This window comes from Rattus norvegicus, chromosome 5 (assembly GCF_021556685.1).
Source record: "Rattus norvegicus strain SHRSP/BbbUtx chromosome 5, alternate assembly SHRSP_T2T, whole genome shotgun sequence".
Lineage (NCBI taxonomy): Eukaryota > Metazoa > Chordata > Mammalia > Rodentia > Muridae > Rattus > Rattus norvegicus.
The window spans coordinates 139,150,305-139,294,483 of NC_141538.1; the positions used below are offsets into that span (position 1 = coordinate 139,150,305).

The following is a 144,179-nucleotide window of genomic DNA, read 5'->3' on the forward strand; positions in this document are numbered from 1 at the left end:
ATAGTGCCACTTCCAGGGGCCAAACATATTCAACACACCACACCACGATGTTGTTATAACGTGTAATCAAATGCAACCAATCCTTGAATGAGCATACAACTCAAGTGCATGATAGCCCATTATTTGTGGGAGCTGACACTGAAGGTCACTGTTAAGACAGACTAGAGAGAATTAGTTTGTACGATATTTTTTTTTTTTTTTTGGTTCTTTTTTTCGGAGCTGGGGACCGAACCCAGGGCCTTGCGCTTCCTAGGTAAGCGCTCTACCACTGAGCTAAATCCCCAGCCCCGAGAGAATTAGTTAATGATGTCATGGTGGAAGGATGCCAGTGGCTGTTACATGACAAGCTCACTAGGTCAGCAGGAGTTGCCTCGATTTCACTGAATTCAAAGAACAGAAATAGATAAGCTACCATGCATTATGTACTGTGCTAAGCACCTTTGCTTATAAGTCTACACGCACTTGCCTCTGAGGACCAGAAGCATCTATGTCTAGTGGCTCACAACTGCCTAAAACTCCAGTTTGGGTGAGGGTGAAGGGGCTGGATGGGTGAACATAAAGGTAGCCTAAATGTCTTACAACCTGATAGACATATTCAGTTCAAGTGTGTAAATAATTATAATAGAAAACAGTGAGACAGAACTTAATGGCATAGAGTAGCTATCATAGATCCCAAAGTGAAAAGTAGCTCAGGATGAAAAGGAATCAGGAAAAGGGATGGACTATAGATGTCCGTGCCAGCCAACGGTCTTTTTTTTTTTTTTTTGGTTCTTTTTTTCGGAGCTGGGGACCGAACCCAGGGCCTTGCGCTTCCTAGACAAGCGCTCTACCACTGAGCTAAATCCCCAACCCCTTTTATTTTTTTAAAGGTTTATTTTATGTATGTGAGTACACTGTCGCTGTCTTCAGACACACCAGAAGAGGGCATCAGATCCCATTACAGATGGTTGTGAACCACCATGTGGTTGCTGGGATTTGAACTCAGAACCTCTGGAAGAGCAGTCAGTGCTCTTAACCACTGAGCCACCTCTCCAGCCCCAGCCAACTGTCTTAATCCTCTCTGCCATCAGTCACTTCAAAAGCAGTGAAAACTCTTCTGGAATCCACTTGACTTATCATTTCTTTCCTTGCTGACCTTGCGAAGGACCCCTCATTCCCTGTTTAGCTCTTTCAGATGAGAAGGCTATGAGGTCTGTGTCTCAATCTCTGTGACTCTATTATTATGCTACAAGGAGAGGATAAATTAAGATCGAAGGCTGGGGTCTGGGAAGAGGGTTCAGAGTGTAGAGCGTTTACTACATGCAATCATGAAGGCCAGAGTTTGGGTTCCCAGAACACCAGCCAATGCCAGAAGACAGAGACAGATGAACTCCAGAGCAAGAAAGCTAGTAATACTTGCTGTGCCTTGAGCTGGGGGTTTGACGGAGAGAGTCCACCTATTGAGTAAAATAGAACAATGGAGGATGATTCCTGATCAACACATGTATCCATACCAACATGCATGCACACCCACATACATGTCCACATACGTGTCCATATGCGAAACATGCAAACACACAAAAAAAGTAGAAACATGGAAGGATTCAAGGCTTAATCAGCTGACATTGGGATGGGAAAATGATCCTGGATTGTCTGGGTGGTTTCCTTGTGATCACAGTGACAGAGAGAAGTGAAAGGGAAATGACAGAAGTTATGTTTGGGGGTTGGGGATTTAGCTCAGTGGTAGAGCGCTTGCCTAGCAAGCGCAAGGCCCTGGGTTCGGTCCTCAGCTCCGAAAAAAAAAAAAAAGTTATGTTTGGAGTAAGGCATATCAGGGACCTGCCCATTGCTGGCATTGAACATGGCTGTGGGTTTGAGCCAAAGCATGCTAGTAGCTTCTAGTAGATGCTAAAGGAAAGGAGACAGAGTCTCTCCTAGAACTTCCAGAAGAATCTGGCCATTAACACCCAGTTCATAGAACAGCAGGACTGATTTCCGACTTCTGACCTTCAGAATTATTAGATACTAAATTTGTGTTATTTCAAGCTACCACACTTGTGGCAACTATTTATGGAAGCAATAAGAATTCATGCAGAGTGTGTGAAGCCGGTCAGAGAAAGAACAAGTTTTGAATGAAAGTTCACAGTTTTGTGCATTGTGGGCTGAAGAGCTGGTGGCTACTTGCAGGTTATTAGAAATGTAGATGTGGGAAAAAAAAGAAATGTAGATGTGAATCCTAGAGGAGGGGTCAGGACTCAAGACTTTAGAGTCATTTCATGGAGGGAACACTTAACACCTAGAATTTAGGCAAATGAGTATTAGTCAATAAATTCAGAACTGTGCTTTTCTTACAGAGCTACAACACAGACAGTGAATGCAAGCCACGTATGCTATTCAAAGATGCCATCAACGGGGCTCAGAGATGGCTCAGTGGGCAAAAATGCTAGCCCCATAAGCCTGGAGACAGTTTGTCTCCCAGACCCGTATACAAAACTGAATTCCATGGCATACACCTATAATCTCAGAACTCTTACTGTGAGCTGGGAGACAGAGACAGGAGGGTTCCCTGGAAACCTGCAGGTCAACTCTCCTGGAGCACACAGTATAGCTCAAAAATAAGAGAGACCCTGGCTCAACAAGGGGGAAGGTAAAAACCAACTCCAGAATGTTGTCCGTTGCTGTCCACATTCATTCCATGGTATTCACATGTGCGTTCTCTCTCTCTCTCTCTCTCTCTCTCTCTCTCTCTCTCTCTCTCTCTCTCACACACACACACACACACACACATACACACACACACAATCCATGTCAACAACCATATTAAAACAGAGAAGAAACACGTAAAATTAAACCTTTTATTTTACTAAATATGTCCAGATTGCTGTCACTTTAACATTTTATCAGCACAAAGATTACCAAAGAGTTCTTTGATATCCCTTTTTTGCAAGTAATCTGTGTATACCTTACACATGCAGCATACGTCTGCAATTAATTTCAAGGTCTCAGTAACCTTCATGGGGCTGGTCTAGTGGCTGTATCAGGCAGTGCAATTAGAGGGAGAGCAGACAGCGAGTGGAGCCTTGAGAGACACCTGCATTAGGGAGATAAGAGGAGGGAAAAGAGTCAGTGGAGAAATTGACAGAGACAGGAGGATAATCAGGACAGCACAATGTCTAAAAGTCCGAGCATCTTTTAGTGCAGGGAAGAAGGTCATCAGACACTTTGGTGCAAAGCATCCTTCACTCTTGCGTTTGAGAGGGCTTCCCCTGCTGTAGTGTGGCTCTGCACTACAAAATCATCCATTTGCCACGACTTTAGGGGTTTCATGTATGGACCCAAATATGTTTAGTGGCTCCAGTACAGGTGACTGGAGATAACCGGGGACTAAACGAAAGAAGAAAGGAACAGTTAGGTGGTACAAAGTTGTCAGAGGGGGTGATAATTTAAAACAGGTGCCTGGTGGGAGTAAGATGGAGATTGGGTTACCATGACAACCGATTATTTCATTGGCCCAATGACCAGTTGCTATGGCAACAAAATCTTTGTGTCAGTGTGACATAGATCCCAAGGGAGAGGATGCTTGTGCAAAGGACCCCATGCTCATTGATAAAGCCTTCACATTTGCAATAATTTCTGCATTGCTTGAAGTCTCTCTCCCAGGCATGCCAGTTAAACAGGGCGTTCTCCTTCTCCCTTGCCATGCATTTATAGCAATCACTGATTACAAAATGCCTACATTTTCCTGTTCTACATAATGTATGTGTAATAAATGCTCTTTGGTTGTTTTCGTCCCTCGAAGGTAGGGGTCATTCTTAAAGTAGAGTTGTACTGTCCAGACATTCAATATACTGTACTTACTATGCAGTGGGCTAGGAGAGAGCCAGTGGGAGCCACTGGAAAGACACAGACCTTGGGAGTCAGTCAGATGTGGACTACGTATCTTCTTTACGTCTGCTGTCTTCCAGTTGTGTGGCCTGAGGAAAGTTGTTTGTTCTTCCTCCTCCTTGAGAGAAAGAGTCTCATTATGTAGCCTCCTGGAGCTCACTATGTAACCAGGTTGGTCTTGAACTCACATAGTTGTGCTTCTGCCTCTGCCTCCCAAGCGCTGGGATTAAAGGCATGCACCACTATGTCTGGCTCAGAAGTAACTTTTAAGGTAAAAAAACATATAGAGAAGATAACGAGTTTTCTTTTGTTAACTTTTAGAATGTATTTATTAAATGTATATAAGTGCACTGTCGCTGTCTTCAGACACACCAGAAGAGGGCATCAGATCCCATTACAGATGGTTGCGAGCCGCCATGTGGTTGCTGGGACTTGAACTCAGGACCTTTAGAAGAGCAGTCAGTGCTCTTAACCACTGAGCCATCTCTCCAGCCTTATAATGAGTTTTCATGTGTGGATTTTATTTGAGTTTTGACTCAAATAAAAATTTAAGAGACCCATAAAGTGACTGGATGTGTAATCATTGGGAGGAAGTATCGAAGATGTAGCTTATGACAAGCAGGATGACGTAGACTATCAGAAGAGTGAACTGGCTGTGCGGAGACTGACAGAAAGTCTCTGCTCGCTGTGGTCAGACAGGTGTCAATATCCAGAATGTATAAGAACTGCAGAACAGAACTGAAAACACCCTGCTGATCAGTAAATGGGCCACTGACTTGAGTAGACAGTTCTCAAAAAAGGGGTGGGGATTCAAATGGCGAAGAAATATTTTTAAAGGTTTTTAACATTAGTCATCTGGGCAGTGCAATTCAGATCATTTTGAGATTTTAGTTTGTCCCAGTGACTAGCCACTACCATGAAAACAAATAACAGATATTGTAAGGAAGAGGAACTTTAATCCGTATTGCTGTATGAGGATAGACAGTATAGACATAGAGGAGTGTCAGAATTTGAACAATAAAAGCACTGTCACATCTACTGTCCCCGGGACCTAGTTTCTGCTACAAGGGCATTTGCATAGCGTTATACTTATTGTAAGGAAGTGAAATCATCCTAGGTGTCTGTCAACAAGTGAATGGAAAGAGAAGAACTAGGCCACAAATTGAATTTTATATTTACTTACAAAAAAGTAGAATTATGAAAGTTTTGGGGAAATGGATGGGATTGGAAAATATGTTAAGTGGGAGAACCCAACCGAGCACAGAAAGACAAATGCCATGCATTTTCTCTCCTCTGCAGGTCCTAGCATCTCTTTTTATACATGTGTAGTTCTGAGTGTGAGTGGTCAGCGGTCAGGAGAGTAGCAAAGGGTCTGAGGGAAACTCAGGCTTTGAGGACTTGATGGGGAGGGGACAGAGCACGTGCAAAGTAAAGCAGGCACAGTGAGAGGAAGGCATGAGGTGATGGGTCGGGGAACCAAAGCTATGTATATATGAAAATGCCCCAAAGAAATCAAGGATATGTTTGTGCTAATTAAAATAAAGTGTATATCCTACAATTGTGTACACGAGACCCTAAAGACTACCAGGAAAACTTAGATATGATAAACACTCTCAGCAGAGTGGCAGGACATAAAATTAAGACATAAGATCAGTAACCTTCCTGTAGTTAAGCATGCCAAGAAATAAGAAAAAAAATCCATTCAAAATTGCAAAGAGTGTGGGAAGAGGAGAAGTGGTGGCTGCCACTCCTCTTGGAGTAAATCTAAGCCAGGAAGTAAACAACCCCTACAATAAAAACTTTAATACACTGAAGAAATTGAGCCAGATGCTAGAAGGTTAAAAGACCTTCCATGCTCACAGATAGGAAGAACTAATGTTGTGAAAATGGTTATTTTGACAATAGCGGCCTACAGCTTCAATGAAGTCCCATTAAATTTCATCAGCACTTTCTGGCTTTTGTTTTTGTTTTTGTTTTTTTCTTGTTGTTGTTGATGTTTTTGGGGTTTTTGTTTGTTTCTTTGTTTTTTTTTTGTTTTTTTGTTTTTTTTTACGGTAAGAGAAAAAAAAATCTTAAAATCCACATGGAAACAGAAAAGACCCTGGATCCTGAGCAAAGGGAAGGATTATGGGAATATCACCACATCTGATGTCAAGTACTGTAGCAGAGCCTTAGTACTGAAACCAGATATGTGTTTGACAGGATATGACGGGGACCCAGACATGTTTATGGACCATTTGTACTTCCTGTACTGCGAGTGTCCATTCATTGGTGCATTTATTTACTTATTCCTTCATTTTTAAAATCGTAAGACGGGGTTCACATGCCTCGGGCTGAGATATGCAACAGCGGCTTGATTTTTGACAAACGCACACTTTAGAAAGGACAGCATCTTCAACAAATGGTGCAGGATGTCAGCATGGAGAAGACCCTTATGGTTCACTTATAACTCCACTCCAAATGGATCAAAATCTGTAATACAGGATGTGAACAGAGGTTACTATTAGAGGAAAAAGCAGGAAGTGCACCTCAAGATACAGGTATCAGCAAGGACTTCCTGCACAGGAGTCACTCAGAAAATAATGTGGACAACAGACAAGTGAGATTTCGTGAAATGAAGGCTCGTGCAGAGCAAAGGAAACAGCTAATGGAGGCGGGGCAGCTCACAGGTGGGAGAAAATCTTCGATAGTTGCACATGTGACAGAGGATTGCTATCTAGACTACACAAGAGACTAGAAATTCATAAATAACAAGAAATCAAACGACAGGGTTGATGAACCAGTTAGTTGGGTGGAGTGAAATGCCACTACACACCCGTAATCTGAGCATTTGGGAGGTGAAGGCAGGAGGAGCAGTTCTAGGTCATCATCAGGTACAGATCTTGTACAAGGGTAGCCTGAGGTATTCCAGACATTGTTTTACAGTGAATGAATGAATGAGTGAATGAATGAATGAGTGAATGAATGAATGAATGTGCTAATGAAATGAACAGACACTCTCAGATGAAGTACAAAGGATCAGTTATTTGTATGAATGAAAAATGTTCAAACTCGCTGGCGACCTGAGAAACCCAAAACTACATTGAGATCCCATTTCTGTCCAGTGAGAATGGCTGTTACTAAGAAAACAACAAATGCAACCAATGAGGTGGCCAAACACAACATTTATGCCCTGCTATTAAGCATAAACTAGTCAGGGCACTGGAATTCAGCACAGAGGGTCCTCCAAAAACTAAAAGTAGATCTATCCTGCAATCTCATTATATCACTTGTGAGTATTTACCCAGGCGACTCCAGGTCACCACACCACACTCGGGCATCCATGTTTATTACCACACTCACAGGAGCTAGTTTGGGGAACAACTTAGGCATCCATTGACCGAGGAATGGGTAAAGAAACTGTGGTGTACACATACAGAGGGATTTTTTTTTCAGCCATAAATTCTTGAGCCATAAAGAATGAAGTCATATCGTTTACAGGAAAACAGATGTGTCTAGCGGCAACATAAGGCAGTCTCAGGAAGGTGGATATTGTGCTTTCTCTTATCGCAGCTCCTGGATTTTATGTGGACATATAAAGTCCTGTGTGCATATATTATATGAAGTGAAACCCTCAGGGGACAAGGTAATTAACAGGACAGCAGAGAATTGAGAAGAGAAATGAATGAGGAGGGAGAGTAGGCACATGGAAGGATACATTGTGTGTAAATATCCTTAGGTAACCAGGACCATGTAAGTCAGTATACACTGACGACATAAAAATATATTAAAAACATATATAACCGGTAACTTCAGAAATTCACATCAGGATTGTAAACATGACAAGATTTTGCTGTAAAGAGAATTCAAATCTTTTGTAGGTATATTTGAAGACACGAGTGCATTAACTTCTTTGATGTCTGGAGTTTGCTTCAAAGTAAACCAGAAGGGGCAAGGTGAGGGCGAGGGTAGGCTGGAGATGAATCTGTACTACTGCCCGCCACTCAGTAGCTGTCACAGTTGATGACTCTAAGGAGTTCTTGTCCTTTCTTGTCATTTTCATATTGAAGTTTCCCAAGATGAATAATTTGAAAAACTAAGGAGCTATACATTAACAACATTGCGTTAGTTGGCTTTCTTTTTGCTGTGATAACATACCTAATACAGCCAACCTAAAGGAGGAAAGATTGATTTTGGCTTATAGCTTCCATTCTTTCTTGGCCTTTGGCACTTGGGCAGAACCACATGGTGATGGGAGGGATGGAGGAGGGGACTGTTCCCCTCATGGCAAATGGAAGGCAAAGGGAGGGTACAGACAAAGTATATAACCTTTAAAGCACACCCTGTGGTCATCTACTTCCTCCTATAAGGGTCTCACATTGTAGGTTTTCCCCAAAGAGGCCACACATAGGGACCAAGTATTCACAGGAGCCTACAAAGGGTGTTTCATTCCCAAACCACCGCAAACCTTAAGTTTATCTATCCAAGACTGAATGCACATAGACTCAGATGTAAGAAAATAAGGAATAGTGGTGGATAATCTGCAGTGTTTTAGCATGTAAGTTAATGTTTCCTTTTAGCTGGTTCTCCATAGAGACATTTCTACATCATAAACATAAACAATGCTATCTTGTTAGATGCCTCAAGAAACAAACTCCAAAAGGCGAGGGGTATGGTTTTGAGGGGAGGGAGGGCTTTTGTGATCAGCCTTGGTGGAGGAATGAAATAAATAGGACTGGGCAGAGGAAGTTTGGCTATGATGTAGCTGGTATACAAGTCTCAATCACTTCCGCAGCAAACCCTGGGGAGTGTGAGAGAGGAAAGGGGACCTCAGCTAGGTTTCACCTGAAGGACAGAGATGGTCCTTCGTTCAAGGAACCACTCTCCCACGTGTCTTGCTTCAAGCTCTCATTCATTTTTGAAGGCTAAACTCAAATGTCCATGTATAGGCAAACACTTTAAGACCCTCAGATTCAGTCAGATTAAACTCCTTCCTCTGCTCTCCTTTCTGTGGTTTCTGTTAATGCACCACATACCCATCCAGCAGCTATTATCATTTCAACTTGCGGATGAGAAAACTGAGCTTAGAGAAATTAAGAAATCACCCAACTAATGTTATTGAGCTTGGGTTGATTTTAAGGGCGGATGGGGAGCCCATGTTCTTGGTCACGATTATGCCATACTGCCCCCTAGCTACTGTTTCTATCTTTGTAGTACCTTACACTCTTGAAGGAAACAGGAATAAACAGGTTGAATTCCTTCCTGCCTTTACAGGATTCATTCACAGGTTAGGACAGGCTTAGCCGGTTGTGTTCTCCTCAGTGGTTGCATCAAGAATATCCTGTGGAAGTATTTTCCCCCTCCACTCTACCTCAGTACTGGGGATTGAACTAAGGGCCTCACACAGTCTAGTCTTTAAATCACTGCTCTTCACTCTTTGAAGATACCTAGAAAACGTTAAGCCTTGGGGCTCTCTGCCCTGATATTCGTCTGAGTTTAGCATTAACCTACATGTTTTCTTTGTCCAATCCCATTATCAACTCAACTAAGCTAATTTTCCAATCATCAAGCTGTCTGGAGCCCTCCATGTTTTCTACAGCTCTGTAATGCCCCAGGAGCGTGTGTGCCTTTAGTGAACTCTTCCCTCACTCCAGGCCCCCAGAGTCCCTGTCCCACTCACCATTTGTATGATTTTTTTTTTCTTTTTTTCAGAGCTGGGGACTGAACCCAGGGCTTTGCGGTTGCTAGGCAAGCGCTCTACCACTGAGCTAAATCCCCAACCCCTGAGCTAAATCCCCAACCCCTATGATTTTTAAATAAATAAAAAGTACGATGTAAAAATGAACTATTCCCTAGCCCAAGTTGGCAACAAATTGTAGCACAGCCAAGAGCTTTTGCAGTGAATCAGAAGCTCCAAGTTACAGGTCTAGATCATTATACATTAGTTTGACAAAAATATGGAGAATGCCTAGTGGGTGCCAGGTACGATGATGGTACTGTGTTTAGAGACAGATGGACATGGTCCGTTTCAAACATAGGGACTGAATTCTAACTTTCAGTATAACTTCCCTAGGTCTGGGGCACAAAAAGGCTTAAAGAGGCCCACAGATCAAAACTGAATTCAAGGGGTTGGGGATTTAGCTCAGTGGTAGAGCGCTTGCCTAGCAAGCGCAAGGCCCTGGGTTCGGTCCCCAGCTCCGAAAAAAAGAAAAAGAAAAAAAAAAAGATTTTAAAAACTGAATTCAAAATTGCTATGTCCTTTTTCCTTTTCCTTTCATAATCCCCAGGTAATCTCTTTTACCTGGAAAAGATACCAGAGCTTTAAGAAGTTCCAGAAAAGGCTTCAGAATCTGTCTGTATAAGCTCGGTTATGTTGCCGTAGCGATCCTCAGCTCTCAGTGGTCCAGTGGATTGTTTTCCTCATTTGTTGGGTCCTGTCCAGGTGTGGTGTGGCTTTGCTGCACGTTTTCCATTCTGGGTCTGCCGCCCATGAAATAGCCTTTACCCCAAGCAGCAATGGTTGTCAGGACAGCTAGAAATGGACAGCATGATATGGCACACTCGCTGGAGGCTTGTCTCATACAGATACTCCCATTCCATCAGGTGATAGAAGTCACAAGGTCAATTCTGCTCTCAGTGGGAAGGTCTAACCCAACCTTGAGAGCCACCCTAAGCATTTGGAAATGGTAATCATACTGACTCTGTGGTACTTAGATGCTAAGACAACATCTTAAGGTAGCTAGTCCCAGGAGGTTGCAATTTTCAAATCAATAGAAACAATGATTGTGGGGTTGGAGAGTCTTTTGAAAATGGGCAGAACAAATGCTAAGAATCAGGTAGTTCTGGGTTCAAATCCTCTGCTTGCTCTTCTTCAAAACTGAGATGGGCTTTTCCCAGTTTTGTGGGAAATTTAAATAAAAAGATGCAAAGGGTCCATTATGCAGTCCACAAAGAATATTCAGTAGGTAATAAGTATGTCTTCGTCACTCTCCCCAGCACTGGAGCTTCCCAAAGGTTCCCATTTAGTTCATCCAACACAAAATCAGTCAATGTTACAGCTCAAAGCTAATAATTTCATTTCCAAATTTGCACCCAGAGGGTCAAGTTACACTGAGCTACAAAGCTGACTGCCATTTCTCTGCTGTGAGCTCCTACTCATTCATTCTAGCATCCCCTAAAATACGAGTAATTGGTGGAGAGGAGATCTCCCTTGAACGTCCATCAGTTCATCTACGTTATTGCTTACATCTAATGTAACTACTCCATCCAGTCTACTCATTTGCTCATGTTTGCTCAGCTGTCTTGGTGCCTTTGTGTCTCTCATTATGTTTTTAATTAGCTCAGTTGATTCTGAGAGTGGAGGTGAGCCAAGGTTTGAGGCAAGTTACAAGAAACAGAGAAAGGTGTGTGTGTATATGTGTGTGTGTGTGTGTGTGTGTGTGTGTGTGTGTAGTATATCAGTGCACATTTGCTATCAGATTATCAAATAAATTATTTTGGCTTTACTGGTGGTGGTGAACTTGAGTCCAAGCTGGACCCTTCCATGGAAACTGTTTGGCTCCTGTAGGTTGTGAAAACTACCTTTTGTTTTACTGATAGTCAGAAAAGCCAAACTAGCTGAGGGAAGAATTTAGTTTAAGGATAGTTTACATAGAGCAATGTAGTCTAGATCCAGGAGATAGTTATTGCTGTCAGCCATGAGTATTTAATGACCTTTTATAAGACTCCTATTTCTGTAGCTTGGCTCTTCTTCTAGCTACACTTTTCCCACTTTTGTACAAGTTGTTCTCACCCAACTTGAGGTTTTCTTTATTCCCAAACTTACTGCTGTTTCTAGAGAGCAAACTTCTGCTCATTTCCTGGCTTCACCCCACCCTTACCTTTTGAGGGGGAAGCTTTCTTTGTCTCTCCAGGCCCACAGTTTCCTGCACCAAACTGAACAGTTTGCCTTATCCCCGTTTCCATGGCACGAATACAAATCTCTGCTGACTTGCATTGAAATGGACTGTTTATCTATTCGTGTTTAACTCCTTGATATTTAACACAGTGTCTGGAATGAGTAGGCACTTGATAAATGATTGTTGACTGCTCTTTAAGTACGCATAGTGACTAATACTCAAGTGTTGTCATCAAGCAGCTGTAAGCGGTTTGAAGAGCTTCCCAATGGCCAATGTGTAACTTTTTATATTTTACATCTAATACAAGTTATGTTAGATAACGATAATCAGGAAATCTGGAAAGCTCTTCTAGAGCTGGAAATGAGAAGGCCTTGCATCATGTTTCTCTCTTCTCCCCTTGCAAATCTTGGCTCGTTTTACATTTATTTCCCATTTCCCCCGTTTCTTTTGCAACACATACAGAGAAAAGGACCAGAAGGACTCTTGTTTGTCTAAGTGACTGTGGAGTCAAACTTGTCGAACATCCTGCCATAAATACTCTGTGCCCAACCCTGGGCTTGTAGGGTTCTTACCGCTAGGCCCTGGACTGTGTCCTTTTCAGGGGATGTACAGTCCACACGAAGCTGGAGAAAGCCTAAAGACAATAAGGAGCAGTAACACCTTCATCTCTGTCTCCAACATCTGTCCCCAGGATTATCACCTCTTCTCTGAGAGCTGGCCTGCCCCAACCTTCCCTCCCAACCTATCTGCATCTCCCAAGATGGCAAACTACTCTTTTCCTGTGGTAACTATTCACCACGTATATAGTGAATAGCTGTCTTCGGGGGCTTTGACTCGATCATAGCCTGTGCACAAACTCTTTGGCTAAGTTTCTGTGATCAAAATCTCCAGCTGGTAGAAACAGGAATAGAGAAGGAGAGAAACTAAATCTGATATAGGTAACACATGAAGTTAAGGAATATTAAATTTGTACCTAGGTCTGTCCTTCCAACCTCGGTTTTAAACTTTCCTTCCTTGCAAGGTTTCAGAACCTTTCTTGTTGCTATGGCCATTGCAATCATGTGCATGTGTGTGTTTTTCCATGCTATATTTTTTAAAATTGATTTTATTGTGTATGTTTAAGGTGTAGAGCACATGTTATGGGATGAAAATCCATGGTGAACAGGTTACTATAGCAAAGCAAATTTGTACATCTGTCCTCTGACCATTATTAATTTTTTTTGTTTCTGTAGCCAGACCAGCTACATTCTATTTATAGCAGGAATTCCATAGACAGTACAAATTTTATTGGTCCTCCACCTTTTGAATCTCAGTGGCCTCTGGTTCTGTTCCTCAAAGGAAGTGGCATACCACCCGATCCTAGCAGGTATGTAAATCTGGTTTTTCTCCAATTCTATGCACCCTGAAAACTAGAATGAACATTCCTGTACGGTGTCTCAGAATTCCAAAACAGTGAGAAGTGTCCTGTCCATCACTTGGAAGAGGAGGATGTATCAGTCAGGGTTCTCTAGAGTCACAGAACTTATGGAATCTCTCTTATACATTAAGGGAATTTATCATGATGATTTACTAACCCACCAATGGGCAGCTGTAGATTGGAAGTCCAAGAATCTGGTAGTTACTCAGTCTTATGAGGCTAGTTGTTTAAGCTGGTCTTCTGTAAAAGTAGGTTCCGACAGAGACAGATGTGCTGGCAAGTAAGTGCAAGCAGGCAAAGGAGAGTGAATCTTCCTTCTTCCAATGTCTCTAGGTAGGCCTCCAGCAGAAGGTGTGTCCCAGATTAAAGGTGTGTACCACCACGCCTGGATCTGGGACTTGCTTTGATCCAGGCTAACTATGAACTCAGAGATCTCCTTGCCTCAGTCTCCTGGATTAAAGGCATATACTACCTTGCCTGGGCCTAAGCTTTTCATGGCCACTATGCCTCAAGATTCCTATGCTAAGATCCAGGTCATAAACTTGTCTCTTCCAGCCTCAAGATCTGGATCATGGGTGTGCCCTCCAATTCTGGATTGCAGTTCATTCCAGATATAGTCAAGCTGATAACCAGGAAAAACCATTACAGAGGTAGTGAATGGGTACTTAAGTTTCTCAGAGAGATTCCTGACTGGTCTTTCATGATCCTGATCTAAGCTTCATGTTAAATTCTGGTGACACCTGGCTTGTTTACCCCTCCTACAAATGGAAACAGCTATACCCATCTCTTTAAGAGCAGTACCCGGGCTGCTCTTTAGTTTTCCTTTGTCTATAGCCTAGGAAAAAGGTGAACTTTGAGACTTCAGAGGCTGGGAAGGCTAATGTTAATTATGTTCAACTAAGGATCCACTTGATTGACCAGCAAGTCAGGTAATTCCAATTCTTTCTGGAGCTCTGGGACAGTCTACCCTTTCCCAGAAAGTTGGCAAGGGGGTCAGTGGGGGCATCCTCTTTGGGACTATGTTCTCCTTGTCATAGTGTTATGTAATCAATTTTCTTATTTCCCACTAGACTATGAATTCTCTGTTGTTGAGACAGGGTTCATGTGGCCTAGGGTGGCCTCAAACTCATGATCCTCCTGCCAGTTTCTCCAGAGCTGAAGTTATAAACATACATCTAGATGAATTATTTTTCTTTTTTTTTTTTTTTTTTTTTTTTTTTTTGGTTCTTTTTTTTTCGGAGCTGGGGACCGAACCCAGGGCCTTGCGCTTCCTAGGCAAGCGCTCTACCACTGAGCTAAATCCCCAACCCAATGAATTATTTTTCAAATTATTTATTGTGGTGTATGTGTGCGTGTGTGTGGTCAGAGACAACCTTGTGAGATTGGTTCTTTTCTACCCTTACATGGATTCCAGGGATTAAGTTCTGGTCACTAGGCTTGTGCAGCAATCTCCTGTACCTGTTGAGCCATCTTGCTAGCCCCTAGACGGATAACTTTAAAGTATAAAAACCTGTATCCTATTTTCCTGTGTGGTACTTAGGTTATCACCTCCACCCTGGGTAATGTCACCTCTGACTTCCTATCCTGTACGCTAAGCAGAGTGTTTACTGTTTAAAGCTCTATAGAGACAGTTTAGCCCACAAGATCTCCCTCTGTCCTTATCTTTGACCTCTCCTGGCCTCACTACTTCCTAACACTGCCAGGATGATTTAACCAGTTACACTGAATCCCTTCACTTCTTTCAGGCCTCTGATTCAAGTTGCCTCATTATTGTGGCTCACCAAGGCAGCTCTTTTTAATCCCCCCCTCTCCCCCCGGAGCTGAGGACCGAACCCAGGGCCTTGCGCTTGCTAGGCAAGCGCTCTACCACTGAGCTAAATCCCCAACCCCCGAAGCAGCTCTTTTTAAAAGGACTATCCTTTTAGTGTTTCACACAGCTCTGTCCTGACCACTTTTTCCTCGTTTCATTCAACGTTCTCTAACATTATTACATAATTCTTTTTATTTTTATCACCTTTCTCTCTGTCTGAGAGGGAATGATAGTACCACCTACATCCCCTTTCTGTTCACTGATTCATCTTAAGCACTAAAGTAGTGCCTGGTACAATAACTTTTTAAGTCCGTCTCACTGGAGTATTCTGGACAGAAGTGAGTACTTTGAATCCCCATTGCCTGGAGATGCTTGCCAGACGAAAGTGTTCAATGCGTGATAAAGGAATGGAGGGATGGTTTCACGATGTCTTAGCTCAGCAAAGTCACCAGGGTCATTCTCTTAGATCTTTGCCTTCTCTTTCAACCAAACTCACTGACATCCATCTACCCATCAAATGCCCAAATCCTGAGCAAATGCTTTAAGTTCCCAATTGTTCTTGAGGCTGCAGGGAAGAGTACGTGACTTAATACAGCATCTGCGCAGCAAATAATACCTCCCAAGGTAATTAAGTGTATAAGGACAGGGCAGGTTGTCAGCGCTAATAGTTCAAAGGTAGGATCACTGAAGACTGAGGGAAAGTCCAAAGTTTACCGGAAGTCTGAACAACCCTACTAAACGCTCCACCTGTTGATAACGAGGTCACGACCTGGCTAGCTAACTCGAGATGGAGAGGGTGACGCGGCAGGGGTAATGACAAGATGACATGCCTGGGTAGGGAGGGGCCTCGAACCCGGGTTCTTGACATTCCGAAGGACGCGTGTCCCCAAGCAAGGTCCAAAGCGCCCCAGTGGCGGCCGGGAAAATCTGCGCTGTGTGCTTGTCGGGGCCGCGCAGTGACAAGAGGCTGGAAGGCTGGGAGGTCACGAGGCGCATTCCTCAGGAGTTGGAATCCCGAGAGAGGGGCCAGGGACGCCTCGGCAGCTCTCACGCCTGAGGCGCAAGCACTGCAAGGCTCTCCGCACCCCCCACCGCCGGTTCCCGCTGGCCGCACGGAGGCAGAACCGCGAGAGCCTAGAGGCACTACTTGTCCCCGCGGAGGGATCCCTCGCAAATTGCCGCTGCAGCGACGGGGCGGGCCGTGGCGCCGAGGACGCCCGGCCGGGAGCGCTGAGACGTCGCGGGAGGCGGGGGTGGGAGGGAGAGGGCCGGGAAGTAGTTCCGGGTGCGCGGCCCCGGATGTTGGCTGCTCCCGCCGCCGCCGCCGCCGCCGCCGCCGCCGCTCTCGGCGCCGCTCCCGGCCTGGGCCGCTCGCTGAGGGCGCCGTTGGGACCTTTCGCGGGGAACAGAGACGCACGCAGCGGCCGGGGGCTCGGCCGGGCCGTCCCGGCCTGCGCAGCCTGAGGTGAGCACGCGTCGCCAGGGTCTCGTCGGGGCTGGGGCGGCGGGCGGGGAGGCGGGGCTGGGGCATCTCCCGGGACGCGGGCGGGGGCTGCCCTGGGCGAGCGGCGCTCGCTGTCCTCAGCGCACGCTCCCAGTGGCCGGCGGTGGGCGCAGGGCTGGGCCGGCCTGGTGGCGCGGCCCTCCCTCGCCCGCGGCGCCGCTCCTCAGCTGCCGCTGCCCCTCAGCTCAATGCCGCTCGCGCCCGCCCCTCCCCCAGGTGGGCCCGCGGTGCGGATGCCGGGGCCGCGGAGGACCGCGACAGTCGCGCCCTCATCGCTCCGTGACCTGCCCCTGGCCCGGGCTCGTCCGGTTCCCGGCGCGATGCGCGCTCTGGGCGCTATTCTGCCGGGACGGGGGTCAGTGCCTCGTGGGCCGCGGGTACCCTGCGGGGGTGAGGAGGCTGGGGCGAGGGTCCCATCTTCTGTCCTATCCTGTCCCTGCGTCCTTCTCTGGCATTGGGGCAAAGGCAGACTTCGCATGCGGACGTGTTGCTGCTGTCCTGCGTGTGTTGCATCCTGCCCACGTGGTAGTGTCCCGTCCCTCCCACCCCGTCCATTTTTTGCAGTTGGTCAAGATGTTTTTCCCTCGTGCTTTACCCCCCGTCTACCCTGTGATTTCTTCTGGGCAGCGTGGAAGATGTTAAGGTCAGTTTGTCTTGTCGAGGATGACTGTTGTTTGATGGAAGAATCAAGAGTTGTACTCTTACGAAATTGAGACTAGTAGGGGACATACCAGACCTTAGTTCATTGACACCTTTTCAACTCCAGTAGCTCTTGCTCTTTTCTCTACTACTCAGTCCTCCAGAGACAAGCGCTTGCTACTGATGTGTTGGTGTGTACGGTTTCTCTATTCTACTTGGTTGTGTCTCTTTGGCCTAGTATTTTCTAGTCCGTGTTGATGCAGGGCTCAAGTTGTTGCTGGATTTCTGAATGAGTCGTGACAGGGAGCTCGAAACTGGTGGGCTGCTTTTCGCCTTTCACTGTTCATTTGTCTTTATTTCTTCCTTGTGTTTTGTTCCCTAGTGAGAAAGCATGCATGCTCCATTGGGCATGATGCACGTAGATTATTCTCTAGTAGAGGCACTAGGTAGTCCCGCTTGCTGTTTTGAAAGTTCTTTTAGTCCACGTTTCTAAAATGCACTAGGTACTATTGGGCTCTGTTTTTTTTGTTTTGTTTTGTTTTTTAAACACTTTTAAATACGGGTCTCCCACCCAACCTTCCTTTAATATCTCTTCCAGGTTAACTGTTTACATCTTTCCCTCTTTGGAGACCATAGATTGCTCTCTTTACAGGAGCAGTGACGCTTTTTAGTGTTTTTAAACCACAGTATTTATGGAGAAAACGATAGCTGCTCATTTTTTGGGGGGCCAAGTTATCTCTATGTTTATGTTAGGAAGGGATATGTAGATGTTATTTAGTTTTTGAGTTTTTTGTTTAAGATGAACTTGAAGCTCTTTTCTGTTTGGTTTTGTATTGGATTGAGGTAGATCTTGCTCTGTTTTGTGCTGCTGGGAGTTCCCAATGACTTTATTAGGTGGTTTGTGGATGAGGTCAAGAATGTTTATTTTGGTTTTCAGTTTGTTTGGGTGAAATAAAAATTACTATTTTGAAGTCACTCTTTTTGATGTGAAAATTTCCAGTATTCTCTTGTTTTTCACACTGAAGTTTTTCCTTTTTTCATTTTAATTTTAGACAGTCTTATGTAGACCAGGTTGACCTCTAATACACTGTGGTTAGGGCTGACTTTGAACTCTTGTCTTGCCTTCACCTCCCAAGTACTGAAATTACAGGCTGTGTTACTACTGTAACTGCCTACCTGCCTACATTGTAGCCTTAAAATGTATTTCTGATAGTGCCTTTCCTTTTTTATTTGATACAAGTGTCAGCATATTCTTCCTTTTCCTTCTATGTAGAATAAAAGTTTTTTTTTTTTTTTTTTTTTTTTTTGGTTCTTTTTTTCGGAGCTGGGGACCGAACCCAGGGCCTTGCGCTTCCTAGATAAGCGCTCTACCACTGAGCTAAATCCCCAGCCCCGAATAAAAGTATTTAAATACAGATTCTGTTTTCATTATGCTAAGTATGGGTGGGGCGGTGAAAAATAGAATGTTCTGATATACTCAGACATATTTTTATAACAGGGCAGTCAGCATTTGTATACTTCTGTAAAACACAGTGCTGTGAAGTAAGATATATAGAGACAAGGACTAAAATACTGGTGTCTGAAAGCTTCAACTTGTGTTGAAAAGGAGGAGCAGTTGTCTGCTTATGGAGAATCAGCTTTACTCATCATTTTGTGTATTAAATAACAGCAGACTTATATTTGAAATAATATGACCAAATAAATGGTGTGAAAAAGGAATTTTCACAAAAAAAAAAGGTGAGGAGACAGGTGTGTTTAGGAGATTACAGGGCTGTCACAGAGCATTGCATTGGTGAGTAATAGGAACCTTGGCTGAGGATCTGTCAGGATAGGAGATTTGGTTTGATAGGCTGCCATAGTGCTTTCTTAAGACAGTGGAACGATGTACCTGAGGTAGGTCTATGTCAGCTGAGTGTGCAGGAAAAGGCAACCTGACTAGAATATTCTTGGAGAGTTTTAGGAATAATAGTCTGACATAAGAGACTGGTTGTGAAAATAAAATAATAGCGTTTATTGAATGGTTTACAGTGTTCCCAGAATTGTCAGCTTTTACATATACCTGTGTGGTGCGCAGTCAGGTGAGCTGTAGGTTTGCAGGGATGGGCCTGTAAGTGGTATAGTAAAACACTTGAATAGATGTTTTTCAGGAGAGATACTGTATAGTGGGGGAAACCTGCAGAATTTGGGGTTTTACAGTAGGCTAATAGAAAAATAAAGCATTCTGAGAAGAACCAAGAAGTAATTTCTGTCACAGAAGCCAAGAACAGGAAGATTTTCTACAAAGTAGGATTGTTGACAATATTTAATTCAGTTTTAAAATTCAGACTCTGACCTTAATGCAAAGATGGATGAACTAGACAAGAAGGAATTTTAAAAGAAAGGTAACATGACAAATTAGGTTTTCACCAATCTGTAGAGATTTTATGCTGGTTAAGGTTTCCTCTGGTGGTGGTATTCTTCTTCTTCTTATTGATCATATCAGAGTTATTCAATGATCAAAAATGGAGTTTATCTTTGGAAAAGAAACTAGTGTTCTATGCCTTTTATCCCAGCACTTGGGAAACAGAGGAGTAAGAGTATCTCTGAGTTCCAGGGCAGTTAGGACTACCTACTGCAAACCTATCAAACCAAAAAAGAAACTAATGTTCTTTTTAGATTTATTTATTTTATGTATGTGAATAAACTATAGCTGTCTTTAGACACACCAGAAGAGGGCATTGGATCTCGATCCCAATGCAGATGGTTGTGAGGCATCATGTGGTTTCTGGGAATTGAACTCAGCAGTCAGTGCTCTTAACCAATGTGCTATCTGTCCAGGGAAACTAGTGTTCTGAAGAAAGTTCTTGTTTGTTTTTCCTTTCCTTCTTTTCTTTTTTCTTTTTTGAAACAGGGTCCTGACTGTTCTGGAACTCTCTATGTAGACCAGACTGGCTTCAAATTCAGAGATCTGTCTTCCTCTGCCTCCTGAGGCCCGAATTAAAGGCATTCCCCTTCAAACACCTAAGGGTCACACTGTTTCACACTGACAGACTTTTGTGTCTGACTTTGCCCTTGTTTTAAGGGTTGTTGATACTGGTATGTGTTAGTGTCTCAGCCCCTTTTATAAAAGCCAGATATTCTACAGTCTGGATATACTGTGCTTTTTTTAATCCATTCTTAATTCATTTAAACCCTTCACTCTATCAACTTCACTCTCCTAATTCTGACTTCATTTTTAGTCTAATAAACTCTACTGTGCTCTAGTAGGCATTAGGAGCTAAAGGTAAAAGTAAGTCATAATTGGTCCTTAAGCATGTGTAGCGTGTGATTTATATGTATTTTCATATATTATCTCATTTGATCACACAGCAAACCTGTGGTGTAGGAAAAACATCTTTAGGATGAAAAGCTAGGTTAGGTGACTTGGCCAGGATTGATTGCACTTAAAATACTGGAGCAGATGTCATTGTCATTTATTTTTGCCAATTCCACCACTCTTACTTAAAGGATCCATTCCTGTGTAAATCCCTGGAGAATTAAGGGGACTGGGAAATTCCTATCACTTGGGGAAATCATCTCATTTTTTTTCTTTTTAGTGTCTCCTTTTTTGCAAAAAGGACAAAAAACCAAAAAGTTCTGTTGTGTTTCTCTGGCTGTCCTTGAACTTGGATTTCAGTCAAGCCTGCCCTTGAACTTGAAGTTATTCTGCCTCTATCTTTTTAGTGTTGGGGTATAGTAAAAGGATGAGCCACCACACCCAACCTGGGAGTTACTGAATTTTTATGAGTCTTTGGGACTTAGAGTGAAGACTTAGCAGAATTTTGTTATTCATTTGCTCTGTTCAAACAAAATGTATTTTTGTCCTTCCTTTAGAACTTTATTGGTGTTTAATGTGATGATAATGTTAATAATGATTAACATTTTGAGATCTTATTTTAGCAACAAAGTGTTCAGAATACTTTCATTATATGATTCTTAAAGCAATCTCTGAGTAGTAGATTTTATTATGAGATTTTTACAGATAAGGAAATGGACACTGAAAGGTAAAATAAATTGCCTATGGTAATTAGCTAGGAATGGAAAGAACCAAGTCTTGAAGTTTCACTGTCATTTTCAGAACTCAGAATTAATTACTATATTGTTTTACTCACTAATTATGAATTAATAAACTAAGTCAAGGAAGAACAGGACCCGAATATGAAGATAGGATTTGAGTACAATTGGAGAAGCAATGAAACATTACTTGACATTACACAAGCATTGCTTTTAATGTGACCTAAGACAAGGTAGATACTGACATCAGTGTGTTTCATTTTGTTTGTCCTAACAGTGTCTCAGCTAACAACTACAATCCTAGTGCTCTTCACTGTCGCCGTTTTCTGTCCTGTAGATTCCCTCATTGACACTATTCAGAAATTTCAGGTGGAGAGCCAGAACTCATTTGTGCCTCTCCTGCAGTCTTTCTAACTCAGATTGTTTCCATTTTGAGCAGTTACCTTTTCAGTCCCAACGGGGGACTCTACCTCTTCTACCTCAGAACTCAGGAAGACATCACAGTGCACTTCATAATAACTTTCAAAGATTTGACCGTCGTAGTTGGTAAACTGTATTTCAGTGTACAAAAAGAACTGAAGTACAGTGTTTTTGTTAAAGAGATTGACTTATACTGAAATTGGGAAAAGCTTCCGCTGTACAGGATTTCTGATTTAATAGAATTTGTTATAACCAGATCAACAAAGCATTATTACTGTGGGCCATCTGTTGGGTTATGGAAATAGCTTTGTTGCAAGGAACCAGATGTTGTGCTTATATTTATAACAATGACACTCTGCTTGTTTTAAGTAACCTTTGTTGATAGGTATCTTTAGCTGCTATTCTATTTGATATGTTAGATTGGATATTTTTTCAAATTGATGAATAACTCTTGTACAATGAGGTCAGAACAAATGGCTTATGGTGCCAAACTGCAATGCTATAATAGGATAAGAGCTTTATCCTTTTTAGACCCAGTTTCTAGTATTTTGTAGGTGACTTTAGTTACTTTAAGAATTTTACCATAAATCTAACATGATTTTATTTTGGTGTGATTGTATCTATATTAATACCAAACTTTTTATTTTCTGTCTTTAGTGAGTGAAGTACTCTATGACAGGTTCAGACTTAATGAAGAGTGACTTTTAGAATATAGTCTTAGCTGACAAATAGCTCAGAGATTAAGCATGCTTGCTGTGCAGTTGTAAGGACTAGGGTTTGGATTCTAGCACCCATGTAACAAACCCAGTATGCTGCTTCTGCCTTTACTCCAACTTCAAGGGATCAACACCCTCTTTTGGCATCTGTTTGAGGTTAAGTCATGAACTTGTGCGTGTACATGTTTCCACACACCCACTTAGACATATATATGAATACAGTAAGTCTAAAAAAAGAAAGCTGGTGAGGTAGCTTAGTCAGTAAAGGTACTTGCTGCCAAGCTTGGTGACTTGAATTTGGTCCCCAGAACACACATGCTAGAAGGAGAAAACTGACTTCCACAAAGTGTCCTCTACCATCGTACAGGCTCCATGGCATGCCTGTATTCTCCCCTCTACACACACTAAGTAAGTGTAATAGAATATAGGCCAAGAGGATTTTTAGAGTTATCATCAACTGCCTGTGCTGTTCTTCTTTATTTTCAAGTTCTGTGTAGTGGAGACTCTTGAGCTCACTGAAGAGTTGGCCATCATTTCTTGATGACTGTGTCTAAAGGAGACTTTTCTTACTTAGTCAACTGACTTTCAGCAAAATTTTCATCTGGAGTACAAAGCTAAGAGCTGCAATTGAATTCTTCCCAGCCAATAAGAGTCCTGCTTAGTGGAATTGGATCAATTAGAAGTAAAGTTTAGTGCCAGTGTGTACATATTAAAAGCCACAGAAATTAGAATCTACTTTTGCCTAATGTTGAGATCTGACCCTACTTTTAAACTGCTAATAGATCTTAGTTTCTATTGTTGGCTGTGAGATATGTGAGAGGAATACACTAGGGCGTAAGACTGCTGGCATTCAGTAGCAGTTTCATATTTTCTTTCTTTACAGAGATGACTTTGGGAGGAAGTTATAGGATGACAGAAATAGGTTATTGTTTACATTCTAGATTGTGGGTGATTATTATTAAAATAATTTAAATCAAGTTTCTGTTGCTTAGTGTTTAGGACTTTTGGGAATGAGTTGTAGTCACAGCAGTTAACACTTAACAATCAAGGGTAGGTTGATTCTTTGAATAAAGATAGGGCATAATGTTGTGGGAGAAAGTAAGTGGTGTTTCTGCTGTTTTTCTTGGATATATGAATCTAATATTTTACACAGGCTAGACAGGTAAGGTATGAAGTAGATTGATGGTTTTATCTTTTTTTTTTTTTTTTTGGTTCTTTTTTTCGGAGCTGGGGACCGAACCCAGGGCCTTGCGCTTCCTAGGTAAGCGCTCTACACACTGAGCTAAATCCCCAGCCCCGATGGTTTTATCTTATGTATAAATGGGTAGCAAAAACCATCAGAAATACTTGGTGTGTTAGAAAATTATGTGTCATATTAGTTAGAGCATGTGTACTTTTGAAATATTTCCACCTTACATTTGGATAATGATTGATGTTGGATTTTGGGCTTTATAACAGTCCTGCAATACAGGTAGGATTGACATGAAATCAACTGACAAGAGTGTCACTTAATTACTATTAGTAGAGCTGACACTGGAACCCATTTCCTGTATTCTGTTTTTTTTTTTTTTTTTTAAGTAGAAAATTGATGAAGTTATAGTGAGAAACAAAATTTAGGTTTCTGATGTGGAAGTGAAAGGCCATAGAGATCCCAAATGATCAGTTCTTTAGATAAGAGTGTAACTATGATACTGTAAAGCTTCATGTAAAATTAGCAAGTACAATTTCTTGTTCGATTAGGTCCATTTTTAGTCATTGGAAGCATTCTTACTTGAGTCTCCATTTCTGCTGTTAGTATTCTGGAGGTGAGATAGGAAAGAATCAGAATAGGAATTTAAGGATTGCTAAGTCGCAGTTAGGTCTCCCACCCTTTCAGAATGGAAGTACATGCTAGTAAATTTTAGAGAAATTAAACATCTGGTTCTAATGTAGGTATCTATCTGGATAGATAGACCTGTTGTCTGTTGCCTGATAGGTAAAAAGACTGATAGTGTACAAGGAAGTTTTACTGAATAGAAATCAAAACAACAAAAACCAGACTGGGAGAAAACCACGACAGTGGATAATTTAAAGTGTCTCTTCATGAACCTTTCTATACGATTAAACATGTTCCATTTGGAAAATTGAATTTTTATGGTTCACATAACATTGAAAAGTAAGTCTTTTGAAGAGCAGTTTAAATACTTGGTGCTGTTGAAGTATTTGCTAAGAAGCTTTATAGATAAATTGGTTTGATAAATGACTTGATTATAGTGTTATGGATCAAGTTGTAAATGTGTTAGGTGATTTTTTTTAAAAGATTTACTTATTTATTTTATGTATACGAGTACACTGTAGCTGTCTTCAGACACACCAGATCCTATTACAGATGGTTGTGAGCCACCATGTGGTTGCTGGGGATTGAACTCAGGACCTCTGGAAGAGCAGTCGGAGCTCTTAACCGCTGAGCCATCTCTCCAACCCGTGTTAGGTGATTTAAATCCCAGGTTTACTTACAGCAGTTATTTCTGTTAAGTTACTTGAGATGGTAGTCTAGTTTGAAATGAAGATGAGACCTAAGGATTTACTTACCTGCTTTTTCATTATCTGGCAGACTTTTACTAAGAAAAACAAAACTGTTAATGTTTGTTTAAGGTAATGGTTTCAATCCAGGAACACTGAATTAATTAATTCTCTTATTTGATTGGTCATCTATTTTTCATCTGTTTCTGTCCAGACAAGTGAAAAGCAGGATCCATGCTAGCGAAGACCACAGATGCTTAGTTAGAGAGATAGCACAGAGCCATCCTCCCAGTAATAGTGGTGCCTCTGACTGCTTCTGATGACTAGTTTTTACCTGGAAAGGCAGTGTTTAGCAGGTTTGTTTGAAGAACTTAATGCATTCAGGGGTAGGGAAGAATGGCTTTAAGAAGAGCTGATGTAAAGCATGCCCTTGAACCTGTAGTGTGGCTCAGTGGGTAAAGACAGTTTTCTCCAAGCTTGGCAACCTGAGTTTGATTCCCAGGACTGACATGGAATAGGAGAGAACCAATTCCTGAAAATTGCCCTCTGACCTTTTCAAGCACATATTCCACACCCACAAATGTTGAAGGTGAGAAACCTCAAGATTGCCCTTAAGGAGCATTTCTTCACCCCTTCCCTGTTTTTGAGACAATATCTTGGTATAGCCCAGCCTAGCCTTCACCCACAATCCTCCTGCTTCAGTATCCCAAGTGCTTGCATTACGGTATGTGCCATAAGCTCGCTCATCTCTGGAACATGTGTTACTGCCATAGATGACTTAGGCATTCTGACTCATGGGAGATTACCAGGTTTGCATTGATACCATGATTTAAGAAATTGTTCTCTAGTAGAGGCAGGATTACAAGTAGTAAGATCCTGCTTTAAAAGCCAGCTGTACCTCCCAAAAGATCCTTACATTTACTCTCAAGGATGGAGATAATATCTGTTTTTATCTTTGCTGCAGTTTCTGTTACCTAGTAAAAGGGGACATGTTCTAAGAAATGTTAGATGACTTTGTCACTGGGGACAATCAGTGTGCTTATGCAAACATTGATGGCTGTAATGTTACTGGTGATATAATCTGATGGAACCACCATTGGGTGTATGAGAAATGTTAAATGGCAAGTGATTTACTGTGCAGAAGGTGTTGTAGGGATTTTTACGTATTCAGTAAAGTAGTACATGAAAAGGCATTTTGTATTTCATTTTAACTTTTGTTTTGTTTTTAAGATAGGGTTTCTCTGTGTAGTCCTAGCTGGAACTCACTTCTGTAGACCAGGCTAACCTTAAATTAAACTCACAAAAATTCACCTGCCTCTGCTTCCTGAGTGCTGGGATTAAAGGCTTGAGCCACCATTGCATGGCAACTAATTTTAAGATTTTTAACATTGCTAAAAATAGTATGTATCAAGTTACCTTTCCCCTAGTATGATGAGGTAAATAAATTGTAGTTCCTAGAATATCGAGTTAGTCATTCATACCATTGAACTTTCCTACTAGAACACTTAAGGCATGGCCATTTAGCTACTCTTCCCAAGCCTGTCATCAGTGGTAGTTGAAGTGTGGGATGGTTCTGAGTGTTGTCATCCAGCACTCAGGAAGGCAGAGGTGAGCTGAGTGAGTGCTGGGAGAGATGGCAGATTTAAGACCATGTCTGAAAAGTAAAAAGGGTAGCCTGCTCTTTGTGTAGGCACTAAATGAAGCAAAATTTGCTACTAACCAATCTTTTTTCCTCTGTGGAACAGTAGAACCTGTAGTCTCTCTCTTTTTTTCCCACAAGTTAACTCTTCAGGTATTTAACAAGTATTATTCTAATGGACAATTTGAGTGCTGTGTATAGAAAGGACTGTCAAATGGCACTTAAAAGGCAGTTTGTTCCCAGGTGTAGCTAAAGAGCCATGGATTTACCAGAAAGTAATGGTTTTGCTTCCACTGATGAAGAAAGCTTCATACAACAGATAGTATTTGAAATGGGATGTGATATGGGCATTTTAGGCTGAAAGACTAATCAGGAACTTAAGAGATGAAGCATAAAAGAAGCTTCCCAAACTTTATACCAGAATATTAAAATGTTCATTGTTCTTTCTTTGTACTTGAAGCTTGGCAAGTAATTGTGGGAAATCAATAAATTGTCACCTTTTCATGAACATTCACGTAGTTAAAATTATTGAACATTTTTGTGTCTTTTGGAGTGAAAAAATGTTTTTTTCTCACTTTTTTGAATACTCATTAACAGCCAGGAAAGCCTCAGGAAAATAATGTTCTCAGTCTATATACTAGAAATGAGCTGTGAAGTTGGAAAATGTTTTCTTCTTCAGGCTAAATAGACCTAGCTTCTCTTTTACATTTGACATGGTTCCCTTTGTATTTTTAATGAAGATAGGGTCTTTGCTACCCAGTCTTGGCTACCCTAAAACTTGGGATGTAGACTATGCTGACCTCAAACTCAAAAAGATCCGCTTTCCCCTCCGCCATAGTGCCCCATCACAACTACGGCCTTTTGGTTCCTAAGTTCTTCACTAGTATTATGAATCTTTCCCTTTGAGCACTCAGCTTTGTAAGTGCTCTTAATATGGCTGCTTAAACAGCACAATACTCCACTGCAAACTAAGTGAAGAATTTAGTAGGCTGTTGCCCTTCTTGGTCTGAAACTCGCTTTCTAATGAAGCTTGAGACTGTATTTACTTCTTTTTAGCAGAGGCCCTACCCCTGGCTGGCTCATATTCAGCGCTGGTGTTGATTTACAAGAATTTCTTAGAGTTGATTCAGAGAGAATTCTTTTTAATAGAGTTATCAAATGAGTGCCCATTTTTTCCTCATTACATATGCCATTGTCTCAGAGGTCATATTCATTCTTTGCTTCCTGAAATCTAAGAAAAGAAAGACAATTGTACAAATACTGGAGTTGAATAAATAGTATCCAAAGACTTGAGTCTACCTGCTCTATTAAGTATGTGCTGAAGTGTATAAAATATAAGTTGGGCCTGGTGGTGTGGACCTGTAATTCAGCTGCTTGGGAGGTTAAGGCAACAGGATCACAGACTTAGCTTGCTTGGGCTACAGAATAAGTTCAAGGCCAGCCTGGGCAATTTAATGAGACCCTGTGTCAACATAATTAAGAGTAATAAATAATAAAAGTAATAAGTCTTAGGCATATAGCTTAATGAAAGACTGCTTATTAGACCTGTGGGGTCTTGGACTTGATTCTCCATCCTGTTGTCCATCTCCAGTATAAAAAGTAAAATGGATCCTCATTTATTGAGGTTCGACAATTGAGAGTTTTTCATGTTCTTCAAGTACCTTTTCTTTTGTGCTGATGTACTGTTTTTTATTTTTATTTTCTTATTACTAATAGATTTTTTTTGAGAGAGTATTTTACTTTGTATATCTGGCTGACCTGGAACTTCTGTAGACCAGGCTGACCTCAAAACTCTTTGAGATCCATCTGCTTCTGCTAGGATTAAAGACATGTGCCATTACACTAGACTCATAGCCTTTTTTTTTTTTTCCTTCTTTTTAATAGACTTACTTATCATTATTTTTCTTGTATAAAAACCCTTATGTGGTTTTTATACACTAGAGCCTGGGTCCTCTAAATAGAGATTCTGGTATGGGTTTTCACAAGATGATCAGTGAATCCCTGATATGGAAACTTGGTGAACACAGTCTCTTTCCAGAGGTCAGGGGTCAGGTGGCTGTAGGTCTTGGAGATGGCATCAAAGGTGGCAGAAGTAAAGCCCCTGGCTGAAGCGTAGCAGTCATCTATACCGGACATTACTAGTAGCTTCTTGGGCACAGGAACAGTGACAATGCCAGAGCCTCTGGGGGCAGGAATGAGAAGTGCCAACACAGAGCCACAATGGCCTGTTACCTTGCATGGCACAGTGTGGGGCTTGCCAATCTTGTTCCCCCAGTAGCATCTTTGCACAGGAATGATGGAAAGTTTGGCCAAGATGATGGCCCCTCGGATGGCAGTGGCTACCTCCTTGGAACACAACACCAGGACCAACTTCCCAAATACTTCACTAGCCTGGTGGCTTTGACCAAGACTGCTGTGGAAGCCTCTAAATCCTGTGTCCCCCGGGTTCTCTAGGCCCTTTTGCTACAAGGTGTTGTCCATCATTTGGTGTTGAGAGAGAAAGAGGAAGAGAAGGGACAAGGGGCAGGGGTTGGGGCAGGGGACACGGGGGAAGAGGGAGGAGAGAAGCAAGATTTATATGCCATTATTATAATAATAATAATCTATAGTATTTTTTTCTACTCATATATGTATGTGGGGTGCCTGTGTGTGTGTGTGTGTGTGTGTGTGTGTGTGTAGGATCAGGGTTGACATTGAGTCTTTCCTTTTTTTTTTTTTCTTCATTTTTTCTTTTCTTTTTTTTTTTTTTTTTTTTTACATTGAGTCTTTCTTAATCACTCTCCTTACCCTTTAAGGCACTTTTTCAGTTAACTCAGTATTCTCCCATAGGTTTGCCTGATGGAAATCCTGTCTTTTCATTGTAAGCACTGAAATTGTAGCTGGGTAGCTATTATACCTGCCAGGGCTCTATGAATTCAAACTGGTCCTCATGATTGCACAGCAAGTGCTTTAACTACTTAGCTATTTCTCTAGGTATGGCTAAGTAGTTCCCTAAATTTAAATTGACAGTATTTCATGTCAATATTTGATTTCTAGTACATAATCAAATTCCTGATTATTTTAAAATGCCTTTACAGTTGGCTTTTAATTGAATCAGGATTCAGGCAAAGTTCACATGGTGCATTTAGTCGTCTTTTTTTAAAAAATTTTATCCAAACCATAGCTCCCCTGTGTCCTCTTTTTGTTTTAAGGTAGGGGTCTTCACTGTGTGTAGACCAGGTTTCCAGGCAGTCTGTGATGGTTGGCATTAGTTGTCAACCTAACAGAATCTAGAGTTAGCTGGCAAGGAGATGGCCTCTCTGTATGCCTGTGTGTTGAGATTTGTCTTGATGCTATTGTTTGGGTGGCACTGGAAGTTTGGAACTGGTAAAAAAAAGTAGGCCCTTAGTCATGTTCTCTGCTTTCTAATTGTGGATGCCTTGTGACCAGGTGCTTCAGGCTTCCTGTCACTCTGACCCCCACCATGATGGGCTGTACCTTTAACTGTAAGCCAGAATTAAGATCTTTCTCTCTTAAGTTTCTTTTGCCTGTGTAGTTATCACAGTAGCAGGGAAAGAAATACAGATAACTGACTAGAACTTGCTATGTAGCCAGGCTAGCCTTGAAGTGTCCCTCTTGCTTCAGCCATCAAATGTCAACATTTTAGGCTGGCATGCCTAAACCTTAAGCCATAGCATGCCTGACCTTCCTCTTTTTGACTTTGTCGTCATTTGACTCCTTTGGGTTTTTTTTTTTTTTTTAAATCTGTTTCTTATACACAATTCTTTTGTATTACTTTGGTTTTTTTTTTTTTTTTTTTTCCGGAGCTGGGGACGGAACCCAGGGCCTTGCGCTTCCTAGGTAAGCGCTCTACCACTGAGCTAAATCCCCAGCCCCTCTTTTGTATTACTTTGAAACATGTACCTGACTTTTTTTTTTTTATCAGTTCAGCAAGTGTTTTGGGAAACTATGTACAAAACATATGCCAGTCATTGTGAGATAGGTTGAAGTTATTAGACATGTATTAACCCACTAGGAACCAGAATTCTAGTGGCAGAGACAGGTGCATAGTGAAGTAGTACAGGGTAGATTTTTTTTTTTTTGCCCTCCAGTTAGTCATGCCTTAATTATAATAGCCTTACTTTCCCCTCCTTCCCTCCCCTTCCCCCCCCCCCCCACGTAATGCTGTCAGTAGGGAGAGAGAGAGGAGGGGGAGGGAAGAGGAGAGAGAGAGAGAGAGAGAGAGAGAGAGAGAGAGAGAGAGAGAGAGAGAGATTGATTTTGTGTATCTGTGTGTGTGTGTGTCTATCTGATGAGGCTTCATGAAGTCCAGGATGACCTTCACCTCCAAAGTGATAGGGTAAACAGGCCTGTGCCATCACTCCCTGTTTTAGAATACTATGAATGCATCTCTTTAATTAGGTCTGGATCAGAAACCCATTGACTGATTGGGCCCCCCCCCCCCCCCCCCCGATCTCGGGACCGAACCCAGGGCTAAATCCCCAACCCCCGACTGATTGTCTCTTGAATGAATCCAGATTATATCCTTTCAGTTTGGTCTGTCACTCATGTTTCTACTGGCTGTTTTAAAAACCACTTTAATTTAGTTTTATTATTGTGGTGCTAAGGAATTGGATCCTTAGCCTTGTCCATGCTAAGCATGTGCTCTTCTACTGAACTGTCATCCAGTAGTCACTGGATCTTACCACCTTTCTCAGTGGAACTAGAACCAAGTTTTTACTATGCCAGAAGCATTTTTATTCTTCACAAACATCAGTTCACAAACATCTTTGAGAGAAAGAAAACTGTGTATGAGTCTAGGAACTAATAATGAGTATCCAGAGAATTACAGTCGATGTACCCAGCCTGTTGTTCCTACCCAGAGTCCAAGGTTTCTGCCAGTTCAAAGCGAATGCCCTGATGTGGCATTCTCTAGTTCATTCAATGATCTGAATCGGGGATGACAGGATTACAGTTTGTGTAACTGCTTTCCCAGTTAGCTGTGGATATCTATCCCTTTTTGGTTGTTTTAGAAATGAACTTCTCAGGCAGCCTGTGGGTTAAGCAGGATTGAAAATTATGTGAAACCTTTCTAATGACTTTGCCCTAAACCTGAATTAACTTATATATCAAATTCTCCTGATAGAACTTTTAATTAACAGCTTGGGTTTCACTTGACGTTAGTAAAGTAGGATTTCTAGGAATGGGCTAGGAGTGACCAGGCAGTGGTGGCACATGTCTTTAGCCCTAGCACTCAGAAGGCAGAGGCAGGTGGATCTTTGTGAGTTTAAGGCCAGCCTTGACTACAGAACAAGTTCCAGGAGAGCCAGGGGTATGCAGAAAAAAATCCTGTCTTGAAATACATTGTCTTTATCTTTTTTAAAGTCAGCAGTGTTTTTTCTTTCTTTTTTTCTTAGACTGTTTTTAGGTAGCAGGGAGGTGATTCTTACTTTATGAATTCTTAATATTGGAGGTTATAGCTTCCTTTCATTGAGAATCTAATTTTAGAATCTTTTCCTACCCCTCTAAGACACTCCATACTCTCTAGTAGCCAATTCCTCTCATCCTCTTACTTTTTTCCCTGCTAGTTCTGAGAAACCACTAGTAGACTCTGTTTACTAATTCAGATTTGCCAATTTTGTATGGATGGAAGGAATTATATGGTGCATAGGGTGTTTTTGTCTTTTCTTTAGCATAAGTTTTCAAGGGTGTGTGTGTTATGGCCTACGTCATTTTCTTTTGTCAGTGCTGCATTGACATAGTGCTTTTGTATTTAACACACCAAGTTGGTGGGCATCCAGATTGTCTTACTCTTTTGTTGTTAGGATTTAATCATCTATTCCGTTTTTCCCTGTGGATTTATATATTTAGGGATGCTGGCTTCTCTCTCCTTAGGAGTGCAATTGCTGGTTTATATGATATGGTAAATCAGCGTTTAGCTTTTTGATTGGCTGCTGTGTTTTCAGAGGAGCAACACTAGCAACTGTAAGATTTTTAAGAACTTTAAGAAGTTTAAAACTTATAAGTTATTTAACTGTTATGTGTGGGTGCAGGTGTTCTCTTCTTTCTACCATGGCTTCTAGGGGTCAAACGCAGGTTTTCACTAGTCTGTCCCCTAAGCCGGGTTCCCGCTGTGATTGTGGTTTTGATTTGTATTTCTTTTGTGGTGAATAATGCTGAATACCTATCTCTTTGTGAGATAATTCACCTGTAACTGACTGTTAAAATCCTTGCCTTTTTTAAAATTAGGTTGAGTTTTGAGTTTTGAAGATTCTGTATATATTCTGGATATAATTTGCTCTTCTTGGTCCTAAATTATGTAAAGATAGAAGTATAAGACACAGAGACTGGGTTAGAGATCTAGTCAGTTTCAAACATTTTAATTTGCTTTTAAAAAAGTTGTCTGTGTTTAGATGTGCACATGTGGAGGTCAGAGGCTTGTTTTCATAGACTTGGTAATTTCTGTGGGTCCTGGGAATAGAAAGAGGGTGCCAGGCTTGCAGGACCATTTCTCCAGCCTATTATTTTAACTTTCTGTGTTTTTTTTTTTTTCAATTACAGAAGCAATGTCATTGAATAAATATGATGACAGTCAGATTATGGTGATAAAAGGAAATGAAGCAGACAAAAGATTCCTTTTATTGTGGAACTTGTATTCTAGCAGAGAAACAAAGTAAATAAACTATCAGAGTATTGCCATTCCACATGTTTCTTTGTTAGTTGCTGAGAACCCATTAAGTTTCTTAAAGGTTATTATAAACTTAGAATAAAATCTAGTGATTTATTTGGCTCTTGTAATGATTAGAAAATAGGAGTCAGAGTTGAATTAAAGTTTGAATTTTTTTCCTTTGAAAACTGGGAAGTTCTTTCAACACTGTCTAAAATGCTGCTTAACAGAGTTGGGCTGCGGCTGGAAATGAGAGCGGGCTCTTTGGGATAAGCACTCCCTTCGGTTGCTCATGTCTTAACACACATACATTCTACACAGTATGTACTTAACCTCTTCCAATCTTTTTGTAATACCTGCTAACTCCTTGGCATTTGTGGATTATCTTTGTGCCTAGTACAAATAGTTGGTATTCTGCCATTGTTATATAGTCCTGCTAATAAATACATTTATCCATTTATTCTAAACAAGTCTATAATGGTTAATAAAGCTAGATGGTATCATCCCCAAGTTTTAATGAAGAAAGTCACTCTTAGTAATGAATGAAAATCTGAACTACTCAAGTCCCCTTTTACTCAAGTGCTACTCTGCTTTTTACTATCTGATTTTAAAGCATTGCAACTATTTCTTCAGATGAAGTATTATACAAAAACCAGTAAAGATAGCTCTTTTCACTGGAGACTAGTTGTGTGCAGGAGATGGTGTGGGTGTAGATATTGGTATGCTCAGGCGAATGGTAGCTTTCAGGTACCGTGCTGGAATGCTTAGGATTCTACAAACACTGGGCACACGCCCTATGACTCATCTGTTAAATATTACGAGGTCTCACCACCTTTTGGTGTCTGTCTCCTATGTGATCGATGTGCGCATCTTTGATACTGTCATGTTCTTTTCATTCATACATGCTTTAATAGTGGTGATTCCTTTAGCTTTTGATTTTTGTTCAGCATTTTAATTAAATTGTAGTTAGTTGAGTTATAGATCAATTTACTTTGAAGCATCTAATAATGAATTCTTCTTTACTTTTAGATTCTCTTTGTGGCCAGATGGGTTTGTATGGACAAGCCTGTCCATCTGTAACTTCATTAAGGTGAGTACATTCCCCCCAACCCCAGTTCATCATGTCATGTTGTAGAGAATTTCAAGGTGCTCAGTAGCTAACTTTATAAACTGTTTTGTTTATGAAATAGCCCCACAGCTCATTCCCTAGTGAAGTACAGTAACTCACCTTTGCTGTAGGAAAAATACTGCTGTTTTGTGCAGTTTGGTGCAGTGGGGGTATTTATGCTTACAGCGACTTCTAAGGTAATGGTATTTAGATCTCTTCTTAGTCTCCAGGGATAATCTTGATCATGAAATAGCATAACTACACTTTTTTGTTGTTGTTTCTTAAAAATGTAAGCTGTTTTCTATTTGCTTTAATTAAAAAATTTGTTTGCTTTGTAACAGATGATTAATAAGGACTGAATTACTGACTTTAACTTGTTTCTGAGGAGTGTTTAGATTACCATTTTCTACATTAAACTAAACAAATAAATGTAGAAAATAGGAATTAAGTTGTTTTGTACAAGCTAGTGTTTTCAGATTTTTTTAAGTTACCGAAATCTTTTTTTTTTTTTTTTTGTTAAATACAAAAAAAATACAGTGGGGGGTAGAGCAGACAAATACAAAACTTTCCTAGATTTCCATGTCCTATACGTTGAGTGACTGTTGGTTGAAGAGCAGGTTTTATTTATTTTATTTATATATACATATATGAATGAGTACACTGTAGCTGTCTGTCTTCAGACACACCAGAAGAGGGCATCGGATCTCATTACAGATGGTTGTGAGCCACCATGTGGTTGCTGGGATTTGAACACTCAGGACCTCAGGAAGAGCAGTCAGTGCTCTTAACCATTGAACCATCTCTCCAGCCCTGAAGAGCAGTTTTTGAAAAGTAACCTTGCTTGGTGTGATAGCTCATGCCTTTAAACTCAGCATTCAGAGGCAGAGGCAGGTGGGTCTGAGTTTGAGGCCAGACTGGTTTAGTGAGTTCCAGGATAGCCAGGGCTACATAACAGACCCTGTCACAATAAGAAAAAGAAAAAAAAAAAAATCTAAAACTAATTTTAACTGAAGATTTTCAAATGAAAATTTAGAGTATAAAATTTAAATTGCAACAGCGACTAGTTACCAGATGCTGCAGTCCGTATCATTTATTCATGTGATGCACTGCCAGCATCATTCTAACAGTCGTCCACAGTATAACAGCATTGTTCTCCATTGAACTACAGTAATGCTTTGTTGCTGCTGTCTTGCTTTTTTGTTTTAAAAGCAAAATAAGTAGACCTATTTGCCAGATACTGAGAGTTCCTGATGAGGGCTGAGGAGGAAATGGAAGAGACTAGAACAGAGGAGTAGGTGTTACTTTGAACTGGATTAAAATAACCCAGGGAAAGCTTCACTGAAAAGGAGACATTTGCATGTAGAGCTGAAAGAGTGATGGAGTGAGCCAGATACATATTTAGTATGTAGAGAATGAACATTCTAAGTAGAGGGAATCTAGAAATTGCCACAGTAAGAGGCTCTTCTGTGTTTGAGGAATATTATACTGGTCAGTGTTACTGGAACAGGACATAATGAACAGAGGGCGAGAGGAGAGAGAGAAACAGTACTAGTTCCATAAATGTGAATTTCAAGAGTATGTAGGTTTGAGACAGAGTCTAGTTTTCTCCCCTTTCTGATTTATGAGCATTTAAAAAAAAAACTTCCTCTTAGGCCTTTTCATAATGGTTTGACTTTGATGAGTATAAGCTCTATCTGGAGTAGGCTTTATGCCATAATGCCCATAAAATTGTTGTATTTTAATGGACATATATGTCTGAGTATCATTAGTTTTAATCTGAAGGCATCTCCAAGATAACCATCAACCCTAGTAAATATGTAATCTCAGAATCATCACCCACAGAACTCAAGTCTGTTGGGACTCTAAACTTGTATTGATTGATTGTATTGATATTCATATAGATTTTAATTTTTAACTGTAAAATGAAGCATACAATCCATCGTGTGGCATTGCTTTAAGTTAGCATCAGTAAGCAGAATCTGGATTTTTAATTTAAAATATTGTATTTCTATAGGCTGCCATTTAAATTTTTTAAACTCTTGTGGAAACTTTGGAACTATGTTTTTTTGATATTGTAAGTTTTAGATTGGATTTTTTTTGAGGGTTTTTAAATTTTATTTAAAGATTTTTTTTAAACCCATTTTATGGTCCCTAATCTAGTATTTAACTTTTTAGGTTTTTTTTCCCTTAAGTCTGTCTTATCTTGATCTCTCCCAAGGAGGACATATAAAACTGTAATCATTGAAAAAATAGCCATCTTTATGCTGATAAGTGAAGTAAGATCATATAGAATCCAGATGCATTGTGTCATAAAAAGCATTTTTTATTTTTAAAATTTTTTTCTAAGGGTTTTTTTATATTTTAATTAGATATTTTTAATATTTAACTTTTTTATTGTTTTTTCAAATTTAATACCTTTAGTTTAGACTCTTGGGACTTTTAGCCTTTACCTTGTGTTGCATTCCCCACTCCAGCTGTCTAGCTAGCTCAGGGCTCCTTGCTTGGCCTTTTGCTGGCTCTGGCCAGGCCTTTCCAGCATGCCCTGCTTTTCTGAGGCTTCAGGCCTGCATCCCCGGGCGTCTGGCTTATGTGCCCCTCCCTGTTTGGTTATGCTGACACCTCTTGCTAGACAGTGACTCAGTGGACCCAGACTAGGCTGTCATTCTTCTGTGTTGGGCATCAGCTTAAGCTGTGCATTCTGTCAGGAAAGCCAGAGCAGCATGCAGCTCTAGGGAGAACTGCAGCCTCTTTCTGTCTATTTGCTGAGCTAGTTAGTGCAAATCCTTCCCAGTAGCTGTGGTCTGTCTAGCTGGTCCCAAGCAGCAGTAGCTTGAAAGCCACATTTTCGGGGGAAGGGTTGGGGTTGTGCCTTTCTACCCAGTAACTTGTCTCAGATAGAATGTTTTCATGCACTATGTAAGGCGCCAACATGTGGTTTAACCAATATATGTGTATCTCCAACTAGCTTACAGATTAACGAGATTCTTGACTATGGTTATTTTATTTGGAGGATAACCCCTAATCTACCATTTTAACTGCTGGCCTGGCTACCTCCCCAGTGGTGTACTCCAGATAATTGTTGTCTTTTCTTAGCCATGTACTCATGGTTCCTCTCCTCTATTGGTGGCCTCCTCTTCCTTCCTCTCTGGTCATTTCTTACTCTTCTCCACCCCCAACCCAGTAACTCAAAACCCACCTAACTCTAGTAATTGGCTGTAGCAAGTTTTATTTAACCAATACTTTTAAGTCAAGGAACAAGGTTTGCACAACAAAAGCTTATAAACATAAAAATAAGCTTAGACCTTTAGATAAGAAATTATCATTACAATATATAACAGACCAAACCTGGGCTGGCCAGTGTTACTGGAACAGAGGAAATGATGAATGAGGGCAAGAGGAGAGAAAGAAACATTACTTGAATTGTAAATGTGAAATTCAGGACTATGTAGGTTCTGATTTTCTAGAGTGAATCGGAAAATGAATAAAGTTTGCCTTTTTTGGAGTTTCAGCAATTGCATTCATCGGAGCAAAGTTCCTTGCTATTCTCTGGAAAACCTTATGCCATTATGGTGTTTCTTCCCATGAAAATGCATTTTTTTTTTTTTTTACACCTACTTAACTTGAATGTTTTTCCTCCCTTTAAAGGCAAGGGATACCTAAATTGTTCTGGAAATAATTTTGGGGAACAAAAGCACATTACTTCTTTTATCTAAGAACTGCTGTAGAACTAATTTGACTTAGTGGTGATTTCTTTTCATGTGATGGGAGTAGTCTTTTTTTTTTAATATTTAAAATTTTGGGAATGGTTATATCAAGTGGTTTTGTAGACTTTGCTCTTACACTGAATAGATTTTATTAAAATATTTTACGATCAGGTGTGCTGGAACAATCCTATAAAGGCTATTGACTGATATTTTTAAGTTGTTTGGAGTATTTGTGTTTATGTTAGTGTTTGTGTTATGTAATATTTGGTTTAGTTGCATACTTGCCTAAATTTTGCTTGCTAAGGTTACAGAACTTGGGATGGATTAACTAACCTAGAGTGCTTATGTATAATAGTTCTTATGTATAATAATTCTAGAACCAGAATCTTTTGAATATAGCTATAAATCAGACTCACTTTACAGACTGTAAGACTCATTTCTGTAGTTTTCTGAATGGCTCTTTCAAAGCAGAGAGTTCCATTTTTACAGACTTATGTGAAGAGAACTGTTGTCTGTCATTGGTTTTTCTAAGTGGAAGCTGTTTTCGAATAAGAAAGGAAACATACCCCCTCTTACTGTGTGTGGGGGTGTGCGGGGGGGGGGGAGATGTTAAAAACTTGATTAATTAAAACTGCTTCCTGTGCTCTTCCCCAAACCAGAAATACTGTCTTGTTGTTGTGACAGTATATTTGTCTTGTTGTTGTGACAGTATATTCTGTCTTGTCGTTGTGACAGTATATTCTGGCTTGTCGTTGTGACAGTATATTCTGTCTTGTTTTGACAGTATATTCTGTCTTGTTGTTGTGACAGTATATACTGTCTTGTTGTTGTGACAGTATATTCTGTCTTATTGTTGTGACAGTATATTGTCTTGTTGTTGTGACAGTATATTCTGTCTTGTTGTGACAGTATATTCTGTCTTGTTGTTGTGACAGTATATTCTGTCTTGTTGTTGTGACAGTATATTCTGTCTTGTTGTGACAGTATATTCTGTCTTGTTGTTGTGACAGTATATTCTGTCTTGTTGTTGTGACAGTATATACTGTCTTGTGACAGTATATTCTGTCTTGCTGTTGTGACAGTATATACTGTCTTGCTGTTGTGACAGTATATTCTGTCTTGTTGTTGTGACAGTATATACTGTCTTGTTGTGACAGTATATTCTGTTTTGTTGTGACAGTATACTGTCTTGTTGTTGTGACAGTATATACTGTCTTGTTGTGACAGTATATTCTGTTTTGTTGTGACAGTATACTGTCTTGTTGTTGTGACAGTATATACTGTCTTGTTGTTGTGACAGTATATACTGTCTTGTTGTTGTGACAGTATATACTGTCTTGTTGTGACAGTATATACTGTCTTGTTGTGACAGTATATACTGTCTTGTTGTTGTGACAGTATATTCTGTCTTGTTGTTGTGACAGTATATTCTGTCTTGTTGTTTTGACAGTATATTCTGTCTTGTTGTTGTGACAGTATATACTGTCTTGTTGTTGTGACAGTATATTCTGGCTCATAAGAGGGCTTTAGGCAGCTCTTTACATTGAATCTGCAGACAGGAAGCAGAGTGAAGAAAGCTATTGTTTTCTTTCTCCTTTTTATTTAGTCTAGTACCTCCACAATATAGGTGTGCCTTTGTACATCTGCCTAGTCTAGAAATTCCCAAAGAAGTGGGCTGAGGCTTGTTCCTATAGTGATTCTAAGTCTTATTAAATTGTCAATCAAAATTGGCCATCACCTGCCAAATGAGCTAGGTCCACGAGCTTATGGACCTTGCAGGAATGAGGATGGGCAGTATATGTAAGTTAAGTCAAGGAGTAGAGTGACAGTATGTGAAGCTTTTGAAGTTCTTGGCATGAGCCAGGTTTGCTGGCATACATGTGTGTGGTAAAAGCACCTAGAAGGCAGAAGCTGGAAGATTTCGAGTTTAAGCCAACATGAGGTGCATGGGAAGACCTAGCCTCCAAAATAAAACTTTTTAATTTTTTGTTGGGAATATGAGGTAAATGGACTAAAGCTACTCCCAGTCTCCTTAAATAATTAAGATAATTTAATCATATTTTGTAGGTGATGTTGGATCATTGTTTATTAGGATTGGTTTTTAAATTACAGTTGCTATATTTTATGATTTAAAAAGTAATGCCAAATTTAGAGAGATACTTCAATATCTTCATATATCTTATTCTATCAATATATATTTATGAATGAATTCAGGACAAACTCAAATTTTCTTTGAAGTAATGTTTGTAATAGCTAAATATTGATTTAACTAGGTTGTTCTTACCAATCAACACTTTGCTCTTTACTTGAATATATTATAGGCAAAATTATTTAAGAGAAGTTCAATACATAGCCTAAGCTGGACTCAAAATCATGATCTTCCTTCCTCAGTTACCCCGTTGTTGGAATTACAGGCCTCTGTCACCATTCTTGGTGCTAAGTTGTATTTTAATAAAAATTACAAGGCTTTGTAAGGCAGTTCAGCTTGTAGACCCAGCATCTGAGAAGTGGAAGCAAGAGGATCGGAGGTTCAAGGTTAACTGGTGACATAGTTGAGTTCTAGGCCATCCTGGGCTACATGAAACCCTATCTCCAAAGGGAAGGGGAAAAAGGGCAAAAAATTATGACAACAAAATCCTATTCTGCATACTGAGATTATTTTATCACATGGATTTTATTTGTGGGGCAGAAACTGTGCCAGATATATATTTAGACAGAAGATACCTTAGTAGATACAAAGTTGTTAACTAAGTATCAGAATGATAAAAGAAAGGCATTGTGAAGAAAGCCATATGACACCAGTTACTCATTGGACTAGTAGGGAGCTAGAGGAAAGTTTACTAACTTAGAAAGATTAACTAACTTTGAAATAGAAGTGCAGGAGAGAAGTTTTAGCTTGCAAGATAAAGTATATAGACTGAGACCTAGACTCCTGAGAAAGATGCTGGTGTTTCTGAGTTAGGTGTGACAAAGCTGGATCTCAAGTGTTAGAAACACTGAGAACTGGATTTACTTGGTGTCGTGGGAAGGGCCTGGGTGAAAAAGCCTTTGGTAGGGGAGTGTATGAATGTGTGAGTGCCTGTCTGTCTGCCTGCTTTATCATTCATTCATTCCAGAGGGGTCTTACTATATAGCCCTGGCTTGACCTGGGAATCTCTTAGGTAGACCAGGCTGGCTTGGAACTCAGAGAGGTCTGCCTGCCTCTGCCTCCCTAAGTATTGGGTTTGGAAACACATACCAACCTGGCTCTGAGAATGCTTTCTTTAATACTAGAAAAAACAATTCACTTTTATCTTTCTAGCCCTGCAAGCTGTTTTTTTTTTTTTTTTTTTTTTTTTTTTTTCTTTTTTTAACTTTACCTTTTCTTGGTAGAACTTTAAAGAAGCCAGCTGGCAAATTAGTAGTGTGGCTTGCAGAGAATCCTAGCTCCAGTTTGGCAGAGCAGAATTGAGTGGGATAGATAGTGTCAGAGTTTGCAGCTTTGGGGCAATGACTTAGTAACTGCTTTACTTATTCCAGAAGACTGCTCAGAAAGTCTCATAGAGAGATGTTTACTAAGATCTCTTCTAGCCTGTTCTAATATGGTTTTGTAGAATGTCTATATGTTGCTGAAAAATGTTGGTAGGTTTTGTAAATCATGTGAAAACATTAAAAAAAATCCTTAAGGTTAACAAACACTTGTGTAACCTGAATCTGCTGCATTTACACCCTGAGTTTCAGTGAAAGCCTGAATAGTGAGGATAACAGGCCATCTGCATCTGTTCCCATAAATATGTACACTCTAGTTGACTTAAAAGAAAAGAAAAACTTGGGTTGGGGATTTAGCTCAGTGGTAGAGCGCTTGCCTAGGAAGCGCAAGGCCCTGGGTTTGGTCCCCAGCTCCGAAAAAAAGAACCAAAAAAAAAAAAAAAAGAAAGGAAAAGAAAAGAAAGAAAAGAAAAACTTAAAAACATACTCAGAAAATTTAAGAGAAACTCCGTTGTATATTTTTTTTAACATTTTGTAGTCCTAGCATTTGAATATAATTTAAAAGCTATCTGTCCATTATATATCTTATAATATTAAAACATCACAGCATTTTCACTACTTGATAACATTAAATAATACCATCTCCTTAGACTTCATTTCTTTTTCCCTTCCTTCAACTGATTGCATGTGTGTGTGGTTTGTATGTGTATATGTGTATATTCATGTTCCAGTGAACATAGTTTCTTGTACTGGCGTAGCAGTGGGTTTGAGACAGTATCACTATTGAGTTCTCACTAGCCAGGTACTCACTAGAAAGACTAGGCTGGTCTCCATTTCACAGAGATCAGCACATACAGAAAACACAAGGATAGCATCAATCAGTAAACACAAGGGTAAAATCAAATGGCAAAGCCGAGAAACTCTGAAATGGTGGCAAGAAGCCAAACACAAACAGCAGATAAGATAGGTCTTGATAAGATAGGTCTCCAGGCAGAGGCTGTTAGGGTCAAATGCATTTTAGGGGTAGCATTTTTACCTATGATTGGTTGGTAACCATTTCATCCCAGATAGCTGTAGAATTAACATCCAGACCTTTTCACACAAAGCAATCAGAGTGGTAATGAGTTGGTGTTTTATATAAATTGTTAACTACTTATATGCTCCTAGAGCAGAAAGTCTGTTTAGTTTTTAGATTATTTGTATTAACAGAATTTAAAAACTCATTAAATTGTAGCCTTTTAGGATGCTGTTTTTAACTCAGAGTGATTGAACACAGAATCTCGTATATGCTATGTAGTAAGCATTTTATTTATCACTGACCAACATCCTCAGCTCTTGGTTTTGAAAGTGTCTTTCTATGTAGCCAAGGCTGTACTAGAAACGGAGATGTGCCTTAGCCTCTTGAGTGCTGGGATTCTAGGCAGTGTGCCACCATTGCCTGGCTCTGTTTTCCTTTTCATCTAATGTGATGTTTCTTCCTTAAAACACTGCAGTCTTGAAGGAACTGCTCATCTCTCTGTCTTCAAGGAAGCTGTAGTTTATATTTTCTAAAATTCTAGTTTTAGTCTACTGTCTTCTCTATTCTGATTCTTTCCTCTATCTTCCCCTTTTAATTTTTCCTTTTTTCTTTTTTTTTTCTTTTTCTTTCTTTTTTTTTTTTTTTTTCTGGAGCTGGGGACCGAACCCAGGGCCTTGTGCTTGCTAGGCAAGTGCTCTACCACTGAGCTAAATCCCCAACCTCTCCCCTTTTAATTTTTTTGGTTCATGTCTTATAAAAATTAGAGTGCTTTTATGTAGTAGACTAAATTTTATCTGATCTTTAAGCCAGTCTTGAAATCATAACAAGAAATCTAAAAGTGGATATTATGGAGTGCCTTTATGATCTTCTGGGAATACCTTTTTAAGTAAACATATTTATTATGACATTTCTGTGCATTGATGCTATGGTATAAATGATAGTAAACAATAGAGTCTGTCCTTATCATAGTCAGGTAGATTACATTGTTGATTTAAGACTTTCTGGTAAATTATAGATCTTTAAAAAAACCTTCTAGGTTTTCTGTACTGTATGAAAATTTCACCATTGTAATGACTTAGGAAACCTTTACACATACATATAGTACACACACATGATAATGAATCAAGAAACATTTTGGTTCAATGGCCTGTACCTTTGTACCTTGAACAGGCTTCTAACTGAGAGTATGGTTTTCATGAATTAGGAATATTTGGAATCTAAGACTAAATAGTGGAAGGGTAATTTGGAGAGCAACTAGAGAGAACAGCAAATGTATTATGCTTATTAAATTTTGCAGGAAAAGTTGGAGTAGTTACAGACTTTTAACATGTGTAAAAAGGTGGCATCATTATGAAGAGAACTCTGGCTAAAGACATTTTCCTCTGTACTCTCCACAGTAGGAGAGAGATTTAGGTTAGCTTAAGAAGTGTTTTTAAAAGTACAGTGAATCTCCTAATCCAGAAAAGATTGATTGTGTTGTGAATTTACTTCCTTTGAAAATATTTAGTCGTGGGGCTTGGGGCTAGGGTTTCATGCTGCCCGTGAACTTGGTATGGTGTTGAGGTTGGCATTGAACTGATGCTTTTGCTTCTACCTCCAGAGTGCAGGCATAATAGTACCGTGCCTGTCTTCCTGTGGCAAGCTTAGGAATCTAATTATCAGGACTTTACAAAATAACCTCATGGGATTCCTTACCAATCTATTTCTAATAAGTGTCTCTGAAGTCACACACTCCCCCTCACCCCCACGGCAGCTTTCACAAATCCCTAAGAAGTTTTTATATACTTTGTATTATAAACATTCTTAGAACTTTAGAGGTAGAAGACAAGTTAGAAAGGTTGAGTTTTGGTGAGTAATGTTTTATACTTTTTTACTGAGTTTTCCCTATCCTGAAGTATATTTTCTTCACTTTGTGTTTTCACTTCAGAGCAACAAGGAGTGTTTTCTTTTTGGTTTGTCTCTCAGAGGGTCATTTCTTAAAGAAGCGTTAACAGATCAGCCATTCCTTAATGGAAAGTAGTTTACTGTTGTTTCTTTTCCTCAATGGAATAAGGAACAACTAACTGCTTTTGAGAGAGTGTTGAGGAAGGAGCAATACAGGAAGCAGTTAGTTAGAAAACTACACTTGTCAGACTTAATCGGGTTCTGTACCAGGCAAGTGAGAACATTTTCTTTCTCCCTGTTACACCTTCATCTTTCTGCTGTGCAATAACCAGCTAGGGCTTTTATACCTGAGAACTATGGATTCAAAATCCTCCCGTGGAGTAAGGAAGGTCTTACTGATGGACTGTTTCAGGAATCATTATTGTAAGATCTTAGTTGTAGAAAAAGTATATTCTCATTTTCCAGGTGCCGTCTACAAAAATTTAAATCCTGGATGACTTTTAATATAGTTCAATGAAGGGCTCATTTTCACCAAGGTTGCTGGATGATTGTGTGAGGTAGCATATGTATGTGTGTAGCAGTATTTAAAATTCATACTTAGTATAATTGGTTTTCTCTGTATTCTTTTTTTTAAATAAGCTTTTTGTAAATGTATTTTATTTTTTTAAAAGATTTATTTATTTATTATATTTAAGTACACTGTAGCTGTCTTCAGACACACCAGAAGAGGGCATCAGATTTCATTAAAGATGGTTGTGAGCCACCATGTGGTTGCTGGGATTTGAACTCAGGTCCTCTGGAAGAGCAGTCAGTGCTCTTAATCTCTGAGCCATCTCTCCAGCCCTTTCTTTGTATTCTTAAATGTTTAATAAATTGTGAAGATTGTTCTAAGAAATTCATAGACCACTGAAGAGGTTCCATTGTACCAAAATAAATCCCTGAGGGATGCAGAGCCTTAAGCTGGGCTGAACTCAGAGATCTGCCTGCCTCTGCCTCCCGAGTGCTGAATTAAAGGTGTGAACTGCCATAGCATAAAGAAATGTTTGGTGACATTTCCAGCCTTACAGTGCTTCAAATTATAGGTTGCATAAGGCCTGTGTCTAAGCTAAGCATCTGTATTTTTTCTGTACTTGTAACTCTATAATCAGTTTGATTTCTCATTTAGAGCATTGTTTTGTATGACAGGAAGGAGCTAGTGTCTATTTCACAAAGATTTCATTTGAATTCCTCGCTGTGCAGTTTTCATGTGCTGTCAAATCTCTAGGTGAGAGAACATGAATGAAGTGGAAGGGAGGCTCAGTACTGTTCGAGTCACTATACATTACCCTCATAAGGTCACCTTTCACTGTCCTCTAAAACTATCAGGATACAGCATCCCCACCATTCTGTTTTCTTGTTGGACTTGAAAAGCTTTCTGAGTAAACATCGCTACTCCTTGGGAATGAGGAAAATTGCAAGCAGAAATGAAAAGAGTGTGATAAGGTTTAAAAGCATATGCGAGGTCATATCAGTGGTGTTTTGTAAAGTGAAATTAATGTCCCACCTCCTTACCCACATGTCATGACTTAGTTTTGAAAAGTGTTTTAGGTTTGGTTTCGAGATGGGGTCTAATTCAGTGGATTTAGCTTTGAATTCAGCACTGCTGCTGTAGCCTCTAAAGTGCTGAGCTTATGGCTGTGAGCTACCACACCTGTTTGCTCTGTTGTTATATTTGATGTCTTGAAAGTTGTGAAAAAATTCCCCTTGAAAGATGCCACACCACTATCAGAACTTTAGGTGGTAGTTCTTCTCCATTTTCATTTCTCTCTCACAAACAATGGATTCTTTTTCTCGTTGTTTCCATTTTCCTCTGGCATTCTAGGAGAGCTGTTTGTGTCAATCTAGGTAGTAACCCTTCCCAAGTTAATAAGGATGTTGCTGCTGTGAGCGCCCTCCATTAGCTGTCCAGTCTACTCTTTGCTGCTTCCTTTTAACCTCTGACAGGTGCTTTGCTTCTTGACAGGTTCTCCGGTCTGATGAAATGTGTGTGCACATCAGCCCACCAAAGACACACAGATACACACATTGGTGGTTTTTCTTTTTTCTTTTTTTGAAACAAGGTTTCTTTGTGTAGCTCTATCTGTCCTGGAACTCAGTTTGTAGACTAGAGTGGCCTCGAACTTTAAAGACCTACCTGCCTCTGCCTCCTAAGTGCTAGGACCACTCCTGGCAGATAGTCACTTTTTTTAAAAGATTTATTTATTTATTATATATAAGTACACTGTAGCTGCCTTCAGACACACCAGAAGAGAGCATCAGATCTCATTACAGATGGTTGTGAGCCACCATGTGGTTGCTGGGAATTGAACTCAGGACCTTTAGAAGAGCAGTCAGTGCTCTTAACAGCTGAGCCACCTCTCCAGCCTGATAGTTACTGTTTTAACTATTGAAGTTCTCTCTTTCAAGGAGCTCTGAGGGTCTCCATGACACAGGGTGTTCAGCTTGCATATAAATCTTGTGCTATTTATTTAATCTGTGCCTTATAAGAACAGGATCTCATTCATCTTAGTTACAGAATGGGACGCTTTGTACAGGAAGAGATGTTTGGTTTGAGTCTTGAAGAAAAAACAGTGAAAAGGAAAGGCCATTTCAGATAAGGTTTTTAATTCCTTATTAAATTACTGTTATTTTTAGATATTTTGTATCTGCATGTTATTAGGTAGCACCTAGTATATGGTCACTATTCTCAGGGGGGAGGTATGAGAAGGGGTGAGTAGGAAGCTTGGGCATATGATAAACTTATATGAAGGTGTTAAATGCTAAATTTAGGTTAGAACAGCAGTAGGAATTTAGAATTAGTAAGACAATAATAAAAACTAAGACTTTTGAAAATGTGTTATGTCACGTAGTCAGGAGAGAGACATCCAGAGTGCTTGGCTGTGATGACATAAGAGTGTTTCCAAATTCTTTTTGAATGTGTACATTGCACTTGAGGTGATTAGCAGGGAGAGATAGTGAGTCCAGGAGGTCAGCTGGAGGCTTTTGGAGTGAGGTGAGATAAAATGGCCTGATTCCTCAGAGCTGTTTGTGCTGTTTTAAACTCACCACCATCTGTCTCTTATACAAACCAGCTTCTCCCATCACCACTCTGCTAATAGTGGACCAAACCGAACGGTCATCTTCTATATTTCTGCTTAATGGGGAATCACTGCAACATCTGCCTTAAATATCATCATTAGTGGCACTTTCCACATCACTAACAAGAGTATATAAAGTGTAATAAATTAGAAACAACCAAACTTTTTCAGACTTCATATTTGAGAAATTTTATGGAATATTTGATGTTTGCTCTAACATAAGAGGTAAGTTCAAGGTGATCGACACATTGTTCATCTTTAAGGCACCAATGAAGTTCCTCCTTTCCTGCCTCCAGGACAGCAGTCCATGTTTCCTTCCTGAGCAGTCAATGTCGCTCATTCACATAATTTTTTCCATGTCTAATATTGATTAAGATGTTGGTTCCTAGAGAGCAAAAATTAGATAATGGTTCTCTGTTTATTACTCAAACATAGTCCCATACACAGTGGCTATTATGAAGTCTTGTTAAATGTATTGCCACACATTGTAAATATCTCCTTCATGCTGACATATCCTGAGTGTTAGGTTCTTATTCTTACTACTGACTCTAGTGCCAGATATATTTCAGTTTAAGTAAATTTTTTATGTTAGCACGGGGAATTTGTGTACCAGCTGTCTTAATTTGAACAAGGCAAAGAGAGACCTGAGGTAGCTAGAACAATAGCATGTAGGGACATAATAGCCAATGCTTCTTTGGTGACTGAACAGTAATAGCTCCCATTTTTATAATCATCATCAAAAGCTGACTTTTTTCCAAATAAGCTTTTCGCTTATTGTAGAGTTATGAAAACAGCCTCTAATGTTGTCAGAACCTTAGTTTTTCATCTTTAAGTTGAAGGTCAGAGTCTGTAAGCTCCAGGTACTTTCCCTCACTCATTTGGTGTAGTGTAATCTTGAAATTTGCACATCTCCTTATTTCATGGTCCTTACAAGGTATTGGGCATGAGCATTTCTGGTTGCTACAGTATATGGTGGGACAATACGAGTTTGTTGATCCTTGAAGGTGCCATTTACGGAAATTTAAGTTTGGTTTTTAGAAAAGGAGGGAATTTGAGAAACAAAGTAAAACAGTGGCTCAGAGCATTAGGAAAATCAGATGATATATAATAGGGCTCTAGGCCTCTGTGTTTGTCTCCTCCCTCCTTTTACTTCCTCCTCTCCTTTTTCTTCTCTAGCTCCCTCTTCTCCCTCTCCCTTTTTCCCACTATTATTTCCTTCTCCCCTTCATGTCAGCTCCCTCCACCTTTTGGAACTCGAAAGTGCATCAGTACCTTCCCAAGACACTCCTAGACTAATATTAACATTTACTGAATGTTTTCTCTGTCCATGCATGTATGCTTTATCAAATAGTGTTTTAGGTGTAGATACTTTTGTTGTTTGTACACATGAGAAAGCTGGAGTTTCAGATAGTAAACATTTTCACAGGTTCACAGCTGGAAACTGTTGGAATCAGTTCTTGAATTCTGATTTTCCTAATTCCCCAAACCTGTGTTGGCTTTTGGAAATTGACTCTATCTACTACTTGGAATGAGTGTATGGAGTATTCCTCCTGCCCAGTCACCTTTTTCTTTCTTTGCGTAGTGTTGGGGAGCAAATCTAGGACCTTCCATATACTAGGGAACTACTTTACCACTGAGCTGCACTTCTAGCCCTAAACATTAGACTGTGGTGTGATTTCTTACTTTGGTGTCACTTAGAAGTCACTTTCATCTTCTGCTTTGTCATTGGGTCACTAGTCATGCTTTTTGGATCTCAGGACAGAATGCTTGTGTGCTCTGCTTGAACACTGACAACTGCAGTGTGCAGTGACAGCATCCTTCCTTGTTCTCCTCTCCCATCTATACAGCAGCTCTCTAGAAAGTATGTTAACTTAGTGAGACTTGTTTTCATTGTCTGGGTGTGATGGTCGGTACTTTTTAGCCTTGGAGAAAAATATATCAGAAGTTCCAACTTGTAGGGATGTCTTGACGCCTGAGCTTGTGCCACTTTTTCACCATTTCTGGCTTAATCTCTTGCGTCTTATAATCCCATGTTCTCAGTTTTTGTAAGCTGTTTTCTTGACTTTGTTTTCTACTCACTGCCTGGTACTGCCTGTCTGTCCTACTAACTGCCTGGTACTGCTTGTCTGTCCTTCCCCAACCCTAGCGCCCTCGACTGCACCTCTTTAGTCAGCTCCCCCCAGCTTGTTTTCTTGTCTCTCCTGCTTTCTACTTCCTGTCTTCCACATGCTCAACTTTACCTTCTTGCCTTCATGCAGATTTCTGCATCTGTTTTCTCAGTTCTCTGACTTCTTGCCTTCACTTTAGTTTTGGCACTCCTTTGTATAATTGTATAATATTTCTAAAATTGTGCCAAAGACATTGAGATAGCGGTGTACAGTTTAGGATTGTGGTGTTTTGGTGAGTAAGGACTTGGGCTGCTGATAAAGTTTTCATACCAGGATCCTGCTGCCTCTTTTCCTTTTTTCTTTCCCCTTTCCCCCTTTTCCTTTCCTCTCTGATCCCTTTCTCCTTCCTTCCTTCCTTCTTCTTTCCATCCCTTTTCCTTTCTTTCCTTTTCTTTCAAGAAAGAATAGCATTAGCAATTGGTGTATGTATTATTTTGCATTTTAAACCCTTCATGATTTAGAAGGAAAAAAATAAAAAAGGAAATCTTGATCCCTTAAATATTTAGTTTGGCCATTAACATAACTCAATCTTTTCAGGTTTAACTAAGCTTTGCCTCATTTTGGGACTCCTGTATTCGATTATTTTGACTAGAGCAGGAATTTTTCCCTTGATATTCACTAAGGAGTCTATTTACCTGCAGGATGACATCTGAACTGGAGAGCAGCCTAACATCTATGGACTGGTTACCACAGCTTACTATGAGAGCAGCCATCCAAAAATCTGATGCCACACAAAATGCACATGGAACGGGAATTTCTAAGAAGAATGCACTCCTTGACCCAAATACAACGCTAGACCAGGAAGAAGTCCAACAGCACAAAGATGGAAAGCCTCCGTACAGCTATGCCAGCCTCATCACGTTTGCAATTAATAGCTCACCTAAAAAGAAAATGACGTTAAGTGAGATTTACCAGTGGATTTGTGATAACTTTCCGTATTACAGAGAGGCTGGCAGTGGTTGGAAGGTAAGTGTTTCATCTAAATTGTAGCTTTTGTGAAGTAAGCAGTGGGAACTTTGTTAACTGCTGGTGAAAGTAAAGCTTTTTGAGAAACTAGAAAAGTAAAGATTAAATTCCGACTTAACCATTTTTAGGATTCCAGAAAAGGGAAGAACTTATAATTGCGTTGATTGATAGGTGATGGGAGCATGTATGCCACCAGGCACACACGGAGACCAAAGGACAACTTGGAGTTGGTTTTCTCTACTGTATGGCTGTTACAGATCAAACTCGAGTCAGCAGGCTTTGCTTCCAGTGTCATTACCCACTGAATCTTCTTGCAGGCTCTCCAAACTTATGGTTGCCTTATTTTTGGAAGTCGCATGTTAGAGCTTTATTATGTCGTGGGACTGATGTAGTATGGCAGGAGAGAGTGCTGTGAATGCAGCAGTCAGGAGAAAGGGTACCTAGTGTGCAAATGGGTTGGCCGTGGTGCTCTGGTGGAAAACAGGACTACACAGCTGTGTGGGTTTTTATAAACGTTTGTTTTGACTTTGAGATTTGTAGGAGCTACAAAAGCAGCACACAGGTCTTCTCCATATACTCGACTAGTTTCCTCCAATGTTAGCATCTGACAGACCATAGCATGATGACCAAAACCAAAAATTTATGCAGGTAGAATGCTATTTACCAGACTAAGCTTTTTTCAGATCTCATCATTTTTTCCTTCAGTGTCCTTTATGTTTCAGGGTTCCACATTGCAATTCAGTTGTTATTTTCTCTCCATTCCCCTCTAATCTGTGAATGTCACATTCTCTTGTGACTTAGACACTTTTGAGAAATGCTTGTCAGAAATGTTTTCTCCTTGGTTTGGAGTTGTTTTCTCATGTGAGAAATAACACACTTGGGGCAGAATAACAAAGAGGGAACATGCCCCTTTGCTTATTAGAGGCACAAAATGTCTGCACAGCCTAGTTACTTGGTCAGTGTGATGTCTCTGGCTACTCCATTATAAGGCTATTGTTCATTGTCTTGTAAATACAAAGTTTTGGGGAGATATTTTGAGGGCATGTGAACACACTGTTTTCTTTTTAAACTTTGCCCAGGAATTTTAGCATTCATTGCTGTTTTCTAATAATGAGTTTTCTTTGTCCTACAAAATGAAGAATATTATTTTGTGAGTGAGAATGAGTTTTCCACTGCCTGTGGTTGCACTTGCCACCTTCAGTTCCAGCATCCGTAGGTGGAGGCAGGCATGTCTCTGTGAGTGAAGCCAGCATGGTCTACATAGTGAGTTCCAGGACAGTCAGGGCTACATAGAGAGACAGACAAAAGCACTGCTGGCTTCTTCTGGTCTTGGAGAGATGGCTCCAGTATTAAAAGAGACCTTGTGGCTCTTGCATAGGGCTGGAGTTTGCATTTCAGCAACCACCTGTAATTCCAGCCCCAAGAAATTGAACATCCATTTCTGGTCTCCATGGACACTTGTACTCGTGTGGCTGTACATGCGTGTGGGCATGTGATACACATTAAAGAGAAAGACTTTTCTTACTCGGTCAGTCATTTAAGATAGTCAGTGCTTGCGGGTGTTTTTCTTTGTGCCATTATTATCCTTTTTCATTTGCTTTTTGCTTGTGCTGAACTATTTTCAAGACATGGTCTCACAATGTAACCTGGGCTGGCTTACGGCTCACCGTGATCACTGTGTGGTAAAGACTTTGGATTTGAGATTCTCTGTCTCTGCCTCCATGTGCTGTGATTATAGATGTGTGTTACTATGCTTAGCCCCCATCTCCTCAAAAAAAAAAAATCTTAGTAAATTTTCACTTGTTTGTTACTGGTGATTGAGCCTAAGGTCTTGAAACATTCTAAGTTAGAATGCTCTACTACTGAGCTACAACCCAAACCCTCATTGTCCTCCAGATGAATGCAGCTTTGACCATCGGGAATGTCTATAGGATGATCTCATTCTCTTGTTTCCAGAATCTTCTGTACCCTCCTTGCCAGCTCTGGAATCAACAGCATATTTAAAAAGCCTTTTGATAAGCCGTCACATAAGTTTTGTAGTAGCTATATGTGTTATAACAAGTAATCCAGTTTACTTTCTTTGCTTCTGCACATGCTTATTAATTTTTTTATGTTTTACATAGGAATTATACAGTTGTGTGCTATGTGACATGTGTGCATGCTTGTGTGTACATAAAAAAAGGTTTATAGAGGTTTAGGTTATATTAGATGATAGTTACCTCAGTTTCTAGTAAATGTTTCTGCTTTACTACCTTTAAGTTTACTATCTGTATTACCTAAACATTGTCATACAGTTTGAGATCTTTGCTAACATCCCTGCCCCTGGGCTGTGCCGTGTGCTGTGGGAGGAAGTCGGATGTCTTGAGGGAAAGAATGCAGCTCTCCCTGTCTCTTTCACCCATAGCACTGTGTTTTTCTATTTTGGAGCTTCAGTTAATGCAGTTTGAATTAAAGGGCAACTCTTGCTCTCAGCTTCCTTTTTACCTTCCTCTCCCACTCCTTTTTGTCCTCTTGCTGTCTGTAAACATGATTTCTTGCTTTTTGTTCTTTTCTCTTTTGCCCTTTATCCAGTTGGTTTTACTTTATTCAGCTCACGCTACCATTTCCCTATAAAGCGAACCTTTTTTGTGTTTCTTCATGCTTTATTGATAGTAATATTATAGAACTTATTTTTGTTTTAATATCAGTTATTTCCTTTTTCTATACATAAATACTCAAACAATAGCTGTATTTTCAATTTTCTATGTGCCAGAATTATTCTAAATGCTTTTATACTATTGTCTAAGTCATACAGTAGCTTGTTAAATAGATACTCTTGCCCAGTTGTAAAGGTAAGAAAACAGAGGCTTAGAGAAATTAAGTGATTTTTTTTTCTCCAGAATTTTTGAGGTAGAGAATGGTAGGATCAAGACTCAGTAGACTTAGTAGTTTGAGAATTTCAGCCCTTGTTTTTTTTTTTTTTTTTTTTTTTTTTTGGTTCTTTTTTCGGAGCTGGGGACCGAACCCAGGGCCTTGCGCTTCCTAGGTAAGCGCTCTACCACTGAGCTAAATCCCCAGCCCCTCAGCCCTTGTTCTTAACCAGTAGTAGTATATAGCCTGCAATTTTGTGAAGGCTACATGGATATTTGAATTCTCTTAGCTGACTTACTGGTTTGAAAAGAAGATTTTTAAAAATTGGTTCTTTTACCTGTATTAGTGTTTTGTCTGCATGGATGTCTGTATACCACATACCTTCCTGTTGCTCATGGAGACCAAAAGAGAGTATCAGATCCCCTAGAACTAGAGTTACAGATGGTTACGGCCCACTATATGGAAACTGAAGCTGGATTTACTGATAGGAGAATCAGCCTATGTTCTTGGCTGCTGAGTTATCGCTTCAGCATAGAAGTGTATTTTAAAATTGGACGCATAAAATCTGGGGACGTTGCTTAGAGTTAGGTGACTGCCTAGGAAGTTTAAAGCCGTGGGTATGATCTCCAGTTCCCCCACCTCAAAAAAATCCCCAAAACGTTTGTTGTTTCTCCCTCTCCCTCTCCCCACCTCCCTCCCTCCCTTTTTTTTTCCTTCCTTCCCTTCCTTCCCTTATTGAGACAAGGTTTTTCGGTGTAGTCCTGGCTATCCTGGAACTTGCTCTGTAGATCAGGTTGGTTTCAAACAAGAGATCTGCCTCTGCCCCTCTGCTCCTCTCTGTGCCCCTCTGCTCCTCTCTGTGCCCCTCTGCTCCTCTCTGTGCCCTTCTGTTCCTCTCTGTGCCCCTCTGCTCCTCTCTGTGCCCCTCTGCTCCTCTCTGTGCCTCTCTGCCCCTGCCTCGAGTGCTAGGATTAAAGGCTTGTGACACCATTGCTCAGCCAAACTTTTTTTTTAACCTCAGAACAAAACATTGTTAAAAAGTAGTAGTATGTTGTTTGTTTTTACTGTCAGGCACTCTAGGTACTTTTTGTCAAGGTTTGGATTAGGGAAATATAGGTCTGTTTGGCAGCAGAAAAGTGTGATGTCTGTAGAGAAAAAGAAATGGACAAAATTTGAGTAAGAAAGCCTATGAGACTCGTAGATCTTTATCAGTGGTCATAAAGCTGAAGGCATGAGGCAGGTAATATAATGAGTAAAGCAAGAAGTACCAGACCATTGGTGGCTTCTCCAATGTGCTCTGGTTATGTGTTTCCTGTTAGGCCACAGAATGGGCATTTCGGCTTCTCCTCCCTAAGAGAATCGAGAAGGGTGTGTGTGTGTGTGTGTGTGTGTGTGTGTGTGTGTGTGTGTGTGTAATTTCCTAATTTCCAGATGTTCTAATTCCAGAGTTCTTAATCTGCAGTATAATAAATGTGTCCGTTTTGATTTTGTTTGGCCTGTGGGCTACCAATCCTTCCAGTTTAATTTCATGGTCCTTTCATTAGTTTGAAAAGGGTTTACTTTCTCCTCTTCACTGAGCTTGAGTTTAGAAGCACAAAGAAACTTAGTACACGGTACCTTAGAGAGTCCATCCTCTTTTAGATGAAGATACATACAAGTCATTATGAAGCTATTTAAAAAGTTCTTGAGGGGTTGGGGATTTAGCTCAGTGGTAGAGCGCTTGCCTAGCAACCGCAAGGCCCTCGGTTCGGTCCCCAGCTCCGAAAAAAATAAAAAAAAAAAAAAAATAAAAAGTTCTTGAGAGGATTGTGGAATCCACACAGCTACAGTGTGTAAGTCATATCCATTTTGTCTGTGACTTAGTAAAAAGTGTTAACTTTAAAGGATGTAGTCACTGACGAAGAGTGGGGAGTATCAGATTCTGAAGTGACTGGTACAAAGAATAGAGTGTTACCAGAGTAAAAGGAAGGGGACTTACTAGGAAACTATTAAGGAAGTGAAATAGCAATTTATTTTGAGGATTTAGAGGTATATTTTAATTGTATTTTTAAATACTTGATTGTAGGGGCTCCTGGTAAAAAGTTGGGATGAACCAGATTATAGTGATCTTAACATATATAAAAGCCCAACTAAAGAACTTGTGTCAATTTCTAGGAACAGTATATACATTTTGATTATGCTCCTCATTAACCTGCTAGTCTTCAGTGTCTTATGTATTATAAATCTGTCGTTATGCCTTGGTGATTGTTATCTCAAATCATAGCTGGGAATTCCTTTAGAAGTAGTGATAGTGGGTGGATTGGGGGTAGAAGGGGTGGGGTATATTTTGTCCTTAAAACTAAAGATTCCCAGAAAGATATCTCGTACCATTTGCCTTGAGCAGACTTTCAGTATCTCTAGGAGTTATAAATAATAATCATTAAACATTTTTCTTTCACTGAGCTTTAAAACAGTGGGTGCCTAGGATTTACTGTACTCACTTTAATTTTTTTTTTAATTTTTTTTTTTTTTTGTAGACCTAGATACATTTATACCTAATCATTTATATGGGGACCAAAAGCCAGGTGTGGTGGAACAACATGCCTTTGATCCCAGCACTGGGGAAATTGGAGGCAGGTAGATTTCTGCGACTTTAAGGTCAGTGTAGTCTTGGTATATGTAGTGAATTCCAAGACAGCTAGAGCTCTGTAGTAAGACTGTTTCAGATAAAACAAGAACAAAAAGAAGAGACCAGGGCCAGAGAAATGGCTCAGTGGTTAAGAGCACTGTCTGCTCTTAGGTGACTGAGTTAATTCCCAGCAACCACATGGTGGCTCACAACCATCTGTAATTCTGATGCCCTTTTTTGGTGTGTCTGAAGACATCCACAGTGTACTCATATACATAAATAAATAAATCTTTTTTTTTTTTTCAGTTCCTTCTCTTTATTAACTCATACACAACTACTTGTCTTCTGGTTTGTTGAAGCAGTAAGTCAGACAACACTTGCCACAGTAATGCCTGTCAAAGTGGCTACCCATGAAAACTCCAGCACCACATTCATCAGAAGGACATTCCCGACGAAGTCGGCTGATTTTGCCATTTTCATCCACCTTATAGTATTTCAGCACAGCCAACTTGACCTTCTTTCTCTTATGCTTGTTCTTCTTTGGGGTGGTGTAAGACTTCTTCTTCCTTTTCTTAGCGCCACCACGAAGTCTCAGCACGAGATGGAGAGTGGACTCCTTTTGAATGTTGTAGTCAGACAAAGTACGGCCATCTTCCAACTGCTTACCAGCAAAGATCAACCTCTGCTGATCAGGAGGAATTCCTTCCTTATCCTGGATCTTGGCCTTTACATTTTCTATAGTGTCCGAGGGTTCAACCTCGAGCGTGATGGTCTTCCCTGTAAGGGTCTTCACAAAAATCTGCATCGTGGCGGCTGCTCCACCAACGATGGCGGATCGGAAAGGAAGAGCCAAGCGTGGCTGACCGAGTCTCCGGGTCAAATAAATAAATCTTAGAGAGAGAGAGAGAGAGAGAGAGAGAGAGAGAGAGAGAGAGAGAGAGAGAGACCAAAGAAAGCTTGATCTTTTCCTCTCCTTTGTAGAGGTCTTTGTTTTTCTGAATTTCCACCCATTTTCTTAGATTTGTTAAGCAGGCGATGCTGCTTCCTTTCTTTAGATATGGAGGAGAGAGATTGGGGCAGTTGGGAGGGCATATACAGCTTGTGAAGTCTGCACTGATTGAATAGATATTAGGGAAAAGATTTTAAAGCAGCCACAAACTATTTCAGAAATGTAGTAGTCACCCAAAGTGGGAAACCTTGCCAGGTTCACTATTTAAGGGCCAGATAAAAACCTTAACATTTAGTTAAAACGCCCTTTCAGGTAGGGCCATCTTGAAGGAGATTACATTGTTAAAGATAACTCTGAATATTCTATAATTGACTTATCTTATAATTTGAAATAGAGGAAAAGGAATTAAAAATCTTGTTAATAACTTTACTGAGGAAGATTAACTCTAAATCATTAGGATTTTGGCTAACAAGATTTGGTGAAAAAGGGACCCTAGAAACTTAAATATAATTATGTTATATTATATTATACTTATATAATATAAGTATATTATAATTATACTTAATTAAACTTAAGTATAATTATGCTTAAGCACATTGAAGAAACTGGTCTACATATATGTGCATGGATGTGCAGATGTACTTGTTTGGATTGGTACAAGCGGAAGCTAGGTGTCTTCCATAGTCACTTCTCCAGGATCTTTTTATTGATACTGGAGCTTGCTCTCTGGCTAGGCTGATTGGCATGAAAACCCTGGGAATCCTCTGGTCTCTGGCCTCCAGTGCTGGGATTGCAGATGTGTACTGCTGCACCTGGCTATTTCATTTGCATGCTGGGGATCTAAACTCAGGTCCTCGTGCTTGTACAGCAGACACTATCCACTGAGCATCCTCCCCAGCCCCTGGGCTTTTGACTAGAGCAATCCGACAATAGCCTATTTTCTTGGGATATGCAGAGGAATCGTGATGTTTACTTAGGAGATCTGCTTGATAGTATTACTTGAATAGAGGCATTTTGTACTTCTTGGAATTGAACTTGGGTTCTCTTTAAAGCAGACTCTAGCCATCTCTCTTCTTTACCCTAAGGCAGTTTTCTCCAGGCTGGCTTAGATCATTTGAATCACTATAACTTTTTTCATTATTGGAGATAAACACCACCCAGATTGGGGAACCTGAATTGGCAGAGATGAAGCAATGATGTGGGGTATGTGTGTTGGGGGGAGGGTTTATATTTAAGAATACAGTGTGGAATAGGAAACCTATTAAACATATCTGCAGTTATGATGAGAAATCCATAAGGATAAGTTAGGGAAGGTTAGCCAGAGCTTCTAGGAAAAGCTGATTCTGGAGGAGGAGAGAGATGATGGCTCAGTAGTGAAGAACATGTAATTTTCTAGAGGGCATTGAATTCAGATCCCAGTACCATATTGCACAACTTCCAACCTCCTGTAACTCCAGTTGACAATTTGAAATAAGTTAGGCACTTGAGAGAGGAGAGTCACTGAAGCCATAGCTGTAGAGAAGATTGACTAGTTGCGCAACAAGTATAGAAGTGAAGAAAGGATGGATGGAGCAGAAATGTGAGAATTTCCAAAATGTAAGCTTCTTGAATGGGAAGAAGATCAGGTACAAGTTCATTATTCCCCAGAGGTATTGAGTCTCTTCTGAACCGTTCTTTCTTCCTCCTCTTTTCTTCCTCCTTCCTTTCTTCCTTTCCCTTTTTCCCCTTAACCTTATTTATTTGTAGCCTAGGCTGGGTTCAAGATCATGATTCCTGCTTATGTTGGGACAGCAGGCCTATGCCCTTATGCCTGAGCTTGACCATCTTGGTTGGAGGTTTTACATTTCAATATTAAGATGGGTGGATGAAATCTAGTTTGTCTAATAGGTCTTCGGTTTTATCTGTGTCCTGAGCTTTGGCTTCAACATTTGATTTCAAATCAAATTTTTAAAAGTGCATTTCTTTTCTTCCTTTTTGGAAATTATTATAAGATTAAAACTATTAATCTGTCAGAGTTAATTCAAACTGCTTTAATTAAACACACAACAAACAAACCTCACAGTAGCCAAGGTGGTTTACATATAACAAACATTTATTTCTCAAAAGTCTTGAAGGTGGGAAATCCCGGATCCAGGGGTTCACAGTGACTGAAAACTTCTTACTAGTCTTGGTTGAGGGCCCTTCCTGGCCTCATGGAGGCTGTCTTGTTGATGCAAATGAGCTCCCTGGGACCTCTTTTAGACACTAAGTCCTTTTCTTGAGTTCTCTTCATGATCTAATCTTTCAGTAGCCTTACCTCCAGATATTACCACATTGAAATTGGATTTCAGCACAGGAATTTTAAGGTGATGCAAATATGGATTGTCTTTAATTACAACCTGCCACCATATAGTATTAAGCTATGTTATGTATCATGTAAGGACTTCAGAAATTGAGTTCTTCTAGTTCCTTTATACATTTTACTTCAACATAAAATTTTATGTGTTTGTGTGCACAGTGGTCAGAAGACAACTTTGTGAAGTTGCCTATCTTTCCATTCTGTGGCTCTAGTGGTCAGATGTAGGCTGTCGGGCTTGGTGCTGAGATATCTCACTTGGCCTTTTTTTTTTTAATTAAAAAATTAAATTTATTATTTGTGAGAGAGGGATACAGAGAATGCAGGCATGGGTGTGGAGGCTAGAGGATAAATTTCAGGAGTCAGTACCCTGTGTTTTGGGGGTGAACTCAAGTCATCCATCTTGTACTATACCGTACAAGTACAGTATTCTGTCATATACTGTGGGTGCCTTTTCCTGCTGAGCCATCTTCCTGCTCTACATTACTTGTATCTGTATCCTGAGTCTTTTAATTAACTACTATGGTTTTTTTTTAGACACAAGAACTTTAAAAACCATTTCTGGTACTTTTCATTTAACTTCTCACAGTTACCTTTAAGGATATGTCTTCCCTTTTGGTTTTTAGCATTTTATAATGCGCATAGTAGTACTGCACCTTACCCCTTAATTTTTGAGATAGCCTATAACCTGGGTAGGCATTGTACTCCTGATCCTTCTGCCCATATGCTGAGATTATAGGTTTATTCCATGGGTAGGTGGGCACGGGGGGGGGGGGGTCATGCTCACGCACATGTGCATGTTGGGAAACTATTCTAGGGCCTTTACATGCATGGCACAACATAACCATGCCTATGTGTTCTGCTAGTTCAAGCCAGAGTAGCCTTGTAACTGTGGTAGCTTTTGAATGGGGGTCCCTGTTCCTTTCTGAGATGGAGCAGACACATTGTATGGTGTCAGTGTCAGTTCTTAGGGTGCAGGGCGGCAGCTTATCCCTCTCCCAAAGGAAAAGGACTTTGCATCTACTTTTTTCCTGTAGTGGTAGTAGATTGCTGCTTTGTCCTGGCACAGGGTTTCACGGGGTTTCCTGTCTCTCAGTAAAAGTGTTTGTTTCCATTCTTCCTCCAAAGTAATGACACCTTGCCAGAGTGCTATGGAGAAGAGATTTTGCTGCCATCACCTCAGACTTAAATATTTGTGCTTTTTAAAAATTTATGGGAAGTTAGTGGGTGGAATGCTCCATACTATCTCCCTTCTTTTTTTTTTTTTTTTTTTTTTGGTTCTTTTTTTCGGAGCTGGGGACCGAACCCGGGGCCTTGCGCTTCCTAGGTAAGCGCTCTACCACTGAGCTAAATCCCCAGCCCCACTATCTCCCTTCTTGCTGGGCTGTTATCTAGTTTGGGCGTATATGGTTTTTGTGCATGCTGTCACAATCTGTGAGTTCACATGTGCTGCATGCATCTACTTGTCCCGAGAAAATATTTCCTTAAGTCATTTACTACCTCTTTGGCTCTTAGAGTCTTTTTGCCCCTCTTCTGCATAGATCCCTGAGTCTTGAGGGATGGAATGATATTGATAGCCCATTTAGGGCTAAGAACTCTGATAGACATTAAAATAAAGTAGATATGCCAAAAATATGATCCTCAAAGATAATATTTAAGTAGTGGCTAAATGCAGTTGGAGCCTCTCTCTACTAGTTAGTTATGTGGACATGAGGGTTAACAGATAAACAGATTACTAATGAATGGACTTTGGAGTCTTTAATTGGGAACCGTTTTTTGGGATATTTTCTGTTAGCAGTCATTGTCCAGTCCTATTAATTCACGAACACTTCAGGTCCCAAAGGCATTTTTCTGTCACCTGAGCTAGTTTAGTAGTTCTTCTGCTGTGATGAGGAATATAGATCCTCTCCTGGACTTGTGTATACAGCAGTTTTATCTTCCTACTCTTTATTCTTTGACAGTTTAATGTATCCTGATGTTGTCCATTCCAGACTCCTCCCCTGCCAGACGCCCCAGACCCCTTCCACCTTCATGTCTTCGTTCTCTTGTTTTAATAACCCAGTATCTTTTGTTGTTGTTATAGATAGAACCTTATGTTTCTATATGCCTTTGTAATAGAGTAGTGGAATTTGTTCTTGTTTCAGAAAAAATGATTTTTTTTCATTTTTATCATTGTGTATTACAGGATTTCATTATGACACTCCTGTCCATGAGTATATTATATTTATCTGTTACTCTTTCTCTTTTTATCCTCTTTTCAAAAATAACTCTGAAGGGCTTTGTAGGTCTGTGAGATGGCTCAGTGGGTAAAGACACATAACCTACCAAACTTGTTGACCTGACTTCCATCTCTGGGACCTATATGACGTCAAGAGAGAGCTGACTACAAGTTATCCTCTGACCTCCGCATATGCATAATCATGTGTGCATAAATAAATAAATAAGTAAAAAATAAATGTGATTTACACAGGAATGTTTTGTGTATCTTTCCTAATAAGAAAGAAACAGTAGGGGCTGGAGAGACGGCTCAGTGGTTAAGAGCACCGATTGCTCTTCCAGAGGTCCTGAGTTCAATTCCCAGCAACCACATGGTGGCTCATGACCATCTGTTCAATGAGATCCAATGCCCTCCTCTGGTGTGTCTGAAGACAGCAACAGTGTACTCATATACATTAAATAAATAAATTTAAAAAAAAAGAAATAGTAAGTCAGCAAATATATTTTTACCTATATTTAAATTGTTCGCTTCTATACATCTCTTTAAAAATTAGCTATTCAGTTAAAAAATAACTTAAAGGTGAAAGAGCCTCTGTTCATATGGATATAGGTAAATTGGTGTGTGTATCTCTTTTCAGAAAACATTACTCCAAGATGGCTATAGCTGTGAATGCCCCAGTATTACTTAAATGATACCTGTGTTTGTCTAATTCATTTAAAGTTCTGAAACATGTATCTGCCATAGTATAGTCTTTCTCTTACAACTTTCTAATTCCGAGTTTACCTATAGTACAGTGGCATTTTTTTTTTTTATGTATATGAGTACACTGTAGCTGTCTTCAGACACACCAGAGGAGGGCATTAGACCTCATTATTACAGATGGTTGTGAGCCACCATGTGGTTGCTGGGAATTGAACTCAGGACCTCTGGAAGATCAGACAGTGTTCTTAGCCACTGAGCCATCTCTCCAGTCCGTACAGTGGCATTTTTAAATGTTGTTTTGTTTCAGTGCTGGGGAGTAAATCTGACTTGTGCATGCAAAGCAAATGCTCTCCCTCATGTTGTGCTATATATTCCTGACATTTAACACTTTAAGAAACTCACTTAGAAGTGGTTACACATGTACTTTAAACTATTTGGACTGTGCAGGAAAGTAAAAAGAAGAGCATAGTTATTACCTAAAAACTGATGTAGGGTAACTTCTGACATTTGGCATTCTGATTTATTTCCAAGCATAAATAAACATAAATAACCACAGTTAAGGGGATGAAATTATGACCCAGAGGTTAAGAGCACTTGGTATTCTTCAAGAGGATCTTGGTTCAGTTCCCAGTACCTACCTGGTAGCTCAGAAGTGTCTGTAACTCCAGTTTCAGGATGCCCTCTTCTGACTTCTGTATATACTTGGTATGCATGCATGTGGTGTACAGACATACATGCAGGTAAAACACTCACTCATATAAAATAAGTCTTATACACAATAATGTGCAATTTTGTGGTTGATGCTTATCATTTAGCATTCTATCATAGCCATATTTTTGCATAATTAGAGTTTCTAAGCAATTAAATGCCAAATATATATCATTATTGACTCTGCTGGTAATTGAGTATCCCAATAGCTTGTTTTCCTTTACTATACGCTGTGCCTAATTTGAAAGCTAGAAAGGTTTAGCCTTGAAGCTCATTTATGTATTTATTTTAGTATGTGTATGTATGTGAGTCTGTATAGGTACGTGTATGTAGGAATAGGCTCCCTTAGAGACCAGAGAGGGTGTAGGGTCCCCTGCAGGTGGACTTAGAGTTGGTTGTGAGCTGCCTGATGTCAATGCTGAGCTACACACTCTGGTCTTCTGCAGGTGCAGTAAGCACTCTTACCTGCTGAGCTGAACCAACATCTTCCCAGTCCCTGGAGCTTTAAAAGTTGCCTCTATTTGTAACTGTGTTCAAATTCATAGAAGAAATATGTAGGTTTCTTGATTTGTTTTTAAAAATGGAGTAGGTTTTTTTTTTTCATATTTTACTGACCCAACAATGGTTTTCTTCTTTAATTTCAGAATTCCATACGGCATAATCTGTCACTGAACAAATGTTTCCTTAAAGTGCCTCGATCCAAGGATGATCCCGGAAAGGTAGGACATTTTCTTAAATTGTAGCCATCTGTCTCTTGGCATATGTGAGTCAAGACTATCTAGTTCACAAGAGTTGTGTGAATCAGCAAGTATTCCTGCCTATACTGGCTTAGGTGACGTGTAAGAACCAGCTGTTTTTAAGTTTTTAGTGACTGATGGATTAAGTGACTGACTGACCGACTGGTTTTTTGAGACAGTGCTTACTGTATCTCTGGCTGCCCTAGAATTCACAGAGATCTCCCTGCCTCTGCCTCCTGACTGCTACAATTAAACACTTTGCCATCACTCAGCTTGAGGGCTCCTTTAAAGTGATAAAGGCAGTTAGAGCTCGAGAGTTTGCCTTGTGTTACCTCGGTTTTGCTTGGTTTTCTTAGTGTTGTGTGTGGAATCTAATCTGATGTTGAATTGCTTGTCAGGAAATATGGTGGGCTCCTACTATTTGGGGAGGAACCCTGTAGGTAGCAAGGAGAAAAGTGCTCTAATGAAGTAAACATTCATTTCTACTCTCTCCTCCGAGTTGTTTATCATCTCCTGGTAGCATTACAGTTTCAGTGTTGTATCCAAAGAATCTGCTTGCTTTGTTGAGGTGGTAGCTCTGCAATATAACATTGTAGCTGCAGCTTGTACATATGGTCGCTTCTGTTCTAAAGCTTAGACTGCTAGATGGCATTATAGGTGCTTGTCAACATAAGTTGCTGGATTTGGACTGAGCCCCTTGTGCCTGTTGATAAGATACCATTCTTATTTGAGTGTGTGTTGTTTGTTAGAAAATACCCTTTTCAGTTTTACTCTTGTCATCTCACTTGTAGTTTAGCTCATGCATAGTTACTATGAAGATCATCTTTAAGATTGGTAAGCATGTCTTTCACATGGTCCCTTTTTCCCCTCTCCGGTTGGCTTATTAGTGCTTATCCCTGGAGATTGAGCTAGTGCTATTTCACTGAAGCTTGTTTTCTCTCACTGTAGTTATCGTCATGCTATATCCCTTCCTGCTTGGTCTCTGTGTTAGGGCTTGCTGCTTCTGTTTACAGGATCTTTCATAAAGCAGCCTCACAAAGCAGTCTTTCAGAAATGTTAACTCCACACCCCAGTCATCAGTCTTCATTAGTTATCTATAAAATCTAAACTTTGGAGTTTGAGGATCATGTGTATCTTGTTCACTGTGAATGCACAGAGGTCAGTGGCATTGAGGAGGCACCCTTGTTGATGAGCATACCATATCTTCTTCAAGACCACTAAGGCATTGAGAGCTATGCATTTCTTCTCGAAGCCCAGAAGGGGTGGTGTTTCGTGGCACTTTGGAGGATTTATTCTCCCGCAGGCCTTTCTTAAGATTGACTATATTATTCTAAGAGTCTTTTTACTCTCATGCTCTTAACGCCAACATTGTGAATGGGAATTGATAATGAAATTTTTTTTCCTTTTGAAGTAGGTTTGTCTCTAAAAGAACTAGTTTTTTTTTTCTTTTTAAATGTCCTTCACAATTTTTTTTATTTTTAAAGACATGTTTTTACCTATAGCCCTAGCTGGCCTAGAACCTACTATGTGGTTCAGTTTGGCCTCAAATTTATAAAAATCTGCCTAGATCTGCCTCCCTTTCCCAGTGCTTGGGTTTAAAATTATGTATAACTACACCAGCAATTTCTGTAGTATGACTCAGGTTGAAAACTATTTTTTTTAAAAAGATTTCTTTATATAACGTATATGAGTATACTCTAGCTATCTTTAGACACTCCAGAAGAGGGCATCAGATCCCATTATAGATGGTTGTGAACCACCATGTGGTTGCTGGGAATTGAACTCAGGACCTCTAGAAGAATAATCAGTGCTCTTAACTGCTGAGTCATCTCTCCAGCCCTGAAAACTGTTTTTTTTTTTTTTGTTGTTGTTGTTTTTTTTTAAAGATTTATTTATTTTATGTATGTGAGTACACTGTAGCTGTCTTCAGACACACCAGAAGAGGGCATCAGATCCCATTACAGATGGTTGTGAGCCACCATGTGGTTGCTGGGAATTGAACTCAGGACCTCTGGAAGAGCAGTCAGTGCTCTTAACCACTGAGCCATCTCTCCAGCCCCGAAAACTGTTTTTTAAAATGTGAGAAATAATTTAAGATCTATGAAGGCACTAGTTTGATTTTATAAACATTTGATTCTGATTAAACTTATTAAGATTTTGCTTGCTTTTGTGTTTTAATACAGGTATATGTAACCCTGTTGGCCTGGTCTTAGCTATGGAGACCAGGAGAACCTTGAACTTACAGCCTCTGCCTCCCTAGTGCTGGAATTGCAGGCATGAGCCACCATGCCTAGTTTTAACTTTTAGAAAGAGTAAATGCTCACTGAATTAATAGTTGTTTTCTAACTATTTAACTAAATAGTAACCAGTTCAAAGTCCATTAAACACTTGGCTGCTAGTTTTCTTTTGTATAGAAGATAAAATTTTCCTTCTTTAATTAAGTAATATCCTGGAATAAGGTTGATTTTTTAAAAAGATAAGGTTCATTTTGAAATTATCCTTTGGACCTAAATTTATCTCACTATGTAATTAAAGTACAGAGGGCCCAGAACAGTGGCTCTCTTGTGAGTACATGTACTACTCTTGCAGTTTGGTTCCTAGCATCTGCATTAGTCAACTCACACTTACCTGTAGACTCTAGCTTCATGAGATCCAGCACCCTCTTCTGGCCTCTATCTTCGCCTACACTCATGTGCACAAACCCATGCACAAGCACATGCACATAGACAAAATTAAAAAGAATCTGTTTAAAAGTGAATTGAATGAGCTTTCAGCTTTTACCATTTGTCTCTAGTTTTAATGTTTTGTGTTCAACAAACCTAATCATTCTCACTATTTAATTTTGCAAACTAGGTTTATAATAATAGAATTGCTTTCAATTGGCATCTCAAAGCTAGGTTTGAGTAGTAGCCATTGTTCTTACTGATTATGGTTAGAAGTTAATGTTGTAAACTTGATGTAATACATTGTGTGAATAAAGTTACTTTAATTTGGTATATAAAGTTTAATTATTTTATGTGTATGTGTGGTTTTTTTTATCTGCATATAAATCTGTTCACCATGTGTGTGCCTGGTTCTCCAGAGACCAGAAGAGGTTTGTTGATCCCTTGGGATTTGAGTTATAGATGGTTGTGAACTTCATGTTGGTGTGGAAATTGAATTTGGATCCTCTTTAAGAATAGCCTCTTAACCTCTGACCCAACTTTTCACCCCTTTATGATATTAGAATGAAAATTTGGTTTAGAAGGGGAAAAAAAGCCCACCATTTTGTTTTGGAAACCTTGGTGTCACCCCACTTTACACAACAGGTAATTAGGACTGAGATATTCCTTATTCATGGTTAGTTTGGAATTAGAGACAGCTATTCTGGTCATATTTTCTTAACAGTTGCAGAAAACTAGAATAAACTAAAGAGGAATACTTCATGAAAAGCTGCAACCAGCTCTTCAGTTTATCATTAGGAATGTCTCTTTCTAGCCCCCAGTCCACTCATTTCTTTAACTTGATTTTTTTTTTAAGGTCAATTAATGGCAGAAGCTATGCTGTTTTAGTACCATCAGAACTGTTGCTCCCCCTCCTTCCAAGTAATCTGTAACCAGCACAGAGTGAGTGCTGAACAAGTGAGACTCACTTGGTTTCCTGGTTTGTAGTTGAGTGCTTTTTCCGTTATACCTGTCTTCCTTGAGAGGATGCCAACATGTTGGTTAAGCGTGGGAATCTATTAATTGGTTTTGTTTTATATTACAGTATTTAATATGTAATGTAATTATAAAAATAACACTATTTAATGATGGCACTTAAGAAGCTTTCCCAAACCACTGTTACCACAGTGGGAGAAAACCATTGAGCCAAGGTGGGGTGGGAGTAGACATAGTGGTTTTAAATCGTTAGAGCTAAGGGCTCTGATTGCCATCTGGGCATAGGACATAATTAAGTTTAGTCAAATAAGCAGTCCGAACAGACAAAGTTCAGGTGAATTGGTGACTAGAGGAATTAATAACAAGGTCCAAAAGTACAGAAATGGATTGGTGCTGGTGAGCAAATGTCAAGGCAAAGGTCAGTTATGAATGTCACATTAGTAACTAGACACTGAGACATGAAAGCCAAGGGTAGCTGGGCATGGTGGCATGCACACTTAAGCTTCCAGCACTCAGGAGGTTGAGGTCAGCCTGAGCTGCATGAGATGCTTTGTTTCAACAACAGAAGGTGGAGACATTGCTTAGCCATGCTGCCTCTTTTTTCTTTTGGAGGCAGAGAACCTGAGTTCAGTTTCTAGCATTCATATCTGGTAGCTCACAGCTGTCTATTAAATAATAACTCCACCTCTCTTCTGGCCTCCATGGGCAACCTCTGGCACATATGCACACATATACAAAAATAAACTCTTTGAAAATCAAAAGCCAGCACTGATAATAGGTATTTCAATGACTTTCTGTCCCAGCATTACAGCATGCTGTGAACTGTTTCTTCTCAGCTGCCTTTTCTTAAAGATTTATTTTATTTATATGAATACACTGTAGCTGTCTTCAGACAACACCAGAAGAGGGCATCAGATCCCATTACAGATGGTTGTGAGCCACCCTGTGGTTGCTGGGAATTGAACTCAGGACATCTGGAAGAGCAGTCAGTGCTCTTAACCACTGAGCCGTCTCTCCAGCCCTCAGCTGCCTTTTCTTTACATCTGCAATGTAACACTTCGTTGTTGTGCACCCTTTTGCTAGATCTAACCATTTTATACAATAATTAACCCAAAGGTTAATTTTTATACCTATAAGTGGTATCACCTTGGGTTACAATTTAGAAAATTGGAGAAGTGTAGAACGTAACCGTTATGATCAAGATGTATTTTATTCTGTCCACTGGAAGTTAGTCTCCCCTTTTTTGAGACTCCAACAACTACTGATAGGTTTTCTGTTTCTTAGAATTTTGCCTTTTGCAGGTTGGCATGTAATATGTCTCATACTGTACACAGTCTGTTTAGTTGACCTTTCATTTATCATGATGCATTCATTTTAGATCCTTCCATACCATGAACTCAACAGTTCATCCCTTCTTGTTGCCTGTGTTCCATCCCATGGGGCTCCCACACATTGAGCGTTTGAAGGCTGTCAGAATTGTTGCTTATTTGGTCTTTTGATTCCTTTCATTTAGGCTTAGTCCAAATAATGATAAGTACTAAGATTTAAAAATAAAACAACTAGTAGTTATGTTAAGCTGCTTTTTTAGTGGGTTGTATATTGAAGATACGTGAGCTGGGTGTCTCTTAGACATTGAGAATGACATAGTAAAACTTTATATTCAACTATAAAAACTAAAAGAATTAAATTAGGGCACTGATTAAATAAAAGCACTTAATAAGATACTTTTACATATCTGTATGATATGTAAAACTTGGAGATACGTAAAACTTGGAGAAGCCATTTATTAAATCAGTATGGTAATTACATCTTTTAAGTCTTATTAATTTAGGAGTGAATTACTTTATTTGCTCTTTTAGGCATTGTTTACTTAATTTGATCATTAGTGCCTTTTAAAGTGAGGAAATCTGCATTTGTTCCAGAAGGATGTTCCAGGAACCTAAGTTGGCATTGGGACAGTTGTTTATACATCCACTTATTCAGCCAACCAAGCAGCCTGCCTTTGAGTGCCTACTGTGTTTGATCATTAATAGTCTCCTTTGTGTTTGAAGAGAGTGGCTCTGATGCTTCAAGTAACCACTTTAAGCACCAGAGAAAGCTGATGTTGATTACATTGAAGCAGTGGGAATAAACCAGACTCAAGCTGGTAAGAATAGTGCTTTTTAAATGGACCTGCAGACTGGGTAGCATCCTAAGATGCCGTTGGGAAGATAGATGGCCACATATAAACTGGGAATGAGAAAGGAAAATTAACATGTGATATAAAGGTGTGGGAGTCAGACATGGGAAGGCTCTGGTATCATTTCTGAAGTTCTTGAAATAGGTGTGCATTGAGAGGTAAGAAGTAAGAGCAGCAGTGAGTCCGTGCTTAGCAGTGGGTGATTTAGAACTTAGACTATAGATTTAGCCATCTAGATTTGCTAGTTACCTAGGCTCAAAATTCTTTTTCCTGGAATAAAAGGTTATGACTATTTCTACCTCATCAGTTAATAAACATGTTTATTAATAGCATTTTCAACCTGAAGCTTGTTAAAGAAAGGTTACATTACTACGTGGTAAAAGCAAGGAACTTTGAATTGCTATTCAAAGATATACTTTATATAAAGTAATACATACTTTATGATGTGAATAAAATTATTTAAATTACTTGCACTTTATATAAAGTAATACATACTTTATGATGTGAATAAAATTATTTAAATTACTTGTTGCTCATTGAAATATATTTTTAGATAGATGCTAACCGTTGATCAGACTGGCCCAGAACTCAAATCAGCCCTCCTGTCTCAAATTCTCCCAGGTGCTAGGATTAACCTTACAAATCTTTATTTATAAATCTTCATCTTCCTGGTGTTTATGGATTAATAACTATATGGTCTTTTCTGTTAAACACTGTGGAGGTTTTGTGTGTTGTAGTTTTTTTTTTTAAATCTCTTTAGAATTAACTTTCATTTCAGTACATCTCGAAGTCTGCAGTGGCTTGCTCTTTGGAAAGATGTAGGCGAAAGCTGTGGAATTTCGGTTTGCTGTTTGGGACTGTAGAGGTTGACATGGTGTTCCTTTCCCAGGTTGGGGGAGCTGCATGACGTGCGTATGTATTTACTGTATGAGTGTTGTTGATATGACTTGATGTCTACTTAATAGAATTCTGAGCTGATTTACATGTCTGGTCTTGATTCCAGATGAACTTGAGTTCAACCTGACTCTTAGATGGTGATCTTTGAACTCTTCATAGGTGTTTTTCATGTTAGGGAACTTGTAGTAATGGAGTCGTCAGGCATACGAGTGTGCATGCTTTCTCACTGCAGAGCTGGCTGCCCTTCACCATTACTTGTTTATTATTAAGACATGTTCTATTTTATGAATAGAAAAGATGGCTTACTCATTTATTTGTTGGTAAACAATTTAGAGGTCTTTTCAGCTTGGGATTGTCATTAAAAAACTACTTGGGAATTCTACATGTTTTCTTTGAGTCCTCTTGACTACTGAGAGGAAGGGTTGCTGGGTCACAGGCTAAGTGGGAGGTGATACTCATCCTTATTCCTTGTGGCTGTGCTACTTTGCATTTTCACAGCAGTTCCAAAGCTTCCCACTACTAATTCATTACTAGTGATGGTTTTAACTTTGGCTGGGTGTGAAACAATATCTTACCATAATTTTGGTTTGCCCACAGTCTAATCACCCCTGATTAAGTTAAAAACTGTCGTTACTGAGACTGCGTGTGTTCTGTATAGAAGTCTTTTGCTAGATTTATGTTGTGAAAATAGTCTCAGACTGAGATTTGCCTTTTTATTTTTATAATTAGGCTCTAAAAAGAGTAGTCATGTTAAATGTTAATGAAATGGAATCTATTCCTAAGTTACCATTTAGTGACTTTCGTGTGCTGTCTAGGCTCAGCTAGTAAGTACATACAGATTTTTTTATGTTTCTGTAAGTTTGATGGTTTACATTTATATTCATGATTCATGTTAATATTTAATTTATGTGTAGTCCTTTTAATTGTCCTTTTGAATTCTTTTACCTTTATGAAATGTTCCTATTTTTTAAACTTGGTGGGTGTGTGTGTGTGTGTGTGTGTGTGTGTGTGTGTGACACAAAGGGGGAGTGTGGGGAGAGAGGGAGAGGAGAGATAGATCCTGGGTCAGAGGCATTGCGTATGTGTGTGGCAGCAAGTGCTATCATTGCATTGCATGTATCAGCACACACATTATAGAGCTCACTATTTGACATCCTCTTCTGACTCCGTGAGCCTGCATGCATATGGGTCACATATACACATAAACTAAACTAAAACTCTTAGGAGGAACTCTAGTGTGTAGCATTGTTTAAAGGAAGGTAGGACTCAACTAGAAATAGAGACAGGGATTCCTTCCAGGCAGTACCACTGACAGTGAGTTGGCTACGTCATGCATAACTGTGTTAGATTAGATGTCTCTGGTTCCTTTTTCCCTGCCTTAGTTACTGTTCTGTTGCTATGAAGACCATGACCAAGGCAACTCTTACAAAAGAAAGCATTTAATTGGAGGCTTGCTTATAGTTTTAGATGATTAGTACATGATCATCAAGATGGGACGCAGACAAGCATGACACTGGAAAAGTTACTGAGAGTTTTACATATTGATCTGTTGTGATCACACCTCCACCAACAAGGCTCACTGAAACCAGCATGCCCCTAATCCCTTGCAGAAATACACTTTGGTTTAGATGTGACTTGCATGTTCCCTCTTGCTTTGGATCATATAACCCACTAGTTCAGCTGATCTGTAAAGCTGAACTCTAGGATGTTTCCTTATCTTGAAAAGGACAATAGTTCCCATTAATTTTTTTTCTCTCCCCATTTCTCCCACTTTAAGCTCCTGGCAACCATAAATTTTCTTAATCTGAATAGGCCATCCAAAAATTTTCAAGGTTTTCTACTGTGCTTTATTTGTAAAAATTTTTATAAAATTTTATAACTAAATAAAAGTTTATGGTAAACTCTAATATTAGTTTTCTGGATACATTTGGAAGTAGAGTTGTGGTTGACTCAGAGTTTGACTATATCAGGGATTTAAATAAAGGTTATGGGTCAATACATGATCTTACTGTAACTTAGGACTACAAAAGTAACAAAAGTATGTTTGTTAGAAATCACCATGGTATATTACTCAGAATAGTCTCCTGGTCAGATTGCTTAGAAAAATGAGAAATATTTTTGGTATGACTAAAGTAAAATTTGAAATTTTTTCAGTTACTACTAAATCAAGTAGAAGGAACGAATAAGCTAATTTAGGAGAGATACATTTCAAAACAACTGTATGCATCCGTATATCTTTTCAGTGTTGGTAGAACATATACCAGGTCCTGCTTTCAGTCTCAGAAAAGCAGCCTTCCCATTAAATAGTTAAGCTAAAATACATTTACGTAGTTATGAGCACATAGAGATTTTCAACAATTTGGAAAAGAGGTGAAGAAAACAAAAAGAAATTGTACAGTGGAGAGATGGCTCAGAGGTTAAGAGCACTGACTGCTCTTCCAGAGGTCCTGAGTTCAATTCCCAGCAACCACATGGTGGCTCACAACTATCTGTAATGGGATCTGATGCCTGATCAGCTCACTTTTGACAAAGGTATTCAATTGATATAATAGCAGTCTTTATCACGGTGGAAAAATGCTGATTCTTACTTATTGAAAATCAAGTAAAACAGAGGCCTAACTTGAGATTATACAACTTTTAGAAGAAAGCATTGCAGAAAATATTTCTTATATCTTGGAAAAGACTACATCTTTCTTTTGAAAGAAATTTGATAAACTAGGCTTTATTGAAGTAAAACATTTTTGGTTTTAGAAAATACCATTATGCAAACACTGACTGGAAGATCTTCACAGTACATACATCTGAGAAAGGATTCATTATTTAGAATATATGAAAAATTATAATGTAAATCTCTGACAAAAGAGAGCTATATTACCATTCATCAGAAGATTATGCCTAGGATCACAGAGACAAAACTACACACTCAAATCGCTGGGACAGAAGAGCACGTGTTACAAGGCTTGGGTAGTTGGATTCTTCACATACTCCGAGTGGAGAGCACCCTAACAGACTGAGTCCACCTACACAAATTCTACAGAAGGCAAGACCTAGTGTATAATGACAGGCAGCAGACTTCTGCTGTGTGTGTGATGGGCTAAGGAAGATAACTTGCTGTGCTACACAGGAGCTTTTGAGGGCCATGGAATGTTCTTTGTTTTCATTTTTGATTTTAATTACAGGGCATGTATATTATAAACACTTCTGAATTATTTGCTTAATATTGGTACATTGTGTTTTTGTTAAAGCATTTCGGGAAAGTTTATTTTAAAAATGAAACCTGAGTTGGTGAGATGTCTCAACAAGTAAACGTGCTTATAACTGATTTTGCCCCATTGTTGATCTGTGTGTAGTATTTTGTGTACAAAACTGTTAAAACATTGGGATTTTGTTTTGTTTTTATTTGTTTTTTTAGTGTTTACTTTTTTGTATGTTGGGGATGGAGTTTCTCCTTGTAGCCCTGGCTGTCCTGGAACTCACTTTATAGATCAGGCAGACCTCAAACTCACAAGAGAGATCCATCTGCTTTTGCCTCCTGGGTTCTGGGATTAAAGGAGTGTTTATCACAGGTCCACTCCCCTGCAGTTTTTTTTTTTTTTTTTTAAATTTTGTGTGCATTGGTGTATTCTACCAGGTATGTTTGTGTACCACGTGTGAGCATAATAGGGGAGACATCTGCCATGCTCTGGCCACTATGTGTGCGCTTTGGATTGCACACTCCTACACTCAACCCTCTCCCACAGTTTTTAAAATAAAAATAATTAATAAAGTAGTAATGAGTCACTCACTAAAAATCATAGTTGACTGTTGGTTTCCTCTTGATTCAGTAGTGGTAAATGCCCTTGGACTGATACTGTAGAAGTGATCTCTTGAATGATTTCTGTGTGAGCTTCCTTTTTCTGTTTAATTAGAGGTTTTTGGTGGTGGGGGGCACAGTTGTACATGCTTATAATCTTAGCTGTTCATGAGGCTGAAACAGGAAGAGTACAAGGATGAGGCCCATTTGGGTAACTTAATGAAATCCCATTTCAAGGTAAAAGCTTCAAGGTAGTAGCAGTGGGACACCTTCCGGTCAGGTGAGGCCTGTCAGGTGTTTCTTTCCATTCTTTTTGTCAGTTGTTACATTTTCAAAATTCTTGGTTTTGGAGATTATTATCTTAGGATTTCATTGCTATAAAGAGATAACATAACCAAGGCAACTCTTATAAAGGAAAACATTTATTTGAGGCTGCTTATACTTTCAGAGGTTCAGCCCATTATCATGGTAAGAGGCATGGCAGACATGATGCAGGAGGAGCCAAAAGTTCTATGTCTTGATCTGAAGGCAGGCAAGACGGGTTGCCTTCCATACTGGACAGGGACCTGACCATAGGAGGTCTCAAAGTCCACCCCCACAGTGACTCACTTCCTCCTGGTAGCGCCACTCCATGTTAAGGTTTACTATGATATACAATTAATATAATTTGTTTTTTACCTTTAGGGTTCTTACTGGGCCATAGACACCAATCCGAAGGAAGACACGCTGCCTACCCGGCCAAAGAAGAGGGCAAGATCTGTAGAACGGGTAAAGCTCATTATCATGATTCATGAGTGCTGAGCATGTCAGAAATGTAGACTCTTAAAATTCGTTTCCAGTAGATGATGTGTAATCACAAGAAAAGTAAGATTTCCTTTTACAGTTTTGTGTATTTTCAGAGCATTTTCCAGCCCCTTTTGTTTGATCCTCCGCTGAGCAAGGGGGCAGTTTAGGAGTTGTTTGAAGGACATCCCTGCTGTGTGAGTCTCACACTCCAGGTCCTGAGCTTTAATCTGGTAGCTTTGTTCTGTACTCAAACACTGCGGATTGACTTTTTTTTTTTTTTTTTTTTTTATTAACTTGAGTATTTCTTATATACATTTCAAGTGTTATTCCCTTTCCCGGTTTCCGGGCAAAATCCCCCTCCCCCCTCCCCTTCCTTATGGGTGTTCCCCTCCCAACCCTCCCCCCATTGCCGCCCTCCCCCCATAGTCTAGTTCACTGGGGGTTCAGTCTTAGCAGGACCCAGGGCTTCCCCTTCCACTGGTGCTCTTACTAGGATATTCATTGCTACCTATGAGGTCAGAGTCCAGGGTCAGTCCATGTATAGTCTTTAGGTAGTGGCTTAGTCCCTGGAAGTTCTGGTTGCTTGACATTGTTGTACTTTTGGGGTCTCGAGCCCCTTCAAGCTCTTCCAGTTCTTTCTCTGATTCCTTCAACGGGGGACCTATTCTCAGTTCAGTGGTTTGCTGCTGGCATTCGCCTCTATATTTGCTGTATTCTAGCTGTGTCTCTCAGGAGCGATCTACATCCGGCTCCTGTCGGTCTGCACTTCTTTGCTTCATCCATCTTGTCTAATTGGGTGGCTGTATATGTATGGGCCACATGTGGGGCAGGCTCTGAATGGGTGTTCCTTCAGTCTCTGTTTTAATCTTTGCCTCTCCCTTCCCTGCCAAGGGTATTCTTTTTCCTCATTTAAAGAAGGAGTGAAGCATTCACATTTTGATCATCCGTCTTGAGTTTCCTTTGTTCTAGGGATCTAGGGTAATTCAAGCATTTGGGCTAATAGCCACTTATCAATGAGTGCATACCATGTATGTCTTTCTGTGATTGGGTTAGCTCACTCAGGATGATATTTTCCAGTTCCAACCATTTGCCTACGAATTTCATAGACTCGTTGTTTTTGATAGCTGAGTAATATTCCATTGTGCGGATTGACTTTTAAGTGACAGCCATCACAGATGTTCTTCCTGGTTATACCAGTTGTTTTTCCTTGTCCTCACAGTGCATTCCTCTTCATTCATTCATATGGTAGTTACTCTGCATACAGTCTTTGTGCTTGTGTTGGTGTGAATCCATGGTTAAAGCTATTTCCAAGAATGAAAGAGAAAAACCCTTGGTTGATATTTTAATATGTGTTGTAATACGTATAGTTGACACCTCAGCTGCCACCATGTGTTGACTGCATGTCATTTTTCTTACCCTTTTTCCAGCTGCAGCATTACAGCTGGACATCATTGTCACCCTCTTGTGCTGTTGGACTCAGTTCAGGTGTTGACTACTTAGTCTAAAGCCTTTCCTTGTGTTTGCATTTGTGGTGCCGTAGAATTCTTATAAAGTTCTTTTATAAAATCACAAACACTTACAGTAATTTTTTCTATATTTTCTCCTTCCCTAGACTAATGTCCCCGTAGGAAACAAAGTATTCATATCTCTAGCATCAGTGTTTTTACACAGCCGATAATGGATATTAAATGTTTGCAAAGTAAGTCAGGAAAAAAGATTTTAATGTGAAGAAAATGAAGTAAATGTGTGGCGAGATAAATTTGACATATGCCTGCTTGCTGCTGGTTAAAAAAAAAATTTTTTAAACCTTGAAGAAAAGGACCAGGATAATACAGCTATATAGATAGACTGTAGGCTCGAGTCCACTCTGCCACAGGGTTCTGTGGAATATGGGATTTTGACGGCACTCCCCCCACGTTTACCTCCCCAGCATTTGCCACTGGACTGTAGGGAAGCACGGAGACACCGCTCCCGCGGGCGGTGGGGTGGGGAGCACAGTTTGAAATGTTAGAAGATGGAGCTTGTTCGGAGGTCCCAGAGCCTGCAGTGATGAGACCATGGGGTTCTCAGACTCTTGGGCATCCAGGTGCAGGCTGGGCAGAGGGTCTAGTGCGGTTGGAGGGGGGTGCCAGCTTGTCCCATGGGGATTGTTCTTGGATTGGATGCAGGCTTGGTGGCCTTTCTGGTGGGAGCACAGAGAGGCCTTCTATGGGTGATTAAAGTTGTGGCTCTGTAGACAAATCTTCATGGCTCTCTAGGATGGATCATGATGAAAAAAGACAGATCAAGGGGCTGGGCATTCAGCTCAGTGGTAGAGCGCTTGCCTAGCAAGCGCAAGGCCCTGGGTTCGATCCCCAGCTCCGGGGGGAAAAAAAAAGAAAAGAAAAAAAAACAAACAAAAAGACAGTTCATGGTTCCTGTTTACTGGTTGTTCATGGTGGAAAATGGATGTATAATATATCATACCCAACTTTTTAAGGTGGGCCTGATATTAAATACCTTTTGCAGGTTTTTCTTGGCAAAGTGGCTTTATTAGTGTGGCAGGATCACAACAGGACTTAGGAATTAGCATTGGGGCCTTCTTCTTGCCAAAGGTGGGTAGAACATTGACAAAGCGTCACTTGTACTGCATTTGCCTCTTGGCCCAGCCTGTCTTCTTCTTCTTTTCCTATTTGGCCACCTTGGAGTCTGACCTCTTACTTTTCCAGCCTGAGCCAGGAAACCATGAACTTTACCTCACAGCATGGGGCAGCTACCTCCAGAGTGGTCAGGGCCTCTACACCACACTGGCCTAGGGTGGCCTCATCCTCCAGCAGCAGCCTGCCAGAAGCACAACTTGATCTTCTGGGGGCAGTGCCTTCTAGGGAGGCCACATGAGCTTTGATCTGGGCGCCATGTCTCCTGGCTGGTCACCTCAAGGGTGTGAGAGTACGCCTCCCTCCCCCTTACCCAACTCCCCACCATTGATTTCTTCACTTTGACATTCAGAGCACTGGGCAGAAATCACAGTGTCACCCGCCTTGGACCTTCTTGAGGTTTTGGTTTTTGAAGACAGGGATTATTGGTATAGCCACTGACTGTCCTGAAACTTACTCTGTAGACCAGGCTGGAGGTGTGACCAACTACCACCTGGCATATATATCGCTTTTATTAGAATACTTTACATTTTTAATAGCCATTGGATTATGTTTTAGAAACATTTGTGAATCCCTTAATTTAGTTTATCACAGAGTAGTAAAATTAGGAACAAGGGTAGTTAGTCTTTGGGGATGTCTTTGTGCGTAAGCTTTAAAGAATTCCTTCTGAGGTCCTACAAGTATGGGAATAGGGGGCTAGGTCCTTTCTTCTAAAGCAGAAATGTACTTGGTATGGTGCAAAAGGGAAGGAATAGTAGGACTGACAGTAGGGGTCAAAGGTGGAAGCCTGAGGCAGGCTGCCAGGTCTTTATAACCCATTGTAAAGGTAGGTTGTGTGAAGGAGGGGCAGCCCCTGCTGGTGGGAATGGGAGGATGTTAGTAGTGTCACTCTAGCTCCTGTTTGGAGCATGAGCTTTTGAGGAACAGAGTTAGGATAATGGAAGGCAAATTGCTGTGGGTAGTTTTGTCTTAAATTTTCCAAAACATTATCATACAAATTATTTGAAGGTTAAAAAGGCCAAGTAGTAGTATATGAACTTTACAGTATATTGGCTTTAAAAAAAGTAAATATATAATTGTTCATGGGTTTTGTTTGTTTGTTTTGAAACACCATGAAGTTGAAATACTTAGTATTTTTTGATGAAGAAAAATCTCAATTGTGTGCACCTAGGAATCATTTACATTTATTTAAGACAAGAGCTGGAAGGTGGACACATAATTAGAAAAGGATATCTTTTTATTTTACTTTTTCATAATTTTTTATTCATATTACATCTCAATCACAGCCTCCTTCTCCCAGTCTTGCTCTCACAAATCCCTTCCCCTGTTACCCCCTCTCCTTCTCCTTAGAGAAGGGGAAGCCCTCCTTGGTTACCACCCCACCCTGGGATGTCTAGTCCCAGCAGGACTAACTCATCACCCACTGAGGCCTAACCAGGCGGTCCAAGTAGGGCAAGGAGATCCAGTGGCAGGCAACAGAGTCAGAGACAGTCCCTATTCAAATTGTTAGGAAACCCACACGAAGACCAAACTGCATATCTACTACAAATGTCGGGGGTAGGTGGTAGGTTCAGTCCCCTGCATGCTCATTGGTGGTTCAGACTCTGAGACTCCTGGATTCTAGGTTTTCTTGTGGTATCCTTGACCCCTCTGGCTCGGTCAACACTCTTCCACAAGACTCCCTTCGCCCCGCCTGATGCTTGGCTTTAGATCTCTGCATCTGCCTCCATCCACTGCTGGGTGAAGCCTCTCAGTTAGAATAGGCTCCTGTCTGCAGGCACAGCAGAGTATCGGTGATAGAGTCAAAGGTTGGCTGTCTCGCATGGGATGGCTCTCAAGCTGGGCCAGTCATTGGTTGGCAGTTCCCTCCATCTCTGCTCCCTCTTCATCCCTGAGCATCTTGTAGGCAGGATAAGTTTTGGGTTGAAGATTTTGTGGGCGAGTTGGTGTACCCCTCTATCCACTGGAAGTTCTACCTGGCTACAGGAGATTGCCACTTCATTCTCTATTCCCTGCTGGTGGGAAGGAATCTCATCTGGGGTCACCCTTATAGCCTCCATCCCAGGTCTCCAGCTAGTCCCAGGGATGTTCTTAATGTTTTCTATTCTTACTCCTAACCCTCTCAGTCCCACTCCCCAGACACCTGATCACATCTCCATACCTCTCCTCATCCCCTCTCCCCCCAGTTCCCTCTTTCCATTTACTCTTGACTGTTCTGTTTCCCTCTTCTGAGTAAGAGTCACACATCCTCCCTTGGGCCCTTCTCTCTCTCTCTCTCTCTCTCTCTCTCTTTTTTTTTCCTGGAGCTGAGGACTGAACCCAGGGCCTTACGCTTGTTAGGCAAGCGCTCTACCACTGAGCTAAGTCCCCAACCCCCCTTGGGCCCTTCTTATGTTACCAGTTTCTTTGGGTCTGTGGTTTGTAGTATGGGTGTCCTGCACTTCATGGCTAGTGTCCACTTATGAGTACATACTACATGTGTCTTTCCAGGTCTACATTACCTCACTCAGGACGATAATCTCAAGTTCCATCCATTTGCCTGCAATTTCATGGTGTCTTTGTTTTTTTGTTTGTTTTTTTCTTTTTCTTTTCTTAGTTCTTTTTTTCGGAGCTGGGGACCGAACCCAGGGCCTTGCGCTTCCTAGGCAAGCGCTCTACCACTAAGCTAAATCCCCAGCCCCAGTCTTTGTTTTAATAGCTGAATAGAATTCCATTGTGTAGATGTACATATTCTCTTTATCCATTCTTCAGTTGAGAAACATCTAGATTGTTTCCAGTTTCTGGCTATTACACAAAACCTGCTGTGAACATAGTTGAGCAAATGTCTCTGTGGTATAGTACAGCATCTTTTGGGTATATGCCCAGGAATGGTATAGCTGGGTCTTAAGGTAGAACTATTCTCATTTTTCTGAGAAACCATCAAAATTGATTCCAAAGAGATTGTACAAGTTTGTAGCCCACCAGCAATGGAGGAGTGTTTTCTTCCACATCCTCACCAGCATGTGATGTGATTTTTAAAAATCACTTTATTTATTTTGCATGAATACATATAGAAGCAGGAAACACAAATACAAGAGAAAATACTGTAGTATGTATGTGTGGAGGTCAGGACAACTTGGGATTTGTTTTGGTCATCCACCTTAGAGTAGGGATTGAGTCAGATCATCAGGTTTATCTGACAAGTATTTTTTAACCTGGTAAGCCAGCCCACTGGCCCAAAAGGACATTCTTCTGAGGATACTCTGTATCTAGCCATGTTTTTAATATTGTTATGGGGTTTTTTTGTTTTTTGTTTGTTTTTTTTTTTGTTTTTTGTTACTCGATTTCTCAGTTGAGTCTGAGAAAGAGTAAGGATGTGTTTAAAGGAAAGGTTAAAGAGATAAGAGGAAGGAATGAAGCCTACATTCCTCCTCAGCTATAGAAAGGAGCAGACACTTTAGTTGTACAAGAATACCTGTGTGCACTACTTGGAAGGTACTGCATGTTACCTCCAAAGAATAAGTGTAAATAAAATAAAATCTAGGGGTTTTAAAACAAATCCTGTACATAGTTGAAGGTTTCATGTACATGAAACTTATTTTAACAACTGGGTAGAATTTTGGCTTTTTTACACAATTAATGGGTAGGCTTATAATTGGAATGCTTTGATACCTGTATTAGTGAATTGTCACAGATAGTAAGTGAACATTTTCATTATTTCCAAGATTTTCTACTCAGGCTACTGCTGATCTGGGAAATGGTCTAACGATATTTATTCCAACCTATGAAAGGGGTTCTGCACTCATTAGGTATTTTTCTGCCAGACAGAATTTTAGTTTTTAGCAGGAAGGACTTGAATATTTCTAGATGGACTTAATCCTTAATATGGCTTCCTGGTGCTATTATAAAATGAGTGCTAAACACTTTCTAGTTGCTATGCAAGCATAAAGTTGATTTTGTCTGTTAACCATTTTATCCTTTGATCTTGTTAGTTGTAAATACCATGTTTACATGACCTGGAATATACTCTGAATAATGACATCATCGACAAATTCTGACAGTTTTCCTTTTTTTCCAACCAACTCCTTCTCTTTCCTCAACTGTGTTGGAAGTTACTGCATTTGTAAGCCGCACGGAGTCTTGTTCTTTTGTTCGTTTTCCCTTTGAGTTTGTCCTTGGTTCACTGAGCTCATATTTTCAGATTTGTCTTTTACTAAATTTTCAAATGTTAGTCATTATTTCTTTCTTTCTTTCTTTCTTTTTTTTTTTTTTTGTGTTCCCTTCTCTATTCTCAACCATACCAACTAGTTGTGTTTTTAACTGTATTGTTACAGTGGTATTTTCACATGAAAATATGTCTTGAGTTGCTAATACATGACCAGTGTATGTTTGCTCTTCTACTTGAGACTGAAAAAGCAACTTAAGGAAGGATTCGTTTAGTTACAACTTATGAGCTTAGACATTACACTTGTCTTTCTTCTGCCTTATTTCACTTAACTTGATGTCCTTCACTTCCTGCAAGTAAGAGTTCATTCTTCATTATTGAAAGATACTCCATTTTGTATATGTATAAATATATACATGTATAACTGCATAGTTAAATGCATGCTGTATCCAGTTATTGATAGTCATCTCTCAGCTATTGGAATAGCTCTGATAAATATGGGTAACTATAGTGTTGACGTTGTTGTTGGAGTCCAAGGAGTAAGAGCTGAGTGGCATGGTTCTGAATTTACTTTTTAAGGTGGTTTTATTTTATGTGCATGAGTATCTTGCCTACATGTATGTCTGTGCATCACATGAATGCTTTGTACCTCTAGAAGTCAGAAGAGGGCACTGGGACCTAGACTTACAGACAGCAGTTGTACACTGCCATGTGGGTACCGGAAACCAAACCCAGGTCCCATGGAAGGACAAGTGCTCATCATGTCTGAGTCAGCTCTGCAGCTCCTAAGTCCAGTCTTGAGGAAAGCAGTTCGTTTATGTTAGTGCTGTGCTGCTTCTTACTGTGGCTCTGTTGTGTGGGATAAGGTCAGGTGCTGTGATACCCGTGCCTTTGCATTTTCCTCAGAGTTGCTCTGTCCATCTAGAGTTGAATTGGTTTCAATATGAAGTTGAGGTTTGTTTGGTTGGCTCCCCGACCCCCTGGTTCTGTGACAAATGCTGTTTTGTATTTTAATGAGTATTGCATTGAATGTATAGCTTACTTTAGGTAGCGTGAGCATATTAACAGTGTTCTCACTTGTGTAGGCAGCAGGTCTTCTGCCTCTAGTATTTCCTCCAGTTTCTTTCTAAAGTACTTTGTAATTGTTACTGTGAAAGTTTTTTACTTTGGTTTGTTTGCTTAACAGATTGTGGGGTGTGAGCTCTTTAAGAATTGGGTTGCTTTCATTGTTGGAATATGGAAAAGCTGCTGGCTCTTAGTATATTTTGTATTCTATTTTATAAAGAGCACTCATCAGTTCTAATAGTTTAGTGACGTTCCTGACTAGACCTTTGAGACCCACACAGCTTTCTGCAGCTCTGCTTTCTCTAGTTGTTTGTTGTTCAAGTTATTACTAATTGTTTTCCTTTCTTTTTCATTCATTTTATATAACCACCTCACTGACTAGTTTTCTTTCACAAATAATATTTATCTAGGTCTTATTCATTTTCATGTTTTTAATCTCTCCACTAAGCTTTTTCTTATTTTATTCAGATGTTCTTTATTTCATGAGTGTATTAATAATTCATTACAACACTGAATCTTAGATGGGTATCTGTGGATTTTTTTCCCCTTAGGGTTTCCTGTTGCCTTGTGGGTAAGCTGAATCCAAGGCCTTGTGCCTTCTGCAATCCCATAGTTACTGTTATTAAATGATGCCAGTAGCCCCAAGTGTGAGCTTTTAAAAGTCTATGCTCAATTGCGGCATGTGAGGATGGGATTTCTTCCAGACAATTGACACCATGGTCACAAGTTATTCACTTGCCTTTCTTACCTTTCTAACACTGAGGGTAAATTTTTTGAGAGACACACTCTTTTTTTTTTTTCTTTTTTCTTTTTTTTTCTTTTTTCAGAGCTGGGGACCGAACCCAGGGCCTTGCTCTACCACTGAGCTAAATCCCCAACCCCGAGACACACTCTTTAAATGCAGACAACATTTGTGCATTGTTTTAGAAACTCATGTTTATAACAATGCATAGGACATACTATTTAAGATATTGTTTGTCATTTTTTTATGTAAGCAGTAATAAGGATGTAACAGAGGCCTAAACGAGATGCCTGTTTCTCAGGTGGAGACAGGAGTAGTTGAAGTCAGAGGGATATACAGTCATTTAGATGTCCAGACTCTTTCTAATCTTTTTTCCCAGGGCTTCTCAATAATTGCCTAAGTCAGCTGTCAGATTAGACAAGACTATTTCTGTCATACAGTGTGACGGAGACGTTGTAGGCAAGCCAGCTTCTTCAAAGAAATGCTGCAGAAGTTGCATGTATTACTCAATACTCCATTGACCATGGCACAGTCACATGACCACAGCTAGCTGCAGATAAGTCTGGGAACGGTGGTTCCTAGCGTGCAGCTATGGGCAGATAACTGTTGCTGAAAAGGAGAAGTGGGGGAAGTTGTTAGGTGCCAGCCCCACCCTACCACCCTATCATGAGACTCACTGAGGTGTAATAAGGGAGTACCAAACTTGGTAGGATTAGGCCAGTAGCATGCCAGAATATAGTAAGAATGCAGAAGGGATTTTAAATAGCTGCTTATTTTCATAATTTGAAAAAAGGCACAACACTGGATATTGGAGAATTTGATAAAATCCCTTCAAACTGTGTCGACTTGTTGGCTATACAAGCTAATAATTGTTTATTTTGTTCTTGTATTTTAGGCCTCAACTCCATATAGCATAGATTCAGATTCTTTGGGAATGGAGTGTATTATTTCGGGAAGTGCCTCTCCAACTCTGGCAATCAACACTGTGACTAACAAAGTAATTCCACTTTTAAACATTTTTCAATGTCCTGAGTAATGACAATTGTTATGTATGTGAAGTTTAAAGATGATATAAATTTGCTCAATCTATACGTGATGACAGCTTGAGACTTGAATCTAGAATGTTTTGAAGTGTATGCACAAATGCCAGTTTTGGTAGGGCCTGTCCTGTCATTACAGCTGCAGAGGAAGTTAGGCAGAAGGATCACAATTTCAGGCTTCATGGGCAACAGAATGAGGTCAAGGCCAACTTGGACAACTTAATGATGCCTTGTCTTCAAAAAAATGTATGGGCTGGCAAGATAACTCTGTAGATAGAAGTGATTGCTGCTGGGGTTGGGGATTTAGCTCAGTGGTAGAGCGCTTGCCTTGCAAGAGCAAGGCCCTGGGTTCGGTCCCCAGCTCCGAAAAAAAGTAAAAAAAAAAAGTGCTTGCTGCTAAGCCTGAGAACCTAAAGCTCAGTTCTTAAGGTGAGCCCCACATAGTGAATGGAGGAAACAAATCCTTCGAGTTGTCTTCTGACCTCCATGTGCTCACCTGATTGCCCCTCCACAGAATAAACAAATAAATGTAATAAAAATATTTTTAAAGGATCTAGATTTATATAGCTCCATATTTCCCTAGCATGTATAAGTAAGCCTTGGGTCCAGTTCCTAGTAGTATCTCCCCTGCCACATCATCACCACCACCACCACCACCACCATCATCATCACCATCCATAAACAATTAGAAAATATTTGTTGGGAAGAATTGGAGCATGCTTACTGAGAAGTTATGTGCTAATTTAAATTTTGACTTGGCCAGTTCCCATGGATAGAATTTCTGGACTAGTATTTTTATTTATCAATTCATTTTGAAATTTGATTGGCTTTTCAAATATGTACTTGAAGAAAAGAGTTGTTAAATTTTATGGGATGTTTCTTAGTTCCTTTGCTGATTTTATAAGTACTCTGACAAATACCTTGAGGAGGGAGGAAGGGCTCATCCTAGTTCACAGTTGAAGAGTACAGTCCATCATGGCAGAAAAATTAGGGTTGTAGCATGATGAGTGTCAGTGCTTAGTTTGATTTCTTCATTTTATACAGTCTAGGATCTCCACTCAAGGAATGGTCCTCCCTGTGGATTACTTAATCGAATCACGATAGTCACTCATGGGTATGTTCAGGTCTCCTTTCATGGGTGATTCTAGATCTTGTCAGGTTGACAACAGTAGTCATCACAGAAGTCAGCAGAATGCAACAACAAAACACTTTCCACACTTTCCACAACCCATTTTAATGGTGCGCAACCTGTTTTGTGATACTCAAGTCTAGAAAAAATCATATTTGGTAGTGTGCTGTATTTTTGGAGATGCTGGTGGTTAGATACACAGTTTAGTGCAAATGCCTCTTCTCCCCAAGACAGCCAGGTCTTCTGTGTCGGAAGTCTAATGTGCTTTGGGAGCGTCATGAGGCAGCCTTTCCTATGGCGCAGGCAGGGTCTTGAAACTGCATCTGCGCTGTTTGTGTTCACAGTCTGTACTCTTGTCTCACCCCCAGGCCTGTGGCCTCTGCCTTTTTCCGGCCTGTCTACTTTGTGCCTTTTCTGTTTCCATTTTTCTCATGTACATATGTAAATATAAATGCATACATTGTTGCACCTATGGGATCTATTTGTAGGAACGTAAAGATTGTCAAGAATTTGTGATGGGAGCAGATTTCAGTCTTGAAAGGACACTGGCAGTGGAAATACAATAGTTTTTCTTCCTACGTGGCGATCTGTAGAATGATCACTGTCCTTAGGTGTGTTTCCTAGTGGTGATGGAGTTTGATGAAGTCCTAACAGTTCTGTTATTCTATTTTGAATAGGCCCTAGACATCTAAGTAGCATCTCTAATGATGGAGATCTAAACTGAAAACTTTCTGATGAAGTGTTTATAGTCTGAAACCAGAACTCTCTAATACAGCTTTTGCAGCAGTCTGAGATGCTGAGGGCCTAGACTTGGACAGTTGAAGTTATTATGTAACCCAGGAAGAAATAATGGTAGGATCTTCTGATCAAATTGTATGATGATGTTCAAGGGGCTGCAGTTTTTAGGTCTTGTTTTCAGAGAACTAGTACCAGACAAACCATTCGCCTTTTCCCCTCTACCGAACCTGTACAAACACACTAGCACCTCTACATGAGGGACATGGGGCCACAGAACAGGAACCTGAGACAGCCTTGTCCGAGAGCTACAGAAGAAACCAGTGGAGGGGACTTTGAAATGAATGAATACTTAGGAGAAAAGATCCTGAGGCATACCAGAAGTCGAAGTTTATATAAGCAAAATCCACTTTTAAGCATTTGTGAAAACCTAATTCTGTGAGCTTGGTTTCAGATACAAAGAAAATAGACTCACTACTGGCTGGAATCTAGCAGTCTTTCCAAACAGGGGACAAATATTGCACTCCACAGTCTTTGGTGAGAGCTGTGGTGAATAACGTAGGCTGCCAAGTTATAGCATTTGTCCTGTGAGTCAGGACAGACCATTCTAGACTAGTCTCAACTGTTTGTACAGTGGTGGGTGAATATTTTTGTTAAAAGATAGCTAAATTCTATTTAGAGATCATCGGAGCCATAATTTTCCACAAATTACTGATCAAAGTTCCATGTCTTACGAACAACCCATCACTGTTCGGGTTATTTTAAAAAAATAATACAACAATATACCAGTGTAATAAGGAAACAGTGAATCTCAAAAGTAAGAAGGGGAGGAACAAAGGAGAATTGGGAGGAAAGCAAACACAGTTTTTAATGCAGTTACACCAGGAATAGCATGAACGTAGATACAAGCAATACTTCACTTACAGGTAAGAGCTTCAGACTGGTGGGAGGAGAAGACCCAGCTCTGCAGTACTTAGAAAAGCTCTGTCCTCAGCTCCGAAAAAAAGAAAAAAGAAAAAGTTCTAGGCAAAGTTATATTTTATAAGGGAGTTTTTATATTGATTATGAAGTGACAGTTTTTTTTTTCTTTTCTTTTTTTTTTCTTTTTCGGAGCTGGGGACCGAACCCAGGGCCTTGTGCTTGCTAGGCAAGTGCTCTACCACTGAGCTAAATCCCCAGCCCCTGACAGTTTTTTGTATACATCTAAAACATACCCTCAAATGGACAGAATTGAAAAAAAAAAAAGTGAACAAATCTTATTTGTAATGCTAGAGTTTAACTTGCGGATAAACTCAGAACTAGAATATCAAGATCCTGATAACAAATAAAAAAATTCCACTAGAGTTGTGGAAAATTTGAACTCAAATTAGGAAATCTAAATTATGTACACTGTTTATCCACCAATTGCATAATATATTTTTGAGTACCCATTGAGTAGTTACCAAGTCAGTATTTGGAAGGCACGTTATAGCATACAGATCGTATTTCCCCTAGAATGGAATTAGGGTTAGAAGTCATAGCAAAAATATAGAAAGTTCTTCAGAATTGGTAAGTTAAATAGTATGCTTCTAACTTACCCCCATGGATCAAAGATACGTGATATTTATTAGAAAATCAGTGAAATACAAGTAACTTCAAACTTCAAAGCCTGTAAAGCATAAAGTAATAGCCTCAGTTAAATATTGATGGTTTGAGTATCTGGAAACAACCAAAACAAATGCAGTGAAGGACTGTGGTTTGAAAAGGGAGGGTGTGTGAAGTAGAAAGTATTTTATATTTATATTTATAACAATAATCAAATGAGAATCCGGTGAACATGTCCATAGAGGGTGAAAGTCCTAATGCATGAGGTAAGAAAGTCCCAGGCGGCGGCTGAGTGCGCTGATGCATACCTGCAGCGCTGGTGCTGCTCTCAGAGCACAGAGAGGGAGGACGGGGGGGGGGGGGGGGAGTAGGAACAGCCCATAATTGGAGAAAGGCGATATTCAGACCAGAAGTAACTGGCAGAAAATAAAGCCATAACTAAGTAAATACACAGTTTTTATGCAGAAAGTGATTGTAAAGAAGTCAGCTTTTCTTGTGAATGCTGATGATCAGTCAAAATCTGATGTGTTTTTGAGAAGGAAGATGGGGAGGGAGGGAGAGCTGTAGATAAATGACAAATTGAGAATTGTCGGATAAAGGGCCGATGGGATGGCACAGTTGGTAAGGTAAATGCCCTGTGGAGTAGTTACTGAGTACCTGACTAGACAAGGGAGAAAGGGTTTACACTCACTACTGTGGAGTGTCATGGCAGCAAGGGCTAGCTGGTCATATTGCATCAGTATTGGAGAGCAGAAAGTGAACAGGAAGTGGTATAGCACCGTAGAATCTCAAGTTTCACATCCCCTTGCAACCTCCCCTAATGGTAGCACCAATTGAAGATCAAGTGTTAAACATGTAAGTCTGTGGGGGACATTTCATATTCCAACCACAGAAGCTCACAAAGACAAGTGCCTGAGTGAGTTCTGGACCCTTGTAAAAAACACCGGATATGATGAGGTGCATTTGTGACCCTCCTACTGAAGAGGTGGAGAGAGGAGGGTGTCCGGCTCAGTGGCCAGCCAGTCTACTTGCCTAGTTGGTAAAGTCTAGGTCACTGAGAGTCACTGTCAGACAGAGGTGGATAATGTTGCTGAACTTGGCACTTGAGGCAGTCTGCTCTGCATACATACACACATTTAAATGAGGAGTTTTCTCTCAAATTTTTTTTTTTTTTTTTTTTTTTTTTGGAGCTGAGGACCGAACCCAGGGCCTTGTGCTTGCTAGGCAAGCGCTCTACCACTGAGCTAAATCCCCAACCCCTCTCCCAAATATTAAACAAGAGAAAGCTTTTATTATAAATGAAACTGGTACTAACATAAGACTAGACAGACTCTGAATAAATCCAACAATGCTTTTAATAAGTGTAAAAAGAAAAATCACCTTCAGTGTAGAAAAGTCAGTTTTAGATAGATCTGAGATCGAAATTATAAAAGATGATAATGTTTTCAGTCAGATAAAATATTTTTTAATAGGGGAAGGCAGTAATATTTATGGCAGATAATGCCATAGGATACAATGCTTTGTGAAAGAGAAACCATAAATGATTTTAGCACAGAAAAGGCTGGCAGTAGTGGTAGATCTCCATGTGGTGAGATCGGAGATGAGGGTCACTGTTGACATGGATGGTTAGGAGAAGCAGCAGCAGGGTTTGGGGAAACCAGAGGTAAGTAGTGTCATTAGTTCCCAAAATGTAGTCATCTGTGAATGTCTCAGTAACTCAGTCACTTGTGAGTCTGTTGAGTTCAGAACTGGTTTCAGAATAACAGAGTTAATGTTTTTAAATTTGTATTTTCACTGGTGTGCCAAATTGATGGGTAACATTAGCTAGACATCAGTAATTGACGCATGACATCCTTTATAGTCTTCACAGCCATAGTTACAAGCTAGATAAAACTTAAAACTAAATTTACTTTGGTAAAGCAGGAAAAAGTTTTACTAAATTGTTACCACAGAGCAAACTTCTGCTTAGTGTTGGTGGACAGAACACAAAACAGTATTTCAGAGAAGCATGTGTTTGTTGAGTTAGAAGCTGCTGTGTTCATAGGTACTGCTTTCAGTGCCCGGAACAACTGACAGGTCAGTTAGTGCTGACAAATGCTTTTATAATGAAATCCAAGCTTCAGACAAAAAAACTAGAATTCTTGGAGACTCCACTACAGTGAGTCTGCTAGCTTCCCACTACTAAGACGCCTCTAGTGAGATTGCGGTGATGTTAGCAGGTGTTAGGGTTTGTTTGTTTTCAATGTATAGTGAAATATGTTAATACAAGATCACTTAAATCATTTTCCAAATGGTGTTATAACATGTGTAAATAAATGGTCAGTTGGAAGTACAAGGTAGAACAGTAGATTTTAACTGAGTATAAAGATATTTACCATGGTTTTTTTTAAAATTTTTTTTATTAATTATTTACTTATATAAGTAAACTGTAGCTTGTCACACTCTTTACAGATCCCATTACAGATGGTTGTGAGCCACCATGTGGTTGCTGGGAATTGAACTCAGGACCTCTGGAAGAGCAGTCAGTGCTCTTAACCACTGAGCCATCTCTCCAGCCCTTGCCATGGTTTTTAATTACATATTGCAACTTCAGTTTTTATAATCTTGATACTTGGCATGTTTTGATGTGTCAGAAACTATGCACAGTTACATGAGAAGTTCATCAATGCTTAAGCAACACGGTGTCAGACTGCCTCTGAAGCAGCGAATGAGAGCTTGCTGTTTGATATCCAGCAGACCTCGAGAATTTACAAAAATGTAGACCATCGCTCTTTCATTTTACTTGTTTACTGTATAATGCTACTGTGTAATTGGATTAATGGTTATTTCAAATGAATTAATCAGTTAAATTGTGTGATAATTTTCAATATACCAGATAATGCCAATTAAAAAAAGTTATATTGTATATTCTTGGTTTTATGATTATGTGCTTTTAGTGTCAGAGACACTGGTGCACACTTATATGCATGCATTGACACACCACATAAAAAAAACTACATAAGATGGATTTTTTTTTAACCTTCTGATATTAAATGTTTACTAACTACACCCACTGAATTTAGTTTATGTTCTGGATAACCATGTATTTTAGATTGGGAGCAGTAAGAAAATTGTTTCATGGTAAGCAAGGACTTAACGTTCAAACATAGCTTTGGTGCAGAAACTGAAGGAAAAAGCACTTTGCTCTGTCTGGCTGTAGGCTCAGCTGTGGTTTGCAGTGCTACTGTACAATCCTCTGAAGTCTAGGAACTGTGCATTGAGGTGCTGCTTTACTTTTCATTCCAGGTAACATTGTACAACACTGATCAGGATGGTAGTGACAGCCCTCGGAGCAGCCTTAACAACAGTCTCTCAGACCAGAGTTTGGCGTCTGTTAATTTGAACAGTGTGGGAAGTGTACATAGTTATACACCGGTAAGTCCCGATGAAGTTAATTTCTTTGTGGAATATTCATTGTACAAAATTTAACCAAATATACTTGAAATGCCAATTTAAAAAATGTAGAAATGGGTTATTGAAGTGGCCCTGTGGATTCCATCCCCACGATCCACATGATGCAGGGAAAGAACTGTTGCAAGTTCTCTTCTGGCCTCCACACGCATGCCATGGTACACGCATGCCATGGTACACGCATGCCCAGACATGTAACTAGAGTAAGTGGAAGATGAAGTGTGATTTCTTCCTGGTCAGCTAATGAGCCCATAAAGCAGATTATCTTTTTATTCAGTCTGGAAAACAAAGTCTTGGCATGAAGGGGCTCACATGTGAATATTCTTACTCTTGTACTTGTCTGTTACCTCTTAGGAGAAGATGACTTAAGGATGACTGATGCTCTTTTCAGAGGATCTAGTTAAGAATACTGAGCCAAGAGTTGCACAACAAAATGTTCATTAGTGTAATAGTGATTTCTCGATATTCTAGGGACAAGAAAATAGAAAAAATGTGTAGGACCAAGTCTCTCTTCTTCACCCGTGGACATGAAAATCAGAGAATTCTTGCTCTAGTTAGGTTTTTGTTGCTGCATGCAATGCCATGACCAAAACCAACTCGGAGAGGACATGCTTTACTCTCATAAAGTGTACAGTCTAGTAGAGGAAGTCAAGGCAGAGACTCAACACAGTAGAAGCTGATGCAGAGTCTACTGAGGAATATTGCTTACCAACTGACTTACTCTTTTGGGAGTTTTTTTAAGATTTATTTCATTTTATATATATGAGTACACTGTAGCTGTCTCATATTGGTTGTCTCATATAGCTGTCTCAGATGGTTGTGAGCCACCGTGTGGTTGCTGGGAATTGAACTCAGGACCTCTGGAAGAGCAGTCAGAGCTCTTAATCGCTGAGCCATCTCTCCAGCCCTGACTTACTCTTGATGGCTTGCTCAGCCTGCTTTCTTATATACCACCCAGGACCGCTAGCCAGGATAATGCTGCCTACAGTAGGGTAAGCCCTCCCATTGTGATCATTAATTCAAAAACAAAAGTCCCACAGACTTAACCCACAGGCCAGTGTAATGGAGGCATCTTCTCAGTTGAGGTCCCTCTTCTCAGATGACTCTAGCTTGTATCAAGTTGATGTTTTTGCCCAGCACAACGTTCAAGTTTCTGATTTGTAATAGTGTAGTACTGTGCATGGCCTCCACAGTTTACTTATTTCTGTGACTTAGGTGCCTAGTATAATGAACATGCGATGTGCATTATACACTGAATTATACTCTGTAGTTTAGACCAGAGTAAAGGAGAAAAACTGTATCTGATTTAGTACCAAAAATTGTTCCCCAAAATATTTGTTTGGTTGAATCCACAGACGTGGAACCCACAGACGTGGGAAGCCTATTATACATAGGTGATTAAAGATTATTATATAAAAAGAATAAAGTGAAGTAAGCAAACATTTAATGATTTTAAGTTGCCTAAGTGTAAAATGTCTTGATACCAAAGAATAGGACTTAGTATCATAAGGTAAGAGTAGACATTGAGCATTTATTTGGTCTGAGGATACAGCTCAGTTCCCCAGATCTCACAGGCAATATCAAGCTAGGACGCCCGTGTGGCTATGACAGGCTGCGTGAGTAAGGGTTTGCTGTAATGGGGGGTTTATATGGCAGCTGGGCAGTCTTGTTACATTCAGTAATAGCCAAGAAGGACCATGCCTTACTGAACCAGGGAAATGGATGAGAAGCTGCCTTTTGGTTGCCTCGCAAAATAGGAGGGCAGGAGAAAACCTCTACTCATCACGTTTGGGAGTTAACACAAGTCTGCCATCAACGTCTGCCATTGCGCTTTTCCTTCACCATTGGTGTGGTGGTGGGTAACTCAGCAGCATGCGACTGGTGGAACCATACCTCTTCATAAAGATTGTTTTAAAATTTACTTTTAATCTTACATCTATGGGTATTTTGTACACATACGCGTCAGTGGATGTGCATGTGGTAGCCTTCAGGTCCCCTAAAAATGGTATTTGAAAAAACATAAGCAAAAAAATTAATATTTTTCTTATTATTGCAAATATCTTGAGCATCATTTTGAATAACTAATTTTCAGTGATTATACAAACCTTAACTTACAGAACACTAACCAAATGGTAGTTTATCATTTTTTGATAAAATCTTTCAAAAATACAGTTGATGTAGGACGGTAGGTATAACTCAGTGGCAGAGCATTTCCCTGACGTATGCAGACCCTTGGGTTTCATCCCTAGCCCTACAAAAAATAAAAATAAAAGATACATGGTCAGATTCTTGCTCACGACTGCCTATGCCAACTAGGTGATCTTTGAGCTTCCCAGCACTCTCCGTCTTGCCTTAGGCCTGCTGGGATTTCATATGCATGCCCCTGCATCCGCCCCTGTTTTGGTTCTAGGGATCCAAACTTCAGCCCTCATGATTGCATGCGTGTCACAGAATGCAGACAGCTACCTTCACAAGCATAGCACAGATACGCCCTTCAAACTTAACCTACATGCGTGCAGTCTTCTTGTTTTTTGAAGTTCTGGTTGTATTTCTGTAACCTTCATAACTCAAGGTTCCTGTCTGTCCCTTTCTGTTCAGGATCTCCTTTGCTTTGCACATCTGGGAGTCATTGTGATGGGTTTCTTCTATGGGCAGGAGTTGGTATTAGGGTGGCTCTCAGGGTCTTATACATGCTGAGCAGCCTTCCACCAAGGACCTGCAGCCCCTGTCTTCTGTATTGTTTATCTCTTCCATTCTTGTTCCCTCAGTCAACATCTTTCCTCCTGAAATGAATAGTGCTGCATTGGGCAATGTCCTATCTGCTGATGGTATTTGAACTTGTGTAAAGATGATTCAAATAAATGGAAGCGGTGTAGGTCGCTCTCTGGTACAGTGCAGTCTACAGAAATCATGCTGAAGAGATGGAGAGAATTCCAGGCTTATCTCACTTGACTCACTGTTTCTCTTATGCATGTGGAGGCTGGATTGGATCGCTGTGGTTCCTCAAGCTCCAAGCCAGTGTTTTTCCCCCTCTGACACTTAAAGGAGGGTGTGCCTGCTAGAGAATGGAAAACCCACAGGCTGATGTTATTGACTTGGATTCCAGAGCTGGCGCTAATACTGAGCCATTATATTCATTGTTTTCTTTATTAGGTCACTAACCATCCAGAACCAGTCTCTCAATCACTAACGCCTCAGCAGCAGCCGCAGTACAACCTTCCAGAACGAGATAAACAACTGCTTTTCACAGAATACAATTTTGAAGATCTTAGTGCCTCGTTTCGGAGTCTGTATAAGTCAGTTTTTGAGCAATCACTTAGTCAACAAGGTGAGCGTCTTTTTAAATGTCCTTTTTTTCATAACATGAGTGTTTTAATTTCATAGACCATCTCTTAGACCTGCTAATTCTAGAAAGTTATGATGAGTTTGGGGGAGAGTATGTTACGCCACTTTTGGCTTACTGAGCTATTTATATTTATGTTATGGCAAAGGAAAACACACTAATTTCAACCTACATGCAGAGTTGACTTGATTATGAGGGCATTCTGGAGCATTGTGCTGAAGAATTCTCACACCACGTCTGTGGCACATGGGATGTTTGATTGGTAGAGGTAACACAAGAATACATGGGCCTTGTTTTTGTTCCGACTAGCATTCCCAGTGAGATAGCCACTCGAGTTTAAGCACCAAGTTTGTGGTTTGTTTATGGCACCTTTAAAAAAATTTACATGTGTGCATCTGAATGTTGATTCCATACATATGCCTTGCTCTGTAAATAATACTGGGACAAGTGTCAGGAGATGGAAGGACATCTGACCACAAATGATCTTACTCTGTTTTCAGGTTTAATGAGCATCCCTTCGGAATCTTCCCAACAGTCCCATACTTCATGTTCCTATCAGCACTCTCCTAGCAGTACAGTGACCTCTCACCCTCACAGCAACCAAAGCAGCCTGCCCAACAATCATAGTGGCCTCAGTGCCACAGGTAGTAATTCGGTTGCACAGGTCTCGCTGTCCCACCCCCAGATGCACACACAGCCCTCTCCACATACACCCCATAGACCGCATGGTTTACCACAGCACCCACAGCGTCCCCAGCACCCAGCATCACACCCACAGCAACACAGCCAGCTACAGCCGCCTCACTCCCAGCACCCCCCTCCACATCAGCACATACAACACCATCCAAACCATCAGCACCAGACGTTAGCGCATCAGCCACCACCACCCCCTCAACAGGTATCCTGTAATTCTGGTAAGTTTTTCGTGCTTTTCTTGGAATAGCTGTGACTTAGATCTGCCCTTTATTATGTGGACGTCCTGTAGTATTTACTACTGAAACCCTTTTACTTGTCTAATCTTTTCTTACTATATTTCATTCACTTCTTGGGTGACCTCCTGAAGATTTCCTTGATTAAAATGCATTGGAAACATAGGCAGACTCAGTTAAATTCTCGTGTTGACCTGGCACTGCTTCTAGTGATATGAATGAATGAAGTGTTCGATCTGTTTTCAGACTTGCAGACTCACTGTGTGAGTGTAAAAGATACAGCGCAAGTTCTGTGTATACCACAAAGGACGGCATTCGAATCCCCAGTGTGGCTCTGGCTTTGAGTAAATGACTTGTGTTTGGGTTTTGGTTGGTTTTGTTTTGGGTGGTCTCTCAGCAGGTGGTCTGAGCTGGTCTCAAACCTCTGGTTTAACTTTTTTACTAAAACAAAAAAAATTTTTTTTGAATGAGTATTTTAAAAATCAGAAAAATACTTTTAATTTTTTTGTTTGGCTTCAATGGTTGGTTTCGTTTTCCTAGTAATAATTATAATGGATTCTATAATAGGATCAAAATTTTTCTGCCATAATGGAATATTTTCTAAACATTTTGACGTTATTTTTAGATACGTGCCTTAAGAAAGTTGTCAAATAGAATTAAAGCTTTTGGGGACAAAGCAGATGGTTATAAGAAGCTTATCATACGTAGATAAGCATGCCTTATCTATATCAATATAATCTTCAGAAACTTAAGCCCGTTCTTTGCACGTTCTGAGGGAATGGTTAATGAACAGACAGATTGGGCGGTTTGAGGAAACAAAAGTCTGGTGCCCGGGCAAAGAAAGTCCAGTTGGAATTGAAACAGTCGGTGGTGCACCTTTGCTAGGCTTCTTTGCTGGTGGCACCATAGAGAAAAGCCATCCCTAGGGAGTCAGAAGTAATTAAGTGGCTCTGATAATGTTTCATTCCTGTGAATTAGACATCCCATGTGTGTGAGGTGGGATGAAACTTTTTTTTTACCATTGTGTATTAGATAGTCCAGATGCATTGTTATTATTCCAAATCAAGTAAAACGTAGCACATTTTATAGATAGAAAAAGCATAACTCCAAAGAGCTGAAGCAGTTTGCATAAGATCACACTGCCAGTGGGTGGTAGAACTTGGGATTCGTGACCTGCCTTTTGACACCCATAACCCTAACCTGTCCTAGAGTTAATAGTATTGTCAACATTGCTTTTTAGGTGTTTCAAGCGACTGGTATGCAACACTCGATATGCTGAAGGAAAGCTGTCGAATTGCCAGCAGTGTTAACTGGTCAGACGTAGACCTTTCACAGTTCCAAGGTAAGGATTGGTTTCTTTACATAGAACCAATTAATCGTGAATGTTTTTCCTGGAACATTTTTTCTTTATAGTGCAATACAGTATCTCCTGCCAAGTGTGTTGGTGTGTGCCTGCTTTCCTAGCCCTTGGTAAACTTGAGGTGGAAGGGTTGCCAAGAGTGAGCCAGCTGTTGACTAGATTGTAAATACTCCAGCCAGAAATACATAACAAGGTTTTGCCCCTTCACACGCCCCCCCCCCCCAAAAAAAAAGAGAGAAGAGGGTAAGAAGCATCATTTTATTTAAAGACATGACTTTTGCAGTGGTAGTGAGGTTTTTTTTTTAATATTTAAAGATGTATTTATGTATGTGAGTACACTGTAGCTGTCTTCAGACACACCAGAAGAGAGCATCAGATCCCATTACAGATGGTTGTGAGCCACCATGTGGTTGCTGGGAATTGAACTCAGGACCTCTGAAAGAGCAGTCAGTGCTCTTAACCGCTGAGCCATCTCTTTACCCCAATGGTAGTGTTCTTAAAGGACACAAAATTTTCTACTAAATTGGGCAATTGATAGAGGAAAACAGTACATAGATGAATTCTGCAGGAATATTGGCCATGTTTAAAGAATCAGGTTTTGCGTAGTCTGTCTCCCTGCCCTGCCCCTTGTGTGTTTGCATGGACAGTTGCATTTTGGGGCCCTAGCACAGTTACAAATGTTATTCCCAGTTGCTGTCCACCTTTTATTTATTTATTTTCTGTTTATTACTGTTTGTGTCTGGTATGTATATGAAGATTGCTGGCATGAGTGCATGCTGAGGTACATATGTACAGCTCAAAGGAATCACTTATGTCCTTTTACTATGGACTCTTTTTAAGGTTTGAATTCAGATTTGCACAAGCAGTTTTGCCAGCTGAAGCCGTCTCTGCTTGGTTTATGTTTTGTGTGCTATGTGTGGGTGTCTTACACATGGACAGGCCAGGGGGCGACATCTCTTCATCTGTAGTTTCTCCACCTTATTTCTGAGACAGTCTCTCACTGAACCAGAAGCCTACAGTTTTGACTTAGAATGGCTGGCGTCTGGTAGTCTTCCTTGTGTGTGGTGTCCATCATGGTTTTATGTTTTTTCCCATCTCCTGATTGTGTTCTCTCTCCTGCCCTGACCCTCACCCTGAGTTACAGGCACATGCCGCAGTTCTTGGCGTTTAGGCAGGTCATGGGGCTCTAAGCTCAGACCCTTATACAGCTCTGCCCCCTCTTTTGAGACAAGTAGTAGCCTAGGCTCGTTGGCCAGTGAGTCCTCAGGATCTGTCTTCACTTCCCTCAAACACCAAAATTCCATGTATGCCACGGACTGTGGCTTCCTTTTGTAACACATGGGTTTGGAGGTTGAATTCGGGTCTGAGTACACCATGTATTCTGACGTGAGTGATTGGAGACTGTGGACTGAGAAGACTTGTATTGGCCTTTATCGTGCAGTATTAGTCACGCTCACTGTGTTTCACACGCTTTCCTTTTAGGTCTGATGGAGAGTATGCGGCAGGCGGATCTCAAGAACTGGTCCTTAGATCAGGTTCAGTTCGCTGACCTCTGTTCCTCTCTGAATCAGTTCTTCACACAGACGGGCCTTATCCACTCACAGAGTAATGCTCAGCAGAATGTCTGTCATGGTGCCATGCACCCAGCAAAACCTTCCCAACACATCGGGGCAGGTATGGGCTTCATAGACTTCCATGAGCTCACTGTCCTGGGTAATAGTGTGATGTGTCTCTCAGGGTGACATTTATTTACATTGTGCTGTTTTTAAGAAATGAGTGATGACGAATACTTTATGGAAAGGGAGTCTTGAAAGTTTGGAGGCAAAGGGCTATTTTGTTGCGATTTGGGTGAATTATTACTATTATCCTTTGTGATCCTTAACTTTTTTTTTTTCCCCCGGAGCTGGGGACCGAATCCAGGGCCTTGCGCTTGCTAGGCAAGCGCTCTACCACTGAGCTAAATCCCCAACCCCGATCCTTAACTTTTTATTGTTATTAAACAAGTCTCTAAAAGATACTCGTTGGTTTTTCTTAAAAACATAGTTATAAAATTATTTCACTTTAAATTTGTTGATTTATAGTGAAAATCAAAGTGTTAAATCTTTTAAGGATGTTAAAATGAAAAGTTTAAGGACCATTTGAAGACTGCACACAATGAATGGCAGGTTGTCCTTATGCAGGCTCTGAGATGAGGGCATGGGAAAATGAGAAATTGTAGTGTATTCCCTCCCTCCACATTCCTCACCCCTCCCATCACTTCTCCTGTGAAAATAAAAGTGTGATAAAGTTTGAGCAACTTATCTTGGAGTTAATGACCTGGGCTTAGAGTCTGATCCTGCTTCTGTCAAGTTTCTCCTCTGTTATTTCCCCTATATGTGAGCTGCGGGGCTTGGGCTAGGTCATCTCTGATGCCATCTCAAGCCTGGGCACAGGTCTGGCTTTCCCGAGGTTAGTGAAGACTTGGGATCAGCCAAGTCCAATGCGCCTTACCTTGTTAGTCAGGATCAGTTTTCTTCCCTTCCTAGGAAACATAGTAGTTACTTTTCAATTTCATTGCATTCAGGTGCAATTTATTTTGATACACTTGCATTCCTAGGAACACGGTCTTCTTGAAAACTGATGTTCACTCACAAGGACGGTCAAGGGGTCATTCAGGGCAGTAGAGAAATGGGCAGCAGCACAAGAGTCTTTGAGCCAGGACATCTGGATTCTAAATCCAGAAGCTAAGACAGTGCCAAAGCTGTGCCCTTCGGCAAGCCAGCTTAACTTTTTTGAGCTTCCTTTGACTTCTGTAAAAAGAAGAGGTGATTTCTGGTCAGGCTTTCTGTGTGGGTAGTGGGAGAGTCAAGTGAAGTCAGGGATGTGGAAATCATTTTGAGCTGTAATGAAGTGACAACTGTAGATGTCCTTGCACATGAGTTTATGCCAGTGCGCTCAGTACCTAGCATGCACCCTATACCAGGAGCCAGTTACATTTCAGAAGGAATAGTTTTCCGTCTTCCCCTCCTTGGCTTCATGTAGGTAGCCATTCCATTAAGAGTCTAGTGCTTGCTTTGTTTTGATGATAGTGGTAACATGTTTTCTCTTCGTGTTTTTAACTTGGTTAGGAAATTTGTACATAGATTCCAGGCAAAGTGGAATCCCTCCCTCAGTGATGCCACCCCCTGGTTATCCTCATATTCCACAGGCGCTCAACACTCCAGGAACTACGATGGCAGGTAATGTCCCTGTTCTGTTTGCGACCTAGAGCTTTAAAGCTGTAAAGCTTGGGTGTCCTGCTGTAAATGAGGCACTTTGGGAGGCTGTGAACTGGGCTGCAGAGTACCTTTGAGCATTTGTTTACTTTGACGGACTTAATGCAGCTTTTGGGGTATCTGTGTGGATTAGCTTCTGAGAATTCTGTTCTGTTGGTTTCCAAGAACTAATGTACTCTTTCCAGGCTAAAGGTATGGTAAGTGGCGAGTAGGTAGGGAACTGCGTGCAGGTAGAACTGGAAGGAGGGGTCTTAAGGGTCACCTGGGTGAATGAGCATTTAGACCGTGACTCCCCTGCCCTTCTCTTTACCTGTCTGAGAAAAAGACAATAAATAACATTTATTTGCCAGTGAGGATGTGAGACCTGGAGAGACCTGTGTGCCAGGCAGTGGGGAAGGGATGTGTCTGCTTCACACTCCCCTCCTCGCCCACTAGTGATTTTCATGTACCAAGATACAGAGGCTAGAGCTCAAGCCTGATTGCCTGTCTCCTGCCTGTCTGACACAGTGAGGGATTGAGCTTTTTGTTAAAGACACGACACCATTTCTGATATAGTGTAATACACTGAAAACCATAGCGTATGTTGAAGGATTCTTGAGAAAAATAATTAGTGTGTAATTTGGAATTTTGTTTTTACAGTACAAACACCAATGATCCAATAAATACAGCATTTCAAAGGGTATGCTTAAATTCTAATAAAAGGGCTGCTTTTAGTAAGTTCTGTTACGTCCCAGTCCAAGTTCAGTGCTACCCAATGATGACGACAGCAATTTCTTCTCCTCCTCCTCCTCCCTCCTCCTCCTTCTCCTCCTTCTTCTTCCTTCTTCTTCCTCCTTCTTCTTTCTTCTTCTTTCTTCTTTTCTTCTTCTTCTGTTAAAAGTTTTTTGTTGTATGGGTGTTTTTCCTGAATGTGTTACTGCTGCCAAAGGAGGTCAGAAGTGAGCATAAGATCCTCTGGACCTGGAGTTAGAAGCCACCACATGGGTTCCTGGGAACAGCTCAAACAACACTTTTAACAACTGAGCTGTTGCCCCAGTACTCTGAGAGCATTCTTAATTTATGTTATTGAAAACACATTAGAGCAGACTAGTGAAGTGGTTGTCAGCATTTTTTCTTGAGCCTTCCTTAACTGCAGGCTAATAAAATAAATGAAATGTTTTTTAGAGTCAGGTGGACTGCGTTTAAATTTTTTGGGTTTTGGGTTTTTGTTAGTTTTGAGTCGGTATGAGTTGTCCAGACTGGCCTTGATCAGTGACCCTCCTGCCTGTCTCCTGAGTGTTTAATTAAGATTTAGATTACATGCATGTATCGTTATAACTGTAGGGTTTTTTTGTTCAACTTCTTTAATCCTATTCTTCTTACTATAAAATAAGGACCAGACGACCCACTTGTTGGAGGATTTTGGGTGGATTCTAGGTAATGTACCCATGTCCTAGCACATAGGAGACAAGCTCCGGGGGCTATTTGGTCTCTTCCTGTCTTCCCTGACTAGGCCACTGCTGACTGCCTCCTCCTTTCCAGGCCATCACGGAGCCATGAACCAGCAGCACATGATGCCTTCCCAAGCCTTCCAGATGCGGCGCTCTCTGCCTCCAGATGACATCCAGGATGACTTTGATTGGGATTCAATAGTGTAGGCTTGTCTCTGCAAGACAGCAGACTCCAGCATCCTTTTTGTTCAGTGAAAGGAAGGATTAGAGTCCGGTTGAGAAAACAAAGCAGTTACCAGTGCTATCTAAATTCCTTTTGAAGACAATCAGAGATTCTAGCTGGGTAACTTACTGCTTTCATCCAACCCAAGCAAGAACTACATGTTTGTCTCCCCGCCAGCACCCTCTGTAGCTTCTGACTGTTGTGATTTGGACAGCTTTTTGCATATTTGTGTCAGTTTGATGTTGACCACAAGTGCCAGACTGATTTTTCAGACAGAGCCTATTTTGCTGCGAGCAGTTTATAGATACATGTGTAAATATGTGTACAAATATTACTGAAAGGCTTCAAGTTTTTTCTAATTGGATTATTGTATCTTGAAAGGAAAGTTATTGTCAGTTTTTATTCCTTGTTAGGCCATTTTCTGCAGGATGCTTTCAAATGATACAGAGAGCTGAAAGGAAATTGGCTTCCCAAAGCCCAGTTTCCTTTATTTAATCTCCAGAGGTAGGAGCAATCATGAATTCCACCGAGTAAGTCAAGAATCTGGAGTTGGCACTCTCAGCAGTGCAGAGGGTCTGTGGTTCCTGAGCAAGCTTGTAGTGCAGGGTGTGAGAGTGCTGTACCCGGTCAGCGTGACTCCTCAGCCGCATTCTGACAGCTCTGAAGTGTGTGGGCGGATTGAAACTAGGTATTGCTTGGCTCTTCAAACAAATCACGTCTCCATACTCACTTATGTATTTATTATTCAAAAGTGTTATTTTAATATTTATTGCTACTTTCTGTGAATGCACAGCGCTGTTGGATTCACTAGGGAGGAATTTGTCTGAGAGCATGGTTATTTTTCTGGATAAAAGTTTACAAACAAAGACAATCAGAAACATTTGTCCTTCTCTTTACCATCACTCTTTACCAGGTAGTGTGCTTCCCGCCTTACCTAGCCTTCCTGCTGGTGGAGAGTTAATAAATAGCTAAATAAGAATTTTCTGGAATTTGAATCAGTCTATTTAGGTAGCAAGACACAGAAGCTGGAGTTATACAGCAGTGTCCTTGCTGTTGTTGGTAACGCTAGCAGGGGCTGCATGCAGCTCCAGAGTCCATCTGCGTCAGTCTCGAGTGCAGTGACTGCGTGACCTGCTGTTGGGTCTGTGTGTGTATCCCTGACAAGAAGCACCTCAGAGCTTTATCAGTTGCTTTGTTTTGTGTCGTGTCACAGCTTGCATGGGTTGATTGTGTTGATTGTGTTGATTTTTATAATGAAAGTAAAAGAAAGGAGATTCTCCTCCCCACAGAGAATAGATTGTTAATTGGTTCTTTACAGAGGGGGAAAAATCTGTTTTAATGAGGAAAATAGATTCTGTCAAATCAAGGAGAAATAACTGGTCACCAGTTGCTTGTTATTGTCTCTGGGCTCAGTAATGCTTAATCACGTTAACTAACCTCAGTGAGTCTGTGGATGAGTAATCTCTACTTGAACAAAGGTGTGTGTGTGTGTGTGTGTGTGTGTGTGGTTGTGTGTGTGTGTGTGTGTGTGTGTGTGGAGAGAGAGAGAGAGAGAGAGAGAGAGAGAGAGAGAGAGAGAATATGAATATCTGTGTATGTATTAATGGAGTATTGTCTTGAATGAATCGCTGGGAAGCCATGGTAGTACTGGGAAAAAGGGAGAGCCTCGAGCTTCTCTTGTTGTTTAGTCCCCCACTTGGCATGAGAAGAAGCTCAGGTATATCCCCTTGGGTTAGTGAAAATCAGAGGATTCTCAAACAATAGCCAACAGGCCTCTCTCAGAAGGACCAGGCAAGATGAGATGACTCCCTGCAGAGGAACAGATTGGGAAAATGAGGCCCCAGAAGTTTACTCCGTCTGTTTTCTAGATACCACAGTGGCTGCTCCCTGACTAGGGTCGATGCTCAGCAGTGTGCACTTTAAGTGATTGCAGCCCATGAAACAGCACTGCTTGATGAGCTTACAAATCACGTGAAGCTGATTTCCCATTTGGCAGTTGTTTGCTGATTTGCAGTGATCCGTATGGTTATGAACGTTTAAACTGACCAGGAATGGCACCAAAGGACAGACTCACTACTGTCTGAGATTCCCTGTTCCCCAGGGGCTCAGCAAGTCTGAGTGGCCCTGCAGGGAGGGCTAGCTGCTGGGTGCAGAGTCCCTCTAGTGGCCATTTCTGTTGTTATTCGACGACACATAGCAAGTTCTCTTGGGCTTAAATTGACTGGAGACTTTGGGGTAAAGACTAATAACCGTACATACACAGGTGGGGTGCTCTGTCCAAGAGAAGAGTCCGACTGGCATTTGTGGCAGTGTTTGAAATGTAAATGTGCTCCTGTGTGTTCCTGTAAATATTTAATACGTGTCTCAGACGCCCTTTGAAGTGGGAGGGGATCGATCTTGGGAATATTTCAAATGGAATAGAGTATTTTGATATGTTCATTGGAAGGGTGACGTGTACATACTTCTGTTGTATATACGTGGTGACATGCATTGGCTTTTGTGCAGAAACAACCTGCTCTCTGTGCTGCTGTTGGACAGTCAGTGTTTTAATGTTTCTACAGTTTTCCTATTGCACGATTTCATATTCTGCCAATGGTGAGTGGCACCCATTCTTTGTAACTGTTTAGTGCTGTAAAGACATATTCCAAGTGTCATTAGGATTGTCGCTGCCAGAACTGATATGCATGGATGGCACTTAAAATAAATATATTATGACTGTATGTGCAGCCTGTGGTCTGTGTTATTCGCTGCAGTTGAGAAAGCCAGATTGAAGCCAGTGGCCAGGCCACAAAGCCCTTGGGAGTTTGACACCCAGGCATTGCTGCCTTAGCACTGAACTTAAGGCTGTTTAATCTCACACTTGGGGCAATCCAGAGGGGGAAGCCACAGTTTCTGCCCTTAATGTGTACACACTCGCCTGGGATGAGAAGCAGGCAGCACCTGACCAGGGAGGCCACCCTGGAGGTTTCCTTGGTGAGGAGCAGTGACTCAGGAAAGCACCTTCAGAGAAGGCAGTGCAGGTAAGCTCCAGAGGGCCTGAGGCCAGCAGTTTTCTCCCTGACACTGCTGCTCCATGCCCTGGCTCAGACTGGATTAGAGTGGAGGTTGTGGGTTTTGGTAGAAGCAAATTCAAAAACACTTAGTTGGCAGTGGACAGGGAAGAAACAAGAGGATGCCCCAGCTTTTACCTAATTGTAGACTTAGGTTGACTGTGTCTGGGGTAGACTCCAGAGTTGTTTTCAACTCCATGGTTTGCCAAAGCCAAGGAGACACTAGTCACTGTGTGTGTGTGTGTGTGTGTGTGTGTGTGTGTGTGTGTGTGTGTGTTTTTAGAGGACAAGGCTGGGCTAGCTGGAGTGTGCCTCTCCTGATCAGTGGAGGCATAAACACAGACAATCTGCTGCATGTATGTTTTTCTCAGCTTTACCATGTAGCTCTGAGGTATTGTCTTTACATATGGTCATTACCAGTTGTGTATAGTGTCCTGAACAAACCATAAAAGCTCAGTAAGACTTCATGGAAGAGGCATTCAAAGCTTCATACTTCCTTCTCTTATAAAAATGACTAATGCAAGCATATTTTATTGAGAGCATTCAGACCAGGTAAAGGAAGCAACTTGTTCCAAGTCTCTCAACTTGGGGAAATCTGAGGGGAGGTTGGAGAGTCATTGATGTAGCAGCAGTTCACACTTCCTGTGCACAGATGGGAGGGATGGCTCAGGAGGTAAAGCCACTTTCCTCCAGGATTGATGACCTGAGTTCAGACCCCCTGACTAGTGCTGGAAGGAGGAAACCAACTCCCACAGTTTTCCTCCCCCCAGTGTACACATTGTTAACTTGATCTACTGTCACCTGATGGTGTCATGGCCCTGTGTGTGGAAGAGGAGACAGCTTGGAGAAGTGAGGGTTGCAGCATACACTGCAGAAGAACAGAGACTTCAAACATCAGAGGGCCTGTATAAGATGGGACATTGGCGTGAGCAGAGCATCTCACCATGTGTGCTCTTGGCTGGTGCTGTGCGTACTACCCTTAGGAGCCAGTCTGCAGTCTCTCCTGGAGCCTAGGGATAGGCTACAGCCAAGCAGAATAGGCAGCATGTTGACGCCCTGAGACAGCCCCTCCATTGGTTTCTTTTATAGTAAGTTCAAGAGATTTTGAATGTCCTCTCTCCTTTCCCAAGGTCTGATAAATCGACAAGTCACCGTGGGAAAGCAACTGGCTGCATCAGAACCAGAGTGCAGTCCCATTTCAGGGCAGTGTCCCACATGTGGACCCCAGCTGCTTAGTGTTGTCCCAGACACCTGGTATGCATCATCATTCACTCTCAGGAAACAACCCATGGGCCTGATAGCATACCCAACCTCTTGAAAAGCACCTAGGCCGGGCGTGGGACAGAGCTGGTAAGAACAGCAGCAGTAGGGCTGATTTCCAGTGCTAATCCACACAGCCTAAGACCTCTGTTCTCAGCTTGCTGTGCTTTCCCAAGTCTTCCTAATTGACTGCCCCTGAAGAGTGGGGGGGGGGGGTGCGGGCGGGCTGGCGGGCTGGGGAGCATGGTTTGTTCTTCTGGAGGACCCTAGTTCCTTTCCCAGTACCTATGTCAGATGTCACCAGCTCCAAAGGATCCAGTATACTCAGGTGCATACACGTAGTTTTAAAATAATTAAAAGTCATTAAAGTCATGTAAAGCAAAGGCTGCATGGAATGCCTGTGGTCACCAGGGGGCACCCCTGCCTGCTGTATGTCTCTCCTTTCTGGAAGGGTTCCTTCAACTCCTGTGCCACCTATTTGCACACCCCAAGGCTTAGAGAGGAAGAGGCACCTTCCCTCCCTGTCTGTGTCCCTTTTGCTTGTATGGTAACACTGCTGTCTGGAGATGCTTGACTCCTTGCTGTTCTCAGCCTACACGTCATGTGGCTGAACCCTAAAGTTTGCCTTACACACACACACACACACACACACACACACACACACACACACACACACACACCCACCCCGGGACAGGAATCTTTTGCCCCACCCCCCAGGACCAGCTGACATTCCTCCTGCAGGTGTGGCTCAGGCAGGCACACCTTGCCCTCTCCAGCCTGGCCTGTGAGCCTGAGTGGGCCTGGATGGTGTCCTGTGTAATGCTCTGTCAAGTGCGTTATGATTATTGCCACCATTTGCCACCTCCCTGCCTGGTACTTGACAGCCATTATCTTTCTCAGCACTCCCAGCCACCTCACGGGGTCAGTGCCATTATCTGCTTTTTACTGCCGGGGATTGCCACTCTGAGGGGTGAAGTGTTAGCCCAAAGGTCGCTACCTTGTGAGTGGGAAGACAGCCCGGATCTGCTTCTTTCTGGTCTGTGCTTCCCATAGATTTCCTCTTTGATAGCAGTCCCAGGAGCCTTTGACCTCCCTCTCCCCAGCCCACCCTACCCTAGATCCTGCCCATGTCCCTAGCTCCCTATCTCAGAATGTCACCTCTTTGCTCTCAGTCCCCCTCCCCCAAAGATCAGAAGCAGCTTCCTGTCCCACACAAGTTAATGATGATGTCAAAGGACATTTCTCAGCTTCCCTTCCCATGCCTGAGTGATGCTTAGGGGACAGGGATGGCTCTGGTTCACTAAAACATAGGCCTTTGGCCACTGTGGTTCCGTGTGTGTGTGTGTGTCTGTGTGTGTCTCTGTGTGTCTCTGTGTGTGATGGTTGGGTGCTTGTCACTGTGTAGTCTGAGTAGCTGTGACTGATTTCTTTTTCCATGTGTGTATGTGTAGGCACAGATGTGGATGCGTGTTAGTGTGAGTGTACATCCTTGTGGAAGCCCCATGTTGAGGTGGGTCAGTGAAGCAGGTTCTCAGTCAAAACCAGAGTTCGCTAATAATTGCTAGTTCTGCTAGGCAGCTTGCCTTGGGGATACAATCTCCTATCTTCCCAGGCTGCCTGCCCACCCAGCTTTGATGTGTTCTGGTGATCCAAACACAAATTCTTGGGGTTGCTCAGCGGGCTGGAAGTAGGTGTGTGTGTGTGTGTGTGTGTGTGTGTGTGTGTGTGTGTGTGTGTGTGTGTGTTGGGGGTGGGGGTGGTTAGACTCTTTTTTTTTTTTTTTTGGGTTCTTTTTTTTTGGAGCTGGGGATCGAACCCAGGGCCTTGAGCTTCCTAGGCAAGCGCTCTACCACTGAGCTAAATCCCCAATCCCCTAGACTCTTAACTTAGGAGCATCCTCTCAAGTTGCATACCCAGGGGCTGCCGTAGTTAGATCCCGAGAGTCTCTAGGTATTTTTTCTTCTCACATGCCTTGCTTGACCCTCTTGCTTCTCTCCCGGGTACTGTGGCTTTGGGTTAAATGGCAGGTAAGTGCCCGTGCCTGCCCACGCTTTCTCATGCTAGCAGAAGCTGATCGGTTGTCCTTTGGCTAGTGGCTAGAATCTCGGCAGACCGCAAGGGGCCAGTACAGCTGGTGCTTAGGGTGCTGGGGAGAATACAGGCGTTGGAGTCTGTTCTAGGATTCTTTGTGGGCCAGACACTGCCTTCCCTGAGGTGGTTTCCTTTTCATCAGAACCAAACACCTCAGAGTTGAGAAGCTGGCAGGTACTTGGCGGCTGGGCACTGATCCAGAGGAGCTCCCTCTGCTCCGACCAAGTTGCCACAAACAGCTGATTCCCCTACACACATGCACACTCACACTCCCCTCCAGACCTGCCAGGATGGAGTACCTCCTTCCATCCTGTATGCTCTCCGCTTGTAGCTTACCGCCACCTACCCTTGGTCCTCTGCTGCAGTTTCTGTGCGCACAGTGGCCCTGCCAGGGTCCTAAACTGCTTCTCACTGTCATTAGGCAAATGCCCAAGCTTGTACTGTTGGAGCCCTGCTGTGCTTTAGCCCAGACCAGCTTTCCTCCCTGTGCCCCCAGGTCTGCATCTGTCAGTCAAAGGCCACTTCAGATGCCATGACCACCAGCTTCGGGGACCTGAGCTCCCGGCTTTATTCCCAGCATGTCCCTCAAGGAGTCCAGTGAAGTCCATCCATGTCCTGTCTTATCTTGGGCTTCTCTGAAATTGTGTGTGTGTGTGTGTGTGTGTGTGTGTGTGTGTGTGTGTGTGTGTGTGTACGCGTGCATGCGCGTGCGTGCGTGCATGCAGGGCACTCATGGGTTGAGCATTCCAGATGAGTCTCTCTTCCCTGCCTTCAGTGAGATGTCTCTAGGAGGAGGAAGAGGAGGCAGCTGTTGTGTGTGAATGGGAGCAGATGGCAAACGGGTGCCCATCATCTCATCCTGGCCAGTCACGGGGATGACTTGACTGGGCAAACAAGCAGACACACCCTTCTACTCCCCAGCTGCCCCCTGAAGCATCAAGGGAGATAGTCTGGGGCCTGGGCTCTGGCCAGGGCCTTGGAGCCTTGCCAGCTGCCACTTCCTGTGTGATACAGGCACTCTGATCATCCATGTTCTCCTCTGCAGCGTGGGCGTCGCTGCTTCTTAGTGGGCCACTTCTCTTCCTTCCCTCAAAGGGGAAGTTTATGTGGGGCCAGGATCTGTATAGGAGGCACTCGGGAAGTTCCTCATTGCACCCGGTGGAAGGTCAGGCTTTTCTTTGGCATTTCAGAAAATTGGATTCGGTTCTGGAATTTATAGCTATATGACCAGAGCTGTCACCAAATCCACCTGGCAGTAAATTTTAAAAAATGTGCCTTCCTCTGGGTTAAAGGTGTTAAAACTTTTGTTTACATGTGTGCCATTGGCCCTGTGCCTTTCTGTAGTGCACAGTCAATAGGGCTGTACCCAGCAGCCATGTACATACATGCCCTTGGGAAGTCATGGCTTCTTAACCTCACTGAGCTCCTGAGCTCCAGCTCACCGCCCCCACCCTTTAAAATGGGGGAATGAATATATATACATATATATTCATATTTATTGTCAAAACTGTCAGGAGGTTCACAGACACTGGAACTGTCAGGCAGTTTTGGCTGCCTGGGTTCCCATGGCAACCAGAGATTGCTCCATCCTCTGAAGCACATTTACAAGCTTCCCAGGCTGGACTAAAATGCAGACCACACCTCTCAAGGCCACTCCAGATTAGGCTTGGTGTCTCAGGCTCTTACTGGGCCTTGTTCCGGGTTTAGGTCTGTTGGAGGATTTAGGTTTGTAGTGGACCTGACCTTAATGGGCACTTGGGAATCAAATGAGGTCCCCTACACACAGCTCTTAAACCAAATCTGTTGGCCAGAAGTAATAGTATCAGTCTCCTTGAGGAGCCCAGGGTACCCCACATCAAGTAGAGCTCCCCGACTTCCAGCATCGTGGTTAAGGCCAGCTGTGCTGGGGATGTGTCAATGGATACCCATAGCTGCAGAATTGTGCCACAGTTAACTGCTGTTCTTGGGACAAGCCCTGCCACTTTCCGTTTTTCCTTCAGACATGGTGGCATCCCCCCAACTCCAGGCCTTGTCTGAGCACTGGGCATGTGGCTTAAGCTGCCACTCTTGAAGGCTGTGTGGCTCTGAGGATGGTGTGTACAAAAGAGCAGAAATGGCCTTAACCTTAACTCCAAGTTTTGGGAACCCCTGGAAGTTGCTAGGAGATGTTGAGAACTGCCATGGGGCCGTTTGTTTCACCCATCTTCAACACAACTCAACGTAACTCAAGGATGAAGCCGGCACCAAGTCTGGGGGCCGTCTAGCTCTAGGTAGAGCCTCCCACTCCTGCGTAGTGTTGAGAGCCTGGTTGAATAATGTACTCATCAGGGGCTGACCTTGAATGGCAGCCAGGCAGCCTGGGTTCCCTCCGAGGTTTGGGACAGTGACTGGTTGTCCCTAGATGGTGCTGTGGTCTGGAAGGTCGAGGAAGTGTGTTGGCTTGGCCAGAAGAGGTGGTACTTAAGGATGGGAAACCCAAACGTCCTCGGAACCATGAAATGGTGAGATGAGGTATGCTGGGAGCTGAGGACAAGCCTCGGGACTCAGGATGCAAGCTTGGGTCCAGGAGTCCAGGAAAGGTCCAATCTCAAGAAGCTTTAAGGCAGGCTGATGATGTCATATGTCTCCTGCAGAGGAGGCAGGGGTTTGAACTCAGAGCTGGCTCCAGGTTGGCCAGGCACCATGGGACAAGGGGGAAGAGTAAGTTCCTACTTCCCAGAGCAGAGTTGGAGGTAAGGTGGGGGTGGATAGGGCCAGACCCAAAGGGCTAGGACCAGATAGCAACTTCCTCTCTCCCACGGTGTGGAACTGCATTATCCTGAAGGTCCGATGCACCTGCTCCTGGGCAAAAGAGACAGCAGGAGTGGGACCCTTTCCCTCCCCCCAGTCACAACCACACCTGAGACACCTTGGAGTCTCAGAAAAAAAGGATTCCCCTAGCCCAGTCCCACCCTAAAGCCAAATCAAATTCCTTAGGCTCCCACGTCATCCCAGACCTAACCCAAATCATAAACCCAGCCCCACCCCATCCATCTCCAACTTCACTGCAAACGACTCAGTTGCAACCCCACAAGGAATCGGAACCCAGCCCAGCAGCCTCCACACTGATGAGTCTCTAACCAGTATCCACTTCCAAACCCAGCCCTAATCAGCTCCATGCCAAAGCCAGCTCAGACGAGCAGGAACTACCATTCCCAGATGCTATATCAAACCCCCTAACTCAGCCCCTGAGCTGGCAGCTGCTGATCCTCACGTTAGCCCAGCTCTCTGTCACCCCGGTGCACCCCTGAAGAGTCTCCTACTCCTCCCGCCTCTCCACATTAGTCCTCAAAACAGCCATGACTTTATCTCCAACCCAGCCCACGAGTACCCTGCAGCTATGAATCCCTGCTCAGCACCCTTGCTAGGTCATCTCTCAACAGGCTAAGGAAGAACCCATGGACTGCACATGTGTGGACTACCAGCACACAGACACACATGCCTCCACACTGTTTCCTGAAGTACACATGGACCTCCTCACAAATACGCATAAACAGACAGCTTCAGGATGTGTACACACACACACACACACACACACACACACACACACCTTAGTGTGTGCACGCTAATAAGTATGTACGCATGAATATGATCAAGCATATCCACACACACCTCAGTGTGTCATACTCTGGCATACATAGGCACACACACAACAGTTCAGGGCACACACAAACGTCTTTGTACACATGTCTTTCAGAGTACCTACATATGCCCTTCACACCTCACGTGTACTCGCGCACATCTCTGTACACATACATACTCCAGCGTACACACACACACCTCAGCATACATGCAATCTGCATCTCAGTGCCTGCATGCTTTTGCACATGGCCCCACTGTGGGGGTTGCGGGGGACAGACACCAGAGGTTCAGTCTAGAACAGCATGGCAAGACCAAATGTTTCCTGACGTTGCCCCTGGGTTAGGTACTTTCTACTTTCTTCTTACAAGGGTCCTCTCTGTCTAGCCCCTTCTTTAGTACTGTTCTCACATCCAGGGATGCTGTCCCTCACCCTGGCTATCTGGGAATGCAGGCAGCATGGTGAAGTGACAGGAAGAAAAGGAGGCTCCAGGACAGTGTTTTTCAGGATCCTGGGGCTTGTACACCATAGGTCCTGCAGTGAACATATGACTTGCCCCATCCCTGCAGGTGTCAGATCACAAGGACCCAGGTCCACAGGGATCATTTCAGCCATGAGGATAGGACAAGGGCCATACTGCCTGAAGACGGACTCTTCTGACTGGGCTAGGTGGGTAGCCATCAGAGGAGACAGAGAGGACCAGGAGCCACTGCTGCTTTTCAGATAACAGCACCTTCATCAAGGGTTTCCTGTGTGCCCGGTACACTTAGGCCCTCATAGACTCCTCAGTACCAAGGTTTCTGCCAACCAGGGAGCTATTCACATTGGTATGCACAGAGAACCTGGTAAGGCAATACAACTTGGAGTGGGAACTGCCACAGCGAAAACAGGCCGTTGGTGGGGTTTGAATGCATGCCTGAGAATGGCAAAGTTGAGTCACAGAGACCAACCAAGGTTGGGTCTTGTGTTGCCACTCTCCCCTCTCTCTGGGCTCACTTTCTCTTCCCCTCCCCCAGAACATTCCAGGCCCAGCTCACTTCTTGCTCCTCCTAACTGGATGGGAAATGCCTCTTCTGTGCTCCCCACCCCCATGCTAATGGCCCTGTCTCTGTTGTCACTGTTGTCACAGTCACCTTGCTGGGCCTCTTTCTTCAAGGGCAGGGCTGGGTCTGCCATCCTGGTCAGGAGTAAATCCAGGACCCAGCCCAGCTGTGGGTCAAAGTAGTGCCCAGGGAGGGGCCAGTGCTCTGCCAGGCTCTGTTGATCTCTTATCTCCAAGGCTCCACTGGCCTTATCTGATGGGGCTCAACAAGCAGCAGATGAGGTTGACAAGGCCCCAGGGTTACTGAGTAACCCCAAGCTCTTTAAAAGCCCCACTGTTTATCCCAGACACTAGTACTGGCCTGTTCTCGGCATTGCATACTGCTGCCATGAATGCCTGGTTGCTGTCTGTGCTGTGCCTCCTGGGTGCCTTGGCTGTCCTGGTAGAAGGGGTCACTGTGCAGGTATGACCCCTCCCCTACTTGGTCTAGCCCCATCCTTGGAATCCTGAAAAGAGGGATGGGCTTCTTCTGGGAACACCGAGTCCCGCCAGCCATGCATGTTTCCCCTTCAAATATGGAGGAGGAAAACACTCGGAGACAGCAGTGAGAAAAACCAGCTGGGAAAGACAGGAACGGAGTGCCTGCAGCCTGGCTGCTCCCACTGCGACCCAGCCAGTGAGACACTGGGGGAGGAGGGGCGGGTGGCAGGTCACGGAACAGAAACATGAGCTTCGCTAAGGTTCCAAAACAGCCAAAGCTAGTGGCTAGGCACATATCTAGCCCTGGTTTCTCCATCCCCCACTTGCCTGGAACACTAGTCTTGGTCACAGGCATCCCCGTTGCATCCATGGGGACCTAGATGGCTGGACACACCTACTGGTGACACCAGGCACAAGCCAGGTTGTCAGCAAGCAGGGATCCTGCTCTCTCAGGGATGCCCCTGGGTTCCTTTTATTGCTTCTGATAGGCTGGAGGCTGGAGGTGGAATCCTTTGGGCAAGAAAAGACAGTCTGGGCTAGCATGACCACGGATGAGGAAGCCAGTCCACCCTCATGTGATATCACTGCATCCCTGCTCTCTACAGCCATTCATCATGTGATATATGCAGCACTTAAGGCCTCTAGCAAACCCAGGGGCACAGAGGTCTGACCTCACGCTGTCCCATAGATTGTCCCAAGCAAGCCACCCAGGCTAGGGCTGCCTGCAGCCTTGGTCTTATGCTCTGACTGCCTCTTTCAGGATGGAGACCTTTCCTTTCCTCTGGAGTCAGTGAAACAACTTAAGCACCTCCGGGAAGTACAGGAGCCCACACTGATGAGTCACAAGAAGTTTGCTCTCAGGCTTCCGAAGCCTGTGGCACCAGAGCTATGTAGCCAATCTGCATTTCCAGAAGCACTGAGGCCCCTCTGCGAGAAACCCAACGCCGAGGAGATCCTGCAGAGGCTAGGTGAGCCCCGCCTCTTGGCTAGTGTGGCTGGGACATTCTCTGATTGGTGGGGCTTGAGGAGGTGTGCTCTAATTGGCTAGTTCTAAGTGGTACTGACGGAAGCCTTTTAGAAAGGTCTTCATTCAGAAGCGTGGGTTAAAAGGAGCCCTCCATCCCATCTTCGGGCTATAACGTAACAACTCTGTCTCTGTTCTGGTAAGAAGCTGCACTCTGATTGGCTGGCTTCAATAATTATATGCTCTGTTTGAAGCAGAAAGTCTAGAAGGTCAGAGGAGACCAACCTGCTGGGATTATCCTGGTGGCTGGTGACAGATACCCAAACTAGTTGAAGAGAGACAGGGGGCTGGGGATTTAGCTCAGTGGTAGAGCGCTTACCTAGGAAGCGCAAGGCCCTGGGTTCGGTCCCCCAGCTCCGGAAAAAAAAGAACCAAAAAAAAAAAAAAATGGGAGGAAGAGAGACAGGGGCTATGAGGAAAGGGTGGCTGTCTCACCAAGGCTCCTTCTTTCCTGACCAGAGGCCATTGCTCAGGACCCAAACACATGTGAAATCTGTGCCTATGCTGCCTGCACGGGATGCTAGAGTGACATCACTTGCCTTCCTCTCAGCCCACGTGGAAGCCCCTTCTACTTTCTAGAAGCAGCAAGGCTAACAAACTCATACCCCCAGCTTCTCAGCCTACCCTGGACACTGTGGGGAGGAGGATGAGGAGACAACTACCCCGGGGAAGCCTTGCCTAGGGGCTATGCTAACCCTCTGTCAATAAATGGAGCTACTGTACTCTTCGTGGTGCCTTTGTTCTTCCCTCGATGTCTGTCTAGCACTCCCTCAGTGCTGTGAACACCCACCTGCCCTCAGAACCATGGGGTTCAGTGTCCAAAGTAGAAGGTTCCAATTCCTTGCTCAGTTCCCCCAGCCTTGAGACCACCACTACACACAGGTACAGGGACACACCAAAGAGGACAGAGTCCCAGCTTTTCTCACATATCTCCTGGGGTCACCAAGTTGCCGCTCAGCCACATGTGAGGACAGGAATTTATCTGAGCTGGTTTGAGTGTCCCATACTCACCGGCCTTTGGCCCACCACTCTGGCTCCCTCAGACCAGTGGTGCTGTCTTCTGCACTTTCTATGATCCCATTCGAAGCAGTCACTCTAGTCCTGTCCTCTGCACCGGCTGCCTTCCTGCATGCCCACTTAGGTTCCCAGCCCAGACTCCATGGCCGCCTTCCCCATGGCCTTTTCCGTGTCCTGTGGTCGCCTGTGCCTCTTGCATAGCTCTAGGCACCCTGTTGTTAACTTCTTTGCAGGAGGAAGTTGTTCCAACCACCGCTCATGGTTAAGCCTATCCCCAGCGATGCCTGCTCAAAGAACAGTGTGAGAGGAAATCCAGAGCTCCAGGTCCCAGCCCCTGGTCTTCCACGTCCTGTGTGATGTTAGGAAAAACCATTCCCTTCTCTGCCTTAGTTCCCTTCTCTGTAACAATATCTAGCTCTATTGCATGAATTATACTTTTCAAACCCCCAGTTCAGACCTAATATAAACATAGAGAAATTCTTTAAATGGTTTTTAAAGAAAAGGAAGAAAATCCAGGGTCAGGCAGGAGGGGACCATATCCAGCACAGGAGTGAGGTCAGTCAGCAAGGACATAGGGGACAGAGAAAGGAGGCTGCTGGGGTCTACTCCGGGAGAGTGGGTGAAGAGGAATTGCCACCATAAGGGTGTGGTGGTGTTCAGACAGGCGTCTGTGATCTGAATACCCTCTTTTGGCTACGGACAGGAAGTGTAAAGGAGGGGGCCTTTTCATTATTCTGGGATCTGCACTGGAGTAGATGGATTTCAAAACCAATATGATGTAGGCAAGAAGAGAAAATTCCAGAAGGCTGGAATGATGGGAACAGAGAGACACCGGGGTAGTCCAGTCTGCAATGTGGAGCTTAGGAAGCAAACTGGGCTTCAGCCTGACTTTTAGGAGCCTTGCCCCTCCCTCTGAGGCTTGACTTTCTTGTCTGAAAATGGACTTGGTACACAGCTTCCTCCCAGGGTTACTGGGAGATTTGATAGACTGGGTGGTGGATAGAGTCATTTACTACTTCAGCGTGGGAGTCAGAGTCATTGAGTGTGACTTTGGATGTAAGACTCAGCTTCTGTGTCTGCAAGATGGAGATCACAAGAACCACTTTGACCAGGCACGATGCCACTTGTGATCCCAGGACATGGGAAGTGTAGGCTACAGGACCAGGAATTTAAAGTCCTCCTCAGCTCCCAGCCTGAAACTCCACCTCACAATCAAACCAACAAGAGAAGAGGAGTCAACTTTGTAACATTGAGTGAAGACTGCACAAAGGGATAATAAAGAGCTCTCTTTAATTTAAGATTTATTTTAATTTTTAATGGATATTAGTGTTTGACTCCACATATGTATGTGCACTGAACAATGCTTGGTGCTCTTGGAGGCCAGAGGAGAGTGTGGATCCCCTGGAACTGGAGTTCTGGATGGTTGTGGGCCACTACATGGATGCTGGGACTGAACCTGAGTTCTTTGCAGGAGCAACAAGTGCTCTTAACACTAAGCCATCTCTCCAGCCCCCTGAAAAGGCTCTCAAAGCTGCACAACCCCCAGGGCCATCAGAAGAAGAAGAGCTGAAAGCTGTCTTTCAGCATGGACAATGGAAGTAACATGCCAACTCTGGTGGGCTCCGCGGCGGCAGCTCAGCGGCGAGCACACAGTAAGGGCGGCGAGAAGAGAGCATTTCAACGTACTGACCCGCCATCAGTCACACTCAGGGAATGGAGGAAAGAACAAACTGTGTCAAAATAATAAGTAGCGAAATAATAAAAATCAAGGCAGAAGTAAAAGAAGTCAAGATGGAAAAAGTAAAAGGCGGGCTGATGGCCTTTTCTGGCTTCCAGAAGACACTGCACACGTGTGGGGCACAGGCATGCATGCAGACAAAACACCCATACACACGAAATGATCAAAATAAAAGAAAAATAATAAAGCAAGATAAAAGCAAAGGGAGCATCCTTGTTCTCGATCTGGGTGCCGTTTATTTATTTATTTACTTATTTATTTATGTATTTATTTGCTTATTTATTTATTGCTGTGTGAATGTCTGCATGCATTTACATACGCCATGCGAGTGTGGCGTGCTTTCCTTGACATGGTGCTGGAAGTTCTAGCCACAGCAATTAAATAAGAAAACAAGTAAGAAACATAGTTATCATTGTTTCCTGATGGCACAATCTTAGATATAAAACTCCAAGGAACTTACAAAAAAAAAAAAAAACCCAAAAAACCAAAAAACAAAACCTCACTATAACTCCTAGACAACCCAGGAAGCCTCAAGATACAGAATTCATACTCAAAAGTCAGTATCGCGTCTCTCCACTAACAATAAATAAATCAAGGGAAACACAAAACACAAAATCAAGGGAATTCCTTTCACAATAGGAGCAATGACAACAAGGGCCACTATGAAATAATTTTTAAGACAGGAAGTGGAGGAAATATATATTAAGAAAATATTAATGAGGAAAGTGGAAAGGCATCACATTCGCTTCATGAATTAGAAAAGCAATATTAGACTGGCCACGGTCCCCAAGGTGGTCTACAGAGTCAATGCAACCCTCCCTTATCCAAGTTTCAAAGATATATTTTACAGAAATAGGAAAAAATCTTAAAGTTCGTATGAATTTACACAAGACTTGAATACCCAGGTCATCCTAGAACTAATTGCATGGGTGAAGACGACCGTGAACTTAGGGTCCCCCTGCCAAGATTATAGGCGTGAGCTCCCATGCGTAGGTTATGTGACACTGTGTGTCAACCCCAGGGCCCTGCTCATGCCAGGCAAGCATTCTACCAACTGAGCCATATCCCAGTCCTAGCCAAATCAATCTTAAGCAAGATGAACAAAGATCACACTGATAGATTAAGTGGGAAATGTCGCCCATTGTCTTGGGCATTCAAACACTTGGTCCCAGTTGGTGGCACTGCTGGGAAGATTTAGGAGGTGCGGCCTTGTTGGAGGAAGTGTGTCACTGGGGGAGGGAGGGCTTTGAGAGCTTATGTCCTCGTCTTACAGTTTCCCTTCTCTAGGTCTAGCGAAGTATATGAGTTCCCAGCCTCCTGCTACAGTACCACGCCTCTCACCTTCTGCCTCTCTTCCCCACCATGAAAGAACTCTTACCACTGAGGAACCTTAATCTGGAAAACTCTCTTCCATTAGACACTTTGGTCATGGTATTTTGTCACAGTGAGAGAAATATAACTAATAGGTATGCTATCTTTTCTCAACATCTAGTACAAAGCTGTCGTCTTCAAAACAGAACGGTAGTGACAACAGGCAGAGGGGGAGTTATAGAAACCAAAGAAACACGCACTATTAGGGGAAGAAGTTGTCATTAATTTACTCAGCTATGAACCCTGTGAGCTACTGGTATAATAGTGGCATGAATGTTAAGGAAGCTCCCAAGTACTGTCTGATTGGATTTAAAGCCTACTCCATAAAAGAGAATTTGTTCTGGGTAACTGGGCCCAAACCTCATAGCTGACTAGGTCATAGGCCGCAGGGGGACAATCTGATGCTATTTTTCTGCGAAATAGAAATGGTAATGAACTGCCCCTGAAGTTCTTATCTTTATACCCATGGGTAAGTGAATCTCTCAGCCTTCATCAGAGAGACTAATTTCTCAGTAGATGATGATTAATGGAGACCAATAAGCAGTCACTGTACAGAGAATAAGAGACTATAGAGCGCTCTGAATAGAACAGCTTTACCAGCGCCCCCATGCCAAGGCCCACAGATCATCACATTGTAAGAAGCAGAGGGAACTGATGTCTGCAGCAAAACAATATTTGCCAGACAAGACAGAACAGTTACTCACATAAGCTCAGAACGGCTGGAACTGCACGCACAGACCTGCACCAGGTCAAGACGGCCAAAATCTCAGCATGGATTCAGGAGTCCATGGAGTCCCACCCCTAGCCGAGGATCTATTGGCCGCGCTGATGGCTACTGGGGAAGGGAGAGTCATGAGAACGTACCCATGTTCCAGTAGATCACCTATACTCAGTACAAATGAGCGGTAGTAAATGGATTCAGTGGGTACCAAACCAAAAACCAAAATAGAGAGCGATCACAAGGCGTTGTAGGGAAGCTTGGGCAGGGATAGAGGAGAGGGAACAGAGACGCATTGGAGCCAAACACACTGAATGCATGCGTGGGTTAAAAAGAAACAAATGGAGCAGACCAAAGAGCCCAGAAGGAAATTCACAGCTGATCTTTAACAAAGCACCCAAATCACACAGGGAAATGACAGATTCTTCAGTAAATGGTGTTGGGAAAACTGGGTATCTATATGTAGAAGAATGAAGCTAGACTCTGACCACACACACGCACACACACACACACACACACACACACACACACATCAGCTCTAAATGGAGTAAGACTGAAACGTAAGCCACTAGAGTACTAGAAGAGAAGATGGGGGGGGTGCTTTCTTGTCATTGTTCTTGGCCATGAGCCCCAAAAGCAAAAGCAGAAAAACAGAAGGACAACAACAAACTCAAAGGCTCCAGACAGTTAAGGAAACAGTGAAGAGAGAAAAGAGGTGGAGTGACAGAGAGAACATGGGACTTGTGCTTCTGGTGAGGGAGCAACACCCAAAACAGAAGGGATTCCACAGTCCAAAAAAGAGATGGAATTACAATATGGGGGAGGCCCAGGAGACATTTCCCAGGTGATACATGGATATTGGACATGTGAAGATGCTCAGGGCCACAAGCCATGGAGAAAGGATGTTTTCTTTTTTTCTTTCTTTTTTTTTTTTCTTTTTTCAGAGCCGGGGACCGAACCCAGGGCCTTGCGCTTCCTAGGCAAGCGCTCTACCACTGAGCTAAATCCCCAACCCCAAGGATGTTTGTTAATGCCACAATGTGTCACTTCACACTTCTAAGAATGGGGACATTTAAAAACACGGAGGATGGAGAGATGGCTCAGGGGTTCAAGCACTGGCTGCTCTTGCAGAGGACCTGGGTTCGATTCCCAGCTCCACACGGCAGCTCGCAACCATTGTTAACTCTAGTTCCAGGGGACCCAACTCCCTCTTCTGACCTCCAATGTCACCAGGCATGCACATGGTGCACAGACAGATATGCAGGCAAAACACTCATACATTATATATTAAACATCTACAAAAAAACAGGATAATGATAGCGTTAGAAAGGATGTGGGGCAAAGGCCCCACCTGATATTTGTGTAGCTGGGCTGAGGATGTGGCTTGGCTGGTAGAGCTCTCAGCTAGCGAACATGAACTCCCGGGCTCGACTGTTAACACTGCATAAACTGGTCACGATGGTAAATGACTAAAATCCAAGTATCAGGAGGTGGAGTGATTCAGGAGGATCAGAAGATATGGATGTAATGATTGGGGGCTAGCCTGGGGTACATGAGACTCTATCTTAAAAGTAAGCAAGCAAATGACTATGGGGACAGCAGTATAGAGTGTCCCCTCCCAGTTAACAAGAACTGCCTTTGACTCAGTAGTCCCACTTCTGGGTATGTAGCACAAAGACACGAAATCCATACAGCGTAAAACCATGTCCATTCCCATTGTAGCACTGCTCTCAAGTGCCAAGGCCTGTGATATAGAAAACATGGTACACATGCAGTGGGATACCGCTTAACCTCAAACAGAGAGGAACCCTGTCACCTGTGACAAAGGGAAAACACAAGCGTGTTGTACCTGACGAAATAAGCCATGAACAGGAGACAAATGCTGCACCGACTGCCTCACTCTGAACTGGAATCTAAAAAAGATTCAACTGAGTCACGCAGAGAGAAGAGTGGCTGCCAGGGACTGGTGAGGAGGGAGGGGAGGAGGGAGAGGAGAGGAAGGAGAGGGGAGGAGGGAAAAGGGAGGAGGGAGAGGGGAGAGGGAAGGAGGGAGAGGAGAGGGGAGGAGAAAGAGGAGAGTAGGGAAAAGGGAGAAGGGAGGAGGGAGAGGAGAGGAGGGAGGGGAGGGAGAGGAGAGGAGGGAAAGGAGCGGAGGGAAAAGGGAGGAGGGAGAGGGGAGAGGGGAGGAGGGAGAGGGGGAGGGGAGGGAGAGGGGAGGAGGGAAAGGAGAGGAGGGAAAAGGAGGAGGGAGAGTGGAGAAGGGAGAAGAGGGAGAGGAAGAAGAGGTGAGGAAAGAGGAGCGGGAAGGGATGGAGGAGAGATAATGGCATGGCTCTTGTGGGAGTAACTGACTACTTCCTGAAGGAGAAAACTAAAACCCAAGAACACAGGGTGCATGTCACATTTTCTACTGTACTGCGTGTGTACTTCTGCATGTGTATGTATATGTGTGTTTGCAGCAGTGTGTTTGCAGTTGTGTGTGTGTTTGCAGCAGTGTGTGTGTGTGTGTGTGTGTGTGTGTGTGTGTGTGTGTGTGTGTGTGTTTGCAGCAGTGCAGGCTCACTAGGTAACTCTCCAGTGGCAGTTCGCTGAGTGGGATGGGGACACAGCCCCTGGAAAGGGTAAATGCACACAGATGATGTTTGGGTTCGTCAGACCTGAGAGGCAGCATGGTGGCACACAGCAGGGTCAGAGACACAATCAGGCAGAGACCTGAGGCATGAGCCAGGGAGTGAGGAAGAGGAGCAGAGTGGAGCAGTAAGGTCTGTCAGCTGCCTGTATGCTTAGCTGGCCCTTTGCACCCAGCCTTCCTTCCTCCCAGGTGCCCAGGTCAAAGGCTAAGTAGCAAACCTGCCCTGTGGGAAACCCCATACAGGTAATTTCCAACACACCTCTGCTGGTTGGGCTCTACCTTCCACGGCTCAGGTTACAAGCAGTCACAGCCTTATATCCTCCGGGGAGGAGACACCATCTGGGTGTAGTTCCTATTAACCTAACAGGGTGCTGTGTCCCCCACCCCCACCCCCGCTCAGGAGAGATGTATGGTGGTCACACGGAGTCTTGCCTTTGGCACCATCATCTGCAGCCAAGGATATGTAGGGGCAGTGACAGAGTGTCGAGAGTGTGGACTGCATCAGCCTGGGAAGACATTGCTTGGCCATCCTGCCCACCCTGTGACCCTGTAGGGACATTCTCTATAAATAAAGGGTCCGGCTATTACAGCGTTAGTCACTTCTTCAGACTGATGGAGACTGTATTATCTTGCCAAGGATTTAGAAATCTGCATGGATGTAGAACACAAAAATGGGCACTCCGTAAAGGGGAGAGTATCGCTGGACTGTGGGAGCAGAGTCACCCGACTGTCACTGGACTCGTTGATGCCACCCCATCCCAAACAGATGATGTTTGGGCTTGTCAGACTTGAGAGACAGCATGGTGACACACAGCAGGGTAAGAGACACAATCATTTCCCCTTTCCTATTCCCTACTATTCTCTGCCAAGAGTTCTGGTCCCGGAGCTGGAAAGCCTTGAGTTACTCCAGGGGAGAAGGTCCTCTGAATCTGGGCTGCCCTGGGCTCCCTCACCTGGGAAATGGGCCCCATGAGTCAATTCCTTGGGCTTGGAATTGTGGGTGGGGAATTCCTATGTTCAGCCTAGCCTGTCTTTTCTTTCCATCCAGCTTCTCAAGATGCCCCACCCATAGTAAGAAATGAACACATGCACACTTGGCTTTGCGGGTAACATTTTTATTCCGGTGCAGCTGCCTGGGGACCAAATATGGCGGCTCTGCATCCATATTGTCTTGCTATGGATCCATTTGTGCTGGGAGGGTGGTAATTATGTCAATGGTACCTAAGTATGGGCAGGGTAGGCTGTGGGGGTAGGTGTCTGGAGTCATTTCATCAGCAGCCCGTACAGGCAACATTTATACACAGCTCACATTCATCGGTGGCAATGGTCCCTGTGCAGGAAGAAGGCAGATTAGTGAAAATGAACCTTGGGGGTCAGTGGTCATGGATGCTGTCATTCAGTTTGCAGAGAGGAGCTCCTGGGGAGAGACCCTGGTATGTTCCATATAGAAGTGTCTGCTCTGGACTCAGAGTGAGTGGGCCAGAGCTCCCCCACCCCAAATCTGAGGTTTCTTATCTGCTACATGGGCTGATCAACTTGACCTGAATGTTATAGAAAGGGTCCTGGATAAGAGGGGCAGATCAGGGTCGGCCCAGAGCAGGGACACAAATGCTTGCAGATTACTCTTCTGCACTCTTCCCATTTTAGCTTAGCTGTCGCCTGGGGAGCCATTCCAAGCCTGATCTCATCAGATATATCAGATGCCTGTGTCTCGTGGAATCATGTCTGTCTCTTCCCAGAGTCCTTCCCTACACCAACTTGTGAGGTCTTTGGGAGAACTTCTCAGGACTGTGGAGTTCTTTTCTACCTGACTCAATGTGCCCAGACTGGGGCAGATCTGGGGTGGGCAGGGGCTTAACAGAAATAACTGGCGATGGAGAGGTAAGGGAGGGTGCAGAGGGAAGAGCAGGAAGATCTGAGGGTTAATATCCTTACTCAAGGCCTTGAAGGTGCTGGCAGCTTCCTGGGATGCACAAACAGGCTGGAGGTCCAGGGGCAAGGCGGGGTTGTAGCACACATCGGGGAGGAGGCCACTTTTCTGCTGCTGGGGATCGGACATCTGCTTCTCTTCCAACTCATTCAGCTTCTTCACCGATTCTAGCTGGACTTGGAAGCCATGGTACTAGGGAGAAGGGAGGGGTGAGAGGTTAGGCTCTGGTTAGGAGTGGGTAGTGCCACGAAACTGGACTCGTCAAGGTCCCATGAGTCCTCCAGAACATTCTCTGTGCTCACGAAGAGGCCAAGCCACAGTGGAAAAACAACTTGTAAGGAGGAAAGTGGGACATTGCCTTGCCATCTGACACCAACATAGAAGCCCTGCGTCCCAGGCTGCTCACAAAAGACTCTGTAGTTCTGTAGATCATCACATGGGCATCAGACCCAGGAAGACCCTTGTTTGTTCAAACCCTATCTCTCCCTCCATTCTGCTGTCTGTCTGTTTCCAATCTGACCTGACCTTTCCTTGTGGAAGCCTGGTACCAGACACATCAGCTAAAGGTCCTCTCTCTGCACTGGTGAAGCTCTCTTTATTGAGATTGACTCTTTCAAACCCTCCCAGACTCTCTTATTCTCCTCCTGGAAACCCTGCCAGATACGGATGCTAGAGTATAGTCACACAGGTCTAGTAAGACCAGAAGCATCCCACACTGCAGTCAGGACTGATTCCATGCCCAACCCATCTAACACTCCCCGAGAAGACGCTGAAGTCCACGTTCCCCTTTTTCTGGCCTTTGCTCTGCCTAGAAAATGTCCACCTGGGCCTGGCACCACTCATCCTCCAGTGAGAACAAAGGTTCCCTACCCAGGAATCCGTTCTGTGACTTGCCCTTGTGTGTGAGCACAGGAAAGGGAACCATAGAGGGTTCCCTCCAGGCTCACACTGTGACCCTGAGCGCTGACTTCAAAGGAGAGTGGAGCGGACTAAACCTGCTGCTCTCGTCATATCTATCCAGCAACCCCAACCCAGCTGGTGTCTCAGTCTAGACTGGCTGCTGGGCTGAACCCAGGTCCTCCAGGTACCAGGTAGGCTGGCCAGGGTCTCACCTTGATGTAGACACCCTGGGCACTCTGCAGCACCAGCAGCAGGAGTACAGCAGCCCACAGTTGGCTTCCTGACATGGCCCGGCTTCCCAGCTCACACCTCTGGGTTTCTGCTTCCTCTGCTGTCCACCTGCCTGCCACCTGTCTCCCGGCCAGCAGCCCCTTATAGGCCAGGGTCCAGAGCCCTGGTCACTTATTAACTGTCTGGCTGGGGTGGGGTTGACAGAGACCTGGCTCTTTGACAGATTCTGAGTTGGTTCTCAGGAAGGGGGTGGGGGCGATGGTGATGATGGAGAAACCAGAGCCTGTGGGAACCTGGTCTGCCAAGGGCATGATGTGAATAGGGCTCTGTGGGAAGATTTGGACCACTCCACTTTCCACTCTCTCCTCCACACCGGGGAGGAGGGGAAGATGATGAGTCAGGAAAGTGATAGCAGGCCAAGTGATTTTCCTCAGTCAAGTTGACTCGGCCTGCGTGTCTTTAGCCCAGGTTAGCCCATAGCTTTTTGAGTGAAGGATGCGGGCAGATGGCTCAGAGCAAGGTGGGCACATAGTGTTGACATCAGAGTCTCCCCGTATTAACTTCTCCCGTGTCCAACATCCTGCTCCCACTCCAGAACTACGGAAAGACCAGTCTCGTAACCAGCCCTCACCCAGCCCTGTGCCTGCCGGTTCCTATCTGAACCCAAGTACAAATGAGCTTAACCCATATCAACTGTGTATCTTACCAGCAGCGGCTCGACATGATGTGAAAGAAAGAGCTCAGATCTCGTAGAAGGTGACAAGGGTTTAGTGCCAGGGCTGGGGCAGCTGCTGTGTGAGCCTGGGGCGTCACATCAAGGCTGACTGGAGTTTTCTTTTACTCTCTAGCCACACAAGTCTATTGGAAGCGATTCACAAAGGTAGCCATGGGTAAGATGGGCTCCGGCCCCTTGAATTTACCTTCATTCTCTGGGTGACTCACCTGTAACAGGTCCCTTCATCTCACAGCCCACCTCCCCAGTAGGTGAAGGTTGGGTCAGGGAGAAGAGGGTCAAGTCTCTCTGATGGTGTGTCACCATGGCCAGGCCTGGCTACTCTCAACAGTAGTCCCGCTGGGGCTCAGATGCCCCTGGTACACAGACTGACATGTGGCAGGTGTCCCAGCATGAGCCTAAGCTGAAACCACCATGGCCTACCTGGGCACCTACAGCCACTCGGATTTGGTGGTTAAATGAATGGCACGATGTGCTCCTTCAGACCAGTCCTCCTCCTGCATGTGGTATACACTTCATCTTCCCAGAACACCTAGACTCCACACTTATCTCACATCGAAATAGATAAAAGGCTCAGGCGAACTTTGGAGTTTCTTATGTCTTGTTTCGAATCCAGACTTCGGCCTTTATTCTTTGGAGTCTTTGGAGTCTCACATTCTCTTCTCTCTAAGATGCTAACAACCGTCAGATAACAGTAGCTCACATGTTTGATCATGAGTAGTGCAAGGTATGACGAGGCACTCTGCCTGTGCTCCCTGGAGAGCAGGAGGGACAGGCTGGTATTCGGTCTAGAATCCCTACCTGTGCTTGGCCTGCTTCAGAGAAAGAAGCTCGAGTCAGGGAGGCAGGGAGGCAGGGAGGCAGGGAGGCAGGCAGGAAGGCAGGGAGGCAGGGAAGCAAGGAGGCAGGCAGGGAGGCAGGGAGGCAGGCAGGGAGGCAGGGAGGCAGGGAGGCAGGGAGGCAGGGAGGCAGGGAGGCAGGCAGGAAGGCAGGGAGGGAATCAGGGAGGCAGGGAAGCAAGGAGGCAGGCAGGGAGGCAGGGAGGCAGGCAGGAAGGCAGGGAGGCAGGGAGGCAGGGAGGCAGGCAGGAAGGCAGGGAGGCAGGCAGGAAGGCAGGGAGGCAGGGAAGCAAGGAGGCAGGCAGGGAGGCAGGGAGGCAGGGAGGCAGGCAGGGAGGCAGGGAGGCAGGCAGGGAGGCAGGGAGGCAGGGAGGCAGGGAGGCAGGCAGGGAGGCAGGCAGGCAGGGAGGCAGGGAGGCAGGCAGGGAGGCAGGGAGGCAGGCAGGGAGGCAGGGAGGCAGGGAGGCAGGGAGGCAGGGAGGCAGGGAGGCAGGCAGGAAGGCAGGGAGGCAGGCAGGAAGGCAGGGAGGCAGGGAAGCAAGGAGGCAGGCAGGGAGGCAGGGAGGCAGGGAGGCAGGGAGGCAGGGAGGCAGGGAGGCAGGCAGGAAGGCAGGGAGGCAGGGAGGCAGGGAGGCAGGGAGGCAGGGAGGCAGGCAGGAAGGCAGGGAGGCAGGGAGGGAATCAGGGAGGCAGGGAAGCAAGGAGGCAGGCAGGGAGGCAGGGAGGCAGGCAGGAAGGCAGGGAGGCAGGGAGGCAGGGAGGCAGGGAGGCAGGGAGGCAGGCAGGAAGGCAGGGAGGCAGGCAGGAAGGCAGGGAGGCAGGGAAGCAAGGAGGCAGGCAGGGAGGCAGGGAGGCAGGCAGGGAGGCAGGGAGGCAGGGAGGCAGGCAGGGAGGCAGGCAGGCAGGGAGGGAGGCAGGGAGGCAGGCAGGGAGGCAGGGAGGCAGGGAGGCAGGCAGGCAGGGAGGGAGGCAGGGAGGCAGGGAGGCAGGGAGGCAGGGAGGCAGGGAGGCAGGGAGGCAGGGAGGCAGGGAGGCAGGGAGGCAGGGAGGCAGGGAGTTGGGCAGTAGGGGAGTTGGGGGGGGGCAGGGATGCAGGGAGGGAGATATGGGCTTGGCTTTAGACTCCAGCTATCCATCATGCAATCTTCCTTACCCTCCATGACTGTTCCCTCACCACTGAAGTCAAGAACACAATTAGTAACCTAACAGTATTTGTGGGAACCAACAGCCCTTGTCCCAGGAAACCACTGTCTGTCCCTGTCCCCAGATAGATCACTTTCAAGCACATGCCCAGGGAATGTGCTGTTCTTCTCCATGGAATCGTACCATAAAAGCCCTGTCTGAACCTGGGGTGGGAACAGATTTGACTCCTAGACTTTTAGGCTGGACTCAGTGCTATTCTATCTAGAACACTGGGTTTCCTCAGCTGTGTCACCTCAGAGAAGCGATAAAACGTTGGAGGTTTTAGCTCCCGATTTGTAGAAAAAGGACGGGTTCCCCAGTGTTTGAAATTGTCATGAGCTCTTTCCACAGGACAAGCTCAACCCACTGACCGCCATATCGAGGGAGGGGAGCTGGCCTTCAGAGTTTGAAGGTCCTGGAGTGGAGGTTGCCTTCCTTTTTCTCCAACCAATGGGTATTCCAGCGAGGGCTATTCCCAGGGAATGAGTCACAACTTCCTCTTTGCCTGTCAAGATTCAAACTTTCCAATCCTATCTCCTGATCTCTTCACAAATGACCCACCATCCATGAAGGCCACTTGGCCACTGATGACCAGTGATGCAAATCCTCACTGACCAGCTTATTTACGTCATCCGGTGTCACCAGGACACTTCCTGCTTTATGGACATGGAAAGCCACTGCCACACCAGCCTGTGGAAGCTCACACAGAGGACAGGGAGCACTGTCTCTCTGTAGGTTTAGCTTCTCCTCTCCCCACACAGAGTCCCTGCTTGGCCTCCACCTTTCTGGAACTCCTGCTTCCTCAAGGGCACATCTCAGAGCTCTCGTCCACTTGGCTCTGAGCATATGGGCTCTGCAGATTTCTGACACCACACTGGCTCCATCTCTTCATTGCCTCGGCTAGTCGTCCTCTGTTTGCCTCCTAAAGTTAGAACTCACCAGGGCCACCAGGACTCATCCTTGTGCCTCTGTCCTCTTTCTACAGTCACCTACTTTGGTAGTGTCATGCAGCTTCAAGGGACTTCATGCCCTCAGACCCTGGGACTACTCGCCTCCACTTCCTTTCTCATTACAGTTGGTGATATTACCATGTGCCCAGGGGGGCAGACAAACTCAAGGGTTTTTTCTTGACACCTCACTTTTGCGCCTGTAGATTCAGTTGTGTTGACATTCAGAATATCCTTAGCTGCTAACCAACCAGGCCTCACCTCCTGATCTAAGCTATCATCCTTGGTTTCATGGATTGTTGTAACAGCAGTGTTAGCCAGAGATCTCCAGGGAAACAGTATCCACAGGATCTGTTCATCTATCTGATTGTCAATCAATCATCAATCTATCTGTTGTGTTTTCTACCTAGATTTACTGTGAGGAACTGGCTCATGGGACTGTCAGGACAGACAGGTCTGAAATCGTAGAGCAGGCTGACAGGTTGACAGTTCAGCTAAGAGTTGTTGCAGGCTGTAGTGAATTCTTAGCATTTTAGGCTGCCTTTGTGTCTATTTTAGATCCAGGCTGGACGTTTTCACATGGAGGTGTCGCCGTTTCTAATCTCACTCAGCTCTGCCCAGTTCCTCAATGTGATCGATCCACATGCCTACCTTAGATAACTGTTCTCTGGTGACCCCTTCCCTACAGAGTAGTTCAAGATAGCCTGGCTGGCTCTGTTGACCCTCACACCCTCTGTTGACAGAACAGACGTCGCTGTAACCACATCTCAGTCAATGTCACCTTCTGGGACTGGAGCCTGGGTCTGCTTTTGTGTTTTGTGTTTTTTGTTTTACTTTGGAGGGAGTTTCACTCTGCAGATCAGGCTGGCCTGGAACTCACAAAGTCCCTCATACCTCTGGCTGCTGAGTGCTGGTACTACAGGTTTGCACCATTGTGCTCTATAGCACTTGCCTGAAACGCACCATTTAAAGAGAGATTGTTTCTGTGTCTGTCTGTCTGTCTGTCTGTCTGTCTGCCTGCCTGCCTGCCTGCCTGCCTGCCTGCCTGCCTGCCTGTCTTTCTGTCTCTCCTGGCTCCCCACCCTGTATATATGTGACTTCTGGGAGAGGACCCCAGACTTTTTCCCATCTTGCAGTTGTCTCTCCTAGTGACTGAAAGCCGCTCTCCATGAAGCCCCCCGACAGGAGCAGTGTGGATTTTGAGGTCTCAGGGCAGGGCAGCCTTCAGAAATGCAGGTGGAGGCCCTGGGTTCCGTCTCAGGCTCAACTTCTCCTCTGAAAGCCTTATACTTTGTTCTTCAGATTTTTCAACTGAAGGAAGCCCCCCCCCCCATTCCCCAACTAGTACGGAGGGCAATCTGCCTTACTCAAGACTTGTTGAACACCAGTATTAACCACATCTAAATGAGGATATTTTCAGAGCAACATCTGGATTGGTGTTTGACTAAACAACGGGAGGCGGCAGGCGAGCGAGGCTGGAGCCTAAAATGAGCCATCACGAGCATCCAAGCTGATTCCCTGAGCCCACGCTTACCCTCCGCTGGCCTTTCCCCACACATCAGTCAGCAGGACCTGTGAGGATCTGAGTCAGAGCTGTCTGCTCATCTGAGCAGCGCTTCCCACTTCCCACTCAGCAAGTGGGAAAGGCTTCCTTCCAGCTATGGCTTCCCCCCGGCACGTCCTCTTCATCTTCGTCATCAGCTCCAAACTTCTGCTCTCTACTCTTTGGGCTTCATCAACCCTTTAGCTTCCACAGCCCTCTAAGCACGACAAATTGTGTTTTATTCACAATGGGTTTCACTGTGGCGTCTTTATATACAAGTATCAGTGTTCTGCATCCGCATCACGGCGGCTGCTTCCACTTCCTGGCTGCTGTCAACAGTGCTGCTACAAAAGTGGACGTGCGTGTATCTCTGTGGTGCATCGACGAAGAGTCCTTTAGCTATGTACTCAAGAGTGGCAGAACTGGTTCACGTGCTGGATCAGTTCCTGCTCTTTGAAAAGCCTACATGCTGACCACCATGTCAGTGCACCAGTTCACACACCCACGAGCAGTATAGGGACTTCCTCTTCCCCCACAGCATAGCCATTCTGTCTAGAGTGAGAGAGACTCTCCAAACAGTTCAGATTTGCATTTTCCTGACGGCTAGTGATATTGAATACTTTTTCAGCTATTTATTGGCCATTTGGATTTCTTTTGGAGAAATCTCTCTTCAGCTCATTAGCTCATTGTTATTGATATGAACATGCTTCTATTTTGGTGGTGGTGGTGGTCGTCGTGGTGGTGTGTGTGTGTGTGTGTGTGTGAGTGTGTGTGTGAGTGTATGTGAGTATGAGTGTGTGTGAGTGTGAGTGTGTAAGTGTGTGTGAGTGTGTTAATGTGAGTGTGTGAGTGTGTGTGAGTGTGTGTGAGTGTGTAAGTGTGTGAGTGTGTGTTAATGTGAGTGTGTGAGTGTGTGAGTGTGTGTGTGAGTGTATGGGTAAGTGTGTGTGTGAGTGTGTGTGAGTGTATGTGAGTATGAGTGTGTGAGTGTGAGTGTGTAAGTGTGTGTGAGTGTGTTAATGTGAGTGTGTGTGAGTGTGAGTGTGAGTGTGTGAGTGTGTAAGTGTGTGAGTGTGTGTTAATGTGAGTGTGTGAGTGTGTGAGTGTGTATGTGAGTGTATGGGTAAGTGTGTGTGAGTGTGTGAGTGTGTATGTGTGTGTGAGTGTGTGTTTGAGTGTGTGTGAGTGTGTGTGAGTGTGTGTAAGTGTGTGTGAGAGTGTGTGTGAGTGTGAGTGTGTGTTTGAGTGTGTGTGTGTGTGTGTGTGTGTGTGTGTGTGTGTTGAGACAGGGTTTCACTATGCAATCCTGGCTAGCTTGGCGCTTATGTAGACCTGGTTGGTCTCAAACTCGTAGAGATCTACCTACCTCTCCTCCAGAGTTCACCTGGCTAGTGCTCAGTTTTTAAAATTACGTGTTATCCTGGACATTAATACCCTCTGTGGTGAGCAGATAGCTTTTCTCCCCCTCTATCTCTTCACTCAGACTGTTGTCCGTGCAGAAGCGTCTTGGTTTCCTGAATTAAGCCTTTTCCATCTGAACCCCATTCGCAGGTTGTTAGGATTGTTTTCCATGCCGGTCCCACTTGCTATCTTAACATGGTTTACTCTTCTCTTGTCCTCACACAGTTTCAGATTTCAGGACTTCCTCCAAGACCTCCCATCCACTTTGACTTCATTTCTGTGCTGGGAGAGAGAGATGGGCCTGGTTTCACTTTTCCCAGTGCCCGGTGCTGAGGAAGCTGACTTTGTCAAAAATTAGGCATCTGTCACTGTGTGTGTGGGCTTAGTGCTGGGCACTCCATGGGGCCCACTGGTCTGGGTTGGTTTTTGGGCCAGCATTACGCTGCTGCCCGTTACTATGGCTCTGAGCTATAATTTAAGACCAGGCATCGTGGTCTCTCCCACGCTGGTGTCTGCTAAGGATTGGCTGTACTTCCCTAGGAATTTTAGGGTTTATTTTCTAGTTCACTGTAGAATCCCACTGGGGTTTTCACGGTCTGACATTGAGTCTGGACTGTGTCCAGCCATGCAGAAATCTTCCCGACATTGATTCTGACAGCCCACCAGCTCGAAAGCTCTTAGCATCGTCTACTGTCTTCTGTCTTCAGTAGCTTAAAGTTTTCATTGTGGGGGCCTTTCACCTCCTTGGGATTGTTTTTTTGGGGGATTTCCCCCTCTGCTTTCTTTCTCAGAGAATTGATCCTTGGTCTATAGGAAAGCTACCGATTTTTGTGCATTGACTTTTGTGTTTAATTGCCTTGCTGAACGTGTTTTTCAGGTCTAAAAGTTTTCAGGTGAGGTCTTGGGAAGTTTTCAGTATAGGATCATGTCACCTGCCCAAGGCACACGACTGCTTCCCTTTCCTGCCTGTATCCCTTTGGTTTCTATCCCCCCCCCTTTTTTTTAAGATTTACTTTTTTATTATATATAAGTACACTGTAGCTGTCTTCAGACACACCAGAAGAGGGCATCAGACCCCATTACAGATGGTTGTGAGCCACCATGTGGTTGCTGGGATTTGAATTCAGGACCTCTGGAAGAGCAGTCAGTGCTTTTATCTGCTGCTCAAATATCACTCCCACAAAGAGATCTTTTCTCATCCTCCTATCTTGAAAGCTTTCCCCGTTACTCTACATGTCCTGAATTTTCTTATGGCATCTGTTCATTCTCTCTCCCTCTCTCTCTCTCTCTCTCTCTCTCTCTCTCTCTCTCTCTCTGTCTCTCTCTCTCCTCTCCCTACTATTTATCTACCTATCTATCCATCCATCTATCATCTATCTCTCTTTGTAGCCATCCATCCATCCATCCATCCATCCATGCACTCCACATCTTTCTGCTGTGACATTAGATGTTAGAATTAGTAATTTGACTGTTTGTCCTCTCCCAGAACAATACCTAGCACATGATCAGTGCTCAGCAAATGCCTGAAGCTCTGAGTATACAGACACGCACTATTCTAGCCATGAGCATGTGCCTAGTCTCTGGAGTTCCTCACTTCTGAGAAGCCAGTCATCTGGGTAGCTCCTTCTGGCACATGGCGGCTGTTCTGAAAATGTTATTATTTTCATGCTTGCAAAACAATTCCCAGAAACCGATTCTCTCTGTTTGCCATGTGCATCGAAGACTTGGGTCTCTCAATAGTTTAATGACAAACACTTCCCAATGGCAGTTTTGCTGTAAGACTTGCGATGAGAGTCACATTGCAGAACCAGTGGTCACCCAGGCAGGAGAGGCAGAGATCGGTGAGTGGCCGTGTCCTAGAAGCCAGTCTCTGAAGTCAGAGGATTTTCTGGGTGCTTGTGGGTAAAGACTGAAGGAAGAAAGGAGCCCAGGACAAAGCTAAGGTCATCCAGGGTCAAACGCCAATGCTGCCCTTGACAGAGATGAGAAGCAGGAAGAACAGGAAAGAGTGGGGAGTGAGTGTGGTCTTGACAATGTTAAGTCTGAGACACCTGCCAGACATGTGTGTAGAGATAGAAATGCCAGCAGGGTGTATCTGCTGCTCGAAGTTCTGTGTCCCTGGCATTGGAGCTGAGGCCCTGGAGAAGAAGCAGTGGGGTGGGGGAGGAGAGGGTGGAGCCGAGCCCAGGACTCAGTGCTCCCAGAAGAATGTGGTTTAGGAAGGAGGATGGATGCACCAGTTGGGACGAACATTGTGGTTGACACTAGAATTGTTATGACTGAGAAGTCTTGGGTTTGAGAATGTAGAAGTCACTGATGACTTAAAAGATGGATTCTGAGGACAGCCAGTGTGAACATCTGATTAGAATATCTTAGGAAAATTCTGTTTATTAGACACTTTAAACCAAAAGGTGGGGTGGGTGTGTGGGTGTGTGGGTGCAGGGCCTGAACCTGGGAGACCCTGTAGGGCGTTATAGAGACCAGAGTGTGGCAGACCTTCCAGCAGCCCCTCAGAGAAGCTGGTGACCTAAAATATAAATTTATTTTTGTCATGGCTGCTAGGAAACCCAGGACCAAACTGTGGCCTGGACATTAACAGTTACTCTGACCCTCATTAATCTGTGTCTTGCTCTTTGAACTGAATCCCCTACCTCCAGGCTGTCTACACACACACACACACACACACACACACACACACACACACGCACACACACACCACAGACACACACAAAAACACACATACACACACCACATACACACAAACACACACCACATATACATACCACACATACAAACACACACACCAAAGACACATACATATACCACCACCACCACCACCACCACCACCACACACACACACACAAATACACACACATGTGTACACACACCACATACATACAAACACACACACACCACAGGTTTAACACACACACACACACACACCCCACAGACAACACACAAATACACACACCACAGACACACACACATACACACACACACACCACAGACAACACACACACACCCCACAGACAACACACAAACACACATCACATATACATACCACACACACAAACACACATACACACACACACACCACCACCACCACCACCACAGACACACACAAATACACATACCACATACACACACCACACACACATCACACACACATCACACATACATATATACCACACCACACATCACACAAATAAACACACACGTGCACACACACCACATACACACAAACACACACACCACATATATATACCACACACATGCAAATACCACACATACACCACACACAAACACACATACCACATGTTTAACTAACACACACACACACACACACACACACACACACACACACACACACACACACACACACACACCCCTTTCAGGTTTATTTATATTCTCTCCAGGTTCAAGGTCTTCTTAGATGAGGGGAGGGGGATGGGTTGGAGAATTGGCAACCATGGGAAGTGGGTCAAGGCTGCCCCCTTGTGATGAACACAGAACACTGCAGGAGAACGACTGAGGTGTCTACTTGAGTTACTGCGGCGAGGAAGGAGCTCTGTAGAAAGCCGCCTCTGCCTTGGCATCCTACCCACACAACAGAGCAGCCTTCATTAGTGGTGCTCCTTTAAGGTGCTGTCAGAGGAAACGTGAGATCTTTTGAGGGAAGCTCCTGCTGGTGCCTTTAGGTGGTTAGCAGGGCTGGGCCACAGAAAAGACAAGAGAGCTACACTGGTTACCTGATGATATTGAGTCTGGGGCTGCCAAGGGATGACCTGCCTCCCCTAGAGTCCGGATTTGCCTAATGAGAACTTCTGTGTTGGAGAGACAGTGAGGGCCTCTGACTCAGCCACCCTCAGTGTTTCTGGCTTCCTCCATTGAGATAGGTGGCGGATGTGATGTGGTGGTGGTGGTGGTGGTGGTGATGGTGGTGGCGATGTTTCTGTGTGTGGTTTATATGTATGTGGTGTATGTGTGTGTATGTGAATGTGTGTGTTTGTGTGTGCTTGTGGTGTGGGGTGTGTATGTGTGTGTTTTGTGACGGCTTGCATCTGTGTGTGAGCATGCATGTACATTCCTAAACCCTCTGGGAACATGTGTGGGAACATGTATGGGAACATGCAAGCATGCATGTGGGAGTATCGGGCATGTATGTCTAGGAGAATGTGTGTGTCCATGTTTGTGTGAGAGTGTGGAATAGCATGAGCACACATGTGTGAGCACACATGTGGGTGGATACTGTGGGAGTAGTGCATGGGAATGTGTGTTTTGGAGCCTTTGTGTTCTAGTATGTTTGTGTGTGCGTGAGTGTAGGGGATGCTAGTGAATGTGCTGGACTGTAGAGAAGGGCAGGAGGGAGCAGGGATCGCTCCCATGCAGAAAGCATTGAGGGCAGAATGACCTGATGGTGTGCGGGGTACTGAAGCATGGGAGCCTCACAGGCAGGGCCTGGTGCCGCCGCCATCTGGGAGCTGGTTAGTTGTTGGAAGCCTGATGGGCCCCATGGCCCATGGGAACAGCCTCTCCTCTCTTCTCCAGCCACCCTGCCTGTGTCCAGCAGCTGTCTGCAGCCTGTGACTGACATCAGGCAGAGCTGAAGTCCCACTGCTGTGGGACTGTGGATGAACCACTCCTTTGAGCATCAGCTCCCTCTGATGACGGATGGGAGCCATGCCCCTGACCAGGAAGCAGGCCAGTGAGGAGATGGGCTGCAAGCACCTGCACCGAGGCCTCATGGGAAGTCCTCTTGTGAGCATATAGGTCCTTCACACATCAGAGGTGACACAGAACTGCTCCCTTTGTATGGAAGACATGGCCACAAGGAGGCTAATGACTTGCCAGGGACCACACAGGCAGCTGTGGCAATGGCACCAGGCCCTGATCTCCCTGTTGGAGTTTTAGAGCCTTGACAGCCATCCCTGCATCCTCTTACCTTAGCCATCCCTGCATCCTCTTACCTTCTCGGGGCTCACACAATAATGAGGGGAGGAGGGGATCCTATAATGCATTAATATGTCCCACAAAAGGACCCGGATTCCTGGACCCTCAAAGAGATGTGACACAGATGTTGGTTCATGTGACTCTGCCAGGTTCGATTTTTGCGTTCAGCCATAAACAAGTATCAGGTTCTGAACTTACATTAGGCACCAGGGCTCAGACATGGCTAAGGCACTCCATGCTTGCAGAAGGCCTGTGGTCAAGCGAGTCAGATGAGGACAAGGTGTGGCAGAGGCAGAGGTGATTTACATAGGTGGCATGGCTCCTGGCAGCTCAGGCCTGGGGCTGTTCTGGGGTTTAGTCTTAAAGCCTGCCCCAGGCTGTAGGCCCACTCCCAGGAGCCCCTTCAGAATTCTAGCAGTGTTGACCTCACTATGGAAGTGGAGAGGCACCCACCCCACTGTGTCTGTCGTATCTATCTCTAGAGGGATCCCATCCACAGTGAGACTCCATCATCTGTGGAGTTCACCTTGACTTTCCCCTTTCTCAGACAGCCAGCATCCAGGAGACCCTACCCATGCCCACAGCCCTTACCATCTTTGCTGACTCTGGAGTACGGCACTCTTTGTGCCACAGTACCCAGTCTGAATGGCTGAGGAAACCCACTAGCTGCTGAGTCAGGGGCCTGGTTGGCAAGCAAGACTGAGCACAGTGGGAGGGGCTGCGACACAAATTCCCCTGCGTTTACCGGAGCCAGGGCCAAGGCGCAGCTGTCGTGCATGCTGTCAAATCTGCAGTTGCGACCATTGTGAAACTTGATTGCTCTGTCTTGGGGACTTCTTAGAGTCCAACTCCACAATAAAGCCAATCAGACTAAGCCATCAATGTCAAGTCCCAGCTAATGAAGCATTCATGGGCTTGGGAGAGAAATCAGGCAAGCTCTTATTTCAGGATTATCCCTCCCAAATATTGAATCTGAACTGTAAGCAGAATTCTCTGTCATTTCCACCCCTTCCCCTGGTGGGGACCATTGACATTCACCTCACGTTGTAGCTTTCTGGAGAGAGGCTCGACAGGCAGGCAAACTTGCTGCTTCACAGAGGAGCGGGCTCCTGGGGCATCAGCAGAGAGGGAAGCGGGCAGAACCTGCTGGGAATCCCCTTCCCAGGCTCCGCCTAGGAGAGGGGGATGGCTTGACTGCCAAGTCTCTCAGCATCAACACCCAGCTTGGAGGAGGGGAGTCTGCAGTGGGGAAGGAGACTTTGTTCATCGTTGTGGCAAAATACCAGACAAAGGCAACTTGAGGGAGGGAAGATAGGGGTAATTATTTGGCTTTCAGTTTGAGGTTATGGGTCATCATGGCAGGACAGCATGGCAGCCGGAGCTTGAGGCCGATTGTCATGGCATCCTCAGGAAGGAGAGAGAGAGAGAGAGACAGAGAGACAGAGAGAGAGACAGAGAGACAGAGAGAGACAGAGAGAGACAGAGATGCAGACAGAGAGAGAGACACAAAGAGACAGAGAGACAGAGACAGAGAGAGACAGAGAGACAGAGATGCAGAGATAGACCGAGAGAATGTGAAAGAGTGAGAGACAGGGACAGAGGCAGAGACACAGAGGCAGAGAGAGAGAGAGAGAGAGAGAGAGAGGGGAAGGCTGGCCTTAGCTTGCTTTATCTTTTTTTTTTCTTTTTTTCGGAGCTGGGGACCGAACCCAGGGCCTTGCGCTTGCTAGGCAAATGCTCTACCACTGAGCTAAATCCCCAACCCCGCTTTATCTTTTTAAAAATCTGGTCCAGGACTTGCTGCTCATGTTTAAAGTAGGTCTTTCCTCCTCAATTAGCCAAACCTAGAAAATTCCTCATAGACATGTTCATGATGATTTGATATCCTGTTAATCCAGTGGACAGTCAAGATTACCCATCACATCCTCCTGTGAGTGGAGCCGACACTATAAAGTGGGCAGTCTGTCCTTCCATCTGGGGTCTGTGGCCAAGGCTTGTGCCCCTTGGACTCATCCAGTTGGGATTTTTGTTGGGAGAGAAAGCTTGCTGTCCCTTCTGTCTCTGCTCCTCTGTGATGCACACATCTTTCATTCTGTCCCCTCTCCCTTCAGGAATTTAGATTAGAACAAATCACTCCTGTGGCAGAGGTGGCAAGCTGCCCATCTATCCCATGATCCCCTTTCATCCTGAAGGGTCTATTGATGACTGGCAGTTGTCTGTCTGGAGGACTTGAAGCCCTCTTGGGGCCTTGTGCCCGGATTTTGCTGATAGAACGTGAGAAGGGAGGTGGCCTGTGCCACATGGAGCTCTGTTCATGTCCCCTTTACTGATGGGTGTCAGGCTCTCTGAGGCGGCAGATTCACAATATGGGAGGATCCAGGGTTGCCAAATCAGCCTATCAGTGCCTGTGGATGTATTGAAGGACCCTTTTCTCACTGTTTCCACAGCTGTGTCTACTACACGAGACCTCGAAGCTCCCCCTGTAAAGGCAAGTTAGTGTCCCTAGATATGACCTCGCACTGCTATAGCACAAGGCTCTTCCAAGCATCTCTCTTGAGATATTTTGCCATTTCCGCCATCTCTACACAGACATTCCTGACAGTTCACCACAGGACACCAGCGGTGCAGCCTTCGGGCTCAGAGTGTGCCAGCCCTGCAAGCTTGCCCCAGAGTTCTGAGGCCACTAAGAAAGATGTTTGTTGCTCCTGCCACTGGGGCTTGAGTTTGTGAATTGTGTGCCTCAGGGCACCAGGTGCTAGGTGACTGCAAACTGGAAGCAGAGGGCTGTTGCTCACCAGTTGATGGGCGAAGCACTTCTATGAAGTTTAAATGTTCTACGTTCTGGGGTCGACTTGCAGTAAAACTGTAGCTCACCGCAGTTACAACCAGATGCCTTGATGGCACCCTTACTGCATTAGGGTGAAGGGCCCAGGAAAGGCTGGCTTGGGCATGCCATCTAGGTGCCCGCCCCTTTTTTCCTGCATGTGAGTGGCACCAGGCTTCTCTCCTGTCTTCAGCTTGTCCAGGAAGCATATGACATCACTGTCCTAGCTTGCCCCTTATCTGGAGTCCTCCTCCCCACGGCACATCTGGCTCCCTACTGAAGTGTCCTTCCTTCCAGCAAGTGGTGCTGCCCCAGTTCTCAGAGGCCATTTTGTTTTATTCCTCCACAAGAGTTCTGGCCGTTAGATGGTCATAGGCACAGTGTGAATTCAAACCTCCTTAGGGGTGCAACGCAGCTACAGAGCAGCACAACTGGAAACAGCTGTATAGAGTTGACATGGGTATGAGCAGCTGGAGTTTGCACACGCTTCCAGAAGGAACACAGACAGCACAGACATTTGGGAGAGCAGCTAGCAGTTCTTAGCTAGAATGTTAAATCTATAGTTTTTTTTTAAATTTATTTTATCAATAAAATATTGGTGTTTTGCCTGCACGTGTCTGTGTGAGGGTGTCAGATCTTGGAGTTACAGACAGTTGCGAGCTGCCACGTGGGTGCTGGGAAGTGAACCACGGTCCTCTGGAAGAGCAGTCAGTACTCCGACCCACTGAGCCATCTCTCCAGCCCTCTCTACTTACCTGTTCTGATTCAGCTATTGCCTGGGTACTCTTAGCATCTATCCAAGAGGAAGGCAAATCCACGTCTGCACAAAGGTGCATGAGTCCTCAATGCAGACTTATCTGTTTCTTTAAATGAATGGATAAACACATTTGTGAATATTCACATGGGATACTTCTAGACAATGAGAGAGAATATGGGTGCTTCGTGGGTGAATCTCAAAATATTTATGCTGAGTGTGAGAGATGCACACTAACAGCCTATAAGAAGAGCAAGCTAGTCCACACCGTTGTCTGGGTGCGGGGGGAGAGGGAAGGATCCCATCGGGATTGAGGGTGTGGGAGACAGATTGATATGTTCAGCATTGAGACTGGCAAAGACTTACTACGGTCTATCTCTGGCTAATTTTGGAGCTTGTATAGAAACTATTTCCTGAAAAGCTGTGAAAACTGAAGAACCTGTGAGGAGTGAGGGGCTTGGATGTCGATGGCCTGGAGAGTCCAGCTCTAGCTGCCTCTTAAACAACTGCTTTAAATGAAATACAGAACTGGAAATATTACAGACTCATCAGGGAAAGGTGTTTGCTGCCAAGTTTGACTGAGTTTGATCCCTGAGATCCACACGGTGCAGGGAGAGAACTGACTCTTGCAAGTTGTCCTTTACATGGTCTGAGGTGCTGCGGCATGTGCACGTGTGCACACGCACATGCAAATAAGACAAAATCAAGTGAGATGAAATCTCCAGTATAGGCCGCTCCTTTTCTAGGCACTTCTGGTTTGTTTTTACAAAAGAGGGGCGGAGCTTGTGTATCCGGATGTTCCCTGAAGGGTTTGAATCGGCAGCAGTTCCTCGGTGGCACGTGAGGAGAGCCCTTCTAACCTCGCTCCGGCTTTTTATTGCTCGGGCCTTTTAGACAGTGAGGCTAATTCCTTAACCTCCTTGGCTGGGTGGTGTTGAAAGGCACACGCAGCTCATAGATGCTCTCAGTTTGGTGCGCCACCTACTGGAAGAGCTGAGAGAGGCAGGTGTGTGGAGGGGCGCAGAGCCTGAAGGTTTTCTCTGCAGGAGGCTGAGCTGTCTCAGGCAAAATACAGCAGCACAGGGAGATGGCAAACCAGTTAGCCTGTGTTTTGGTTCACACCTGTGAGCTTGTACCCCTTGCATAAACTTGAGGGGAGAGTTTAAAATATGTAGTTTAATTTTTTTTGTAGTTTAATTTTAATTATTCTCTGTGTGTGTGTATGATGTGTATGTATATGTGTGGGTGTGTATGTATGTGTTTGTATGTGTCTCTGTGTGGAAGTGGGTATGTATGTGTGTGTGTGGGGAGCTGTGTATGTGAGTGTGTATGTATGTGTGTGGATGTGTATGTGTGTCTCTATGTGTTTGTATGTGTGTATGTGTGTTTATGGGTGTGTATATGTGAGTGCATGTGTATGATGTGTATGTGTATGTGAGTGTATATGTGTGTGAGTGGGTGTGTACATGTGTGAGTGTGTGTGTGTATGTATGTGTGTGTGTGTGTGTGTGTCGTGTGTGTGTTATGCATATGCTAGGGACCTAAGTCAGGTCTTCTGAAAGAGCAGTACTCTCTCCTAACTATTGAGCCATGGCTCCAGCCCCATGAAAGGAGATTTTTAACAATGCTTAGAAATGCTTTGTGACAGAAAACGACAGTTGGGCCTTATCCTCCAACCCTCTGGTATATCAGTGACATACCACATTAGCACATTAGCTCGTGCCACTTGGTTTCCTGGCTGCCTCCAAGAGGCCGATGCCAGAGTCCTCTTCTCTTGGCCTGGTGGTCCATTGAGGACTTCTGCTGGACTTATAGCTAAAGGCTGGTTCATCGCTACGAGGTTGTGTCACAGTGGACGTGGAGACCACTGAGAGACAAGCCCAAGTAGCATCAGAGTGGTCAGATGAGCAAGCGAGAGTTTCACTCTCTGGACTCCTGTAATCAGAGCACTGCCCATTGGGCATGTTTCAAGGATGCTTTAGGTACCAAGGGATGCTGAACCAAGGGATCCTTGCCTGCATAAACTGAGAATGTAGCTGCTCTGAGCTATGGTTGAGGGGACAGTTTCTTACTGTAGATATAAGGGAGAGAACAGTCAGAGGCATCCAGTAGAGTCCAAAGCAGGGAGACTAATAGTACCCTGAATATGGCTGGTATGCTGGACTAGGTCATGAGAGGAGAGGGTGGGAAGTGAGAGAGGAAGACAAAGTCAGTGTGGGCAAAAGAGAACAAGAAAGAGAAAGGCAAGAGAGATGCCAGTGAGCTCTTGGCATCTACTTGTCTTGGCTCCCCAGTGCTGGGGTTATAGGCATGCACAACCATGACTGGAGTTTTATGGATTGGTACTGGAGGTTTGAACTTAGATTCTCAGGTTTGCATAGTAGGCCCTCTCACACCCTGAGCCTTCTCTGCAGCCCTCCTGACTTGCATTTTAAAAAGCCTATCCAGTTCTACAGAAGGTTCTGGGATCTGAGCCCTGCCATGTACTTCGTAACTTGGGTAAGGAACACAGCGCCCTCAGTGTCCATATCTGTAAAGTGGGTATGAAGTTAAATTATAGCAGGTACTCCATAGGCTTATTTGACAATTTCATGAGCCCTGTGTGAAAGCCAAGTGCCCAACTGGGACTCTGTTTTAGCAATCAGGATTTTTTTCTTAAGGTGAGATGAGATGGAAAGAATTGTTTTGGGTGAGCTTTCCAGGGGGCAAACCCAGCCCGGACATCATTCTGGACTCCTGTACCATGGAGTCTGTAGATGGTAAAGGAAGGAGCTTGACATTTGTGTGCTCAGTGCCATAACCTGGGAATCCCAGGAAAACCTGGACTCCAGCTTTTCTCCCACTTGGACCTACTCCCAGCAATATTTCCTTTTAAAGTCACACATGACAGAGAGGCACCACACCAGCAAGGAGGCCAAGAAAACCAAGCCTCCCTCTGCTCCCGCCCATCAAGCACCCCATGTGGAGATGAGGCAGGAGGAGACCCAGCTTCTATAGCTCTATGCACATATTTGGAGAAAGCCTTGATTAAGTTCTTTGAGCACATTCCAAACCTCGCTCCTTGGAGGGTGACCACTGGGCACGAGGCCCATTCGGGATATGTTGAGAATTGTCCAGGAGTTTACATGTATACACAAGAGCTCAGCCTCTTGAGAAGTCTTCTGGGGGCTGAGCAGAGTAAATAGAACCAGGGATGTCAGTGGCTCTGCATGCTAACCCCACCAGAAGCCTCCAGGAGCGCTGTCCGTTGGTCTGACCTGCTGCTGGGGGCAGGTGTGTGGGGACTGTTGACCAAGCGTGTTCCCTCCCTGGGTGAGGTTCATGCTTTGTGTACAGGAGAGGAGAGGAGAGGAGAAGAGAGGAGAGGAGAGGAGAGGAGAGGAGAGGAGAGGAGAGGAGAGGAGAGGAGAGGAGAGGAGAGGAGAGGAGAGGGCCTAGTTAGCCAGGAGTTGGGGAGACTTGGATTTGCTCATTGCTCTGTTCCCTCCCTATACAATCAAGGTAGGATTTAATTAGCGACTGTGCTCACCCTAGGAGGAGTTGGTGGCACCTGCTGGTGTCCCAGAGACTCTGGACCACTTTCTCCTCTGAGGTCAGCTTAAGAGTAGAAGCACTCAGCTTCCAGTATCTCTTAACCCTAGGCGTTGCTACTCTGTGTGTGTGTCTGTGTCTGTATCTGTGTCTGTGTCTGTGTGTTGTGTGACTATACTTGTATGTACAAGTGTGTGTTGTGTGATTATGTGTATGTGTATGTGATTGTACTTATGTGTGTGTTGTGTGACTGTACCTGTGTGTGCATGTGTGTGTTGTGTGACTATACTTGTATATGCGTGTATGTGTGTGTGACTGTACCTATGTGTGTGTGTACATGTGTGTTGTGTGACTGTACCTGTGTGTATGCATGTGTGTTGTGTTGTGTGACTGTACTTTTGTGTGTGTGT

At 43.2% G+C, this 144,179-nt stretch overlaps 3 protein-coding genes and 2 pseudogenes across 7 annotated transcripts; 2 read left to right on the forward strand and 3 right to left on the reverse strand.

Moving 5' to 3' along the window:
* The first annotated feature begins 16,265 nt into the window (after nt 1-16,265).
* Foxj3 (forkhead box J3) lies at nt 16,266-104,682 on the forward strand. 5 transcript variants are annotated; one of them, NM_001107971.4, is given in 14 exon segments: nt 16,834-17,115; nt 34,096-34,156; nt 50,174-50,498; nt 63,513-63,587; nt 74,797-74,880; nt 84,381-84,482; nt 91,259-91,387; nt 94,577-94,751; nt 95,267-95,680; nt 96,936-97,037; nt 98,538-98,729; nt 100,163-100,273; nt 101,831-103,492; nt 103,521-104,682. In NM_001107971.4, coding segments are annotated over 12 exon segments (1,869 nt in total). In that variant the 5' UTR covers nt 16,834-17,115; nt 34,096-34,112; the 3' UTR covers nt 101,947-103,492; nt 103,521-104,682.
* On the reverse strand, nt 56,259-56,837 carry Rps27a-ps1 (ribosomal protein S27a, pseudogene 1; annotated as a pseudogene).
* LOC134487092 (ubiquitin-like FUBI-ribosomal protein eS30 fusion protein) lies at nt 77,390-77,862 on the reverse strand (annotated as a pseudogene).
* Nucleotides 104,683-113,400: 8,718 nt separating the features above from the next.
* Guca2a (guanylate cyclase activator 2A) lies at nt 113,401-115,250 on the forward strand. The gene is made up of 3 exons (NM_013118.1): nt 113,401-113,487; nt 114,265-114,472; nt 114,988-115,250. Exons 1-3 carry the CDS (start codon nt 113,413-113,415, stop codon nt 115,050-115,052), a joined length of 348 nt encoding a protein of 115 aa, NP_037250.1. The 5' UTR covers nt 113,401-113,412; the 3' UTR covers nt 115,053-115,250.
* A 7,856-nt stretch (nt 115,251-123,106) lies between these two features.
* Guca2b (guanylate cyclase activator 2B) lies at nt 123,107-125,157 on the reverse strand. Its single transcript, NM_022284.2, is given in 3 exon segments — nt 123,107-123,334; nt 123,940-124,126; nt 125,047-125,157. Coding segments are annotated over 3 exon segments (321 nt in total). The 5' UTR covers nt 125,122-125,157; the 3' UTR covers nt 123,107-123,275.
* Nucleotides 125,158-144,179: the final 19,022 nt, after the last annotated feature.

Excerpts from the sequence above, each read along its gene's own strand:
- Guca2a (NM_013118.1), top strand. The coding sequence starts at position 113,413 with ATGAATGCCTGGTTGCTGTCTGTGCTGTGCCTCCTGGGTGCCTTGGCT. Across the intron at positions 113,488-114,264 it reads TAGAAGGGGTCACTGTGCAG|GATGGAGACCTTTCCTTTCC; the intron begins GTATGACCCCTC and ends TGCCTCTTTCAG. Across the intron at positions 114,473-114,987 it reads GGAGATCCTGCAGAGGCTAG|AGGCCATTGCTCAGGACCCA; the intron begins GTGAGCCCCGCC and ends TTTCCTGACCAG.
- Foxj3 (XM_087549272.1), top strand. The coding sequence starts at position 34,113 with ATGGGTTTGTATGGACAAGCCTGTCCATCTGTAACTTCATTAAG. Across the intron at positions 34,157-50,173 it reads CCATCTGTAACTTCATTAAG|GATGACATCTGAACTGGAGA; the intron begins GTGAGTACATTC and ends ATTTACCTGCAG. Across the intron at positions 94,752-95,266 it reads GCAATCACTTAGTCAACAAG|GTTTAATGAGCATCCCTTCG; the intron begins GTGAGCGTCTTT and ends CTCTGTTTTCAG.